The following is a 120,265-nucleotide window of genomic DNA, read 5'->3' as shown; positions in this document are numbered from 1 at the left end:
TGCTGACTATAGTTCACACGAAACGCCAGAGCAGGCAGTAGACTATCATACTTTGAAATGTGTCAGGGAGGCATGGGCATGGCGTAGACGCAGAGCAGAACACTCCTGGCACCGGACACCTGACATTTTTAAATCAAGTTCATTTTACGCACATTTCATGTTTTGGCTTCAGTGTTTCTTTTATAAATGATCCGGGACATGAAGACATAGTTGAGGTATAAATGAGAAAAACTCATTTGCAGCATTTAGATTAATGCAATGAGTTACAACTGGTTGATTTTATAATTTAAGGGAAACAATAAAAAGGGGAGCTGCTGACTTGCACGGACCCTTGAGGCGGGCTGAGCACTCAGGAATGCGACCAGTCATTAGCTGGAAATGCTGAGCACGAGCGGAGCTCAGCGCACCAGACCGGGAGCGCACGGGAACTTGTAGAGAGCAATATTGCGCCTCTGCCTTTTTATTTTTTATTTATCTTGTTTTCTACCACGACCGGGCGCAAATGAACCATCTGTGACACATCTCATCCATCGGAGCGTTTTATTTTCCTTTTACCACGCGAGCATGACGGATGCTGTCCGTGTGATTGATTTGACTTGAGGCTTACAGGAGAGACAGCGCAATGGAGACGTTTACCATACACGACATGCTGGTGAATTCAACTGACCTGAACAAGATTTTGTGTAATTTTGGAATCAAGAATATCTCGGAGTGCGAGAGCGAGCAGGAGGAGCCTTCAGCCGAACCTCAAGGTACAGTGAATTTATCCATTTTCATATAACTATTAGATCATATGGAACATCCTGTCAAACATTAGAAACTTGTACGTGATATTCATTTTATTCCAAATGCAACTAATTATCTCCAGTTTGTGACAAAACAGTGATTTCTTCGGGCATTTGTCTTGTTTTTCTTTGCGTCAGTGCGCATTACGCACATGGATCCGGTCCTCCACAAAGCGAATCTGCTATATGTTAGCAGTGACACATATGTTGTCACTTAACATTAGTTCTGTCAATGGCAAGTGGACAGAACTGCCATAACGCACGCTCTGACCAGAGGATAGATAGAGGATTAAACGGCACAAAGCATGCGCATTTCTATGGATACAATCCAAGAAGAAACATTTTATGTAGGCTCGTCATGGTGATAGTGAGCACCCATATATAAGAATATTTTAGGCAAATTAGAGTGCTTTAGAGTGTAAATGAATGTAAGAATATAAAGTGTGTGGGTGTAAGAATATAAAGTGTGTGAGTGTAAGAATATAAAGTGTGAGAGTGTAAGAATATAAAGTGTGAGAGTGTAAGAATATAAAGTGTGTGAGTGTAAGAATATAAAGTGTGTGAGTGAGCAAGAGGGTGAGTCAGAATTAGAACAGTGACATTAGTTTATGTCGTCTCCCCCCCAGACATCAACCAGACCGTGCGGATCGTCCTCTACAGCCTCATCTTCCTCCTCAGCGTCCTGGGCAACAGCCTTATCATCGCCGTCCTGGTGAGGAACAGGCGCATGAGGACCGTCACCAACCTCTTCCTGCTGTCTCTGGCCATCAGTGACCTGATGGTGTCCCTGGTCTGCATCCCCTTCACCCTCATCCCCAACCTCATGAGGGATTTTGTCTTCGGCACAGGCATGTGCAAGCTGGTCACGTACTTCATGGGTGAGCACATGTAAATTGTGATATACATCTTAAGCTATTTGTGGTTTTAAATCTTCCACGGCAGTTAAATTTTACAATTTTCTGAACTTTTATGAGAATGCTTCTACATGATTTTTGACCATATCACCCTCATTTTGTTGCAATCTCTATTGCGATACGTCAATTTATCATCATCCCACAAAGTAGACTTTCTGTTACTCTTATTACAAATGACAGCTGTTGCAAATTTGACCAAAATCGCTTCAAACTTTGCATCCGTGTTTCATTTTAAAGTGTCAAAGTTTTCCTCATTCAAACCCATTTCTGCCATCTGCTTATGCTTCTGTCACGGCCGATGCAAAACTTTAACTTTTAACTCTGGATACATTGTGCATTAATGTTACGAGGGAGAGAATAACTAAAGTCATTGTAGGTCCACATCCTGTCCTGCACAAGGTTCATTTCTCTGCATTCTCCTGGTGGTTTAATAGACTAAAACAGCTGTAATAAATGGAAACATGCTGGGAGAAAGGGTAGATTTCTCTGAAGCTGTGTTTGCAGCTCCAGTCCAATATGTGCAACATAGACTACCTCCAGTAGATTCACCCTCGTGAATGATGACAGGGTCGATAATGAGAATCTTGGGCAGAGAAGATTAACCAAAATGGGGGAAAAAATAATTGGAAATGAAGAATTCAATCTCTACAAATCTCTTTTTTCCCTCTGTTGTTATCTTTACACATGCCAAACACACATGCAGAACCAGGACCTATGACACACTCATTGTTGGAGAGACATCAGAGCGTCTCCAAGTGGACCCTCCAGTCCCCATAACAAGTGATCATCACTGAGCTTCGCTGTGTAGAATCATGTATGTGCAGGATTTGACGCTAAACGCTGGTTCCACATTCATCTGCTGAAGGCAGGAGAAGGTTTCTATGCGCTCCCTTTGAATCTGAGCTTAAGATGTGTTTGATATGCAGCTTACAGCAAGTGTGAAGCAAGATACAGCTGAACGCAAGAAAGTGCTCAGGGAAATGAGTACAGGAGGCGTGTAAGACATTAATATAACTCTTAAACCTTTATTAGTTATCCCATATTTTAAAGGTCACATATTCTGCTCAATTTCAGGTTCATACTTGTATTGTTTGTTGCTACTAGAACATGTTTAAATGCTTTAATGTTAAAAAACACACTCATTTTCACATCCTGTCTGTCTGAATATTCCTGTATTCCCCCTCTGTCTGAAACGCTGCGTTTTAGCGCCTGTCTCTTTAAGACCCCCTCCTGAAAAAGACCAGTCTGCTCTGATTGGTCAGTGTTTCCGGGTCTTCTGCATCTGGGCTCTCAGCGTCTCTGCACAGTCATTGCAGTCGGGGGAATGATTGTAACATCACTGTAGCAGCACTTTCTACCTATGTGTGTGACATCACAACCGTACAGAGGTCCTGACGGCTCGTTTCAAGACACAGTTTCTGAATACGGGCTGTTTTTCTCTGTGTATTAAGTGTTTTGATACTTTCACAGAATTTAAATGACATCTCAACCTGCTTTATAATAAAAAAATACATGTAAATGTCACTGTGGTGGTAAAATAATGACTATAAAAGCCTACCCTTTTACAAAGACGTGTTAACAGCATAGCACGGACTAATGGACTCCTTTTAAGGTGTTTTGTTCATTTAAATAATTCAACATAATGGCGTTAAATATAACCAAACTTAGGGCATGCTTTTAGTTTAGCTTGTGGTTAGACTTTGAAAATTACGTTCTCCATCACCATCCCGCTGAGTCTGTGTTTGTTTGTGGCAGTGGACAGACCTCCCACTTTTACATTTAGACGTGAAAAGACTGATCACTTTTTGATGCCGTTTCCCTAAGCAAATGAATCAAATGATTTCTCCAAGGATGAACTGCAGAGGGCACAGATAGTCAGTCAGATCAGGGATGTGAATCCACTCTTCCTGGGCTTTAATTTGCTTGTGATTTTGATAAATTCCAGAAGTTTCTTGTCCTACAGAAAGCCTCAATCTGCTGGGATCATTGTAATAAGGTGCAGTCGGTACAGATGGCACACCTTTACTAATACATCATGCTCATCCAATTAAAGGGCCGCTAGGAAATCTGATTTTCATTTTTTTTTTCTACTTACTTCCCGTTGCTTCATTAAGTGAGATCAGAGCGCCGTCCTCCAGGGTCATTACCTCATTTGTCTGTGTGTTTATCTGTTTACGTGTTGCTCCTCTCGGATTGAACACAGCGATAATTTGAATGTATTTATAGTTGTTCTTGTTATTGTTACTGAGTGTGTGTGTGTGTATATGTGTGTGTGTGTGTGAATGCTGATCTGGTAACAGACGGTGCAGGATGTTGTGCTCCGAGGCCGCTCAGCAGTTACATTTAATGTGACAAAAAGTCAATGTGCCACAGTTTCAGTAAAGCAGGTGACATCTTGTGAGGGTGCTGATCGATCGGTGGCAGGAGTCACAAAAACAAGATGGAGTGAGATGTTACCTAATTAAAGGAAAAGTCACATTTGGGGAAATAGGCTTAATTTCCTTTTTTGCCGAGAGTTTGATGAGAAGTTTGATACCACTCTTGTTTTTCCGTCACGTATGAGGCTATAGCCTATTTTTCTAAATGTAGACGTAGCCAGGCTAGCTCTTTCCCCCTGTTTCTAGCCTTTATGCTAAGCTAAGCTAACCGTCTAACCTTCGTATTTACCGTACAGTCATGAGAGTAACATCAAATAAAAGCAAAAAAATGTAATCTACTTCTTATCTGTGCAGGTGTCTCAGTGAGTGTTTCCACTTTCAACTTGGTGGCCATCTCCCTGGAGCGCTACAGTGCCATTTGCAACCCGCTGACCTCGCGGGCGTGGCAAACTAAATCCCACGCCGCCAAGGTCATCACCGCCACGTGGGTGGTGTCCTTCATCCTGATGCTGCCGTACCCCATTTCTAGCACCCTCAAGCCCTTCACCCGCCTCAACAACAGCACCGGGCACATGTGCCGCCTGTTGTGGCCCAACGACGTCATCCAGCAGTCGTGGTGAGCTGAAAATAAGTGCATTAAGACGTGTCGTACCTTTACTTGTCCCTGCGGGCTTCTACATACTCAGATGCACTCAGATTGTGTCGCGGTTCAAGTAGCCCATTGCTAATTTCAGATGGCCCTCTCATTGATTTCCACAGTCCGGCGCTGCTGCTGGTGAGAGACGACCACTTTGGGACTTTCTAGCTTGACACAGATTGGACCCTTCAAAATAAAAGCACACTATTTTATTTATAGAGCATATTTAAAAAACAGGACATTTTGACCAAGGTGCTTTTCGGGACCGGATTGAAGATATTTATATAAACATTAAACAATGTGGAAAATATACAAGGCTTATTACACATCCAATACAATATAAACATTCATTGTCATGATGAGGATTTGTCTAGTTTCAAAGTTTCCAATGTTTGCAAAGCAATTTGGCTCTGGCGTTAATTCATATTACAGACACTAATTGTTCATTCGCATCCATTTACTCCCCCTGAAATTGTCCCTTGCAGGTATGTGTCCCTGTTGTTGCTGCTCTTCCTAATCCCCGGCGTCGTCATGATGACGGCGTATGGACTCATTTGCCTGGAGCTCTACCGCGGCATCACTTTTGAGATGTCCAGCAGGAAAGCCTCTAACAGAGGTATGAAAATAAAACATAACAAGTGATTAAAAGCAACATTTTCTTTTTAAGGATAAGGCTGAAACTGTACGACTTTTCTGTGGTATTCAGCTCCAATCCCAGTTGTTTCTATTCAAGACGTAAATCTTTAAAATTGTATCATAAGTTTATAGTTGTCGTGAAAGGCTGAAAAAATCCCTAAACAGCTGCGCACTGTAGATTTGAGCAAATGTTATTCAAGTTGGAGTAAAACCTGCATGTCTTTGTAGCTATTTTTAGCTGTGGATGGAGACACATTTGGTGCTCAAGTGGGTGGGCACAGGTTGTTGAATTGGCTTTTTCTTGATTTGACGTTAATTAAAAAAATATCTCCCGATGTATTCTTTAACTTAACGTATAATAAGCTGATTTCACCCTGATCCTTTGGAAATGCAGCACTGGCTTTTAGGAAAGTCTTCCAGTCTTAAGTGGCAGGCATGAACCCAACTTTCCAAGTACATAATGGCTTTGCTCCTGATAAAACTGCACTCTTCTACTCCAATCTTATCTTTTTATCTCCTCTCCCCTGGCAGAAAGACAATCCAGCACTGGGAGCATCAAGCCCGGTGAGAGTGATGGCTGTTACTTGGCTGCGTCTAAAAGGAAGAGCATCACAATGAGTAGCAGTAAGCCCACGTTGGGACGAGTGTGCAGCAACAGCTCTAAAGCCAACCTGATGGCCAAGAAGCGCGTGATCCGCATGCTCCTGGTCATCGTCTTCCTCTTTTTCCTGTGCTGGACTCCCGTCTTTGTGGTCAACGCTTGGCAGGCCTTCGACCGGCGCTTGGCCTACCGCCTGACCGGAGCGCCCATCTCCTTCATCCACCTGCTGTCCTACATCTCGGCTTGCGTCAACCCCATCATTTACTGCTTCATGAACAAGCGCTTCCGCCAGGGCATGCTGGCCACGTTCACCTGCTGCAGCTGCTTAAGGAGCAGCAAAGGCGGCGGCGGTGGCGGCTTGGCGAGGTCAGCTACAGGAGGGACAGCTAAAGGGGAAGTGGGCAGATTGAGAGCGGGGCCAAATGCCGCAGCGCAGAATGGTCATACCCTGAAAAGTGGAGCCAGCACACGCTTCACCTACACCGGCATCCGTGCATCAGCCTGGAGTGAGCTCCCTTAAACTGGACTGACTGACTGTGTGAGTGTGTATGTGTGTGTGTGTGGTCTGAGTGCAAACAATGCAGTGTGTTGTTTTATCATAAAGCCCTCACAGCCCTTATTGGACTAGTTTATGAGCAGCTACGTTGCTTTAGCTTGGAGTGTGACATGGCGTGGGGACAATAGTTAGTGCCAGAGTACATTCATCGCTCTCACGGCAGATCAGCAGAGCCAGATTTCTCCCTAAAGCTCGGAGTGTCCAGGGCGGCTGACTAATGCCTGATCATATAAAGCCTTGAAGGGCCTCAAGGCTGACATTGCAAGGGAGTGCTTTTACGAAGCAGGACGACAATAAATGTAATTTACCGCTCTCTAAATGCTCTCTTTAAACACACAGGGAGCAAATAGTCTTTCCAAACAGTTCATTGTTTTAAATTATGTGCACCAGGTGAGAAACATCCAGTGCCAGAGGGATTAGACTGAACGATACAGATCAGTTTGTGCAAATCGCAAATAACATATTTTCTTACTTACCTTTAACGAAAACAGGTCGCACAAACGTTTGCTTCACCTACGTTTGAAAAAGAAAACAATGTTAATGGCAATTTGCAAAAAGTACTAAAATGTATACATACATGACGTATATGTCAAACAGAATCGCAGCTGAAGGGCACTTTAGTATGTGGCTGTTCTGGACTGAATCGTCCAGTCGTCATGGCAACGGTCCAACGTCGTGACTGAACTTAACTTTCAAGGCAATGTGGACAAGAGGTTTGAACATTTCCATGACAGCCGGTCAACTCCATTATGCTGATGAAGATTGTTTGATTTGATCAAAAGCTCTTAAACCATAGAATTATATAAAAGTAAAGGACATTCCTATTTAAATCAATGCAGCAGGACGGGCGGAGCGGCGGCCATTGTTATGTATACCTAACTTCAGGATAAACCCATTTGAGGCAAGTCACGGACTAGGGCTGCAGTCAAGACCAATTTAATTGAGTCTAAATCAAGTCCAACCCCAGGTCCAGTCAGGACCAAGTCGAGAGCAAATCGAGTCCTGTCCAAGGCCACAGTAGGCGATAGTGTCTTTCCAATGCTAATATAGTGATTTAAAGGAGTTAGAATGGATCTATAAACAACATTGTACTAGCTTCAAACATTAAACTAATCAATGCAAAGAATTTAGGCAACTAAAGTGAGGTTTTGCCGTACCAAGGTGGCCAAATGAGCAGTGAAGTGGTAACGTTAAGAAGCATAAAGAGCTAGCAATTAAATGAGTCAAATTTAACAACTGCATGCTTCATCTACAAACTCTTGGCACAGCCTGATGAGTGACAACTTTGTTTAGTTCATTTTCTGGCCACCAGCACCAGCCCGCTGTGTGGCTCATTTTCTATAACCTATGAAGCATGAAAGCATGGCGGAATTAGCAAGCTAGCTAACTATTCAGACGTCCTCTAGCTTGCTAGCTTGCTAAATTGGGTATAGAAAATGAGCCGAACAGCGGGCTGGTGGCCAGTGGGTCTAGATGTCCCACTACCTCACTTCCCGCCGCGCCAGAGCTGCGTCCACTCTCCTACCGGCATGCTGTGACACTTTGCATCCCCACCGACCATAACGAGCAACAATAGTCGCCCTCTTCTTTTGTACTATTAAATGACCAAGGAAAACGGTTCAATATCCATTCTTTCGCATCTATTTCTACATCTGAAACAACTACTAAATAGACGTTAATGTGAGATGGTTTCATCAACTGCTGTTTCCAAGGTCACGATTATGAACTCTATTTTGGAGGTTTAGCTCTTTATCTACAAATGATGTATCATTTACAGGATATTACCCGTCACCATATTTAAAAGCACTTTTGTTTTAGTTTGTTAATGTAATTTCCCCCACTGTCCTGGCAGCCATAGATTAACACCAAGCTCATGTCTGTGTCTTGGAGTATGGGGCTAGCTGGGAGGCAGTTAGCTTAGCGATTAGCAAGACTGGTAACAAGTGGAAACGGTTAGCCAGTACAACCATCAACATCATTTGAGTACCCGTTTGTTTAATCCTTATTCAAATAGAAGTAGCAAAAATAGCATAAAGGGACAAAAAAACAGTAAGCTGGTTCTGTTTGTGTGTGTACAAATACTCTGTATGCTAAGCTAAGCTAATAGCCTCCCGGCTCCCTTTCATATTTACTGTGATGGATTGCACAATTCACGCATCTGACTTTCTGTATGGAAAGAACTGCAAACAAATGGCTGCCTGGAGGACGGGAAAATACATGATGAAGTTGTAAACACAAAACAGTCGACGGTATTGTGAACGATATATATATATATTTTAAACGATTTGTAGGAAATTGGCTAAAAGAAAGAAAATGATTGTTGTGGTCTTTAAGAAAAAAAATACTATTTGTAAAGAGGCTTTTATTTGTCACCTTCAGCAGTGGCTGCCTGTCACGCTGCAATGTAATCAACAGCTTCAAAACAGTCCTCCAGCGCACAAACAGTTCTGCTCTCGTCCTTGACCCACTGTGTTTATGTGTGTGTGTGTGTGTGTGTGTGTGTGTGCCTACGGGGGTTGTACTTTGTGTACTGCGGGAACTGAAGAGGCCTTATCGTTTGGTGGGACTTGGAACACCTGTATCCCCTCTTCTTCAAAGAGCGAATTCCCGGCATCTCCCACCCGATTCATACTGTTAAATATAGCAGCGTTCATGTAGCAACATGTCCCCGTCATGTTTTTCTTGTTTCCATATGTTGCGATGTTAATATTGTTGTATAAATTCTCACGTTTCGGTTTGATGCATTAAGGATTTCGTGTGATCGCATGCTGACGTGCCTATTTTGACGGGAGTCCTGTGTAAAACTGCACATAATTGAATGTAATCAGTGATTTTACAGGTTTATAGAGCATCTTAAAGTGGTTTTTCGAGGACAGCACCATGTTCTCCCGGTTACGTGCGGACACAAAAGACATCTCCGGCTAAGCAACGTCTGGGTGACCATATAAAGGCCTGGAGCGCCCAGTGTGCAAATGCGTTTGCAAAGGCTTGTGGTAGAGTAACTCGGAGCTTTTAACGGCTTTAATAAAAGTGGATCCAAAAGGACAGAGGGTATTAGGCTCCAGACAAGTGGCGGAAAGAAAAAGGGGAATCTGCTGGGACTTCATCCCAAGGATAAGAGCTCCATTTGGGCTTGGTAGACGCCCAAAGCCCTGGGAGATATGAAACTGTCACTGGAGGAGGGGAAGATACACAAGACTGGGTTATTCATTTGTACGTTTTCAGCTAAAACGTGACTTATTTGGAGTGTAACAAAAAAACATACATGCAATTAAAAAAAAGGAACACCAAGTGAGATTTTATATCACTTTTTTATTTCTCATTTTTATGCCAATATTGCAAGTTTTTTTCTCGGTTTTTTTTCTTCTTTTAATGACATACAGATTTGAGCATGAACTGGAGCTGCAATATGTACAAAAAACAAAACTATCGTATGTTATAAAAAAAAGAAAACCGTCCCCTTTGTTTTGACGTTATTGCTAAATGTTACAAACGGCACAGGTTTCTACCATCAGCAACCCTTTGAGCACTGAGTATACTACCACAATGACACCTCTGCTTACCATTTACTAGAATAATACACAGATACAGTGAGAGTGAAAGAGCGGAGGAGAGATGGGGGGGATGACAAACGAAAAAGTGATCCGACCGTAGCAAAGCTAAGCATAACAGGCTGCGTGTTAAAAACGCGGACGAGGAGGAGGAGGGGGGGGGGGACTCCAAATGTACATACATAAACATGAGCGGTAGAGAGTGAGAATGAAATGTGAGAGAGGAAAAAGAGAAAGGTTAGCGCTCTGTAGAGCAAACAGCCAAATAGTCTTAAGGAGAAGTAAGGCTGAGTGCGACAGAGAAGGGCTCCACACTCCTTTTTTGTTTTTTTTAGATTCGTTTAAAGCTGCCTCTCACTCTGCCCTGTTTTGTTTAGCAGTGCATGAAAACTACATTATAAAAGACATTTGGCATATTAGAGGATACATACATTGTTCAGAGCTCATTATAAAAAAAACAAAAAACAAACAAACACAAGAACAGCTGCTTTTGGAAGAGTAGAACAAATATGACCGGAACAAAGAGCAAAGAAACCGGGTTAAGCTATTCTGTAAAAGCGTCGCCAAGTGAGTCGTTTCTCTCTTTGTCGCCGGGTTAAAACGGCGTTTTTCTTAAAATGAAGGCGCGTAACATTTTCTTTTGACCCCTTTTTGATAGCTCATCGCCCTTTTACGAGTGAGGCGTGTTATCGAGTTATTCCGTATCCTCCCTTTCTCTGAAGAGAAAAACAAACAAATAAAACAGCTCAGATTGTCAAGGCGACACACTGTTCGAAGCATGCATCACCCCCTTTTATTAGTTAGCGCTGATGTGACAGAGACGCTCGCGTGAGGACGACGTCGAGAAGCCGAGGGGCGGTTAGCAGTAAGAAGGCGACCCAGCATGTAAACAAAAACCCAAAGATATTCACGCTCGAAAGGGGGAGGAAGGGGGGGTGGTGGTTGTGGTGCTAATGCTGAGGCTATGTAAAAAAAACTCGCTGAATTTAGAGCTAGTAGAAAAAACACTCACGTTCAAAAAAATCTACAGTTAAGATTCTGTGACCTCCATCCTGCAGAGTAAAGGGTTCAGGTTGACCTCGCGGCTCGTCGCGAGAGTTCGGTGTGGAGGAGCGCGTTTTTTTTTTTTTGGACGCTACACTGCCGCTGCAGCACCGACTCCTCGGCCATTTCCAGGAGAGACAGGAAGTGGCCTCGTAAGAAAAACAAAATACACTCCCAGGCCAACCTAGGCAGCACGGGCGATAATGCACTTTTCTTTTTCTTTTTCTTTTTTTCTTTTGACATAAGACAAGGGGAGACTTTGTACCAATAATTTAAAAAATATCAATATTACAATATAAAACATTTAACATTAATGACTGACAGGTGGGGCGAAGGCGGGGAAACGGGGAGTATAACTTAATCTTTTTTACATTGAAGGGGGGTGCAAGCGAATCCTTTTTTGTTCCTATTTCAAGGGTTTTGTTTGTACGAAAGAAAAATCGGAAATACTTCATTAAGCAGACATTCAAGTTACAGTATCGTTGTTCTCTTTCCCCAGACGTGTACAGTTGTACTGTAATACTAAGATCACAAGTATTGCCCATGAATGTTTATCCACAATTATCAGACATTTTGGATCCTGGCGGAAGACAGAAACACCCCGTGAACTCTTTCTTTTTCTTTTTTTTGGAGAGCAGTTGGAAACACACTTTGAAATGGAGCGAGTCTGACTCAATATTCCATTACAGCAACTACATATGACAGTCTCACACACACACACGCACACATACACGCACGCATCACGCACATACATATTTGCTGGCTGGTGAACTAGTGCTCAGGCGGACACAAAACGATGAAATGACCTGTACAATATTGCTGTTCTGTTTGGAAATGCACATGTTCAATAACACACATTTAGAAGGCCTTTATACTCCTACAGGAGACGCGGTCGCCGTGAACACAGATGAGCGCGACTACTCGGACAGCGAGTGCGTACACGCGCTTTGTTTCCGCAAAGATAATAAACCACAGGAGATATAGATTTTTTTTTTTTCATTTCTTAAAAGAAGGCGCAAAAAGAGCTGACGGCGCTCGTGAGACATTGGTACCAAAAAAGTGTAAAGGTGCCGGGCACCGCATGATTATAAAAACAAACAGGGCTTATTGTACTCCCGAAAGAACAGGAAGGACCGAGAGATCCTTCGGAAAGGCTGCTTTTGCATGACGCGGTGGTTCTGGAGACGCAGCAGAAGAGCCCAAAAACAGCAGAGCTCCTGTGATAGGAAGCAAGGCGTTAGCTTGTTTTTGTGCACAGGTTCTTCCCGGGTGAGTAAACAGCCGATAAGAAGCGGATTTCCTTTTTTGTGTTTTTGTTTTTTTTGGAATTGAAGTTATCAGTAAGGCCACATCAAATTGAAAAGTGTCTTTCTTTTCTTTTCTTTTCTTTTTTAAGATAAATGCCACCAGAACTACAGCGCACACTGGAAGACACCTTGCTGGGTGCAGTTTTTGAGAGGTTTCACTACGTTATGATACGTTAACAGCGACCAATAGAGCAACAACACAGGATATTAGATATGTGAGCGGCTTGACTGTGTACACAGTAAGAACATACAGTACTAAGGCTATCCTTTTAAGTCAATGACTACGCTTGTTAAATTAGTTTGAAAAAAAATGACAAAACCCACTTGTTTTTCACGTGTTCTGCAAATGTTGCTATGGCTCCATGTGAGATGTACTGATGTGTATACTTTTCCGAAAGGAGACATAGCGCACACAGAGTATTGCAGGCAAGGCAGAGGCGTTGCTTAAAGCTTTTCTTTTTAAAGAACTTCATAAAAACCAATGATAAAACATAGGCCCTCTGAGGTTTTTCCCCAATTTTTATAAAAAAACAAAAGAAAAAGAAAGAAAAGAAAGAAAACAACCTTCGCTTATGTAAAGAAACAACCCAGACTTCAGATTTCTTTTCCCCCCAACAGAAGAAGCAAAGAGTATCAAAAAAAAAAAGAAAGAAAGTTCAATCCAAAGACTGGAAAAGCAGGCGTTTTGTAGTAAGATCGCAATAACATACAGGTTGGGGATTTTGGACCTCAAAGGGGGGGAAACAAAGCCCGAGCTCAGAGGAAGAATAGAAACTATTTGGTAACAAAAGTGTACTATATGTTTAATACAAAAAAGGTATGGAGAAAAATGTACCTTTACTAAAGCTTATACAAGATCCTTGGTCCATAAAAACTATGTTATCGTCACGTTTGATGTGTGTCCCTCTGCATCCTTGCGCTCCCTCCAACAACAATACATCCAGCCCCCTTTCTAGGAAACCACAAATCGATGCAAAGTAACGCAAAAAAGGAATAACTACAAAACAAGTGGTGGGGCGGGGTTGGGAGGAGGGAGGGGTGGAGGAGAGCAGGAGAGCAGGGTGGGCGCAAAAAATATACTTTTCCTTTCAAGAGATTTTGTTTTTCTTTTGTACACGGTGGATGTATTGTTGTTGGGGTTTCCGTTCTCACAGCTGTAGAAAGGTGCTGGTGCTCCGAGCCTGCAGGAATTTTTCACTCACTCCAAACACCAGAAGTGGACAGGCAGGTCCCTAAGTAACCACAGACGAGGGGGGCGTGTCAAGGAGCACTTTTACTTTTTCCGCTTATTCCCGTTGGCTGACAACGTTGTGGTGTCACTCCTCCTTCAGATTTCCCCCTGCGTTTGCTCCTTTTTCTCCCGCCAATTTTTCCGTTTCAGCTTCTTTGTATCCAAAAATTAATACGCAGCACTTTAGAGTGAGTCAGTCTTTGTTTATTATTTCCCGTAGTCTTTATATACCTTGTGGTACATTTGCTCTCAAGGCATATAGTATAGAGTGGCCCCCTGTGTGCGTTAGGAGACCACAGCCGCGGCGGTGGAGGATGAAGACGTGACTCCCGCGTTGGAGGTGCTGTTGGGGCCGTAGACGCCGGGGCCGGCCTCCTGGCTGTTGTTGCTGAGCAGGCTGGAGTTTCCGGCCCGCAGGATGGCCCCGGCGGCGCTGCAGTGTGGCCGCGGCCCGGGCTCCGGCGTGTAGGTGAAGGTCAGTGTGGTGGAATAGATGATGCCGTCGTTCCTAACCAGCGTGACGGGCACCTGGACGGGCTGCCGCACCCATCGCCAGCCCTCGCGGAAGGCAGAGATGTCGGGCACCACGCACAGCATGCTCTCCGCACACCTGCAGGGGGTTTTTGTGGAAGAGGACGACACAAAGAAGGACGTTAAGAGTTATCAGATTCTGTCGGTTCAGCATTCTGACAAGGGACACGCTGTTAATGTGTGTTTTAAATCGATCATGTACATAAATTAGGGAGGAAAATGTCAACATCAGCTAGGAAAAACAGCAGCAGTGCAGTCGGGGAGGTCCCACTGTTTCGCTGACAGCGGCCATTCTGGACTTTCATGTCCCTGACTGAATGCCTGGTGGGTGGTACGGATAAACACGACATTTAATCTGTCTATAAAACTCAAGATGACAGAGGGAAAACTAAGGGCATGCCATTTTACAAGGGTGTAACATTGCAGTACCTTGGCTCTTAAAGGACTCAGAGACACAAAATAACCACTGCACAGTTCAGAGAGGCTCCGCAGCATTAAGTCTGACAAAGAGCATTGTGAAAGCTTTTACCTAAATGACCAGATTTACTTATTCATATCGTCTTTGTGTTCATTAAACCTATAGTCCAATATTTGCTCCGACTGCGTGATCCTTATAAATCCTCAGATCAGCTGTAATGAACAATTTGTATTCAAATAAGGAAAAAAGAGAAATTCTAGTGAGACAATTTCAGAAATGGGTATCATTTAGCCTGGTGAATACAGGGTGCAGAAAAAAAACAAGACGCATGGGGGAAAAGTAAGTTCACGAAGACTGAGGTGACCGTAGATATAATATTTAACTTTCCTGCATTAAAATATCTAAAAAAAAAAATAACCTCAGTTATATATTTTGTTGTGTTATGTACTAACAGTTTCCCAGATGTTTACAACAGTGTTCAGATCAGAGAAATCTGCCATTTTATTCAAGGTAACGGCCCGTGTCATTTGGTCTCCGTCGTCTGTCAATGGCATCATATCATACCTTTTTTCACATGCGTCAAGACTTGTCGTCTGCCAGCAGCTGTCATAATTTAATTTGTATCCAGTTTTAAGCCACATTTTTTATAAAACACTTATTAGATCTTCCATCCATCATCTGCAACCGAGTCGGGGTTGTGCGGGGCTGGAGCCCATCCCAGCTGGCGTTGGGCGCAAGACGGGGCACACCCTGGACAGACGACCATTCACACTCACATTCACACCTACAGGCACTTTAGCGGCACCAATTAACCTAACACCTGCATGTCTTTGGACTGTGGGAGGAAGCCAGAGAAGACCCATGCAGACACGGGGAGAACATACAAACTCCACACAGAAGGGCCCCAGCCCTCTTGCTGTAAACTATATACTTAACCAGATGAAGAATTTTAGTCATTGGACGCTTGGATCTTGAGTAGAGCTGCAACGCTTCGTTTTTGAGTTCTTTTTAAAGAAAAAATGTCCAAATCCTCTGTTTTTAGCTTCTCAAATGTGAATATTTTCTGTTTTCTTCACTCCACTATGACAGAATATGAATATTTACTAAATATCTTTGTGGAGTGGACAAAAACAAGACATCACCTTGGCCTTTGGGAAACATTTTTTAATTATTTTCTGAAACAAACAACAAATGGTTTGTTTGAGAAAGTGATTGACAGATTAATTGATAATAAAATAGAATTGTTAGTTGCAGTCCTAACCTTAAATTATCAGAGAAACAAGTGGAGCTAAACAGCGTTGGAGAAACACTGATTTTAAACATGAACATGCTGCTTTTTCTGTGTTTTTACCGGTTTAAATTAAAAACCTCCTGAACGATGAACGCTGAAGGAATCCTAACAGAGAAGCTGACTGCACTGACGGCATCGCTTCGTCTTTATCTATTGTTCTAGCGGCAGAGAATTACATTTTTAAGAAAAAAATGAAATGGAAGCTAAAACACACCTGTACATGGTCTCGGCCTCGACGTCTCCGAACCAGACCCGCAGATTTGGAGTGAAGTTCTGTCCCGTCAGCTCCAGCATGGCGACGTCGCCTCCGCCGTTTAGCTGCAGATGGAGAAGCTCATTTAACGTCCTCGCTGATACAAAAAGACCTAAACCTGCTTTGCTGGGGTATCCAAAATAAAGTCTCTTCAGCGGCTTACTGTACCTGTAAGCTCTCTACCACAGGCACGGGGGTGACAGGTGAGTGGACGGGGCCCATGCCCTCGTAGAAAGTGTATTCGGCCTTGTCCGTGCTGATGATTGTCCAGGAGGCGCCGTCGTTGATCATCTCCTTGTTTGGTTCCTTTGGGCATGGAGTGGCCTGACAGAAGGGGAATAAGGGGAAACATGACCTTGATGCACATCAGGGGCAGAGATAACCACCAATAATTACACCAATCAAATGTCCTTATTTACAGGCTTACTGACTTCCCCGCGCTGTATAATACAGGCAGAATAGATGCAGGATTGAGCTCAAATTCACTTTCAATTCAGTCCACTCAAAAGCGATCGCTCCCTGTTTCAGAATGCTAAAGCAATCATCCTCAATCATCGGTGAGACGCTCACTTGAAACTGGATGATCCTTTCTTGGGAAAGGCACAGGTACATGCGTTCTGTGTCCTTCAGGTAGAAGGCACACTTGTGGAGCTGGGAGACGGGGTCGTCGGCGTCCATCAGCGCCGTCTGCTTGTCCACTTTACGGATGATCTGACAGGGAGGGAAGAAAGAGAGGGATTAGACGGCTGGAAGACGGATGGCAGATTGGAGGAGACAGGGAGGGGAAGGATGGAAACACAGGGCGGGGGGGCGGGAAAAAGAAAACGAGGAATGAAAGAAAGAAGGAAAGAAATGCAGACAGAGAGGCAGTCAAGAAAGATGGATGGACAGAGGGAAGGCAAAAAGAAAGCTCAGTAGCTGTTTATTCAAATCATTAATAACATCGGGAACAGGAAGTCAAGTTAACCAAATATTATCTGCCGCTGAGGGAAAACAAAAAGGGACTTTAAAAAGCCCAGTAATTGTGATTGTCGAGGTGGAAGAAGAGAGATTGATGAAGGACGAGTAAGTGATACTGACAACATATTTGTCCGGAGTGTAATTAGTGTCCTGAGCTGTCACTGTGGAATAAAAATCATTCACCTGCTTCGTGCGGTGTTGAGAGGAAGAGAGACCGTACGGTCGGTGTCTCCTTCATCGTTTTTCTCTATCTCATAAATGCATAATCTATAAGCATGTTCGATATGAAGTAGTAAAAAAACAAACATTTAATGAGTCTTATTATCAAGTTAAAACTAAAATGACAGGTAAAAGAATTCAAATATTTAATGTTAAAATAAAAGTTTGATTCTGGGAAAGATGCTTATTCGCTTTCTTGCTGACAGTTAAGTTTAAAAAGACTGATACTATTCTCATTGTTAGCTTAGCTTAGCATAAAGACTGGAAACAGGTGGAAAGGCTACTTCGGCTCTACAAAGGCAACAAAATCCACTGACCAGCAGCTCTTAAAGTTCATTCATTAACACTCATCTTGTTTGTGAACTCTTTATAAAACTATTCCTTCAATGTAAATGAAGATTTTTTTTTCTTCTCATATTTAAAAGTACTCCTTAAAATGATTTGCAGTGATGTTTGAAGTTCTTTCTCTTTATTTGTATTCTCTTTACTGATGCTGCAATGAATCAAACTTCCCCGCTGGGATCATTAAAGTTTTCTGTTTCTGTTCTGATCCTTCAATCTCAAATGACGTGTGTGTGTGTGTGTGTGTGTGTGTGTGTGTGTGTGTGTGTGTGTGTGTGTGTGTGTGTGTGTGTGTGTGTGTGTGTGTTTTTTACCAGTCTGGGCAGGGCCATGCCAGTGACAGAGCAAACCAGCTTGACTGTCTGGCCGTAGTGGATGTAACCGTCTCTCACAGTGAACTCTTCTCCTTCTGACTCCTCGTCATCCACTGAAATCGCACAATACGGGGAAGAAGCAGAAGAAGTCAGTGACATTTTCTTTATACTCAAGCCCACATCCAATCAATCAATCTCTTTCTTTGCCCGTGTGTGAGCGGCCTAATTACTATAATATATCGTGGGAGACAGACAGACGCATGAAGGATAAGTGACAAGCTGCCAGACAACATTCCTCACTTAACCCGGGGCTGAACCTCTGTGTGATTTAAAGCTTTTGACACTTACACAGGTGGATGTAAAAGGCGCCCCACTGCTGGGAACTGGCGTGAAAGTTGCCGCCCTCTACGTGTAGATAGCGCGTGCTGACCGTCTGGGACCGAAGCCGGTTGAACAGTGCCACCTTGGTCCCTGACGCGATGCACACTGGGGACAAACATGTACGAGAAAAACACACAGGCGGGGGCGGGTTACATAACGACACACACATGACACGTTGCTTCACATGTCAGCTGTGTTACAGGTGTGATAATCTCAGGAGAGGAGGTGATGTGTGCTCTGCAGGTGTGCTGCGTTGGACATAACTGGGTTACTGGACACAGGGGTGAAGCTGCACCGCCCTCTAGTGGTTGCAAGAAATATGAATACAGATGATACGTTACATGCTTAGAGCACCAAGACAAACATTTCAGTAAAGGTGCAATAAATAAAAAGCAAGGTACATTTAAAAGGAAATAAAATACACAAGAATCAATATAGCTTGAAGGGGAGACACTGCAGGTGAACGTCTATTTAAGAGTAAAATGTTAAATAAATTAGGTTATGAATAATAAATGAACAAACCCCTCTGTGAAAACCTTCAGAATATAGATGGGATTGAAACTTTAAAGAGTTTGATGTAACTGCTGCTGAATTTTTGGCTCAGAGTGAGAGAAAAAAACTTGATAAAATGGGCTTTAAAGATAAATGTAGTAACATTTCATACATTTTGAAGACTCTCCACGTGAACAGGTTAAGAAATTTATCTAATAAATATCACCATGAATCTTCCCCAGTTGATTACTTGCATTATTAAACAATTGTTTTTTTTGTATTACAAGTTTTGCTGACGAACAGAGACAGATCAATGAACCTAACACGAGCATGTCTTTGGACTGTGGGAGGAAACTGGAGAACCCGGAGAAAACCCCTGTGATAGACTGGCGTCCTGTCCAGGGTGGACCCGGCCTCGCGCCCGATGTCAGCTGGGATCGGCTCCAGCCCCCCGCGACCCCGACAGGGACAAGCGGTTGATGATAAATGAATAAAGTTTTGCTGAAATGTTATGTTTAATGTTATGCAAATGAAACATTATCTAATGCTAACTTTGGTGAAGTTATTCATAATCTACTGACAAAGTGTAGTAAAATAAACACCTGAATGTGTGTTTTGGCTGTTATAGAAGCAAAACAGTCCAAAACGTTTTTGACGGCAGTGTCTCAGAATTTTATAGTTAAAGGAATAAGACAACAAATATAAATGGACATATAGACTGAAATGGGCAGGTGCAACTGTTTAAATCCATTGTTTACCCTTTGTAAAAACAGTTTGCTTTTAACCCTTTTATTGTTTAAATGTTCAACTGCTCATTTTATCCTTTTTTTAATGCTTTCCGGTTTCTTCTTCCTGTGTTTGTGTTGGGATGTGTATCAAAATTGTGTTGCGATTGTGGCACCAACATCTCCCACCGACATTCTTACCATAACTAAAGCTTGACTTAAACAGTCTTATGGTTGAACCCAACCTTCCAGTTTAGCGAGCCCGAGTTGATCCTGAACTTTAATGCAGCAAAGTAAGAAGAAAATGTGCGGTTAAGAAATAAATGGTGTCCGTAAATGACACGTTATCGCACTTTCCTGTGTATTGATTTTTACATCAAACCTCCTGCTGTCAGGTGTGAAATCTATCTCAGTACCACACATTTGACTGCAGAGCATAACCAAAAAGTGAACGTGTACAGGCCGAATTTTTATGTTGCATCACAGCGGAGCTATTGGCAAACATGACTCATCAGTATCACTAACACAGAAAGGTTTGTGTGAAAACTTACAGTCAGCGTTTTTGAGGGACTGCTTCTTTTTGGAGGGCTTGGAGATGACTTTGATCCTCTTGCTGAGGAAGACGCCGATGTCCGCGCTGTTGCCGTAGAACATCTTGACGGACAACATGAAGTGCTTTCTCTTGTCGGAGTCTGATATGTACAAGGTTTTGGCTGTGCAATAATTCTGGGGGGAGAGGAGAGAAATCAGAACGCATTTGGGGTTTTTTTTCTGCAGCAAAACACGGATTCTGTGCAACGTTTCCTGGACGTTATGCACACAAAGTTACATGACAGCTGACATTTCTATTTTTCATTTTCATTGTTACGCATTTGTCACCGCTGTCAATAGAACAGCTTTGTCCTCTTCAAGGGAATAACTTTTTTGTATGTGGTGAAGGTGAATACCAGAAACACCGTGTGGGGGTGTGTGCGTTTTACCTTTCCCTCTAAGTTGAGCTGTTGCATTTCTTGGTCGCTGTTGCCGATGCCGATGAAGGCACAAGGCTGCGACTCCTGCTCGGAGCAGCCGTCTCGTTCCATCTGCTCCTTCTTTTTCTTCCAACCACTGCCCATCAGGTAAACGCAGGGAGGAGGGCAGAAGAACCTGGAAACATGTATAAATATTCACTGTAGCAAGTATAATGACAATAAAGAGAATTCTGATTTGAATGAAATTTGAAGAGGATAATGTTTGTGGCGATGTTGGCTCCTGTAACGGATATTTCAGTCTGTTACTGTAAATATAAGTCTGTTTTCAATCTATTTGTCCACATGAAAAAGAAAAAACTAAATCTGCATGACTGGCAAATGGAAAGTTTGGTAAACAAACAAACGAAAAGTACATTTCACGGATACAACCACTGAACGAAACAGCTATTTGGTCTGAATGTCAACAACCAAAAACAAGTGTAACGCCGCTTTAAATAGTGCAAACTGGACAATGTGCACATCTGAAAATACACCAGAAGAGGGCAGACCTGTGCCAAGCTTCAACAAGAAACTCTTATCAACACACTGTTATGTACAATAGCACTAAGCACTCTTTCCTCAGGCTGTTGAGCCTAATTTAGCAGATGTTAACATGAGCAGTCCAGCATGAAACGGATCTGTTGAAATAAATACAAACCAGGTAACTTTTTCCATTTCAGGATTTCATACTTTTCTCTGCTCCGCTCCCTTAGAAATACTCTTCAGGAATCCCATCGAGAGAGAGAAAGGGGACCACTTTAGCCTCATCAAACGTGAAATCAAGTCATCACTGAAACAGCGGAGCTTCGAAAGAAGTCCATGTGCGTCAGTGTGGAACTGGAAAGCGACCTATTTCGCAACGCGGCTGTCTGTCTCTGTGGGTGTTTGTCTACTTTCACCTTCTATAAAAAGCGCAGACAGAAAGAGGGAGATGGCACATTTGCATTCTCTCTGCACCCACTTTGCTTGGCCTCCCTTGTTACGATACAAACAGAAGTAATCAGGAGGTGTGAGAGACGCACAAGCGATGAACACCCGGGGGTTTTGCAGGCCAAAGGACGATGAAACGCTGATATTTACATGGAGGCGAAAAGCTGTCTTTGTATGTGTGAGGTGAATAAAGTGGTTGCACACAAATTCAAGCCCTGCATCGGCACGCCCGTGAGCGACTCGCAATCCAGCAACCCTGCTACTGAACCTGTACAAGCCTGCATGCGACAAGAGTGTTTGAGTGGTTCCTCTCCATGCCATTCGCTTCGCTGCTGTCACTTTAACTGGACAAGACAACTGAAATTTATCTGAGCAATTCATCTCAGTCTCCACCTCTCTCCGCATTTCTGCGATCCAACTCTCAGAGGTGGCCTGCGAACGGCTGATTTGCTGAGAGATAGGCCTGATGAGATCGAAAAGCGGGGCCGCGGCTCGGGCCAAGAAAGCGGGCGGAGGATGGAGAGCTGGAGAGAGTTGCATAATGAGCGAGAGGGGGAGGGGGGAGAGCAAGGTGGGGGGAAAAAAGCTATAAAAAGTTTTGAGAGCAAGGAGGTAAAAAGGTGAGAGCGGAGTGAGGGGAAGGGTTTGAGGAGGAAAAAGACGAGTTGCAGAGTTCAAGAGAGGAAAGAAAGCAAAGAAAAAAAGTCATCCCCCTGCACTTTACAACGAGGCAAGACAGCAACAGGTTAAGTGTCCCTGTGAACCTCTTCCTTGAACCCGTTCGCCTTAATTCTCGCCCTCTCCCTGAAGGCTTCACCTGAATGTGGCCTCCCACAAAAGGTTGCCACTCGTTTCCCCCTCTGATCTGTTTGGATACGCGGGGTCAGAAGGGTCGACCCTTGAGTGACACATGTTACCTCTCAATAAACTCTCGCAATGAACGGGTTCAAGTTTGTGAATCGACGTGATGCTAAGAACACCCTCTAGCTGTTGGCTGTCAGTTCAGTGTGTATAAAGGCTTCTCAAACATCACCCATAATGAGAGGATGACACACTGTCACAAGTGACTTTTTACTCATAATTAGATGGTTAAGAAGACCTTTTTTTTTACTTTAAAGAGGACAAATAATCATTTTCAGGTTGATATTTGTATTGTGGGTTTCTACTAGAACATGTGTTCATGTTTTAATGTTCAAAACACATTATTTTTCTCACACTGTCTGTCTGAATATACCTGTATTCACCCTGACGGCTCATTTTAAAAAGGCACAGCTCTGAATACGGGCTGTGTGCATTTCTCTGAGTGTTTTGATACTTTCACGGTATTTATATCCCACCTTGACCTGCTTTATAATCAGAAAATTATCACCTTTAAGAAAGAATAGTTTGACATTTTGGAGGATAGATGAGAAGACTTTCATATCTGTCTGCAGCTGCTTAGCTTTCGTTTCACTTTTTGCACAGACTTTAATAAACAAGATGTAACGTGTCAATTATGGAATTTTGGAGGTGTTGGTACAGAAGGTGGATTTTGTTGCCTTTTGTTGCTACGTTGCTAAGAAACACACATGAAAGTTGTGTCGATCATCTTTCAGCAAGAAAGCAAAAACAGCACATTTCCCAAAATGATGAACTATTCCTCTGAGACTGAAAAGAAATCAGTCTTATGGATGTGAACTGTTATTAATCCCACACTGGAGACAGCCAGAAAGATTACACGCACACATAGTGATGAAACGGGGTGCATTCCCCATCCCTGAATCTGTTAAACCTTCAGAAAGCTTCAACGTCCAACGATTATCAAGACCTGAGGAAACTTTGATGAAGTTATCACTCCGCTGTTTATATCTTACTCACCTTTTCTCATTGCCGTAGGATTTCTGTGCAACTTTTGCGTGCAGGATCATGACAGTTTGGTCACCTCGCTCCTTCAGGTAATTCCTCATCGCTTCTCTGTCAGAGAAAAAGAGAGATAAAAAGAAGGAAAGATGTTGTAACAAGCCATTTTGTGATGAGGTGAAGTGGAAACTTAAAGCTGCACCAGAGGGGTGCCTCAAGGGTGGATGTGGGGGTCACTGTGTATCGTCAAGCAGATTTTAAAAGGGGAGAAAAAAAAAAACTGAAGTGTGAAGTATGGAATGAGAACATACAGAAACACACCAGCACACATACAGTACACTCTCGTTGACCTCTGGAAAGCTTTAGAGCCTGCACTGTCTAGCTAGCCAAAAAGCTATGTTCTCCCCCAGCTGGGTCCCTTTGAGCCGGGGGGGGTAGGGCTGAAACGTTAATGACCGGCTCAGAGGGACAGTGAGGAGCACGGGGAGGGAGTGAAGAGAGAAGAGGAAAAAGAAAACACCAGAGCTAAAAAAAACAAAAAACAACAGAGCTGAGCTCACCAGCAAAGATTCCTCATCTCGTGTCAAAATGTTGCAAGGTCCGCGCTCCAATTACTCCTGTCGACTCCAAACCCTCCCACGCCCCCCTTTAACACAAACAAGCCTTAAAATGATTTTAATATTTTTGGGAGACCAGTAGAGCTTATGCCGGGCTGAAAAGCAAAAAGAAGGTCAAAGATCAGGCTCGGGTGCACAATTATGACGCGTCACGCGCATGGACATCAACGCGCCCCTGACCCGATCTGCGCACATGCACAGATGTCAGCGACACCTGACACGCCGGGTCGCTTCAGAGAGCTACCCCCTCAGACACACACACACACACACACACACACACACACACACAGCTTTCCACTCTGCCACGCAATGCACAGAATACTGGGCCGTACGCTGGGGTTAGACAGGGCCTTTGTTATGAAAAGTAAGGGGCCCCTCACAGTGTGTGTGTGTGTGTGTGTGTGTGTGTGTGTGTGTGTGTGTGTGTGTGTGTGTGTGTGTGTGTGTGTGTGTGTGTGTGTGTGTGTGTGTGTAGGATACAGAAGAGAGGGATTTTGGTTTATCCATTTTATAATGGACCTGGAAACATTTTATTTCTCGCCTCACTGTGTGATGAGACGATTATTTTGGGGGGTTAAAAGCTGCAATTTTAGACGCGCAGCAACACAAATTTATGCTCCGTTGTTTATGCAGCGATTTCTGAAACTACTGATTGCCAGCGACTGAAAACGATGGAGGTACAATCCTCGAATTCCAAACATTTGAGGCCATTTAACCGATGTGATTCAGTCTGATACCATTTACACGCCACATGGAGGAAATTAGTTTCTTTTTTCCCAAATCAAGCCAGGAAAAAAAAAAAAAAAAAAAAAAAGGTGCACAGAACTCGAGCTGTGGTTTGATTCGAACATATCTGACTCATTTGCAAGGATCCACTTCGATAACAGCTTTTTATTTTTAAGTTTACATTAAATGACGTCCTTTGGGGCTGAAGTGAACGATTGGTCAGCAGTGTCATAAGCAAGATTACGGACACAACAACCCCAGGGAGACTCTGGAGCTCACAGCTATGATTGATTATGTGGAGCACACACTGCTGATGTCAGGCCTGCAGGGCACATGTCACCGGACACCTTTGATGATGCCCGTGAGCTGCCAGATTTGCAGGAAGGGTGACATCACAGATAAAACAACACGCACGCACACACATGCACACGCAGTGGATGCACAGTATGCAGCTGTACCATGAGGTTCTAAGGCTTTTTTTCCCAGGTAAGAACGCTCAATTTTACCTTGTTCCTGATTCCCAGATATGAGGATTTGATGATTTTCTTTGACTTTTGTGGCAGAAAATAAAATATCTTTGGGTGTTAAGAGAATGTTAGTCAAACAAAAGGGGAATAGAGCCGCATGTTTCAGTTTTTATGGATCAAACAATAAATCAACTAATCCAAAAAACTAAGCGATGGATTAATCAAGAAACCAAAATCAGATTTATAGAAAAATAATAGGGCTGGACTATATGGCCATATGGTCATTGCATATCTCAATAACGAGATACATCACAATATAGTACGATTTCTGATAATTCAATAAATATAAACTCTATATGAAATAACAGCATGGTAAAGCCTATTCCTGGGACCCCATTTAGAAGGGATTTTTCAGGACGATACAGATTTTAGAGGGGGAAAAAATTCAGGTTAGTTTCTGTGTGGATTTTGCAGCATATGACTCTGCAAAGGTGCTCACAAGGCTGCTTCCTAAAACTATTGGCTTAATAAAAAATATTTAGCATTATTATAGCCTGAGATACCCAGTATCAAATCAAGTGTCATATGAATTTAAAACTTCATTATTATTCCTATTAACTTGAAGACCTGTGTAACACTGTCAACCATTTCTAGAAATCAACACTGAGAAAATAACAAACAAATTAAAAAGTCACCAAAAAACATGTTTAATATAAGTAAATTGCTGACAATTTACATAAATTAAATAGCCATTTCTAAATCATCTTAAGGATCTTCTGCATTACATGTCCTCTAAAAGTGCATATCGGAAAACATGTACGCCAATACGGACAGATAATATCTCTGCGGTAGGCAAATATAAGCAAATTATATTAACCGACCGACACATTAGTAAGGCTCTACTATTTCTGCAGAGTCCTGTGTGAATGAAATACTTTAAAAAGGTTTAATTTAACTCAGAACTTTAGCGCAAAATTACATAACGTGCACGGATGTGACTGTAAAGCGGTGTCCAAATGATGTAGATATTGACGCAGTTTTTTGACATTGCGATAAAAAAAAAATATATATATATATATACACACAATAGACATATTGCTGAGCCCTGCAAGCAATCTATCCCATTTACATCCAAATGTGCTAGTAGCTAAATTGCCCTGCTGGTATACGTTGAAGAGTTGCATCAGCCACATACCTCTGGCTCTCTAACCAATGTCATCTTATATTGGGTCAAGACGGTAAGTAAATATTTAAATACATTGCCGTATGGTTATCTTATGACCCCAGAATCTCACACTGGTGCTGGGTAGGTTTCGTGCGACAGCCCTGACTTGTGGTTAACACTGTTTCACTGCTCCCCAAGCCGTTCCAGACCACTGTGGCTAAAGCTGAGGGGGAGAGACCGTTCCCCTGTCAAGACAGAAATGCTTCACCATTAGATCAAACTTTCACTCAGGGTGGTTCTGCATGTATTGTATTCTGCATGTATGCCCTCTTTAAGCGTCGCTATTCACTTCACAGCTACCCCTAAATATCCTCGGAATAGATAACAGAGATGCCCTCACATGTGGCAACGCTCAAATGAAACGGAATATCCTGGGATCGTATGAAAAGCGTAAACACAGTGGGTCCATCTTCACAAACTGCATTGTGTTGCCAAGCATTGTTGAAACCCACAGAATTTTAGATGCAATTCTAGTGGGAAAGTCATGGTTTACAAAGATACCAAATATGTCAAAATGTGTATAAAATGATGCTCCAGAATATTTCCGTCTGATGTAACGTTGCAGCCGTGAACATCAAGGCATCTTGGCTTTGAATAAATAACTAGACACAAGAATATATATGTATGAAAATGTTGTACAGATGGAAAAGTATTTATTGTGTGTGTTTAAGAGGAAGAAACTTGGTGTAAACTGAACACTTCAAGAGATTAAAAGCATATGCAAAAGAGGGGAAAATAATGACAATGACACACCCCGTGTAAACTGCAGAGGAGTACAATGTAGGCAAATAAACTGCAGTCAAAATGACTTTTCATAGTGAAATATTTTTAAAAACACAGACGTAGCCAATTCATCATAGAGACATAAAGTTCCCATTCACTAATAAGCATCTGTAGTCTTGTATACTTGTGCCAGGCACATGACGTACCGCATATTTTATGCACCATTAATAGCTGTGCTCGAGTAGTAACTAGCTAGTAAAAAGTAATTAGGACAGTGATACAATCGAGAAATGGAAAAAGGAAATGGTTCCAGCAATGAGGGTCATTGTTAAAAAGTTGTTCCAAATCATTTCATGAACAAGGTTATAATGAGACAAAGTGACAGCAGGAGAGCAACACAGCGATTAGGTCTCTTTCTAAAAGAGTCGAAGAAGGGAAGGAGAAGTGAGAGAGAGAGAGAGAGTCGGTGACCAGCGTGCAGTTTAACTTCCTATGCAAGAGTAGCGTGCTGATGCAAAATGACAAACATTCAGGACATGCATACAAAGAATATCAACATGAAAACACAGAAAAAAAAGACAGCGTGAACCGTAAATACTCAAATTCAAATACAACTGGAGGGGGGGTTAAAGAATAGAGTGCAGACTGAGTAATCCATAATCTATTTTCATCAGATTTCACCAGAGACAGGAAGTCAGGGTAATGGGCATTTCAATCTTAACTGAAACAGACACACACACACACAAAGCCACATGTAATATAAAAAAGTAGCACACGGCCAGGGACAAGCAATGACAAAGCAGCCATGCATCTGAGCAAAAAGAAAAAAAAACGACTTTTTATCTGCAGAGCTGGTGGTTTAGCAGCCGCTGCAATCCAAGCAGATTTGCGTTGCAGATGGTGGCTGTTTACCTGTTACAGTAAACTAACGAGACACATGCACAGTTATTTGGGCCACAGAAAACACGCAGGTGGTAGAAGTGAAGAGGATCTCAATACGGGAGTGTAAACCAACACAGAGGGCACACAAAAAGTGGTGGTGGATAAGAAGAACATTTAATTTTTGTTCAAATGTGCTAAAGGCCATTTCAGAAATGTGCGTACAGGAGAAGAAGAAGAATACAGAGGTGTGGAGCGAGAGATAAACACACAGGCAAAAGAAAAGTGAGACAAAAATGTGCCAGACGGATTTACAAGAAGAGGCAGATCTTTAACAGCAGGCACTACGGGGGTCGGGCTAGTGTGTGTGTGTGTGTGTGTGTGTGTTTGAGGAGGGGCTAGGTTAAGCCAGGCTACAGATGCAGCAGAGCAGACAGGCATCTGTCCAGTACATCTGCCACAGCGTCTACAGCAGAGTGCTAATGTCACCAGACCCCCTGTGAACACACACACACACACACACACACACACACACACACACACACACACACACACACACACACACACACACACACACACACACACACACACACACACACACACACACACACACACACACACACACACACACACACACACACACACACACACACACACACACACACACACACACACACACACACACAGCTCAATTAAGGTGATCAGGTCTCAATAAGCGTGCGCCCTCATGAATCACAAAACGTAGATTACACACATCCGTAGCATCGGGCTTGGGTTAAGAACTTATCAATCAGCCAGCTCACCCTTTTTTTGTATCTCCATTTATGGATTTTCAAAAGAGCAGTGACCTAATGACAAGTGTCAGTTCAATGTTTGATGTCTGACCTTCAGACGGCCCTCGTGAGCCTCGAAAATACTGAGAGGAAGTTGCCTAAAAACGACAGGATCTTGCAACAACTTGGACTAGATCTCACATCTGATATTTTAGTATCTCAAAACAGCAGGAAACCCATGACACAGTGATGAAAGTGAGTGTTGTCTAACAGCCTACAGCAGCGACGGCCAATCATTACGTATGTAGAGTGCAACCGAACGTCCGATGAAGCAGGATTTCGTGACAGTGAGACAGTAAATCCACATGCCCATCATTGTTTTCGTCTGAAATTGGGGCCTTTTTGGACAAAGAAGTGGATAACTAAAAGCTGCTTCTATTGAGCGTTTCCATCTGAGGCGATGGATTCTGCAGAGCCGGCCCTTCCCTTGTTGTTTGGGAGAATAAGCCCTTGAAGGGGCGGCTCCCCCAAACAGAAGAGGCAGCTTATCCAGCCTGTATGTTCATGCGTCGTGTCTGTTTGCGTGTAGATTTGTGCGTCTGTCTGAACCTAAGATGTGTGTGTGTGTGTGTGTGTGTGTGTGTGTGTGTGTGTGTGTGTGTGTGTGTGTGTGTGTGTGTGTGTGTGTGTGTGTGTGTGTGTGTGTGTGTGAGCACGGCGGTGTGAGCGCTCGTTTCCAGTGTATGTGTGTCATGTATTGTATTTCCAGTCGAGTAGCCTTCCTGACAGGGCGGCCCTGCAGGACCCGGCGCTTTAGCTGCCCTAAAAAAGCCCCGGCAGGATGGGGGCACTATTTTAGCTGTCTGTGCCGCTGCCTGACAGAAAATCTGTTGTTGCTGCAAGAACGGCGGGGCAAGTGGTTTATGAGTGAACGTGCAGACATGAGGAAACTGAGCCAAAAAACAAAGCAACACCACGATACACAGGGGTACAAAGACACAAACACACACACACACACACACCAAAGGAGTCGTGCTTTCAGCTGCTGGGGAAAAGAGTGTTTTGTGTCCGTCATATTTCAGGCCAATCGAAACCATCACACAAATGGATGGGCCAGTGCAAGCCAGCGGACTGGCAGCACATGAATGAAGAGGGGGACACATCAAAAGGTGCTGGCCCCCACCCCTTTCTTTTTTCTTCTGCAAAACCGTGCTCAGCCGTTCCAGGCAGTGCAACCCCTCATTTTCCCCGCTGAGTGCCACGCGCAGCAGAGGTGCACATACGCACGCAAACATGTTGCCAGTCACAAAGAGAAACACTAACAAGCACAGTGCACACACGCACACACATACAAATGTCCAGAAGCAACCACAACATCCATCAATGTTATGTGTTCGCCCAAAATGTTGCTCCAAACGACTTGGAACAAACATAAGAGGAAGAGAATAATCAAAAACGTGCTCGTCACAGCTTGGTTGGATGCAGCGCACAGAACAGCGCACACAAAGTTTTACACTGCAAATCCTCGGAAAGGGTGAATAATTGTGTTTCTAGCTTGTTTTTTCGACAAACAACTGGGAGACAGGGAGTTCATGTCAACACATATTAAAAAGTCTGTCTCCGAGAGTGAAAAATCACCCGTGCTCCAACTCATAAATAATCAACAGCAGAACAGAAATGATGTAATACAACAGATAACAGCTGTCCGATAAGTGGAAGTATGAAAGATCAGGCCAGAACAAACAGTTAAAGTCAGCATGTAATGTTGCTGCTTTGGCAAATTTACATGCTATTATTGTTGTTGTTGTTGTCGTTATCGTGAAAACAACAAGCAGCCAATCGGCACTATATTCATCCTGTGGTAATGGCCGTGTGCATGTTTGTTTGGTGGCATGAATCCAATCACAAATCCCCCGGACTGGTTGTGTAAACATGGAAATGTGGAAAAGGTGGAGAACCTTTCATAAACATCGGATTATAACTTTTTTAAGACGCCTTGCAGACAGCCAGAAAAATCCTGAACCCTGTTGAATGCTGTTGATAAAATGACCAGTACATAAAGCAAACTTAATGTGCCGATATTCATGAATAAATATTGTGAAAAGGAGCAGGAAGAAGAAGAACTCAAACAATTAAATATACACTTCTAAAAACTATCCCAACGCTATTATATAAACCAAATATCCACCCAGTGTCAATCCTATACCTCATATTCATCCTATAAACTCTTCCTCATCCCTTTACCTCTTAAAAGTAAAGATTTTGTACATCTTCTCCAATTGATTTATATGTTGATTTTGCGGAAGTTTAAAACCAGAAAGTCACCCCACAAACTGAAACACACAGTCGTCATAGTGGTCCAAACAAATTACACTGTCCTCTTAAATTATGGTATTTTTACACAGAAGTATAGTCTTTCTTGCTTTACACATTATTTGTGCATTCTCAACTAGACAACACAACTCAATGTAACATTACATAAATGAATCTCTCTCACTTAAAGGGATAGTTTAGATTTTTGGAAGCAGCTACATGTATTTTAGCCACATGGATATGGGCCTGTGCAGCCACATGTATTTTAGGACTATGGATAAGTACCTAAACCTATTTTAGTCACCTTTTTTTAATGGTGTGCAAAACCCCCATCCTACTGCAGATAATTAGCTCATAGAAGCTCCCTTCAAAAAAAATCTGAACCATCCCTTTAACACGTGGTATTAATATGAACATTATGGTCTAAAAAGCATACATGGGTTTGTAGTTTTTACCTCCCTAACCTTCAACCGCTGAAAGATTTACTTTAGAGGTGGGAGACGTGTTGTTGAATTACTGCATGCACTCAAATGTGTACAGTCTACACACTGGTAGAAACGCAATACCACTATGACAACAAAAGGTGTTAGGGGAGGAATATGTTGTGTGTGTGTGTGTGTGTGTGTGTGTGTAAAAGTGTGTGCGCACTCACCTCGTTAGGCGCAGTGGCTGAGGGCGCTCGCCGAACTTCCTGCAAAAGACACAGAGTGAGAAGAAAACTTGAGCGAGCTGGTTATCACAAACACCACAAACACAGAGCGAACACTGCATTCCACGACGGTGCACGTACACACGCGTGCGCGCGCTTGTCACAGAGGCCTTGACAGTGGGTGGAAGCCCTGTGCTCAAATAAAGGCAAGTGACAGGCAGGTTAAAGCAGGTGTACACAGACACTGAACTTTATTCAAACTAATGTCTGTCAATGGCATGTTCAAACAGGTTGTGCAAACACAAAAAGCTCATCTTGTGTCAAGTGCAACAGCTGAATAACCCACTAAAGGTTGTCAAAAGCATCGGGACTGTTCAATACCACCTAGATTCAATCATATTTTCAACCAAAGGACACAGGTTGTAAATAAAAAGAAATGAGGAAAACATCCTGTTTTGTGCGCCAGGACTTTTCCTCTTTTTGCCGTGGTATTTAAAGAGTTGGTATTTTATCAAAGTTTGAAAATCTTATAACCAACAATTCCTAGATGACAAACACCGACATGTGACCAGACGACGACGGAGTGGGCTGCTTGAGATTACAGTGACTGCACACATACTTATTTCAGTTATCTATGCTTTTACAACCTGCAGGTTTTAATGTCCAATAAGTAATAGATGTGGGAGTGATACAGACCTCATTGTTTGATCATATGGTACTTAATCCATTAACTGGAGAGCACTTATTAAAAAAATGTAACAAACTGATAACAACAGCAACAGCTTTCAGGCTTTATGTGTGCTGAACTGAGCTGTGAAAAAAAAAAAAAGAAAGAAAGCATCTGACTTGATAATTCACCGACGCCGCTTCCAGTTCGATGGTGCATAATAGCCCGGAGGCAGATTTCACTTGCTCTGAGGCAACATGCGATGTTTTGAAAAGGGGATACCGCGGGGAAATAACACTTCTGTATTCTTCGTGTGAGTTATGTCATAGAAATGGGTAGTGGAAGGACAAATCGAATTCCGCTTTAACAAGGAGACGGATACATTTACATTTTCATGAAAATTCACTGTGATGCGTGTCAAAACACACGGAAAGCAAATGAATGAAAATGGGTAGTAAAAGCAGAAGGGAACATGTAGACTAGGAGGCTGAAAACTTGATGCAAAAATGAGACTACCAAAAATAAGGTACACGTCTTTCAGCGTTACTGACAGCACGCTGTTTCTCAAATTTGAGAGGCAAAAACATGTAGAATGATGAAGGAGGGTCAACTGCTTATGAAGAATTGGTACAACTGTCCGGAGCTCTCACAATTTGTAACAGGTAAAGTTTTCTGCCTGCTATATACCGGATTTTCCGAACTATAAGGCGCACCACATTATAAGGCGCACCTTCAATGAATGGCTTATTTTGAAATATATAAGGCGCAACGCATTATAAAGCGCATAGAATAGGCGCTACAGTCAAGGCTGGGGCTACGTTATGCATCCATTAGATGGAGCTGCGCTAAAGGGAATGTCAACAAAACAGTCAGATGGTTGTTGCTTCCTCCACTTCCGCACCATTGATTGGTTCATGTTAAACTCTCTGGCTGCTGCTCTATGCCCGTGTTCTACTGCGTGACTAATCGCCTTGAGTTTAAACTCTGCGTCGTAAGCGTGTCTCTTAATAGGAGCCATTTTGGGCTCTTTACACAAACACACAAATGGAAATGAAACGGTCATATATCTCAACATACACCGCACGTTACTTCTTCTACGGGGGAAAATAGAGTCGGCGGCTGCTTACCGTAATTGCGAGACCTGTTGTGGCTCAATATTGGTCCATATATAAGGCGCACCGGATTATAAGGCGCACTGTCGGCTTTTGAGAAATTTGAAGGTTTTTAGGTGCGCCTCATAGTGCGGAAAATACAGTACTTTGAATCTGGTCTCCTAAGTCTCTCCTGTTGTGTGTCAAATGAATTGAACCTCCGCTAAATATTTAAATCAACCCGTTTGACAGTCAAACTGTTAGTCGTGCTGCGCCATACGGTTCTGCAATGTGGCCCTAGACGCTCTTTACATCTATAGAAAAGCAAGGGAGGACCTGTCATGCAAGTCCAGTGACACGAATAAAGTCATTTCATTTTCGAGTCTTCTCCCCTCAACTCTGGATGTTGTGCCCTTTCTGGCTTCACATCTTCAGTTCCACTACTGTGACAGCATCATATATCTTCACTTACTAGAAAGATCGTGTCCTAAAAGTAGACTTTAAGTTAAACAAGCCTAATGATTCAGTAACTGAGTCATCCCAAAAAAGCCGTAGTCGTTGATTGCATATAGCAGGAAAACCACACTTCCACTCAAACGCACGGAAAAAGCTTGCAACATATCACAGCTGACCATGAGTATTTTCTGGTCAACTTCTTTTTTTGTTGTTGTTGTAAAACCTGTTGAAAGAAATACGGTCTGGCCTGCACACAAGGTACCCGTATTTCCTCAAATAGTGACGAGGACCTTTATTTATCTCAACTACAAAAGGTAACAGGCCTTTATGTGAAGCGGGTTTGTAAAAGAACGAAGCATGCCTTTATTTCTGATTCCCTCTGTTTGATAAGTATAATTAGTCAGATTTTAGCGGGTTGCTTCCTTTGATCTGCTCCTGTTTGCCCATTTAAAACTACTGCATCACGCTGGCAATACAAACTCAACACTTCCTGTGTCTGTTTCAAATAAAAAAAACACTTCAGAATGAATTTATTGAATTAAAGCGATAGAAATACACAGTATGCCGAGTTGGCATGCACATAATATGACAGCCACCTGGAGTTTGTTCACTCTTGCTTTTTCAACACCGCCTTTATTTGAGGAAATACGGTACTTTTAAAAAGGACAGGAAAGCAGGGCCACAAGCACTAGTATCATTTCTTTGTTTTTTTTATGACATTACATGTCATCATTTAGGTGTACAAATTGAAACAGGTTTTTTCTCCAGCGCCAAAGCTTTGGCAGCGCGTCAGTTACTGACACGCAAGCCAGGTTACAGCCTGCAGCCAGCATCCATGTAGCGAGCACGAATGAGAAGCCAAGAGCTTTAAGACCGTCACATGTTGTTTGCTTCTGGAACTACTACAGTAGCCAAATCAACCATCAGGGGTGGCAAAACAAAACGCAACTTCAGCCAACTATGATCAGGTGAAGAGTTCATGTTTACCTTCAGAACATGTACACAAACTTCTCTTTTACAAGACATGTAGCCAGTGCTGGTGGTGACACTTTGATTTCCTTGTTCTTACTATTTATACACATGGACGACTTTAACATTCCTATAATTATGCTGTTTTTAAAATTCTAAAAAAAGCTGCATACTTCTGCACACATTACCTTGCTATTTTACTGTTTGGTCAGGCATCCTGAGGTCAATTAGCTCCACTGTAAGGTGATTTATTTTCCAATTCAGGGGACTAAAAATAAAAAAATAAAATTTTTATAGCACTTTTCTCAGTACTCAACGACGCTTTACACATAAAAAAAATAGAAAATCAATGAGGAAGCACATTAAACAACACTAGAACAAAAGAAAATCACGTTAATAGAAACACAGAGGGTGGAAGATGGTGGATTTTAAGACTGAATGTTTTTTCTATTGTTGCTACGAAGTACACTGAAGTTAGAAAATAGTGCTGCGTGATCTATTTATTGAATCATGACACAAACAATCTGAATAAAACCAAAATAGTGCTGCGGACGACAATACTTTTTTTGATCGATCGATGGAAGTGAAAAACGACCGTCGTATTTTCCATTTTTGACATCGATATGACATCTTCAAATGGCTTGTCCAAAATCCAAAAGATTCAGTTGACCATCAAGTTCCCTTAGGGGTGTAAATCACAAGTTTTACTACGATACGGTATTATATTGATTCTTTGGACAGTGATACAATATTTGCTGTGAGCGATATGAGGCGATGTCATCTGCCTGTTTAACACCATCAGCCACATTTATAACTCACAAAAAAGCAACTAAAATATGATTTGACACTTATTAATGGCCTTATCCACATATTTTAATGACTACGAAAGTGGGTCCAGATGCATGTATTGTTACTGTACACCCCTACTATCAGGTATGACAAAGAAAAGCATCAGATCTTCCTTTTCTGGTGAGCTGGAGTTCATCTCATCTTCAACCGCTTATCCCAGGTTTCGTTAAAAAATGAGTATTCCATGATCAAAATAGTTGCGGATTAATTTCTGTCGATCTTTAAAGCGAGTTATCGTTGCAGCTCTAAATCCAAACGTGCCAGTTGGCATCATTTAAATGTGCATCACCATAGCTTGTTAGAAACTGGCTGGGGTGAAAGTCTTCCCCAAAGCGCTCAATCGGCCTCTTGCTGCAGCAATAACAAACTACAGGAGCGCACATGGCTGCAGATATGTGACCCATTCTCACTCATAGACGACACATTCTTGAGCGCCACTGTAATATTCCTGCAGTGCACACAGCTTTGCAGTAAAGTGAGAAAAAAAATGCAAGTGTCCTTGTTTTCTTATAGATTACTTACTGATTATATGCAAATGTTACAGCAATGCACCACTGAGTCAATCTTTTGTTTAAAAAAAAAAGAAAAAAGGAAGGAAGATATTGAGTCTCACACCTTGTTACATATCCAATCATGCTGTCTGTTACCCGTTTCCACCACATCTGTTAAAGCACTACAGTAACATGTGGCTTATGGCACATGGCTGGCACCAACAGGAGGTGCATGGTTGCAGCACGTGGAGGTGACTGTATAGAAGGGTGTGTGTGTGTACATGTGTCTACAGGACTGACACAAAGTGTGAGTGAGTGAGTCAGAGTTTCTCCTTGTGTAGGATGTGGTAGCGTTGCATGCTGCTGATAAGTATGTCAATACATCTTACACACCATCAATAAACACACATAACGTGTCGCTCGGTTGGTTCGGGGTTTTGGCACGTAAGCACAGTGCGAGTTTGAGAAAAGAAGCACGCCAACACGAATGGCGGGGATGAAAATAGCAGTGGATAAAAAGGGGGATGAAGGGCAGGAGAAAGCGAGAGAAACTGAAAGCATGATTGGTGCAAGAGCCAGAAGGAGGGAGTGGAGGTGGAATAATTATAAAGGAGGGCAATCAATAAGGTTCCCACACTGAAACACCGATGCCTCAACTGGCTAATGGATTCCAGACGGCTCTCTTTTTTTTCCCCTCTCCTCCCTCCTCTCTCCTCCCTCCTCCCTCCTCCGCTGCAAACAGGGAGCGATGGGCGAAAAGGATACTGCAGGGGGAAAGTGTGGGGTGAGATTAAAGGCGAGGCAAGAAGAAGCGGATGGCGTGTGGTGGGGAGAGGAAGAATGGGATCTCCGCAGACGTGGAGGATTCAGGTGGATGCACAGGGAGAGAGGGGAGGTGAAGCCAAGTCTGCACACTAACATCAAACAGTTGTGGCTGCATTTACTCCCTCTTTTGAAACAGCAATCATAAAACAACAAATGGATCGGCGTTAAGATTCACAACAGCTGCATTTTCAGATGCTTTTCATGTGCATTTATAATATGTCCACATCCCAACTCTTTAACAGCTCTGGTACTTTTTGATTGTGGACAGTAAGAGTGGTTTTACTGTGAAGGAGTGAAAAAAGGCGGTCAGAAGAAGCGGTGGGTTTGAGAGTTCTGTGAAAAACTACCGTTTCACCTCCGCGAGCTCACTGCAACACTCGAGAAACAAACAGCAACAAAAAAACAGGACCAAACACAGGAAACCACAAAAAGGTAGAGTTGCAAAGTCAAGAGAAAGGCACGTTGACTGTTGCATCTGCAGGGTTTCGGGTACAGGCGTGACTCTAAAGTGGCATATATGGTGGCAAAGGTCAAAAAAGTTCACGCATAGAGTTTTGACAGAAGCTCAGACCATCATTCAGTATCAAAATGACTCGACGCGAGGGCTTAAACAGAAGTAAAACTCTCGACCACGAGTCCAGCATTCACTTTTTAAAAAAAGTGTTTTTCTATCTCTGTATTTCCAACACTTTACTTAATCTTATTACTTTTTTTGTTCTAATTTTCTTAATTGTAATCCCATTTTGTGAAGCAATAAAGGCTCCATCTCTTCAAAAGTGCAACACAGGTAGTTGTTAAATACAGTCAACAGACTTTCCCCACATCTAACACACACACGCACACACACACACACACACACACACACACACACACACACACACACACACACACACACACACACACACACACACACACACACACACACACACACACACACACACACACACACACACACACACACACACACACACACACACACACACACACACACACACACACACACACACACACACACACACACACACACACACACACACACACACACACACACACACACACACACACACACACACACACACACACACACACACACACACACACACACACACTCAGACAGACAATCTAAAAATCAGTCCAGAGGTTAATGGAGGAAAAGGAAGCTCTGTAAGAAGAGGGGTTTCGTCTGATTTGCTCTCCATCTGTTATCTTTACTCTCCCTTCCTTCCTCTGCTGCTCACTATCACTGATTCCACTGGATACAATGTGGATGAGACAAACAGCAAGGGAGAAAGACGTAAGGGTATAGAGCGAATTGATGTTTATTTCATATTTATTTCAATGTAGTTTTGTACTAAAGAAGAAGAAGAAAAACAGCCAGAGCGCTGTGTATTTGAGGACTTGGCTGTCCTGAATTTTGAGAGTGTCAAGTAAATTGAAAGTAAACATCTAAAATAAACTTCTTCATTCACCAGTGCACTTTACAAATGTATTTCAGAAGTAATATGTTGTGAAACTGATGACCAGGCTGCATTTCTAACACTACAACAAAAAATAAATACATGAAAGCAATCACTTCAAAAGATCATTATGTCTCTATAACGTAACTGCAAACATACTTTTCCAGTCAAATTGGAACATTCAGATGCATCAAAATGAACATTTGTCAACAAGGATCTGTCTTTTATTCCACATTACAAAAGCCCAAACCTACAGTCCTGTACATAATGGATTACGCTACTAGTAAACATGTCTCTGCCAACGTAACTGTCTCCAAATAATATATATTATTAGGTTTATTTCACCCGACCACAGCAATCAGACAAAAACAGACAGCAACATACAAACACAGCTAGAAAAGAACAACACCTGGCCTGAAATGGAGATGGACGAAGCATAGCCTTTAAATTCCTCGTTATAAGAGTGGCATTACAAGATCAACACTTGTTGTGCACTGAACTAACTCTCTGCTCGTTTCCTCTGCCTTTCAAGACTTGTAAACCATCAAACTCATTACCCGTACGTCTCTTATCCCTTCTGTTTACGAACCCTGTAATGAGGTCTTTTTGCTTTGGCGATATCCTATTAGGAACCTGATAGGCCCATTAAGCTGCTAAGCCAACTCACTGGAAGCTTACCCTGGCATGGTTACTAATGCGTAAGTGTGCCAAGGCCAGTGAACTGGTGTGAGACGGGACGGACAGTTGTTCCATTTACAGTAGAAGTGAAGCAGGCGGAAGAGGATGTCCGGACTATAGGCTTTCACTGGGAGAGCGAGGTCACTGTTGGCTTCCCGGGGCGCGCTGATGGCGGCTGTTGTGTTGGGCCTGTGTCTATCAATCTGAGGTAATGTCACCTGGGTCTTTAAAGTTAAATTGTTCTATGAGGACATGACGTTTGCTACAGTAATTATCAAAGGAAAAACATTTGCCTTACGAGGGTGTCCAGGTGAGCAAAAGGTAAGGAAAGCGGCATAATGCTAACACCAGCCAGTCAGAACAATTCAACATCATTGGGAACAGTTAAGTAAATAATTTAACGCTACTCACTCCACTTATCATTTTATCAACCCCTTTGATAAACAATGAATCCTTTTTGTCATTTTTCAGGCAAAAATGCCAGGCATTTGCATCTCAAATGCGACATTTTTATGCTTTTGTTTGTCACTTTTCTGACATTTTATAAACAAAACCATCAATTCAGTAGCTGAGAAAATAATCCACAGATTAATCAATAATGAAAGTTGTCGCGAGTGGAACACTGGTTACTCTTAGTGTAAACAACTCGTAGTTACTATATTCAATTACTTTCCGGACGTGGATAGAGTAAGAGCACTGAGGCGGCTTCTTCTGTGTAACTGTGTCCACTTTAATGACACTCTCTCAGCATAGGACAACTCAAGGCTCATAACCAAATGTGCTTCATCACGTCGTCGTCATCATATCCCTCCGCCAACTTTAACATTTACTGAATGGTCAGGGCAACATGTTAGATAGTTCCCTTGTTAACTCAAGGAACAGAATACACTGACGCTACCATTAATTCAGTTATATATGGTTATTTCAATAACCATAAAAAGGGCCATCTGTAAAATAAATATTCACAAAAATAAATGTTATTTTTCATTATTTTCAGCCCTACAAATTTGTAGCATCTTCCAAAGAGAAAATAGGAATTCAACAAACAAAAATGCTGGAAAAAAGTCAGGTCAACAGGCAGGTATTCAGGTATTCTCCTAACCCTAAACCCTATACAAAGGCAAGTATTACGCGTATCAAAATGAAAAGCAAAGTAAGTATTATTTTTTTTCATTGAATTTTGAGGGCTGAGGCTGGCAGAAGCACCGTGGTGTGCTTCGTCTGCTGGCTTGACTGGCTTGTGACTGACAGAATGAGGGTCCTAACAGAACCACAGAGAGAGCGTCAGCTATTGGCTGAAAGTTTTACACGCAGAAAATCAGAGAAGTAGAACATGGGAGTGACACTCGCTCACTCCCGTCACTTGTTTGTTTGCACACATTAATCCGAGACGGTGAAGGGAACATCCTTCATCGTGTAAAAAGTTTACAGCCCGATATTTCCATTCTGATGCAACTTTGCAAAACCGAGATTGTCAGCTTCTCTTTCGCGGTGATGGATTACGTTCACTAACCAAATTGTTCTCCATGCTGTTTGGAAGGAAACTGTAGCCTGAGAGCCATGGGAAAATTGATAACAGCTCCTCCATCCTGCCAATAACAATATTCTGAGGGGAAAATAAAATGTGTGTAATGTTTTTGGAAGTATGATGGCATTAAAGATAAATGCTTATTGAGGACATTTACTTCATAAATACAGGTATCGTCTGTCAAGCCACAGACTATTATATAAAGATGGATAGCTTGATGGCTCCCCAAAACTGAAGCCAAAACATCTGGATGGCCTCCTGGTAGCTGGCTGCAGTATAAGGTCACATAGATGGGATATGGGTCAAAAACTAACACTAAAAAGTCAAAGTACACCTCAAATAAATCTTCAAAAATGGTTTCTGTCATTTGAGGTAGATTTCATCCTGCTGATGTTTGTTCACGCGTCCATTTTACTGATAATGTTGGTTTTAACTAGTTAATTGATGCTATAAAAACAGGGTAAACATCATGATTGACAACTGTGACTTGGATACCACCCAATCAATACGGCGCAGACTCTGGTTGCAAAATTGCAACATGGCACTGCCCGTATCGGGGATATTTTGGCTTCGCTTTTGGCTTCGCTTTTGGCTTCGCGTAGTGGAAGGAAGTGGAGTGGTTTCGTCCATCTTTACATACAGTCTGAGGTTCAAACTTTATACCGGTCCAAAAATATGATGGCATTATTATCATCAATTCCCGACAATTTGAACATACAGAATAAACACACATGTCGGTCCACAAATATGCAGAGACTGACACTTTAATTTCTCAAGAGCAGCCAGAGGGTGACAGACCATATTTTTGTGGGTAGCTTATTAAAAACCCAACACCTCTAACCAACAGCAGATACGCCTCGAAGACACAGAGTGAAACTCCACACCAAACCTCCCCCCAGGCCTCTTTCTCAGAACACCGCAAACACTTATAGTGAGCATCTCTGAGAAGAAGAAAAAAAAGTCAAATCTGAACCAGAGCCGACAGTAAGACGCAGCTATCTAGTCACATAGAAATCAGAAGGGAGTGCTTGCAGAGAAAAGGGGGGAAAGAGGCTTTCACTTTATCAGGATTAATAAACATTCCCCCTTTAAAAAGATTCTGCACAAGGAGAAACTCTGACTCACATTTAGACCCTTGGTACACACGTTAGCAGTAGCCAGCAAGTTGACAACCAAATGTTTTACTCGCGCATGTAAAAATGTGCATGCAGCTTTAGAACTTTTCAAAAACAATTACCTTTTCTATCGTGTACCGGACTTTGGTGACCTGCATAAACTCTGTTTAGACTGAAATGTCACAACCAGTACTAGCAATTTCAAAAACACAAAGACCAAAATAAATACTTAGACTAGCAGACAGCAGCTTGTTTCATTCAGATTAATGTTTGAAATGACGACAAAATTGTATTTCAGTTTGTTTGATTGCAGCGCATACACATGTGCCTCGGCTAGAACTGGATACTCTGAAACTGATACCGTGACATTGATACCGGTTATTGTAAACGATAAGTTTACAACACTAAATGTATAAAATTGTAAATAAAAAAACTAGAGAGGATCAGTCCCCGCCATGACATCCAAATTGGGCCAGGTGGCGGGGAAGTGGCCCCTTCCCGAATTTCTACCCCCCTACCTCATGCGCCCTTGCTCTGATCACATCAATCTCCACATTCATTTTGATCTCAACTAAGCACCTGTAAAGTTTCGTGACTCCATCGTGCACGGTTACGACGCTATCCTGGCGACAATATCTGTCCAGAAAACAGATGCCTGGCGAAATCCTCAAAACTGCCTCTATGGTAGTTACCGATAAAGTAGGCGCCTCAACGACCACATTTCGCCATGAGGACACAAACACAGACTCCTAGAGGTGAAAACAATCCAGCGTCGGGCTACTAATTACAACATTATGGTACAAAATCCACAACTTTTCTTTGTATATGTGTATGTGATTATATGTGCTATTGTATTTAATGTTTTTTTGCTTTGTTACATGTAGACAGCTGATCATCTGCATTATTAGATCTTGGTACAAGCATGCTGGATGCTTATTGACTCACTGATGCTGAGATTTACTCTGCTGAGATGACGAGGCATTTTGCGAAACTCGATACTTGGAGGCAATTTGTTTGTTGCCTACAAGTATTGAAGTTTGGGACCCAGCCCTAGTTTTGGCACAACTCCTCTAATTTGCTTAAAATCGACATCCGTCATGCAACTGCTGAGAAATTACTGAACTGAAATATCAGGGATGTCCCGATACAATATGTGTATTGACCTAAAAGACACAGCTGCCCTGTACACACTTAAACTTCGACCTGAAATGAGAAGGCAGAACTAAATTCAGAGGAATTGGGCTTTATACCTAAATAATCATTAAATACATCAGTGTCTGACACATAAAAATAACAGCTGTATCCGACCAAAATCGGCTCGTCTTATTTTCTACAAGCTACTTTATCTGCATACTGAGAGTTCTGGTTCAAGACTATTAAGTTAATAAGCTTAAAATAATGAAAGTTTAACTCCTGAAAGTGAAATGGGCCTAATGTTTAGCGGCACTGAATGTAGCTCTAAGCCGTAGCCTTTAAATTACTTCTCAGACCCCTCTCCAAGCTACAAATACACACAAGTACATCTGCAATGCACAGACATGTTGGTTAAAAAAAAAGATTAACCTCTGCGTGGAGGGAAAACTCTCATCGTTCTCTGACAGCTTTTATGACTTATGAGGTATTGGTGACAGAGAGGGCTGGCAGTTGCTATGAATAGAGCGGCGACCACCCACCCTCCCATGCACACAACACACAAACACACGTTAACACACGTCAACACATGCACGCGCAGCGGGGGGTTGATTGAGAGTGTAAACCCAGCCTGCCGTTCATACGGGGTTGTGTTTGACAGCTGTGACTGACAGTCCAAACAGTGCTGCGGGGGGGACGGGACACCCACATCCACACCCAAAGGCTCAGAAGAGACCGAAAATACACACCCTGACATGTCCTCGTGCAATGTGTGCCAGACTTCTGAAAACACACATGCAAAAAAAAAAGGACAGAAACACATATGGTTCTTGCTCTGTTGCTCAGGCATGTATCTGATGCATCTCTTATAAATCATACCGGAGCAACGGTAAGTTTTCTGTGACTCAAAAACTAGTCCATGCCCGCGTGTATAATAGGGATGCAACACTGTGGCAAGATTAACTTTTAGTACAAATATCTTGTTTGAGAGTGATAACTGTGGCGGCGACGAGCTTTGAGAATCACTGAGAATATCTTTGTTACATCACAACATTCAAATCTGTCCCGCAAAACAGCTTCCTCAAGGTTTCAACACAGTACCAGAATAAAAAATAATCAATCACATTTTGTGTTGTCAAGTTCCCCATGGTGTCCCAAACTTGTTATTATTTTTTTAAGGAGGTTCCTTTCACCTATAGCTGTATATCTGACACAGCTATAGAGCCACTGTGCGTTAGTGGTGCAACATCCTGACAGAGGAGCATAAATCCCTCAACTGCCCTCCGCATGGACCCAAAACAAAAACCCTCCTCTTCATGGGAACTGGGAGACATTAAACAGGAGCTGAGGCACTGTAACAACACCGACAACGCAAGCATAGAAACTACTGGCAATGCTGCCAATTTTAGAGGCACAGATGCTCCACCGTCAGCTGGTGCACATCTGGATATATTGTTGCCCGTTGTGAGAAACGACTGTTCTTAAAAAGGTGAGGTTGACAGTCAACCAGACAGGTGATATTTAAATATGTTTGCTGATCTTATCCAAACTAATTTGCGGTGACTGGACTGTTCTGTGTTGCCCGAGAATGTGTGGCTACTAATGAACACACATGGGTGTTAGTGGTACCTTCAACAGATTTGATCAGATTACAAAATATGTGAGCGATTAAAAGGAAACACTGGTGTTTTGTCTGCATTTCAGATAGACAAACACACAGAGAGCAAGACACACACAAACACAGACCTTGTGCTTCCCAGGGGACTCAAACACAACCCACAGACGCCAGACGCCATCATTCATGCTCAAGGTCAGCGGGTTAGGGTGTGACCTCTGAGGTCAACTGGCAGGCGGCGTGTGCATGTGGATGTGGCCTGAAACAGATTACACTGCCATTTGTAGGATCTACTACTATTCAGTGCACTGTCACAACATGTTGCTGTTACTTGTTGTTCATAGTGTTTTTTTTATTCTTGTCTGATTTTTTAAGCTGAACCTGAATTGCCTGCTGGGCACAATAAAGATTTATTGAATTAAACACAGAGATTAGTCTGTCTTTAAACACAGCTGATGTTGGTCTTTAACCACTTTATGCGACTCAGGAAATAATAATTTTGGACTCAAACTAAAGCAAATGTGGTTACAAAGAGTGACCCACTGACACATTTATTTGCTTTTAATTAATTTACTTGTCCAATGGGTACGTTGTGCTTAGCAGATGCACACTCCATCTGCCTACTCTGTCGTTAGGGAGCACAACCTTTGATTCACTTAGATATTACAATTAAAAATATACATTAGTGTTAGAACACACTTTCAGTTAAATATAAGTGGGATGTTGCTTACAAGAAAGTTAGATAAATACCATCAGTGTTCCTCCACCTGATCCAAAGTCATTTTCAAGCATTTAAAAGTCTATTTTTGAGCTTTTCCAGCACATTATAGCATTTTTATATATATATGTACAGTAGATACAATACACAAGGTTGCTTTTTATCACATTAAATGGGTTGTTATTGTGCTATAGTTGTGCAAAGTTTCATGTTTTAAAATGTGCCACCCGTTTGTAAGTTGAATCTCAATTTCAGGAACTTTTCAAACCCTGAAAGCTATGTCCAGCACCATGTCATAACCCTGTTTTATAACAATAAAATAACTTCATCTGATATAAAAATGTGTTAGGGGCAGTGTAGGCTGCATCTGCACCTAATTAAACCGTACACATCTGTCACACTCACATACCAGGGTGTATGGCTCTGACACAGGCCCTGTGTGAACATGAGACCATATATCTGACTGTGTATATGGATTTGTGTTAAACACACACACACAGACACACAGACACACACACACACAGACACACACACACAGCTCCAGGACAGTGCACACAAACAGCAGTGTGAGGGGAAGAGGAGGCATGGGAAGAGGGATTAGGCCTATAAAAAGGTGTCTGGTTTCTGTGCCTGCGGGCTGATAGCAGATATCACAACTCCTCCGAGTGGCTGTACACCTCATTATCAACACCATGCTCCCTCACAGCTTCCACTGGCCTTCATAGCCATGGGCCATCTCAGTGATACCAAATATATCACCTCTGCTCCAACTATGGCTAAAAACTAGGTGGAAGGAAAACTTTATTTCAGTGGCTAATTCATGCAGACTCATTTAAACGTGTGTCGCGCAATTTGTCCACAACTGTAAACCCTGTGCACCCATTAACCAAAGTGTGTTCAAAATATTTTTCAGAGCGATATCTGTAAAAGTGTTGGGAACGATCGATTAGTTGTTAACTACTAAATTCATCACGAACCAATTTGCTAATTAAACGTTTTGAGTTTAAGGGGGAAGAAATGTCCAAATGCTCTTATTTCAGCCCCTCAAGGTGAAACCTTTCTAAAATTGATTTACTCCTCTGTGAATTTAAATTTGATTTACTTTAATCTTCGAGACTTTACCACAATCGAGGAGAAATTTGATGGTGATCCAACATTTTTCACCATTTTCTGGAGCAACCAACTAGTCGAGAAAAACCCAGACTTAGACAATGTAAATAATCATTAGTTGCCCTAACACTTTCATAGTACTTAAAGCGCTTCAATCTGCTTTATAATGGATAATAATTTAATAGGTATAAAATAATTATAATAATAGTAATAATAAATTCAAATTGAATAGAAAAAAAGGACATGTAAATCTCACTTTTACAAAGTAGGACCTTTAAAAATAGAGATCCACAATGAGGCATGACTCTGCCACTGCATGTATTATCATAGAGTGTGGTGTATACCTAGTCTGTAAAGTGTCCTGAGATAACTTTTGTTATGATTTCGCACTATAAATAAAATCAAATTATTTTTTTTTTTTAGAGACAAAGACCTATGGCAGTCTAGCAAGTGGTGCATTCATCCAGTCAGGTGCCGTAGGCGTTCACGTTGACGTGTGAGGAGGCAGAAACTGACGACCACCTATTGCACAGCCGACATAAACTGACAACCTGCCAACAGGCTTATTGATATTCACCAGACACAATAACTAAAGCAAACTTACGGGCTGGAGAAGCCAGGCGAACCTGTTATTGAGCTTATAAAAGACTTTGTGAGGAGGAGTAACCAACTCGTGCCCCAGAGCCTTACTTGGGTGAAGCCCTGCCAAAAAATCAGCACTATTTGAAAGACAAGAACAGGCTGAGAGTCACAGACACTGTGCTCCTTGTTGCAGCTACCTGTGTATGACGTGCTCTCAAACCTTTCAAGACTGGACAGAGAAAAATGGGTGGAAATAACATGTCTCACCAGGCAAGTGAATGTGTTTGTGTGGAGGGGACTAAGTGAGAGAAATTTGGAAATTTGAGCCCGCTGGCTGCCGATGAAAAAATACCTGCATACTGATGTCACAGCCCCAGCACGCACCGTTACGCAGACATAACGCACGCCGAGCATAAACATCAGCCTTTTCCTTTAACACACACACACACACACACACACACACACACGCGCACTCACTTCCTCGGGCGCACCGTGCCATGCTGTGTGTGGCCTGCAGCGAGGGTATTACTCCCACATCTTTCAGGCACATATTTAATCATTTAGAAAAAAAACTGTTGCAGTGCCGCCGGCCAAGTTTGGGCACTAAACTTCTATCCTAAGTCAACCCTGTTTTTCGCAGGGGCGGGGTTAAACAAGAGGGACATGAGTGGACAGAAAGTCTCCTGGACAAGCGACCGAGATAACGGGGAAAACGTGGCCCCGAGTTGGAGGCTTGCCTGGCATGTGCCACCGTGCATGCCAACAATCACAGCAGTCAGTGAGGATCGGTGAGGGCAGAGAGAGTCACTCCAAATACTCTCACAATCTTGCCCGTTAGCAAGCTTTTTTACAGAGCGTCCACACCAACCCTCAAGGACGGGAGAGGGCAAGGATGGAAAGAAGCAGAGGACGAACAGTCAGAGACTAATGTGCAGGTTGAATTTATACATTTAGCAGATTTGCAGAGAGAATATTATTTATGTAGTATGAAAAAAAAAACGTACTACTTGGATATGACAGTAATGACAGCGTTCTTAATGCATGAGTAGGCCATATACTGTCCACATGAAAGAGAATTAAAGGCTCACTGCAAGAGGCTACATGACTAATCATTATTAATCATGTTTGCCTTGAATTTTAGGGCAAATCCATTCGCTTTCTTGTGGACTGTACGTACATGCTTTCTGAGTTTTCCCAGCTCAACGTTTGGCAGACAGAGTACCTCATTGACCTTCTGCACTGTGTCTGAAAACATGCATTTAACCTGATTTATGTCAAAACTGTAATTTAAATCCGTATTAAAGTCGTACATGTGAAGTCACGCTTATGATGTCTTTCATTTTCAGGTGGGCGCGGCAAACCCGCTGACCGAAAATGAGTCAAACGTCGCTCTTAGTGGGTATTAAGAAATGAATTAATCCACTCTGGTTTCCAACCTAACAATTGCGAGAGAAGGGCAAGATGAAACAAAAGGATGAAGGAGGATGTGATCAGAATCGCAAAAAGCCAGAGAATATTCTTTTATGAGAAATAAAAGTTTAATGTTGCATGAGCAGAAACGGGGAGAACTTAGTTGACTGTGCTAGCGGACTGCTGATGAGCTGTCCGACCCTTAAGGCTGACTGACTGCAGATGGCAGAGGTCTGGTAGCTGCCCTGAGACGCCCCGCTGGAGGCAGAATCAAGGGCAGGGCTTTGTGTGTGAGTGGAGAGTTGGGTGGGTCGCATCAGTCTGCACTTGCAAGTTAACACACATACACACACACATACACACACACATACACACACGGGGCACCAGCTCCATCTGTCTTTGACATGGGAGAGCTTAATGACAGAGGCAGAAAAGCCAAAGAAAAGGCCTCCTCGTTCTGTCTCTCTCGCTCTCCCTAGCTCCCTTCATTTTCCTTCCCCGCATCTCTCTCCCTTTTGACCGCACTCTCCTACATCAATGCTCCACATGGACAGGCTTTTTAAACCTCGTCTTGGCCTGGCACACAATCAATAAGACATCTAGACGTACACTCACTTGCGCGCCCGACTGTACACATTAACGGGTGTAATCTGGCGCGGAGGCTGGAACATCCTGAGCGCGTACATTACTCGTGCACATACAATACATCCTGAACACAAAGTAATGAAATTTCCAGTGCGTGCTTTAGAGGCAACCTGGACACTCTCTCTCTCTTTCTCTCAAACACACACGCACACAAACACACACACGCTCCCTTGATGCTTGTTCTATCTTTAATGAAGTCTCCTTTGTGAATCCCACAGCTCTGACACTGTTTTCTCTGTACTTCCTGCCACCTGGCTCCATTCAGTCCTCGGATAACATGTGTCCTAAATTGAGATAGCGTGACACTTTTGACCAGTCGCAGCGGATCTACAAAAGAGGTCATCGCTGAACTGATTTGCCTCAATTTAAAAAAGTTTAAAAAAGGAGAATACATATCATATCACGATTACATTGATCAGAATGATCCGTTATCAGTGTTATTGCGGTATTGTTTAAATGCACTGATACGCACCATGTTTTGTATTTAAAATAACAAATAAAATAAGAAGTACTTTGTTTGCATTAGCGTTGAAAAAAACAAAATATGACACACATGCACATGAAATGATCTAGACGGCTGTATGTGAGAATGCAAATGTCCGAATCAGTCGGTAACCCCAGAATAAAGACCGTTTAATCTCTGAGTGTGTCTCATTCTCAGGTGTGTTCTCAGAGATTTGACGGACGTTTTGATGACGTTTATGAGATACGTCGGCCAACAGCAGAGGAAGACAAACCCCTGGCAGGGATTTACTCAAAGACGGCAACGAAAGCTATCGGTTGTTCGTGACCAAATTAACGGCTCTGTCAGCCCGTATCCGCGTCATGTTCTGCCTTCTGGTTGTGTGCTGCACGTGAAAGAGAAAACTTAGTCATTGTCCGGGATTAATTTGTGAAAGAAGTTTAGAAAATCTGCAGAGACTTTGAAAGACTGTTGCTAACTTTGGTTGATGCTGGACAGTATTTCCTGTGAGTGTTTCAAGCACGCTAACCAAACACTGCTTTAATGACAATGATGATTTGAAACAGTGATACTGGAATTTTACCACAGTTTATCATTAAACCCGTTACGGTGTCATCCCTAATAGACAATGAAGAAACGCCCGGGTGTGACAGAGCCCAAGCTCTGGGTCGTGGATGTTAAAATGAAACTGGTACAGAAGCTGGAGGGGCAATATTTCCGGCTAGAATTCATGAGTGGGCTTGTTCTCTATTCAGGCAGATGAAACAGTCATGAGGTGTGCAGTAATGCATCACACCTCAGACTCCGGTTATAGAGACGGATGGCAAAGGAACCTCTTCAGATGGTGAGATATCCAATCTATACATGTGGCTTATGTGTGAGTGAAATATTCTTTATTCACTTTGTAACCAACCTAATTTAGCATTTAATAAAAGTTAATGATAAAATACTGATGCCCTGGACTGATTTTTATTTCAAAATATTTAAAAAGCTCCTTTGTACCGGCACAGTTTTTCTGGTAAGACTATGATAAATTCAACATGGTTTATATTGTTCAATCTTGCCAGGGTGCAGTTAAAACATGTCTGTGCACACAAAAAAACGGGATGTGATAGGTTTGTATTGGACTGATGGTGTTTATAATCGGGCCATAATCCAAACACAAAAAGTAGCTGGTGAAAAAGACAAACCTCTTGAACCACCAAGTCCCGACCAATCCGACGGGGTTGCATGTCTGCTCGCTTACATTGTAAAAACATGGAAGAACAAGACAAATCCACGTGGGCTGTTTTAAGTAAATACAGTCACAGCAGATGCACAACAGACATTTTTCAGGCCAAGTGCAAAGACATGCAGAAATGTGACCTCGCAAAGATTAGACATTCATAATAATAAAAAAAACTGCACTAAAGTGACAAGTGTGACTGTAGCCAAAGACCCACACAGAACGGCTGGGGTTTTAGGGTTGAGACGGGTCATGTGCTCGGGGGAAACTGTCAGAAAACAGAAGAGAGGGGACGAGGCGAGGCGAAGGAGACTTGAACCCTGAATGAACCACCCTTTCCCGCTCCCCTTTCCCCCTTCTCACTCTCTGCTGAGCTGATGACTCACTGCTGGAACGAGAGGAAATCTGGGGGGGGAGGATCGTGAGGAGTCGAGATCGACCGCAGCAACACTACTGTAGCTCTGCAGAGCAGTCCTTGACGAGAGAGCAGGTAGTGGTTCTGGTAAAAGGATATGATAACCGCACTGGCTGCTGTGAGGATCCAACTCGAGGTCTTGAGCCTGTGTGCAGACATTTGCTGCTGAAACAAGGTGCTGACCAAAGTCAAAGTGTCATTGACTGCGTCTTTTGAAAGCATGCCTGGATGCAGCTTTTGCATTCTCATTGATTCTACATTATCCGTTGACAAATGGGGAGAGTAACAAGCACAAACGATGCAGCAAATGCCTCCATTATTGTGCTGGTAGATTTGTATTTGTCTTCATCAGTGTTGCACTGACTGCAAAGATAAGATTAAACGATTGCTATTTCTGAAATTGAGGTGAAATTCAGTGACAAATGAAACCTGGAACCGTTGGTTTGCATTGTGTTTTAATTGCAAATGTCAAAACTCAAATGTCTTCTACTTCATTTTGATAATTCATTAAATCATTATCTGGTTTCCGTTTCTCCAGTGTGAGTATTTAGCTGTTTCTTCCACAATTATGATAATTGAATTAACTGAATTTGTGTGGCGGGACAAAATGAGCAGTTAAAGGGAGGTCACCATGGGCCCTGGGACATCATAATGGACACTTTCGTAGACAAAACAATCGATTAAACATGGAAATAATTGGCAGATTCATCAATAAGGACAAAAGGTATAAGGAAATGATCTTCCCCTTTATTCCAGACAGCTCAGGGCACAGAATCAGCTACAACTGGGGCGTGTGGGGGGTTCAGTGTTTCAACAGGGCAGATGCTTGTCATCACAGGTCTCCTTGTTGAAAGGTGGTCCTCTTACTAACTATGCCACCCTGTTGCCTCCTTACTGGATTTCATTCCCATTTATCTTCACCATTGATCACACTGCGCAGAACAGTTCTTGTATTTTTGTCTTGATTAACCAAAACAACCCAGAAGTGTCAGCACTTCTTTTCAGTGAAGCCAATGACAACATGAGCACCCAGGTGCTCCATAGCATGCAGCCGCTTGAATACTGAATACATTTTTTGGGGGGGGGGTTGAGAAAGAAGGAACTCTTTTTCATTATACAACCAGTGGGTTGGCCTTGTGGCTAGGTTACTTTACAGCAACTGCAGATACTACGTTAATGTATTTGGCCATGGGAATTGCAACAAAGTTCTACCAAATTGTTCACCTGCCAAAAGCTGGTGAAATATGCAAGTGGTTAGTAAATTAGCTTCACTCAACAGCCAAAAAACAACTTATATCATGCGTCGGCAACAGCAGCAGAGGAAAACAAACTTCCAACAGTGAAGAAGAAGGGTGATTTACACAGAGACACCAATGAAAATGTGTAACAGGAGAGACATCCAGAATCTGGAACTTCTGTCAGTAAGGATACAAATTTAAAGAATGGCAACCGACTGTTGTTTGTGACCAAATAACAAACCGGCTCTGTCAGCACATCATGTTCTCCCTCCTGCACCCTCTACCTGGCGCCTCCCCTCGTCTAAATCAAGTATTTCCAGTAAATGAGGACACATTTGACACAGGGAACCACTGGCCGTGCGCTGCATGTGCGAAAAAGAAACTTCGGACCTTACAGTCCTGACATCATCCAGGGTTCGTATGTAAAAACAGCTAATAACGCAAAAGAGAGAAAAGCAGCTCATTTCCGGAATAGGAGAAGCTGCAACCAGAGAATTATCGGCGTTTTCTTTGAACAATGACTGAAATGAGTAATAGATTGACAAATTGATTAAACAGCTATTCATTTAATCTCTACAACAATATGCCTGCATCTATCCAGCGATGCATGCCTTAACTGTAAACTGAGACTGTCCAAAATTAAGCTCAGTCTCTCTGGACATGTATCGGCTCAGGCGAACTAACCACGTCTTGCCCTGCCCTTGCCTCAAAACCACCTAAAGGACCGAGTGCGCTGCAACAAGAGAAAAAAATAGAATTCCTGGCAGAAACAGAGAGACAGACATGACCTTTAGCCCACATGCTGTGAGATGATCATCAGCAAACTAAACCAAATGTAGAGACCGCGGCACGCTCGTGTGTGTGTGCTTGTGTACTTGTGTGAGTGTGTCTGTGTGTGTCTGTGTGTGTCTGTGTGTGTCTGTGTGTGTCTGTGTGTGTCTGTGTGTGTGACTGTCAGCTCTGGACTGCTGTCTGGTTTCAGTGTTGTTGTCATGATGAGGAAGGGGGTTGTTGTTCCTGCTACTAGTTCCTCTTAAAAACATGCTATCTTTTCCAATATAGTCAACTCTTTCATTAACAAGATGTGAGACAAGATATGGTTTCCTGAATCCTAACCACACACACACACACACACGCAAACACACTAGTTTGTCTTGAAACTAGTACGCTTTAAAATATAATAAAGTGGAATATGTGAGATTAATGATGATGTCAGGTTGAGGTTAGAATATTTGAGGTTTGGTTCTAATAAATCCGGTAGAATGATAAATAGAGATTGTTCAGGATAAAGCAGTTGATATAAAGCAAACAAGTTAGTTTCCCTCCATGAGCTCATATAAAACCTCACGTACATTCTTTAGCAGTGTTTCCGACACGATGGCAACGGTGAAGAACATCAAACTGCAGCCACAAGTGCAAGATGATCAACCACAACATGAACAACCCTCTCTTCGAGGGGGGAAAAAAAAGCATTGTTTCCTCGACCACAATCAATAGACTGTTCTACATAATGACACACACGTCTATTACTTCATTGTGATCCTAAGCAAAGGCCAAAACCTCCTGACGTCAACAGCCACAGGAATGCCACCAGGCGGATTCTTCACTAAAACTCTCCGGCAGCCTTAGTTAAACAAGCACACAATGCAAAGAAACATTTGGAGATAACAGTGTGCCTTTTCCAGGAATCCCAACGCCTCTCTGTCTCTTTGTTCTTTTCCTTCGATATTTTCCCCGACACTTGATAACCCCTTTTGGTGCCCTTCTTTCTCTCTCGCGGAGGGGAACGTAGACTCCTCGTGTCCTCAGGGGCTGCCGTCACTTGCCTGCAGTGGTGTCCCTGGGGTATGGCTTGTGGAAATCATGGTTCAAAGTGTGATACATTTTGGTTTAAAAATAAGACGGATACATGATGAATGCATCTGTAAATGCAAGGGTTTGGGGCAAAATGGTACAACAAAAATAAGCCAAATTACACAGAATCTGTCTGATGTAAAATTAGTTTGACATGGTCCCAACCAAAAATCTAAGTCTTATTCCTAAATATACACTTTGTGTACTTAGAAGACCTCGACAATAGGGGTGTGAGAAAATATTGATACACTAATGCAACTAATGATTATTTACATTGTTGTTTAACCTGTTGATTATAGTTTGGTCTATAATATGTTAGAAAATGGTGAAGATGTCGATAAGTGTTTCCCAAGGCCCAAGACGGCGTCATCAAATGTTTTGCTTTGTCCACAACTCAAAGATGTTCAGTTTACTGTCAGAGGAGGAAAGAAACCAGGAGACCAGGTTCTGTAAAAGGTAGTGTATCACATAAAAATGGATGAGAATCGGTTCCAAATTGGGAGCGGAATCATATTCCTCCAAGCTTATCAGTTCCTTTTATCGATGCCGGCATGTTCTTTTGACAGTTGCGAAGTGCAAAACAATGACGTCAAACTCATGTGACTACTCTGATCCAACAGCCTCATAATAACATTGGTGCCACTCAGGCAGGCTTAGCAGAATTACTTTTTTTTGAAAGACCTGAAAACCTAAAGAAAAAATAAAGTTCTATCTACAATCTACATTGTGATCATACTCAAAACACTTCAAAACACAAGAGAATCGATTCTTAAACAATTGTACTAATACACAGAATCCATACCTGCATTTGTTTCAAAAAGATCTTATCAATTTCCATCCCTACATGTTAAACAAGACAACCCTAAGGAATCCATAGGTACCGACCATAGCATGCTAGCTTGTCCGGAAGGTTGCAAAATAATGCCCGAAAGTTAGGCTTAATTTTGGCGAGGAAAAAACAACATGGCCATTTTCACAGAAGTCCCTTGACCTCTGACCTCAAGATATCTTAATGAAAATCGGTTCTATGTGTACCCACCCATTTTGGCAGTATCGCATTGTAACGAATCTTCAGCCATTTGACTCTTCCACTCCAATGTATGCATATGGTGTGTTCTTTATACTATGATAGTTTATCTCCCTACTTATGGTTCCACATATATTGAATCGTAGTGCCTGTAACATGATAGGTGTCGCAAGATTCTTGCCAATACACAGCCATAAAAGTAAGGAAAGATCTGTAAACAATGACAATAATTCAAAGTAGGGCTAAAACAATGACTCAAGTAACTCGAGTTACAAAAATGCATCTAGGCAAAATCTCTGCCTCGATGTTTCGTTTAATTCCTATCTCGGGCGTTACGCTGCCTGTTCAGCACAGGGATCATTATTCCACACGGACTGTTTTGCGGATATACACCACTACATCCGGAAAAGGCGGATGTTCATTTCACACCTAACAAAGAAGCCAAAACGGTGCAATGTGTCCACTGTTAACTAGAGCTGTTGTGCCACAACAGCACAACATCAATGATTCAGCGCCTGAGCAGAAAGCAGCCCGTTATTAGCGCCACTTCACCGAGTGCCGCTGTTCCGGTTTAAGGAGGGCAGTTGCCGTAGTTACGGAGAAAGAAAATGCGTAACGTTAGCTGTCCTCTTGAATGCCACTATGTTTAGTTTTTCATGAATGTTAAACATAATGTTAGTTCCAGATCAGCCTGTATAGTTATGTTTGAGGAAATGTGTCAGTGGCGTTTTGTTCGTTGCTTGTTGTTACGGTAAACAGGAAGAGAGCAAGTCGCTCTTTCTGATAATACCTATCTCTCACTCGTTTTCTAAATTTATCTATTTGTCTTTAAACCTGTTTGAGTAAACACATGTGTCAGGTAGAATTTTCATGCACCACTTGAATTGTTTAAACAGTAAACTCATTTATGGTAAATTGCTAGTGTATTGCTTTTTACACAAACACACACACACACATCTTGTCTCTCTCTCGCTCTCTTCTCCTCACGCACATGTACACACACTGTTTGCCTACCCCAGACATAATTTATTCTTTTGCAAAATAACGGAAATTATAAGACATTTTTACGCAATTTTTTTAAATCCGATTAATCGATGGAATAATCGGTAGACACTCCATTACAAAAAGATTGGATAGCTGCAGCCCTAATTCAAAGGCTTGCGAGGATGATTCAACAGCAAAGCAATCTTTTCATCGGTCACAATGAGCCATTTACCTAAACTGAAAGACTGCTCTGTGGCTATCAGCACACTTTATGCCACCAACAGTTCCAAGGCTACAACAACATTTCTTTCAGGAGGGTTTACTACAGGCTGGGTTACTTCTTATCTAATGCAGTAATAGTGGCAGTTGCTTTAAGCCGTGGGAGGTGGCTTCGTTAGGGGCTTTCCCAACACGGGAGATCCTGTGTATATTTGTAACCTTCCTCTGAGTGGAAGAACAAGAGCAGAGTGGTTGTCGCAGAACAGACAGAACGTTCTGACAACAGCGAAGCGCTTCAACAATGCTTCTGAGCCCTCACTACCACATCTGAGAATAACAAGTTAGTGATCTGGGCCAGTGGAATAAGAAAATAAAGCATTTCTCCCCAAGCCGGGCTCTGGTGAATTCTCCTGAAAGCTTAAAGCAGCATATTCTAGTCATGTACAGTATATAGAAAGGGCCTGGCATAAGTCCTCCACTAACACACAACCTCAAAATTCAGATCCCACTCTATCGTCCCTGAGGGGAAAAGAAATTAACATAGAGAAAAAACAATCGGCGAGAGGGACAAACACACACGTGTCAACAGAGTTCATATTTTTTCCTCTCAATTTCAGCTGCCCCAACATAGGAAGTAGGCAAGTTTGCTCACTGAGGCCGAATGAAAGCAAACAGGAGTCAGACAGGGGGAAGCAGTTCATGTTTTCTGAATGAAACATCCTGAATGTGGAGGGACAGCGGGAGCAAAAACTGCTGACACAGTAGAAACCCAACATTCCCTTGGCGAAGCTGTAATCGCTACAAACAGCAAAGGAACAGGGGCCGGGAAAGGCCAACACTGGGGCTGAGGAAATTCTCTTGGAAGCGGAGAGTGAATGAGAGAAAGACAACGAGCCGCTCCAAAACAAGAGTCAGTGGATAGGTACGCACTTCCAATGCCTGTCGCATTTGCCTCGTGTTAGCTTTCTGTCTCTCTCGTCCGCTCCACCGTCTTAGCTAGGCAACAGAGCTGATGCCAACAACAACACCAAGAGGACTTGGGCCTCTATCAAACATGACGGCAGGGCTGTTTTCAAAACCACACTGGCTTGAGATTTTCATCAGAATGTTCCGTCCCATCCTTGCCGAAGTAAACAGCAGCATGATTTTTCGAAGAGCCACAGAAAAAAAAGTATGAGTTCAGACTGACACATTCCAAGTCTTGCACAAGTAAATAAATGCCCCCTTGTCGTAGCTTTTATGTGACAAATCCCAACCCCTGTATTAGGGCCATGGGCTTTGAGAAATTAGGCAACGCAAGCCCTTTAAGAAGTCACTTATACTAATAAAAGGAACCAACTGTTATAAAAAAAAAAAACACAGGGAAGTTAAAGTACAGACACATACTATGATGTATAGGGTTGTTGTCAACCAACGAAAATCTTGGTCGACTGGTTGGTGGTGCACTTGGAAGCGCCGTGTATTCACACATGACGAGAGGCTGAGGGTCTAATCAGCAATGAGCGCTGCACGTTTGAAGTTTACGGTCGCTGAAAGGGTCTCGTTCAACTGAAAAAACACTGCACTCGTCAGTGTCCCTGTTTTATCTAAACATTCGATCAGACCGGAGACGGGGCTTCAGCCTCCCTTCAGGGCAGGTACTCTTATTTTTGCAGACATTTTTATACCCGCGGATTTCCAGTATCACAGCATGGCAACGGAATTCTTGTGAAATTACGCGTGAATCGTGCGATCAAGGCACCTCAGCTGAAAGACACTCTGGCAATTTCTGTTGGTTGTTTTAGGAAGCTTGTATAAAATGCTTTATTGGACGCGCAGCCTTATGACAATAGCACCAGCGATTGGCTGACCAATGAGAACTTGGTCGGACAAGAGCACAACGACCAATGACCGACCAACCGACCAGAAGATGTCAGCCCTAATGATGTAGGGACCTAGAATGGGAACTGCAAAGCTGGCGGCAATCCAAGCCACATTACGTAAAAATGTGCATTTCTATCCCTTTGGGTGTCCCCTGCGGTTGTTCTCCTGAGACAACCAAGGCGTGTGGTGCTTTAAGAGGCCCATCGTCACTCGACCAAACAAGTTGAATCTGAACCCTGAATGAAACTGTAGGCTTCGGGGGATATTTCAATCATGTGAAGTAATGGATATGCATGAACTTCCAAAACAATAGGCTACTGTATGCATGAGAATAAATCCCCCCAAAGATGTCTGGCGGTGGCACATTTGCTTTGGTGCTTTGCCTGTGACTTCTGTACAACTTCCCCCCTGGCTTGTACCCCCCCACCACCACCACCACCCACACACACACACACACACACAAACACCACACACTTTGAAGATTTTCACCGCTCTGGGTGGATATAGGGCAGCTTTGGAGGCTGCAGGATACAGAGGTGACACACAGATCAGGTAGCTTGTGTCATCTCTGTCGTTAACCTATCCATCAGGGCTGCAGCTAAGGTAGTGGAGTGTGTGTGTATGTGCGGGGTAGACATGGGGCTGCTGCTTTGAGGGTTGGGGGGGTTAGAGGGTAACTCGACATGTCTTTCAACTCTAGCCCGAGCCCTTGCCACCATAAAGGTCAGCGCTTCGACATCTGCTGCTCTCTCTGAACCTCTCCTTTCACAAAAGGGAAGCAGGGAAGAGGAGAGGACACCGGGGAATCGATGCACGTGCACACACACAAATCAACTTTTTCTCGTTACACTCACTCTCCCTTCCACATGCACTCACTTGATCACAGTCAACGCAGCCGCAGAGCTCAAGCCGCACGCTCATTTGCTCATGCTAACAAATAAGAGAACACAAGGTTTGTCTCTAAAAGAAGGACTGAAGTATCATTACTCCAGCACAGAGATGCTTGGCTTTTGGCCTGAAAGACTCAATCGTTCTTTTTTTTTTTTTGGCAGGGGGGTGGAGGGGGGTGAGCAAAATGGAATCCCGTCCCTCGGGGGCACAGCAAAGGCAGAGCAGTGTTGAAATAAGTGATTCATGCTTTTATCATACCAGGTGAACAGTGCTGCTCTTTCAGCTCTCAAAACCAGTTTCTCTGGCAGAGGAGGAAAAATGACTAAGGAGCTAGCGCTGCAGCGATTAGATGGCGTAGCTGACATTAATATTTTAAGCAGACATTTTATTTTGCTTCAGTTCATTATGACAAATGTTTTTCTTCAGTGTCACTACCTTTTCGGTTCCGGTCGTTGGTCGGCAGAGTGGCTCCAGTCAAGGCTACAGTTTTAAAAAATGGCGGCTGCAGCAGAGTACGACTCTGGGGGATTTCTACCATTGTTTTAAGGAGATTTTTCAGATTTGAGTTGTTTTTTTGGCATTGAAGTTCTAATCGCCTACAATAGATGGCGGTCAGGAGTGCCGCCACAGAGGATGGGTGATGTGGACAATTGCTGCAGAAAAGCCTGTGTTGGTCACCTTAGTAGGAGGTCTGTGTTGGTTTGGGTGTCCGCTATATTGGGAATATTTTCACGGTTTTACCTTGCCGTCAGACAACTCTGTTTACATTTATGTCAAGGAACTGAAGCCCTTCTGTGGTCCCGTCAAAGCCACCACACTCAATTGACGGGGGCAGTGGTAACACGTCGCGGAGCATGGGAGTTGATGATGTACCGTTGGCCTCGATCGGTTACTTTGAATGTGTAATTGTTTGACTTTGGTTCACCGAAGGATAAAAAACAGGCTCTCTTTTTTTATTTATTTATATCGTGTTGGAGGTGCCAGTTTAAACATAGTTTGCACATTCATACACAACTTTGTTTAAAATAACATTTAATTTGTCTGGGTAAGACCGTGCGATACAAAGATAGGAACATTTGTATTGCTGCAAATCATATGGGGATTCACTTTCACGTGTGCATGACACACAGGAGTGGTTGTCATCGAAAGCTGAAAGGCTTAACCAGTTGACAGAAAATTAAATTGGCAGCTACTCTGACAATCGTTTAATTGTTTGAGACATGTTTCAAGCAAAAATGTCAGTACCACATTTTTAAGTTTTAATATTTCCATCACTGTCAAAGGAATATTTGTAGATCTCAGCCTGTCGGCTAGAGAGAGCAGGCGGTTTGAATGTGTCAGAATGAACAGTCAAAATGATTCATCAATCACCTGAGAAATTCTTGGATTAATCGATAATCCAAAAAAATGTTTATTGCAGCACAAACTTCATTCATTTCACTTAGCTTGTTGACTGTATAATTTTCCAGGCAGAAACAACACAAAAGTGCAACACGTCAACTTAAGGGACAGTGAAGCCTCCAACTTTTAATTCAAAGACGGCAACATACTAGCACAGCCTCTCTGTAGTGCTATCACAAGAGCCATAATACCATTAACAAGCCTGTGGCTGTGGAGCCCCTCCCTGTGTAAAGCCAGAACCATTCAAACAGTACATGGGACATAGGGCAGTGGTAAGGCTCTGTGATGCATCCAACCGTTTCTTTGAACATGGCTTGCCATCAGCTACAGAGACCCCTTATGGCACTTTAATTTTCTACTAAACCTCACACACCCAAGCACACACACCCACCCCACCATCCTCTCACACACTGACCCCCACTCACAGAAAAACACACAGACAAACACACATGAATCTGGAGATATCATCTGGACAGGTGGCCAGTCACCCAGACCTGACCCGCCTGCCCTCTAGCTTGCACCCTCCCTCTGCTTACTCCCCCTACAACCCTCCCACCCCCCCCCCAACTGAAATCAGTTCAGGTCTGCTGGAAATCCCCAAATGAACATGCACAGCAACCCCCCCTCCCCTTTCCTACATACACACACCTCCAACAAGCCCAGCAAATGTCTGTCACCCACTGAGCTGTCTGTGGGGATTATAGCCTCAAGAGTGCAAAAAAATATGTTGGTGTCTACTGTTAGCTAATGTGCAGCCAAATAATTTTAATCAGGGTTTATACCACGGACTAACGTGAGCAGTAAAGGCAATCTGCTCACTTAAACACAGCGCCAGGTCCAGGCTACAGCCCGTTTATGTTGAATATCACTGAAGATGCAAAGACTATCAAAATAAGACAGCACTGGGTTATATCATTGACCTTCTCTAACTATCAATTTAATGATCGTTCCTAAAATGAGCCAAAAAAACCTTGGCTGACTTATCGCCGATAAGATATGAGCCTAAATTAAAATTTGGAAATTTTAATAATCTCAAAGACTAAAAAAAAAAAAAAGACTCAGATAAAAAGTATGTTTAAGCAGATAGTTATCTAATTTTCAGAGCTAATCAGGGGAACTAATTTGAAGCTGTTTTGGGCAGAAAACGTCACTTTCATCATCAACAGACTGTAAATGAGAATCTAAATCAAATCCCACACTAAAGGGAAGGTTTTAGTTGCCACTGTGTGCACAAGATTGCTTAATAAATACTGTATACAGCTATTATTAATATAGATAGTGCTCATGGAGGAGTTGTTGAGTCTCTCTAAATCATTAATAAGTCATAGAGTGTGGTCTAGACCTACTCTATATGTAACGCATCTTGAGATCACCTTTGTTATGATTTGGCACTATAAATAAGTTGAATTGTATTCAATGAGAAACTAAATCAAATCCCTGGGTAATTTTGCAGTGATGATAGGGTTAAAGCACACATGGCCGTGGGTGTTTATTAGTGAATTTTGTCCCGAGTTGCACTGCAGTGCTCGGTTAAGAGTTTTTCATTGGCAACCTGCTTATAGAGATAGCTGTACTAACTATTTCCCCAGTATTGTCGTCCACTTTACACAGGGAGCTGAAGTCGTAAAAGTACACGCTATATTCACTGTGGGAAGATTTATAGCAAGCAACGCCGTGTACAGCGAAAACTCTCTCAGAAATACAGTCAGCGTATTAAAAAAACACTGCCATAGGGGGATAAAAACACACTGTCAAAGGGGGATGACTCGCTCACAAAGCCGCAACAACGTGTTTTCAGTCAGTATCGCTAGCTAACGTCCATTATCGGACAAGCTAGCTGTGTTGAGTCTTAAATCCAGTTCATAAACGGCTAAATGATGAGCACATACAGGACCGGGGATTATACGAGTACCTTTAGCGTAAACCAGTCAAGGAAAAGGGGGAAAGAGACTATATATAAGGGGTAAATTGCTTTCTAAAACATGCCTCGCTGCTTGTGTTTAGCTCGCTGGCTAGCCTGCAGCAACAGTCAGCTCGCGTAAGTAACGTTAACTGGTCAAAGAAAAGAAAAAAAAAACACACTCGCACGCAAACACATTGAGACAAAGAAAGCACTTATAGCGGCTAAACCAGAGGTCAAAACCATGCGGTGTTCACAGGCTGTATGATAAAGGATTAAAATTAAGCTGTTTCATGGTAATAACTTGTGTTCTCTTCCAACTCCGCTCCCCAACCACCAGCCCCAGAATCTCAGACTCACCCTGTCACAACAGGCGCCATCTTCCACAAACTCTCACCAAAACTCCAATACTCGCGATATCCGTTTTCTCTTCCCCACACCAGCACCAACAATCCGCCGAGACAACTGAAGCAGACTGGAGGTGTAGGGACGAGGGAGACGGAGAGAAAGGGGGTGGGTGAGGAAGACTGAGAGAAAAAGGGGGAGGTAGCAGCAACACACACAGAGAGAGAGAGAGAGAGAGAGAGCGAGAGAGAGAGAGAGAGAGGGGGCAGACGCCACAACAACAGGCGTGGGAAACTTCCAAGATCGCGCGAGAGTTGGAAAACTCTCACAATAGGCGAGCACAAGAGGGAGCGTCTCCTATCGCGAGATGTCCGCGAGGTGAAGAAGTTGTTTATCTTGTGGCGCTGAAATACTATTCCCACGTGTTTTACCGGGTAATAAATTACAGCACCGATCGGTTTGAGGAAAAAAAAATAAAACAACTGGTGGTGAGGAAACCCTCGGTTTTTCCCAGGCTCACACAGATTTGTTTGCAGTATGCATCCGTCTCTGCAGTATTTAGCATTAACAGCTGCATGTTATTACAGCTGAAAACCAAAAAAAAATCCTTTTTATTCTTCAATACGTCACAGTAGTTTGTATGGACAACGAGGTGAATGCAAAAACACGCTGACTTTAAATAAGCGTAGGAATTAAAGGGTTTCTGCACACCAATTTACTGTTCCCCTGGGTAATATTGCAGTTCCTGTTTAGACTGTGGAAACAATGGTGTGAACACAAGTGAATGAGCCATACAGGGCAGATTAGTGCATTGCCATCACATTGGTTAGCCCCATGACCACCTTCACAGCCCAAACCTCAGCCAAAGTACAAGGGAGGCTATTATTTAGAATGATCATGCTTGGAAATGTGCATGGCATTATTAGCTTTTTCTTTTTCGCCTCAGTTTCTCCCACAGTCAGAGTCCATTTGTTTCCAAAGTTTGTGTGTTATATCATCCCCAACCACCACAAAAAAAGGTCAGGTCATTCTTGTTTATCTGGGAGGGGTCAGAAAGCCGTAAACCTTCATGTAGGTCTGTGTTTTGTTGTCTCTACAGCCTTCATTTAAATCTGTTTGGCATCTTTGTTCACCTACAAGTGACTTGTTGTGGGTGTTTTTTCCAACTTCAAAGAAAAAGCGAAGGCTTGAGACCACACTGATGGCGAGTCGAAGCTCTTGCTTGTTAGATGTTGTGTGTGAGATCTACCTCAGGCTGTTTTTTGTAGAACTGTGGAAAAATTTGACTGTTGGCTGAATAAATAAAAAGTAAAACTAACAAATACAGCAAGGCTCTTTGGCAGAGTTGCCACCATGTTTAAATGCATTGTATATTTTAAGCTTAGTTGTGGGTTTTTTGGGGAAGACATGGGTCTGGTTAAGGACTTATTGCTGAGTTATATGATACTTCAGTTTTTGTAAGGATAAAAAAAATAACGTGTTGATTAGAGAGCTTGGGGAATTGTTGGGTCTATGTAAATCATAAATAAGTCATAGAGTGTGGTCTATACCCACTCTGTAACGTGTCCTGAGAGTACTTTTGTTATGTTTTGGAAAATTGAATTGAATTCAAGTAAAGGTGCTGGTCGTCTTTTGACGGAGCCATGCTAGCTGTTTCCGTCTGTTTTCAGTCTTTGTGCTAAGCTACGCTAACTGGCTGTTGTCAAAGTATCAAACTGCTCTTTTAAGTTTATATGAAACAAGAAAAAGTCAAGCAATTAAAAGCTTAAACGTCCCATATCATGCTAATTTTCAGGATCATACTTGTACTTTGGAATATTCCTGTATTCCCCCTCTGTCTGAAACGCTCCGTTTTAGCGCCTGTCTCTTTAAGACCCCCTCCTGAAAAAGACCAGTCTGCTCTGATTGGTCAGTGTTTCCGGGGTCTTCCACATCTTCGCTCCCTGCGTCTCTGCAGCATCACTGCACCCGGGGAATAACTGTAACCTCCCTGTAGCGTCACCTTTCTGTCTATATACAGTATATTTGTGACATCACAACTGTACGGAAGTCCTGATGGCACGTTTAAAGACACAGTTTCTGAATACAGGCTGTTTTTCTCTGTGGATTGATTTAATACTTTCACAGTATTAATATTTATATAGCACCTTGACTTGCTTTATAATAAAAAAAACAAATACATGGAAATCTCACTTTTTACAATGTGGGACCTTTAAAAATATTGTATCCACACACCAAACACTTTCTCTGTATAAAGCATCAGATGCGATCTTCTCCTGTGTACACTGTACACATTTCATATTTTTCAGATGCATAATTCATTTTTATGGAGCTCCACTGTTCTGCCAGAAAAAAAAAGAAAGAAGGATGAGGGAAAGAAGTAGAGAAAAGAGTTGCAGGCATGAGGTTTAGCATGAGAGTGTGCCTGGCCCGCGGCCCGCACTATGAAGACACAGAGACGAGGACCTCATCCTGCCCTCAACCATTTTTCCTTTCCCTCTCTTTTTTATAGTCGGCGGAGAACCTCCAGTTACACTCGGAGTTGAATGGGGAAGCATAAAGTTTCCTCAAATGTTTTACAGCTGAACACAGTAAAAAAAAAAAAAAAGAGGCTACACAAGTGCAAGTACTTTTAAGAGAAAATGGGAGCGAAATAGAAAAGGAAAAAAGGCCCTAATTTTTTAAGGATATGTTAACTTTTAAATTTAGGGGTATTCAGGATTTGAACCTTGGCCTTTTTGGCTGTTGTAAAACATATAGCACGCTTTAAAAACCACTCATACATATGATTTAAGGTTTCCTCAAGGCCCTCCCTGCCATTTACACAACTCTTGCATTTGGATATATAACATTTTGCTCAGTGCTTTTTGGAAAAAAATGTTCATTAGCAGGACAAAAGAGCATCATGTGATATTTTCCAATCAGTGAGCTTGAGTGAGCTTCTCCAGCTGTCTCAATCTCCCCCCTTGTCTCCTTCTCTCATTAGGAGTAAAACACCATTTATTTTAATTGAGATGTAGCCAATTCCAGCAATCATGACTAAGCCATAAGCCCCAGGTCTATAAATCCACTCACTTGACTGCTTAAGCTCGTGAAACAGAAGGAAAGGGAGATTGAGATGGAAGGATTCCTGTTCTCATGTGGAAACTGCGCTCACCAGTAGATCATCGGCGTGTCTTATCTCTTGGACTGTATAAATCAGCGCTACACTGTCAATTTGTCGAATGCATCGTTTGTCATCCAACACCGGTATTTGTTCGTAGAAAGGTGAAAAGGTCAGCGGATGAGGCAACTTTGCGATTTCGCAGATTGACAGCAAAGCCTCATTATTCCTTTCTTTATAAACGCTAAGCTGACTGAAATTAACACGTTTTGTTCTGTGGTCCAGGCAATTTTCACATCCCCCGCTTATCCCGCTATAAGCGCTACTAGCGTTTATTATAAGAATAAAGAAGGGAGAAGTGATTTTTATCTGCTCATTGGAGGAGTGAAAACAGAACGGGGGAGAAAGCGACCCGCTTAAGGAAGTGCAGTTGGAGTTTCCTGATTAGCAGCGCTTTGACTCGAAGTCATTTGATGCAGCCGGAGGTTGGTGAAACTTCCTGTAATGAGCAGACGCGCGGTCAAAGCGAGAATCCGGTGACAGGCGGAGAAAGGTGGGTCGAGAGACACTGGGTCAAATGTCAGACTGGTGAGCAGACAGACACGCTGATAACGTGGATGTGACGGCTCGGCCGGGTGCCAGACCGAGACAGGAAATCAGAATTTGGCACCTAAGACGACTCCCACATACATTTAACGCAATAAACAAAGTTTTCGAGGCCAAGCAGATGATATCATATTCCCTAGGAGAACATCCCAAAGATTAATGAATCAAGTCTGGCTCGTGTGAGTCTGAGTTCACAGCGGAGGGAAGGGCGTCCCTGTCTGTCCATCCGTCCGTTTTGTCCATCTGTCTTGTTCCGCAGCCACGCGGGAAAAGCCAGGGGTGGACGAGGGCAGACATCTTGACAAATGGAGAGGACGATCGGTCAGAGATGGGCACGCCTTTTACTCCCCTCTCGTCCTTTCTACAAAGCCTCCCACATTTTCTTTTTCTTTTTTTTGATCACATGACTGTCATTACAATTAGGCCCCGCAGAGCCAGGAAAAAAATGACAGGGTGATAAGTTTGCAGACTGCCAAGGGAGCCAAAGAGCCTGTTTTGCAAGCCTGTTCTTTTGAAAGAGAGGCGAATCGGAGGCATGAGGAAAGAGACATTTCCCCTTTCCTGGACCTGTGCGGTTCACGGTGAGTTCAAGCCGCTACGCGTACATCGGGCTGAGAACTGCGCAGGCACGCTATCTGGCAGCTCTGACGTAGCCTGTATAGGACATCGAAAACATAAGCAATATGATATGATTGACTTACAGTGGCTTTGTAGAGTCTACAGTTAGAAACACACAGTTTATGACTTCAATGAAAGCCTGTATAATAAGTCCAGCTTCATAGTGATAACTGGTAACGCCCCCCAGTTTATAATCAGGAGGAATCGAACCACGGCTTGTGTATTTCACAGCTTTTTATACTGTTGTAACAGAACTAGATTAGAGGCTTTCACACATGACACAAGCACAAGGACTCAGAAGCAAGTGCAAGGGTTATCGACAGAAACAACAAGCACAGATAGATATAAAAATCTGAAAAAAACAAAAACAGCAAATCTTCCTCTGTTACCCAAAGGAGAGATGTCAGCACTGTGCAACTACAGCTCTTTTAAAATCATCCTGCTGAGGATTGAACGCGGCATATTTTTCACAAGAGGGGAGTCTTTTCATATAAAGTTATATGAGTTCAGGTCAGGGCTGGGCCGACTTGGCTTGGTCGCTTGTCACCATCTTTTTAAATCAGCATGTGCCTCAGGGTATTGTATCATAATGAAAAAAGCAGGGTTGATCATGAACTATGAAAATATGTTGAAGGCATTATGTTACGGAGAGTATAAAAGCAGCTCGCTGCCCTTATTTACTGTATGCTTGTGAACTGTATGAGTGGAGTGAAATCCCATATTCGCGGGTATCCAACCATATATTTGACTTATATGAAACACGTACATCGTACATTTCACTGGAAGATAATACAGAGTTCTACGGAAGATTTCTTTTTTTAGCATTATCCATCAAAAGTGAGACGAGAAGATTGACCTCATGTCTGTCCGTTCAATTACTAGCTGGACATTTTGAGAATTCCCTTTCTTTCTTCATTTGCTTTCTTGTCAAGAGTTAGATGAAAAAAAAATTGATACCACGCTCGTTTCAGGCCCTGTTTAGACGAAGACGATCTGGAGAGGAAATGCAAAAGTGGCGTTGAGTTCTCGTTTTTTAGCGTTTTCAGTTTAACAGCGCCTCAGTCTGGTAAATATGAAATTATCTAGACGTTACCCAGCAGATCTGTATGTATATCATATGCTCTAATCCATGTCATGGCCTCCATCCTGCATGCTCCACCCAGGTGCCACCCCTTTGCCTAAACCAAAGTATTTCCAGTAAATGAGAACGTGTCTGACACAGACGATCTACTCTTCTATGCTACACGTGCGAAAAGGCACAGCAGACAATGTCCGCACCTGATTCGTTGGACATTTTCTGGAGTTCATGAGAAAACGGCTCCAGTGACACACAGAGGAGACTAGCTAGCTGTTTCCAATCTTTATGCTAAGCTAGGCTAACCATGTCCTGTCCCCAGCTCTGATGCACAGGTCCCGAATTGATATTCGTTTTCTTTCCTTACTCAAATAAGCAAGCTAGTCCCCCTACGTGTAATTCCGGCGTAAAGTCATCCCATGGTCTTTTTCTGCCCTTACATACATCAAAGAAGCCATCGAGACAGTTATTTTTTTTGTGTAACAACTATTAACGGAGAAATCCAGGAGAGTCGCTAACAGCCAGACGTGGCTAACACTGATTAGCTCGGGGCAGTACAGTGAAGGCATTAAAACGTCTTTTTTTTACCACTAATACTGCTCAAAATAACACTAATCCTCTGCAGCAGCATGAGAAGAGTCCCTACACAGAAAACAAAGCACAAACAACGTAGTTAGTGAACCCAGAGTTTATTAAAAGAGTGTTTTGAAAGATTTACCAACTGGCCCCTGTACCAGCTCCTCTCATAGTAAAGTCCATTCAAGTCGATTACCAAAGTCAATCCAAAAGGAAGGAGCCCATTGGTGCTTTGTTTTCTGTGTAAGGACTCTTCTCATGCTACTGCAGAGGTTTGCTGCTATTTTGAGCAGTATTAGTGGTTAAAAAAGACATTTTAACGCCTTCACGTTTAGATTTATACACGAAAAAAACTGTCTCGATGGCTTATTTGATGTATGTAAGTGCCGAAAAAGACCATGGAGAGATTTTAGGCCAGAATTACACTTTAAAGCAGTGTCCTAAAAAAACAATTTATCTTTTAGGAACCTACAAGAACAGCCAAACAGGCTCCTTAAAGGTTCAACTCTCAGTCCAGATGGGAGAAAGTAAGTAAGGGAAGCAAATGTGCAATGCTCTCCATTCCCTCAATAGCTACCACTGGGAGTCCCTTAAGCAGTGTTTTGTGCATAAATCTAATTTTCTGTGTTGTAACACTCAGCTAACACTCCCAGGATGAATCAGCATGAGTTGGACAGCTCAAATGATCCAAATTCATCATTCTATACTTCATGCCAGTGAGTTGTTGTGAGGCTTTTTTAGTTTTAAAATGATCTCAAAGGCTTTTATAACATCAGACGACCGATACAATAGAGGCCAGTTAATCATAAAACACACAAAGGGGAACTGTGACTTGATTTGTCTTTATATTTCTCACTCCATTTGTGCTTTCTCTGGTGACTCAGCTGCGATGCATGCAGTCGCTTTCACTTCTGGAGTGCTTCATCGGGACCCGTGTTACTGTGAGTGACATCCACCACGTTCCACTTCGGAAAATATGAGTCGATGCATGCAGCCCCAAACAAAATCTCCCCTTGACCCCTTTTGTGTGTGCGCGTGAATCCAAATACTGACTTATGGAAGCTATAAGGAGTCAAAAAAACTGCAGGAATCCTCTAACCTCAACATAAGTTATTTTGTTTGTTGTCAGGATGTGGTTGAAACATCATCTCCTGAGCCTAAAGATTCGGTATCGCGGTCGGCTAGGCCGGGAGCCAGTGTTTTCAGAGAGGTTTTGTCCCAGAATTTTTTTTTATTTTTTTTTTAAAAGAGCAAAAACCCATCCAAAATTCAAACCCTTAAGAGACTAATCAGGAACAGGGTCAAAATGTCATAACAATGGAACCTTCCAACAAAAGTAAAGCTCTCCACTTTGTGAGAAATCCTCCTGGGATATTCACATCCAGTAAACTAAGAGCATAACTCGTTTAGCTTGGCCTGCCGCCCTTGTCAGTTAAGACTTCTAAAGCCGGAGCTCGGTGAAGGCTCGTAGCAGAAGCGGCCTGATAATGTTACAATACAGAATGTTAATGTTTTTTTAACAAGAGCGGGTGACAGGCTGCGTTATATCATGACAAAGAGATTGATGGACAGTTATTAGTGGCTACAAAGTACTTTGGATTACTTTGGCTCTAATTAATTGCTTCAGCAAAATGCAAAATAATAATAACTCTTGTTTCCTGTACGTTTTCCCTACAACACATTCACTTGTAAAACATGATATATTGTGTATTTATATGACTTTTTCCCAAATTCTGGGCTGCTATTGTATTTGTTTAGGAGATAGTGTTTAGATAGACAGTTTCACTTTGTTAGCCGCAACATATTTGGCTGGTGGGGGTTTTGGAGGGAACAAGCCTCAGCCAAGTAAACCTCTAAAACCTTGACCTTTGCCTCTTTTGACGCCCACACACTCGCTCTCTCTCCCTCTCCTCATGCAAACACACACACACACACACACACACACACACACACACACACACACACACTCACACACGCACGCACGCACGCACGCACACACAAATATGTCATCCACAAAAATAGGAAAAATCTCTCTATGACACACACAAAGGGGAAGAGGTAATACGGTGCAAGACACGCATGCACGCCCACACACACACTCCACGCCAAGTGACTGCACCGCTGAGGCCGTGACCCTCAGTGCCCTCCTCCCCGCCTCCTCCTCCTCCCCCATCTCCCAGGCTGTCTGTCTGGAGGCCGATAGAGTCAAAGGAGGCGGGGGTCGGCGGGGGGCGTAGGGGCGGCAGGAAGAGGATTGGTGATTAGGATGGGGGGGGGTCGAACATACCCCTGACCCTCTTATCCACTCTTGGCAGCCACCCTGCAGCTCCAGGAGAAAAAGAAGGAGAGAGGGAGGCCCTGCAAATATTTGCGATGGATCCACACCCACAGACTAGATAGTGGACATACACACACCATTTTGGATAGACTGCTATGACACTCATGTTCCCTTCAGGATGAATTGTAATAACTTTGGTGATCCGCTGGCGTTACATGTAGTGTCATCATCTGGTTAAAACTTAAATTTTGTCAACCTCTTTGACCTTGCTGTGCTTTGTGTTTAGTGCTTGTTGGTGAAAGTTATCATGCTAACATGCAAAACGGGAGCGTAGCTATGTTCCCCGGGTCTTCTGTTCCCTGCTTGTCACAGAGAGGGTCCTATGTTCCCTGCTCTGTTTCTTTTTTCACAATCAGTATCGAATTCCGCAGCAAATAGGCCTATGTAGACCCTGACACTACCCCCTAACCCTGACCCTTACCGTAACCCCTAACCCTAACAAAATGCTGAATTAAATCCGCGAGGGCATAGGCTTATGCGACAAAGTAGCGTCGGACCCTTTTGGGGAAAAAGAAACATTACACCTGCTAAACATTGCGTTAGCATTCTGATATTAACATTTAGCTCAATTCCAAGTTCTATTAGTGGACATGTTGCTACAGCGTTTGTACATGCACAATACCATGTGACCACCAAAATACCTGGGGAACGGACCCAGGGTGTACGTAGGCGGTGTGTATCTTAATTATTTTAAAATAGATTGTACTTTCACATATTTCTGTGTAGTTTTTATCTGTTAGAGGGCCGCGAAGCCACACACAGAGAGAGAAAAATAGTCGAGCCACGTGAAAATAGAGTTGAGCTTCTGTCGTCCATGTAGCAGCTTCAGTTGGATATAATGGGAATCCTATGACAGCTGTCTCACCCTGTACGCAGCCCACGGATTTTGGCCATTATACGCTTTCAACTGGTGTTGCTAACATTAGCTAACCCGGCTAGAGCAAACCCCTCCCTGAAATGATGGTTTAAAAAAGCCAGTGGTAGAATTTTTAGTCGGCCTTTCCCTTGTTGTGTATATACTGTATGTAGTTTTATGTTTTTGCATTTTGTATATTTCCTGTGTTAAAACCACATAAAATGTGACCATCATTTCATACATCATACTCATGTGACAACTAACATCACCATTACACTTGAGCAAACTCCAGCCACACTGGAGAAGACCACAAGATTGAGATTAGATTAAAAGCTTCAGCAAATTCTATGATGAGAACTTTTGTCAACAATAAAAATGTTGCAAAAAGTTGGATTACGGAGATGAAGTTGATCAAGTTAAATACAGATAAAGGTTAAAATGACTGGGTTTAGACGTCAAAAGTGGTGCTCATTTTATTAAACATTATTACACATTACAAATTACAAATCCCATATTTGGCTGTGTGCAGGCCACTTAAGCACGCTCCTGCACTTTTACACCATTTCCTCTTAGTTGTTTTTCATCGGTTTTGAGGAAACCTTTTGCAAGCATGTGCACCAGAAAAACAAGATTCTCAAAAAATGCATCACATGACAATCCTAAAACTCCTCATCCACCCTGAGCCAGCAACTCTGTACATGAGCGAGTGAGCGAGGCCGGATATGAGAACAAGTGAGCGGGTGAACAGTAGTAGTAGTGTGAACAGACGGGTGAGGAAATGGGGTGGCAGGCATTCAGCGGGGGAGCTTTAGAAACGCAGGTGCCTTAATTGTCCTCCAATAAAGCCTCGGCGAGTGGGCAAACCTGTGAATGAGTGTCTTGTAAAAAGAAGGATGAATGAGGCGCACGTGAATAAATGAACGAGTGAATGAGTGACAGAATGAGCAAACGAGTGCCTGGAAGAGTAAGCACTCTGTGGGGAGGCTGGAGGAGATTGTGGTTGTAGTGGAGGGGGGGGGGGGGGGGGGTCAGAGGAGGGGAGGGGGAGAAGGAAGAGAGAAGTGATGTGATGTATGTATAGGAGGTATAAAAAAAAAAGGTCGGGAAGAAGAGGAGGAGGGGGGAAGATAGAAGTAGAGAGAAATGGTGAAGGAGCAGTTGAAGAAAGGTGGGTAAGAGAGAGAGAAATGGGGGGAGGGGGGAGGGAGGGGTGCAAAAATCAGGATAGAAGGGGGGGGGGGGGCTTTTAGCAGGCCGGTCTCAGACAATGTGACATGGCACACGCTATTAATTCTGGCTCAGCGGAGAGACCCTGCCTCGCCATCTGCTCAGGGTCAGGGGCGTTCGCTGGGGTCGGCGTCATATCCACCCACCCCTCCGACCCACCCACCACACACACACACACACACACACACACACACACACACACACACACACACACACACACGCACACATAGACACAGTTCCTTCCCCCCTCCCCTCCATCCTCGCCTGGCAGACACCCGGCCAGGCCCGCGTACATTTCCATAAAACAATTGCAGGCCAACCTGCTCCCGTGTCGGGTGGGTGGGGTTAAGAGGGGAGTAGAACGCCGGCTAGCCTCTCCTTAACAATGGCCTGTCAGATGAAAAGGCCCTTGGTGAACTTGATATACATTACAAAAGAGCCACACCACGGTAGGCCATGGGCCCAGCTTCGGCGACCTGCGGTTGGATTTGAGCTTGGCGTTCATTCGTTTGTTTGCAGTTTACAACCCCCGCCTCAACCCCATCCCCGGTTCCCACCTCCTTCCTCTTAACCCCATCAAAATTACATACACACACATGCGCGTGGCAAGCTGGTGTTAGGAGGAGGAGGTGGTGTTCACTTCAAACTGCTTTTTTTAAAAGCTAAAAAAAAGCAGTTTGGAATAACCGGTTGATTATTCAGAAGGTTAATTTAAGTCGCTAGACGGAAAACTGATAAACAATTTTAAGAAAATCATCTAAAATGTGACAATTTGCTGCTTTTCTCTGTTTTGTATCATTGTAAATGTAATAGCTTTGTTCTTTGGACTGTTGGTCGGAGAAAAATGTATTTAAAGATGTCGCCTCGGCTCTATTAATCAATTACATTAAAAAAAAATGCTAAAACGATCAGAGTAAGTATTCAGAATTTTTACTGACAATATCACAAAGTAAAGAAAACTCAAGAAGAATAAGTTCTGCATTCAAAATTGAACTTGAAAAATGTACATTAATTGGTTTAAATGTCATTATCATTGCTATTAATGGCTTATTATTACCGATGTATAACATTTAAGTTGGACGAGGAGCTATTACTACCCATTTTATACTATTGGGTAACTTAATTTATAAAAATGCAACCTATTTTTTTATTGATTATATGTTTAGTATCGCCCTTTGACTGCTGGTTGAGTAGAAGAACAAAGAAGCATTAAGAGAAAATACTCCAGTAAATCAAAAGTCCCAACAAATTGAACTTAAGTAGAATACTGAAGGAAATACCCCTTTCCACAAAAGTCCTTTTATTTGTACTAAGAAACATTAATGCATCATAATTTAAAATCGTGCCACAATAAATACAAGAAATAAAAGATAAATTGTTTTAGCGCCGTAGGATGGTGCAGAACGTTTCCTCCTTGCTAACAGTGGCGCTCCTGTTCTCCGCTGTTGCGTGCAAGATCTGGCAAAGCTACAAGATTTGAGATCCCTAATTCTGTTGGTACTTAACGTTCGGGATTAGCACTAAAACAAGAGAAGATCACACGGCTGGAAGATATCACCATGTCAACACATTACTTCCTGTCTTCTATTTCCTTCCATCATTTTGTCGAACCTACCCCTCCATCCGTCCGATTATCACTCACAAATCTTAAACAAAAAAAACCTTGATATCTTTGACCTCCTCAGCGCGTTTGTGTGTGTATTCATCAACCATTGATGTAGATGGGTGAGGAGTTGAAGTCCCTCCTATGTCCCCCCCCCCCCAGAGATAAATCCCTTAATCTGCTCTCGGACACGTCTGGAGGGCAAAACAAACAAATAGGATCCCCCCCTCTTCCTCCTCCCTTCTACTATAGAGTCCACACACACACACACACACACACACACTCACCCCTTTGGGCCCCCTCCTGAGCCCCATCACCGAACATGACATCACAGGAAGGAGAGGGCGACACAGCCCCTCTCAAGGTTAATGAAGTGAGGTTGTGACCACAAGGGCTGGTGATTTGAATCATGATGGCGGACGTCTCAGATGCTCAAAGGGCATACAAAGACAGAATACAGCCCCCGTCCTCCCAACGAGTTGAGATAATCACCCCTTTTTTCACATGCAACAGCGTCGTGACTTCACGCAGATTGACGCCCTTCTGGAAGCAAAAGAGGCATCGGCGCGGAGTGTGAGTGAGCCAGTCCGCACCGTTCCTCAACTGTTTGTAGTCGACACGACTCAAAAACTTCTCAAATTATACATTATTGTAGCACAACTTTCAGTAGAGAGAAGGGCCGAGATGGACTGCAGTGCCACGGCACAAGAGAGGGAGAGTTAGGAGAGAAGGGAAGAGACGGTGGACTATTACAGGCCATGTGTATGCATCAAAAAGGCTGTGTGAATAGGGCTAATAAATATAACATAATATAATTAAATCCAATATATTGACCTCTTTGTTGATCTAAGCAACTCGTTTCCTACACACACTTTGCTCCTTTTGTCTTGATGGGTCACTGTGGTTTCTTGATTTAGGAACTACTTTATTTATAGAGATAGAAGTCCTTCAAATAAAACTATAAAATACTGTTCACCAATCAGTTTTATCATGTGACAATGCTTTCATTACGTTTATGTTTAGGCACAAAAACTTACTCTGTAAGGTGTAAGGAAGCATCGTGGTCTTGGCTCAAATGACTAATGCGCTGCTAGCATTAGAGACTTTCCTCGTTTTGGTGAAAGTAATAAACACAGGGTTAAGGTTAGGGAACAAACGCAAACAGGAATAAAACAGAGATTTCCTCATTCAAAGTTCAATGTTTTGTTGACTCATTGATCCACCCTGACTTCCTCTCTATATGGACCTTTTTGCTATATAATAACACCCCCTGATTTCCTCTTTTGCTCCCGTCACATTTGCTACGGCTTGGATTACTGTCTAATATTTGTCGATGGAGATTTCTTTAAGATCTGTAAGGCGTTCCTCAGGGGTTTATTCTGGGGCCACTGTTATCTGTATACGTTACGAAACATAATTTTTGTGCAGATGATACAATTTTGTATACAGTAGCTTCCTCTTGGTTGTTGGCAATGTTCAATCTACATATCCAGTTTTCAAGTGCTACAATGAGATCAAACTGATATCATGTCTGACATTAAATGCAAAACAACAACAAACAAACTAAGGAAAACAGCGACAACCCAAAACAAAATCATGCTCCTCACAAAATGCAAATGTGTGTCTGTTGTTATATGGTCTTGGGTGGCTTGCAAAATTGGCAATTTTCTAACCAAGAGGAGTGTCTGCAAATTCAAAACAGAGCTTTGGGAAAAGGCTGTTTAAATGTCCCACAGTGTTATGTTGGAAATGAAAACATTTAAAAGAAAGAGAAGCTTAATAAGACTTTTTTTCTTGTGCACAAGCGTTCTTATGTCCTTGTTAATGTGTGTCAGGTGGTATAAATGTCACTTACTGGCTTACTGTGCGTGTGAGTGTGTGTGGGGGGGTCTTGCAGAGGTCAAAGTTGAAAGGTCAGGAGATCAAGTGAGGCAATGTCATGAACACCAGCTGGTACATCAGCAGATGACCTAGAGTGGGGGGGGGGGGGGGGGGGTGTAGGCAGACAGAACGTTTAGCATAAGGGTTAAGAAAAAAAAAACCTTGTGGAAACAAAACCACTCCAACAGAAGTTAAATGTTGGTAGACAGACAAAGATGGAGCCAAAACACGGCTGAAGCCAACAGAAAAAAATGTGCATCTATTTATACTTGTGTATATGTGTCTCCGTTGTCTGTACTCGATCCGGCCTCACCCTCTCCTTCCCCTTCTTCTGACTGTGAACCAACCTTATTACCTTTAAATAAAAAACATCTTCCCCCTTTCTCTTTTTCTTTCCGTTCATTTTTAGCCTCTTCCTGCCTTCGTTGCGGGTTACCTCTGACTCCTGACTGGGTGGGAGCTGAGATGGGCCAAAACAGTGATGTCACTGCTGTTATTTTCAATAGGGGTGAGCTCATTGGCTGAAACCACAGAGGAGCTGGCATCCAAGTGTCAGGGAACAAGCGGCCGGGGTTGCTATTGGCGCAGCGCTGGCCTTCGTTTGCATTGCATCTGGGGAAAGAATCTGGGTTAAATTGTGGTAGCTCTTGACATTTCTATCTATCTATCTATCTGTCTGTCTTTCTATCTATTACTCTAAGGGGTTATAAATGAGTAGGGAGTCATTAAGAGAGAGAGTTTATAAAAGACGGGGACACAAGGAAAAAGGAGACGAAAAAAAAAAGACAGGAAGCGACACCAAGACCGCAACAGACAGCCAGAATTAAAAAAACACAGCTTTTTCACGTTTTAGAGTCTGGCTCGAAGGCCTCAAGGAGCAGATACGAGAGCGCGGAGGCCAGCAGCCACACGCTAGTTGACCATGACATGGAAAGAGTGACACAGCTGTGCAAGTTGTGCCAGAAGACTGATAAAACACCAACTGCTCCTCCCATGATTCCAGTCAAGACTGTAGAAGTTCATGTTAACTTCTACAAAACAAATCCGCTCTTGCACACCTAAAAGTTTCAATGCAAGGGGCTGTTTTTATAGTTTGGGGTCGTACATTTATAATTTTTCATTTCACTTAATTTTCTAGTTGAAACAAACTTCGACCCTCAGATTTTAAACCAAAAAAAATGGAAATCTGTTGGTGAAGATCTGTGATCGAAAGCTCCAGAGCAGCTACTAAATGGACCTTTTGGTGAGATTCTTATCTCTGTCGTTTCTTAGCAGACAAGTATTATTTATTTTAATGCGGAATTGTCTTTTATTGTGAAGGAGAACTGTTTTTGTCTATACAATTTAATCGAATGCAGACAATCAATCAATTTGTAGAATGGAAATAAGTGGAAGTTGGGCCCATGTGTGTGACACACACACACACACACACACACACACACACACACACACACACACACACACACACACACACACATTGTAACAAAATGATACTGAAGGAGGCAAACAGTCACACAAACACACCTGAGTCCTGGGTGCATGCATATACCTTTCGGAGAGGCCAATTGGATATTCATGGAACTTATCTGTGTGTGTGTATAAGTGTGTGTGTGTGTGTGTGTGTGTGTGCGTGTATTAATGTGACATCTCTGCCAGTCAAGTTCAGTGAATGTGTTTGCATGCTTGTATCTGTGTTTGTGTGTGTGTGTGTGTGTGTGTGTGTGTGTGTGTGTGTGCATGTATGTGAGGGTCAGTCTGGGCAACAGTCCAGACTGCTAAGAAGAAAAGGAGTGGGTTTCACCACTGGAGGTGGTTCTGGGCACTGTGCCAATCAGCCTAGCACAGACACAGACACACATACACACACTCTCTCTCTCTCACACACACACACACACACACACACACACACACACACACACACACACACACACACACACACACACACACACACACACACACACACACACACACACACACACACACACACACACACACACACACACACACACACACACACACACACACACACACACACACACACACACACTCACAGACACATACAGACATACACACACCCAGAGGCAGTGGCCCTCTACTGTTGATGCCTGCAGGCCGGCCTGACCCCCCCCCCCCCCACACACACACACACACACACACACACACACACACACAAACACACAGACACACACACTGAGGACACAGAAAGAGCTGGAAAGGGAAGTGAAGAGAAAGACGAGAGGAGAGGGAGCAGAGAGAGGACAGGCTGATAAGGTGGAGGCTGAGAGGGACACGGAAACAGAGGCTGATAATGATAGATGGAGGAAAACGGAAAAGAGAAAGACAGAGAGAATGAGGTGTAAAGGGAAGAAGTAATGGCAGCAAACAAATGGAAAGAAGGGAAGAAAGATGATCGGGGGGGGGGGGGGGTGTTATAAGGAGGTGTGTTTGTTGTGGGAGGTGCAGAGAGGGGTCCAGAGGGGGGAGAGAAGATAGAGAAAAGAGTGGAAAAGCAGTGGAAAGTGTTTTTGAAAAAGGAATAGGGGGAAGGGGGGGTGACAGAGACAGACAAGGGCTTTAGGGATAGTGGAAAAGGGATAAGATAAAGGAGCGCAGGCAGAGTGTGAGTGCTTGAGAGGCAGAGGGAGATAGCTACTGTGATATACATTAGCGGTTTGAGGACATACAAAGCATCCTTTAATTGGACTGATAGAGAGATGAGAGGACATGTGTGCAGGAGAGAGAACAAGATGAGGCGGGGAATAAGAGAAGTGTGAGAAAAGAGTGAAAACTTGAATCAAATAGAGGTCACAATCCTGTTGAATGGCTTATAAAACTCATACACTGGGCATTATAAGACCTGCGTCAATGCACGATCTGAGGTGCACATGTGCAGCTACTGTAGCTACGGCTACACCGCTTGGACAAACCACATAGGACCCGGTATTCCAAGTATAATATTTACGATAAAACATTTTTTGAGGAGTGAACATAAAATATTGATCAGCAGAATGGGAGGAGGCCTCGGGGAAGACCCAGGACCAGGTGGAGAGATTATATCTCCACTCCGGCCTGGAAATGCCTCGGGATCCCCCAGTTAGAGCTGGTGAATATGGCCCGGAAAAAGGAAGTTTGGGGTCCCCTGCTAAAGCTGCTGCCCCCACGACCTGACCAGGATAAGAGGTTGAAGATGAGTGAGTGAGTGAGAATGGACAGATCTAAATTTCATCCTCAGCTGAAACGGCGGGTAATGACTGTGCATCCTGAATAACAAACAGTCTGACCAAAAACATTAAATTCTATGCCTGAACATTAAACAAGACAAATACATGACAGAAACATAAGGCGAGGTAGATTCAAAATCATTACTAAATTCTTATCCCGGGGTCGGGGCCGCGGGGGGGCTGGAGCCGATCCCAGCTGACATCGGGCGTGAGGCGGGGTACACCCTGGACAGGACGCCAGTCTATCGCAGGGCACATAGAGACGAACAGAGACAGACAACCATTCACACCTAAGGGCAATTCTTAGAGTCATCAATGAACCTGACACCTGCACGTCTTTGGATTGTGGGAGGAAACCGGAGAACCCGGAGAAAACCCACGCAGACACGGGGAGAACATATTACTTTTATTGACTGTGTATCTATAAATTCACACCAACCATCAAATTAATCAAAATTTGTTTTGTGATTTTGTTTTTCATTTTTAATGGGAATAAATATATGCCGATTGAAATGAGCCTAGAGCTAGTATGCAGATACAAAGTGTATGTGAGAAATGCAGACTTTGTCAGGATTCCGGTCCTGTCAGTCTCTTCCCTCTTCCTTTTGTGTGAGTTTGTCTCCCTCTGTCTGTTTCTCCCTGCATGTGTCTTTCCCTTTGGGTTTGTCTGTTGGAGCTGGTAGGCGTGGTTCCGCCCAGCCGTGGCTCATCTCCTCGTCAACACCTGGATAAATAGACCGTTATTGCCATTTCGTGGTTCTTGTCTCTCTCTTGGTTGGCTAGCTACTCCTGAAGATCGTATTTTCTATCCGTGTTGCGTTTTGTGTTGTTACTCGTTTCTTTGTTTCTTTTGCTATAGTTCCCCGAGTTCCTGTTTGCCTCCACCCACTCGTGTTTCGTCTCCTGGTCCCCGCATTTGGTTTTCCCCTCGTCCCCACCTGGACCCTGTACCAGTTTTCCCGTTTTCTGTTTTTTGTTTGTTTCTCGTTTTTGTTTATTAAATATCTTACTCGGTGTCCTCTTCTGCATTTGGGTCCTGCTCCTCGCAGTTATTCTCCGCACCGTTTATGACAGACTTAATGACAAGAAGTGACAGACTCTCTTAATTTTAAACCAATTTTAAATGAAATTTGATTTGAACTTCTATGTACACGTTTATTTAGGCACGTGTAGGCACCTGTCTCTTTAAGACCCCCTCCTGAAAAAGACCAGTCTGCTCTGATTGGTCAGTGTTTCTGGGTCTTCAGCATCTACGGTCTGAACATCTGTGCACCGTCATTGCAGCCGGAATGACTGTAACATCACTGCAGCGACACTTTCTACCTATTGATAGTATAGTTGTGACATCACAACCGTACAGAAGTCCTGACGGCTCGTTCAAAGACACAGAATACGGGCCGTGTGCATTTCTCTGTGGATTGAGTGTTTTCATACGTTCACAGAATTTATATAGCACCTTAACCTGTTTTATAATTTAAAAAAAGACATAATCTCACATTTTACAATATGGAACCTTTAATATAAAAATATCTATAATAGCAGCTTTAAAGCCGAACTCCAAATGATCCTCTGTGAATATTACAGCTCGGGCCTTATTTCCTCAAGAAAAATAAATCAATCTTTATCTTTATTTATCTCAAGTAATTCAATTGTCATAATATCTGAGCGTGTGTCTTGATAATTTGTTTTCACTTGAAGATGAAAATATAGATATGTTTTAAACAAGCACCAAAAAGAGATTCTTGCCATGAGAAGGTTTCAACTCCCAACAAGGTCATCACTGTTTCCTCAAGAGCACCGAGTGTCAAGGGTGGCTTTTGTTCCGTTGTTGCTCTGACTGCTGTTGCTTTCACTCCTCTTTCCTCCAGAACAGGCAGGCGGAGAGAGGGGGGAGAGAGAGACAGAGAGAGAGAGAGTGGGAGAGAGAGAGAGAGAGAGAGAGAGAGAGAGAGAGAGAGAGAGAGAGAGAGAGAGAGAGAGAGAGAGAGAGACACACACACAGAGAGAAAGAGTGAGACAGAGGAAGAGAAAGAAAGAACGTCTGTGTTGGTGCCAGAGTGAGGTATAGGGTTTCCTGAGACTTGTTTTCCTGACTTAGCCGTTCTGTAAGCCCTCCATCCACTTCCCCTCACACACACACACACACACACACACACACACACACACACACACACACACACACACACACACACACACACACACACACACACACACACACACACACACACACACACACACACACACACACACACACACACACACACACACACACACACACACACACACACACACACACACACACACACACACACACACACACACACACACACACACACACACACACACACACACACACACACACACACACACAATCCTAGCCTCTCAAATAGCACTACATATCGCAGGAGATAGAGGCTTTTGGAAAACTGAGCCCAGTTCCCTTGGGCTATTCCCAAACCCGCGCTCCGGTTACACCACCACGTTCCAGAGCGCAATTCCTCAGTGTTGGGCTGAGTTTACTTAGGCAGATGCCTCTCTCCTCAAAAACACTGCACAATCACCCCCAGAGCACTTAATCTCTGTTATTGGAACTCTGCTTCTATCAGTCCCCTTCCATCTAAATATTATTGAAGGCAGACATAATAAAATGTTGCAATAAATATGTGAAAGAACATCGGGAGTGCACGGCAAGTCCGTCTCCTCATGAATGTGTTAATACGTGAAGCGTGCATATGTAGCTACTGCCTCGGTGGATCTGCTTCACAAAGGTATGAATAAAAAGTCAAGTTCTCCGGTTTCAGTCGTAGATCGATGAGACTGACATTGAAAAAACTACACGGTCGATAAAAAAGTGGATAAACTTCAGAGTACAACTTCAAGAGTTGGCCATCGAGTGAAACGGTCTGCGGCTTGTTTATGGTTGATCTGAGAGTCCAAAGATGCATCACCTTCATGCAGAAGCAACTCCTGACTGCAGGCATAGTAAATGTGGACACACTGACGTACTGCAGGGGAAATATGAGACAAAGGGACGTTAAACATTGTAAATAATCAACATGTCCTCATACTCAAGAGACATACTAGGCTGAGTGCCAAAGACAATGGCCAACCATAACAGTAAACCTAACCTAGCGTGAAACGGCCGTTTTATAAACATGTGACTGCAGTGGCAGTTTAAATCCCCGCTCTGTTAAATGTAAAGGTCGCCGTTTTAAACACGTAGTTTACAAAAATGCATGGTTAGGCTTAGGAAAAGATTTGCTTAAAATGAGTCACGTCCGTTACGAAATAGCAGAACTTCTTCCCTAGACGGACTTTGGGGCCTTTATACCGTCACCTTACTTCCTCATTTGTTCTAAGTTTGCTCCAGCGATAAACACTACCTAATTATTACCGATATGGATTTTTTTTAGGGCCGATACCAATTTTTTTTCCCATCAGCCTTAGCCAATGACCGATACCGACTGCTGATTTTCTTGAGCTGATACGGTTTTGGTACAGCATAAACGTTAACACAAATGAATCAGTTACGTATAAAACACATCTCTCATCATTAAAGCTCTTCTTGAGGGGGGGTTTGCTATTATACCACTGCGATGGCAAGGGAACTCCGCCCCACTCCAAGCAGGGAGAGGGAGAGGGAGAGAAACACACACACACACACACACACACACACACACACACACACACACACACACACACACACACACACACACACACACACACACACACACACACACACACACACACACACACACACACACACACACACACACACACACACACACACACACACACACACACACACACACACACACACACACACACACGCACACAAACACACGTCCTAACCTCCAGGTGGCCGCTAAATAGAACTCCTACAACTCTGCACGGTAAAACACCGGCATCACTTAATCCTATGAGAAGTGTTCGTAACGGCTACCGTATGAATACATACAGTATGGCCACAGTGGCAAGCAGTTTTATAGACGAGGCATTCCCGTTTACCATTTCTTTACTCTAAATTCCTCTCCTGAGAAGGTTTGACGAGGGGTTTTGTCTTAAACCTTTCTAATTTTCTGACTGTTTGTGTTTCTTGCCCTGTCTGATTTAAGCAATGTCACCACATTCTCAGATGTTAGCAGTTAGCTCGGTGAGTACAAGGCCTGCTTCTCTCTGATCTCCGCTGCTGTATGAGCTGCGGTCACCTCTGCTGGAACCTGTGGTGGAGGTCGTGAACGAGGTGAGTCGGAACTTTTCACACTCCAACTTTTGTTAGATACACTCGGTTTAGTGGTCGATGCCACCCGTGAAATAGTCTTGTTGAGAGCTTTTTGTCAGTTAAAAAGAAAGTGTTTCATTTCGAAATTCGCCACTAGCTAGATCCAGTTTTGTTTATCTTCATTTGTTTGGACTGACTTCTGTGTCCCCCCCTCCTCCTCTGCGTTTTATGGTGAACCTTTGTTATGAGTGAAACTGTAAAAAGAAAGCACTGTGGCTGAGTGGAATGGGTGGGTCGTCCTCCAATTGAGAGATTGTCGGTCCCCACCTCCCCCGGTCCACATGTCCAAGTGTCCTTGGGCAAGACACTGAACCCCGAATTGCATGGGTGTGTAAATGTGGTGTGAATGGTTAGATCAGATTAGATGGTATGTAGATGTCCACTGCCATCAGTGTGAATGTCTGTGTGAATGGGTGAATGTGGCACACTGTGAAAGCGCCTTGAGTAGTCAGAAGACTAGAAAGGCGCTATATAAGTACAAGTCCATTTACCATTTAAGTTTCACTTCTACCCTGACTCTGTCACTGTATGATTGCCCTGTGTTGGTGTAACAGTTATTATAATGGATAAGACCCAACGTATCCTTTAAGATACAAAGTAAAACCAAATGCAACCTCAGCACGATGCTTGAACAGAAATACGCTGGATAATAACTTTCAGTCCTTGCTGTCTGTGGTGTATCTGATATGTTCCACACTACATCCTGTAGGTAGCGGGAGGGAGACAGACATCACTGTGCAGGAGGAATCCAGAAGCCACAAGTACAAGTTGGTTTTCCTTCTCTCTTGTCTCTCACCCCTCCTCCTCCTCCTCCTCCTCCTCACCCCTCCTCACCCCCAGGGCAAACCACTCTTTCTGATACCTCAGCCTCCGTCCAAATGATTCATTCAACCATCCACCCACTAAAGAAACACTGAAACAAAGGGCGAACGCAACATAAAACAGCCTATACTTTTTTCCGACCACATGCCTTTGCATACAGACTAGAACCCCCCCCCCCCCCCCCCCCCCCTTCACCACCACACACACTGAGAGTTTCGTACAACCGCGCGCACAGTGCGGAACAAAACAAAAGACACATATTTACTCATCCAGATACACACACATACCAAATAACACACTGTAGTTCCCCATATTCCGCATCATTCCATCTCCATCTGTCTTTTCCCTGCACCAAAGCCCAAGAGCAACACCATTGCTGCCACCACAGGTCCCGGCCCACATCCAGCGGCGACCTGAGATGACATCATTCCTCTAGCCCCCCGTCCCCCCCAACCCCCCACCCTCGCTCCCTGTCTTTCTCCTTCTGCACCCATCCCGCTCGAACAAAGGGCTGCGTTCCAACACAAATCCTCCAACCCCGTCCTTAATGACAGGGTAGAGCTAAGTGATGCCATGGGGCAGGAGAGCTGGAGGTACTTTGGTCTGGGATGCTGCCCGGTCAGGATTCCTCCCTGAAACATGTGGTTTGTTCTCTCTCTCTCTCCCTCTCTCTCCCTCTCTGAATGGAGCAGCACCGGAGGGATGGATGGATGAGGAGAGCAGGGAGCAGGGAAAAGGGAGACCACAAAGTAAGCTCATAGCTCAAAGAGGGAGATCATTTGTAGCTCAGGTGGGATAGGATTCTACTTTCATGTCGGGGGTGGCTTTCTTGTGCGGATGGCATTAAATAGCAGGAGTATACCCTTCGGACTGAATACGAGGATGAGGTTTATGCATGCAATTCAATCGTTTTTGCAAATTTCCTACTGACATCAGTGCATATGGACGCTATTTAATCCTGTGGTTAGGTTTAGGGTTATGCACACGACATGACCAAGGTTTATTTTTGAACCTCCATTGCACGTACAGCCGAGACGAACAAATGTAGGAAATAATGAAGTTCTGGAGCAGTTGTGGAAAGAAAATCCTTTCCAGGGCTTTAAAGTTATTCAGACGGATACAATAATACAATTTCCACAATCTTAAAGGGATAGTACGGATTGTATTTAAGTGGGGTTGCATGAAGTATTCAAAGTCAGCGTATTACCTGTTTTGAGAAGAAGGCATTGCGTTTTTTTGTTTCCTTTAAGATCATTTTCTTTGGCAGTTTTTCAAGCCTTTGTTATATAGGACAGACAGGAAATGGGGTGAGAGAGAAAGGGGGAGACACGCAGCAAAGGGCCGCAGGTTGGAGTCTGCCTGGAGGACCTTCAGCCTCTTTACACGGGTAGACTGCTCTAACCACTGTGTCACCAGCCGCCCCAGGCATGGAGTTTTAAAGGGGTTAACCTGTCACATAATAACAAACAAACAAAACCAGCAACTCCGTTGTTCTGTGATGTAAATGACTGTTTTTGTCAATGGAGTCTGGTGGCCTCGACGAGAGCAAAAATAACAGCTTCAGTCAAACAAGGCTGTCTGAGGGGGGAAATAAAGCTGTGAAAATATTCTAATTATAGTGTACACTTCAAATGATATAGATTTTTTTCCTAATAGACAAGTTTCTGTCAATCACAAGTCACTTGAGACTACTTCAAGTCAAATCTCAAATCAAAGACATTTGAGAGACCAAGTCCAATTCAGGTCTGAAATTTTGCATTTCTGAGTCTCAAAGTCTTAAGTCCTTAAGTCCAAGTCCTCAACAAGACTTGAATCATTTGAGACAAGTCAGAGTAAGTATTATATATTTATTATAGCAAGTCTCAGGTCAAGTCATTTTAAACAAATTCTCATTCAGTCAGGTCATTCAAGACAGAACCAAGTCAAGTCATGGGAAGGCTAAGTCAAGTCCCAAGTCTTGCAATACTAAAACTAAGTTCAAATTAAGTCACAGGACATGAGACCAAGCCCCAAGTCATTTGAGACAGGACCAAGTCAAGTCATGGGAAGTCTAAGGTCAAGCCCCAAGTACTTAAGGCTAAGTCAAGTCCCATTCTTGCAATACTAAAACTAAGTTCAAACTAAGTCACAGGACATGAGACCAAGCCCCAAGTCATTTGAGACAAGTTCAAGCTATTATGATAACAAGTCAGACTCAAGTCCCAATATATCAAGACAGGACCAAGTCTACTCTAGTCAAGTCAGACTCAAGTCACAATATTTCAAGACAGGACCAAGTCTAGTCTAGTCAAGTCAGACTCAAGTCTCAATATTTCAAGACAGGACCAAGTCTACTCTAGTCAAGTCAGACTCAAGTCTCAATATTTCAAGACAGGACCAAGTCTAGTCTAGTCAAGTCAGACTCAAGTCTCAATATTTCAAGACAGGACCAAGTCTACTCTAGTCAAGTCAGACTCAAGTCCCAATATTTCAAGACAGGACCAAGTCTACTCTAGTCAAGTCAGACTCAAGTCCCAATATTTCAAGACAGGACCAAGTCTACTCTAGTCAAGTCAAGTCAGGGCTCAAATCGTGCCCCCATTCTTGTAACAGTCAAACTACAGTAGGCTCAAGCTAAGTCACAGGATATTTGAGGCCGAGCTCCAAGTCAAGTCTAGTAATAGCAAGTCCCAAGCTGTCTCAATTCCTTAAGGCCAAGTCAGTATCAAGTCTTCATTGGCAGTTGCAAGTGTTGAATTTAAACTTTTTCTCATATTTTTCCTGCTCAAAACGTGACACTTGTTTTTGCTTTCAAGTCTCAGGTGAGGCCAGGTCTCACAGCAGTCAGGTCCAAGCCCAGCCCTCGTTTTTGTAACTTAAATGTGTCTCAAGTCTCCGGCTCTGAAAGCAAAAATGCGAATCACATCAGCACGTTTTGTTCTTTAAAAAACTTTGCATGTTGCTCATCAGCAAAAAATCTAAAAAGGAAGTTGTTCCAAAATACAAGAGACTGAGTGATTCCTCATGGATTTTCCTCTGAAGTGCTTCTTCCTTTTTTTTTTGACAACGTGAGGAAGGTAGATGCATTGAACAGATAAAGTAGACTCCCTGGCTCGGCAAAAAAAATACAGATTTCACTTACTAATCATTCTGGACGATTTTGGTTGTGTCAAATCTGCTCTTGTGCTCAGAGTGATCCTGGTGTTTGATTTTAGCCACATGTGAGGCCGCCTGCCTGGTGCTGTAAACCTGTCATTGTTCTGGGTCAGCTCCCCAAGGATGTCCTTAAGGCCCGCCACACACACTAACACACACACACACGCACACATACACACACACACACACACTGCAGCAGGATTCCTCCTCCTCCTCCTCAGTGGGGAACGGGCCAACAGCGGACAGCCTGTGTTCCGTCAAGGCGTCCAAAATTCCATGACTTTCCCCTGAATTCCCGTCCGGAGCCAAGTCATATATTCTGTTGTCATCCACGGGGCCCTTAATGAAACCCACGAGGAACGCAGAGAGGCACACCGTCTTCGCTCGAACCCACACGTCCATGTGCGCTAAAACCGACACACACGCCGACCAAATATGACTCGTCACGCACCACCGTGCACGCCAAACATCCATTAAAGCCATTTCATCCTATACAGCTGCTGTTGTGACATAGGATATAGGTTTGACTTATTGAATTAATTTGTTCTGTGTGTAAACCACTAATAACAGGATACAGTTCACCCAGCTGCATGAAAATAGCAGAGTATTGCAAGTATTTTCGACAGTGAATCATTTTAGCCCACTGGTACATTGAGTGCAACCAAGCTCAGCGTGTCATATTGGATCATAATATTACACATATTTATCAATCTTTACTGCGTTTCCTGCTCTTAAACAGCTCTGCGAAACTGCATACCTTCTGTATTGTTCACTATAATATCCCTTTTAAATGCCGTCTTGGGGTTAAACTGTTTATTTTGATACAGCCTCTCAGACTGAGGGGGAGTAAAGCGCCATGCCAGGAAATATGAATGAAAACGGGCCCCGCCGAGTATAAAAAAGGAAAAAAAAAGCTGTTTAAAAGAGCTTTCCATTGGGTTTTTAATGCAAGCGATGACTTTGATATAGGCCGCAGACTTATTTTCACGAATGAACGTGTCAAGTATTAAGGTGGCTTGTAAATCATTCTGTGATCCCTTCTTTTCTTAGCCTTTCCGAGAGGTTTGGAGGAGCAGCATGATTGCTTACAGCTCTGGCCCTCTTTGTCAGTAATCTTGCCTAAATCAACAGCCGCCCTGCTATTTTAGTGCATAAGAAAATTTTAAGATTATAATGGGACTGTAAAACGGAAACCTGCTATATAACGTGATTGACGGCCGAGGCTTGCACGAGCTCAGACGGCGGTGCTGTAACGGCGTGTTCAGAGGGGGTGACAACAATATTTCAATCAGTGTGTGTGTGTGTGTGTGTGTTTTAGGAGTTTAGGAGTTGAATGGAATTGTGGTTTTCAACAGTTTGGTTCCATAGAATCAATGGAACATGAGACAACGCGTTAAAAGAGGAAAAGATGGTCTGCACGATGAGGTCGGTCCATAACAAAGATTTTCCTCCCAATTGAATTAAAGATTGGGGAAATAATTACTTTTTTCCAACCTTAAACTCCGGCTAATTGCTTAAACATTTCCTCTACAGATCCATATGTGAACATGAGCCAAGTGACAGGCTTTTGGCACGCTTCAGGCCACATTTGAGAATTTCTTCCCTCATTCAGAGGTGTTGTTGCTTAATCACTGCCTGAAGAGCTGTGAAGAAAGAAGGCTGACTTGAGTTTAGCCATAAACACAGTAGAGACCACATGGTGTTTCTGATGTGTTTTGCATGATTCTGTAGGGTCTGTTTTGTAACTATTTACTTCATATCTTTTATCTACTGGCCACAACAAAAGGCGCTTGTGTAAGTGATGAAAAATGGGCTGAGAATTGTACTTTTGCTGCTGTTTGGACACGTACACAGACATCTGCGGATACAACAAACTTTCAAACTCTTTATACTATCCCCTTGGAGGATGAGTCCCCAGAAAGCCAATTTTTCGCAACTACCAGGTACCGTTATACGATGTTGGCCCCAAAGGACTTTCTCCCATAAATTTACATGGAGAAAGAGATCCTTTTTTTCTCCCACCGTCACAAACGCTGCCTTGTTTCACTAGAATTCAATCCGTTTAGTTGGATAACATTTGTAAAGTCTAGAAGAACTGCAGGATTAAGTCATTTATCCCGATTGAAGTGGACTTTCATAGCAATGCACAAGTCTCCGCCTCAAATGCTGTATCCAGTTCTCTTTATGAATCCATGGGACCGAAGCATACACATTTAGGTCATGTAGACCCTAGCATACTTGCGGGCATGGACAGTATAATCTTGTTTTTTTACAAAAGCAACAGATAGACGTCTTAAAATCAATGATGTTCTGGCATCAAAAGCCAAAAAACAAGTGTAGACAATAACATAGAATGATAAATCAGTAAAACATACTGTTGTTACGTGACAAAGTGAAGCAGAGTACCAACATTAATCTCTTCCATTTGTTCTGTGCCAAGTGATCTCATCAAAATGCTGTCTACAGCCATGCTAGTGCCTCTGTGGTGCTTAATTGGCACAGGGGTGCTTTGAGCTAAATGCTAACACTAGCATGCTAACATGCTCACAATGACAATGCTAACGTAATGATATTTAGCAGGTGTAATGTTACTAAGTAGCTTGTTAGCATGGCAATATTTACACAATGTAAAGTTAGGTGCAGTGGCAGTGGCTGATGGGAAAGTCATTATGTGTGCAGGTATTTGATAATAAGTCAATATTGGACGAATTTAACATGACGATGGTGCTAAATGACAAATTCAGGCATCCCTGCGGTTATATATTTCCTGGTAATCGATCCAATACTTGAGCTACTTTACTAAAAACCACAAATGTGATGTAAAACCTGTGTGATGTAAACATTTCACATTTCCACAAAGAGAAATTGAAGTGTGAAGTTCCTAGTTCTAAGTCCTAGTGCTCCAGGGAGCATCTCACCTTTCAGGCTTTTAGCATGGCTAAACACGTGTTAGCATGCTAACCTTAAACAGCAAGGAATGCTCAGCACCAGTCACGTGGCACTAAAATCAATAATATAATTGTTAAATAACTATTATAAATAGTGCGAAAATTACCATGTTATGAATGTTACCTCTTAATTACTTGACAAACAGACTTTATGGGGAAAAGATTAGCATTTCACACATGCATTGTCAGGACAAATAGCTATACAGACTGTAAGTTCCCGTAAGGATCTAAATTACACCAGCAAACAAAAAGGAGTTGACAAACCATCATTGCATCATCTGCACAACTATACACACAGCTTCGACCGAGAACTGACACAACGCAGCAATGAACTGCAATGCCTTCACGACTAGGCAACAGAGATGCAACCTAAAACAAACCATAATTATCTATTTGCGGTCCTGCTTTAGGCAAATATGAACATAATACAATAGCACACACACGATGCTTGGAGTTCCAGTAAGTTCCACAACCACAGTTTAGTCTCCGGGGGATACTGGGTTCCTCTTCTTCGCTTTCTTTCCTGAATGACACACTCACGCACGGACTAAATGTAACTCTAGCTCGCTCCAGACCACACCGTCACCGGGGCAGTTTGCCTCGCTTGCCTGCTGTGAGTCTGGCCGGAGCCTTTTTTCCTAGACATTGCTTAAGACTTATACTATCTGTTTCCACAGCCGTGCGCCTGCTGACCCAAGAATGTGGACAACACTCCGGTACATAGTTTTACAAGGCTAAGCAGCGCATTTGAGATGTGAAATGTAGATTCTTGCTTGTTTTGTAGGGGGAAAACCAACCATGTGTATGTGCTTAATTTGCTTTTCATTTTGGTTTTTTTTTTGGCAACATTTTCGGTAAAATAAGGTGCAGGCAATTGAGTGCATCCGCTATAAACTGCTTTAGGTTTTGAGCAATCTCTATGAACAGATATCTGCACATGAATGCAGGATCTGTCTAGCCTGTCTAACCAGTAGCATGAAAAGAGTCCCTACACATAAAATAAAGCACCAAATATGTAGTTATTGAACTCAGAGTTTATTAAAAGAGTGTTTTAAAGACTTACCAACTGGCCCTGGTACCAGCTCCTCTCATAGTAAAGTCCATTGAAGTGGATTATCAAATGCAATCGAAAAGGAAGGAGCCCATTGATGATTTATTCCAGCAAAACATGGGATGCTTTTGCACCAGAATTACACTTTAAAGGAGAACTCCACAGATTTGACACATGAATGTCTGCTTACAGGTCTTGGGGAGCAAAACTGCATATGTGAAAAAAGATGTATGAAGCCTTTGTCTGTGCAAAATCTGATGAACTACCTCAAGTAATGTCACTTGAGTCAGTGCTACACTACTACGTAAAATGACTGGAATGTTGTTTTTGATGTTGCAAATCCTGCCGTTTTAAATGAGCAGTGTGTAGGATTTAGTGGCGTCTAGTGGTGAGGTGACAGACTGCAACCAGCTGAATACCCCTCACCTCACCCAACCCCTTTACGAGCGTGAAGTAGAAGCTACGGTGGCCTTCGAGTAACGTAAAAGTGCAAAAGAGTCTCTCGGGAGCAACATCACAGGCACTGTGGTAGAGGATCTGCTCCATATGTCGCTACGAAACAAAAACACCACACCACTTAGTTTCAGGCGATTATACACTAATGAAAACATAATTACAGATATTTTATTTCTGCATATAGATCTCCCTAAATCCAACGCACTGGTCCTTTGAGCTGAACCATATTGTGTAATAAAATGCCCTTCCTTTGTTTGACAGATGCACATATGTATTCTTTTGGGGATATATTGTATGATTATAAGCATATGGATATTTGTCTCGTATAATGTGGCCATATTCATTAGTCAGAGTCCTTTTTTAGTTATGATTTACCTCTCATGGACTATATTCTATGTTGACTTACTTTGATCTGAGTAATCTATGATATACACTATATGTCAATCAAGAGTTTTTTGCCCATCATCTTTAAGAAGGCAATGTGTACCAAAACGTTGATCACTAAAATGTAGAAATAAGACGACTGCACTGGAGTTATGAATGTGGGGATATTCTATATTTGATGTTTACATGCGGGCATCTACTGATTAATTGTACATTTGCAAATACACGTGAAAAAGAGCAAGAAATGCCCCTTATCTGTAAAACTTGAAAGAGAAATGCCACGTTTCTCTGTCTTCAGTTAGTGCGTCATAAAGAGGATTTTTAGAGATTTTTTGTTCACTTGTTATTTTCTGTTTCTATTTCCCCCACTTGACTTGAGCGAGAGGTTTGCTCTGCTCGTATTTTACATCCTGCCCCTTCCCCGAACGCTCTGCCGTTTCTCCAACCCCGTGGCCTGTCTGTCAACCCTCGTTCCCATGGCAATTAGCTAGAAACCTTGGCCAATTATCTGCCGCTCTTGAACACAAACCTAACAAACTGCTCGAAGCGTCGATGTGCCACCACTCTCTGGAAACCGCCTCAATAGCTGGGGGAGATTTGTGTGATGGGTTAATAGCAGGATGGTAAAAGCTCTGCGGAGGCGACATTGTTGAGTTCATGTTGGTTTATAGTCAGCATTGACCCTATTGAATGTTTTATAGTGATGGGTGTCTATCTACATATTCGGCTGAATGGGACAAGCGCCACAAAAAGAGGACTTGACAGCATAGAACCATAAAGGCCTGGTGCAGACTTGAGGCCCGCTTCTGAAAAGAGAGAGACGTAAGAAGCAAGTCCGAAAAGAAATGTCACGGCGTCACAGTGATTCAAACGCTGATTCATGGCCGAGCAGGGACTAAAAAAGCTGAAGGCCATGCTGCACAACCTGTTACATACTTTGCCAGGCGAAGTAACAGAGATTGAGTGTCTCTCTATTCTGTGTGTAGGTGACGCGTCCCCTCAAGAATGTGGTTCTCTTCCTCTCGTCGTTCGCTTCAATTTCCCCTCTGGTTGCTTACTTCACTCACGCAGCCGAGAAGCTGTCGCTTGAGGAATCTGGAAAACACCAGCAGGGAATGAGAGGAATTTCTGCTTTTCGTTTTTTCCCTTAACCACCCCCTCACCCCTTGCTCTCTTTACTTTGGACGCCTCTGCACAGCCGGGCTCTTGAGCTTTCTCTTGTTTCTGAATGCAGCCCAACAATAACAACCTCTCATAAACAATGGGGCTTGTTGATTGGGGGGTTGAGAAGGAGAGTGGCCGCGGCTGGCCCGTGCACTCGGTTTTCGCTGGCAGCGGGCCTCACGAACGGTCCTAAATGTCCGAAAATACAGGCTACGCCGGGGATCGTGGAAGATTTAAGGGCAACTTTAAAAATGCACCATCTCTGAAGCACCATAAACACATGCTTTAGTTCTTTCTTAATCTATCTTCCCTCCAAAAAGGACTTTGATGGACCAAAACTTTGAAATGGGATGCTGGTCAATGTCAGGAAACCACAAAAGTACAGGGGAAAAAAATTGTAGTTTTGGAATTCTCTGCTTTTACAGCACCCGTGGACTCGTAAAGGGAGTCTGGATCACATAGAGGAGGATTTTGAACAAGAGGACCACGGAGCTCTGCCCTGTCTTTTCAGCCTATGGGCAAAACACAGCTCAAGTCACATTCCAGTTAAACAGCGGAGCAACAGTTAAACCCCATGTCTGCGACGGAGAAATGATAATAGAGAGTGATGTGTCCTGGAATAACTCCCGTCTCTTCTATTTCCATTTCGGAAAGACGATATTGGACATTGTCCCTCATCTGCTGAAGCGATTTTGTGACTCTTGTATCGACCAAATCAAAATAAAATGTCAAAAGAGATTCTTGTCAATAGGATGGGTAAACAAACCACTTTATTTTATTTTAATTTCCTACAGGCCGCATACCAGAGAAAGGCTTTTGGAAGTAGAAAAGTTTTTCCAAAATATCTAAGATGCACAAACAAAACATCAGTCGGTCCAGTGCCTTTTGTGGTAATAGACTGACACGGAGCCCCCCCTTGTGGACAAAAGAGAAAAAGCAGCACTTCGTCTTAAATCTTTGGACATTTGGAAGTGAACTGTGGTACTTCTCATGTTCATCACACTTTGTTTTTCTGACCCATTCAAGCAAAAAGTATATTAAGAAGTTATTTAGAGAATAAAAAAATGTGTTATAGTCACTTTAAACTTTATTCACAGGATTTAAGGAATTACTTAACAACCAAAAAACACCCCAAAGAAAACACGTTCTTAAAAACATTCACTCACACGCACACCAGGCACTCATCCAACAGGCGTTCTCTACTCAAAGTCTTCTTCCGCATCGGACCCGTTAGCTGTCAGCTGGTGGTCATTTGTCTGCAGGCTTGAACGGATCAGACCATATCTTCACACCTTTAGATAAAACGACAAAATAAAGTGTGTCAGCGTGTAACTGCGACATTTACACCACTTTTAAGCCACTGAATTAAACATAATAGCGTCGTAACTCCTCCTATTACACTTGTTTCAACAGTATGTGCAATTAAGTCAAATTTCCATTCACCAAATATCTATTCACCAAACTCAAAGTACTAGCTGACCATCATAATTGTCCCCGTATTGTAAACCCCATACATCTGTGCTCCCTGAGTAAAACAAACAGGTCGAGAAGCACGAGAAGTCTTTGAAAATAACATTAATATCCCATTAAAGAAAGTCCAATACTTTCCGACTGAATGCAAAAATAGAATTAAGATGAAAATCAGCACATTGTCTTGCTTATTACGGGTTTATTCATTTATGACGTTTCAGTCGACACAACCGTCGTCGGGTATACAATGCACCTGTGGTGTCGTCTGAAACACGGCACACACATCAACTTTAAGCTCTTACCCACGGGTTGAATATCCGCCTGGTTGACACCTGCCCGGTTCATCTTTTGTACGACTCCTAGCAGAGAAAGAACAGTAAAGTATTGTGAGAAGATCAATGTTGTGAACGAGATTTTCACAGTGCAGCTTTAGGGTCTTTTGTCTGCAACACTCAGGGCTCGACACTAGTTATTGAAAGTTATAAACTAGAAAAATAATGTGTGTTTTCACAATTATGAAACCTTTCCTTGACTACCCCGACTATGACCTCACAGAGGTTTATAGAAATTAGAAAGATAGCTTTAACGGCCGATCACGGATGGATATTTGAGGATATTATTATTATGATGTGATATTTTTATTTTGCCTTTTGTGCCTGGATAAGTAAAAAGTACACTTATGTAGAGTCCTTACAATGAAAGCAGTTTATCCGCAATCTACTGTGTGTCCTCCTGACTATAGCTTTCTATCTGTGTTGGCCAGACAGTCCAATAAGTGGAGTGGCTGTACAAAGATACAGTGAAACCACAACTATTCAGATGAATTAATTTTCCTGGCATCACTTTATCTTCTTCTTAGGTGGTTTGACAACATAGTTTCTGTTTTTGGAAAGGGGAAAAGAAACCTCTGGGTGTCCAGTTAGAACCTCTTATTGTTCGCTTTGCAAGTGTAGGTGGACAACACTTTTCATTTTAGCCATACTTAGCTAATCAGTATATGTACATTTTTAGTTTCCCCCCCTTCCCCATTCTGTGGAGCTTTCCTTGTGTGTTTTAGGAACATACAACCTCAGTTACTCATCCTCACCGTCTGGCAGAAACCACGTAGCTCCATATTTTGACATTTTTCCTTATCGGTCACTCTCTACGTCTGTGTGTGGGTTTTTTTTTTTATAAAGTTTGAACCAATGAAAAGTATTAGCTTGGGACTAAATCTTGTGGCACCATTGGATCCTAAATCTGTCAGCAAAAGCTCAGTAGAATAAATGAGAACAGACTGAAAACGTGTCATAGGACAGGTTAGCTAACCAAACCTGAACCATAATTGTTTATTGACTCTAAAGTTTGTTTACTGTGCCAACAAATGAATAGTTGGCACATCTATGATTGATTATGGTTTAAGAAGAAGAAGAATGGGGAAATTCAATTTTCACTCTATTATTTTTCATTTTACACACACACACAGGCCCGAAATACACACACAGACAGGACCTATATACATGCAACCTATGGAGAGATGTTAGAGCGAGGGGGCTGCCAGTGACCAGCGCCCCAAGCAGTTGGGGGTTCGGTGCCACGCTCCATTCATGGTCCACACAGGGACTCGAACCAGCAACCCAGTCACCTATGGACTGAGCTACTACCGCCCTACTAATTTGCTATTGGATGTTTTTTTTTCAGCAAATCATTTCTAATATCAATAATTTCAGGCCACAAATCATGTTAGTAGTGTTTTTGGAGTTACTGAACTTTGGCTGTGTAGGGCAGTGTTTTATATATATATATATATATATATATATATATATATATATATATATATATGTGTGTGTGTGTGTGTGTGTGTGTATGTGTGTGAAATTGTTTGTAAAAAAACATTGAAAGCTACTACATTATTTAGTAAACATGTATCTTAGCTGTAACTGGACAGCATGAGCACAATAGTAAACTCTTCATACAAAGCACCATATGAGGTGAAATGACATTTAAAGTGTGTAATTGTGTAACGTTAACTGAACTTACTGTACTCGTCTTTGTGTGCCAGCGGGTAGACAAATATGGGATAAAGCGCGGCGGCCACAGCTGTGATAAAACCTCCAAATATCAATGTTATTTTCGTATTTCTCGACATTTTAATGTTGTTAATGTTGCACCGGGTGATAGTCTCACCTCCAAGTGTTACGCGAAGTGTTTACAAGTATTGTTTCCGGTGTAAAGGTCGCGTTAATAAAAAGCGGTTCGTAAGTTTGATGGTTCTCCTGGGCTTCCGTAGGCAGCACAGCAATAACACGGAAGTGGGGTTCTCTTCCTTCACAGGCTGAAAACATGGGGTTTTTAGCTGTTGTTGTGTTTTTTCTGTATTTCTGTTTCTCAACAGGAGAAAACGAGCCGATTCAAACATTTGTTATTCCCCACAGTCACATGGATGTTGGTTGGGTGTACACTATTCAGGTAAGTTTATGTCACCATATTCTTTACAGGGGGTTCAATCTGACAAGCATAGAGTATGTGGTGTCAGATTAACAGCTTTAATAAATAAACAAACAATGATAATCAAACCCCTTCATCCCTGTACCCTGTGAGAATATTTTTTATATTTCTTTTATATTTCCTCATTTATGGAAGCTTTTATTGGACAAAATGATCTGTAAAAGCACTGCAATGTTGTAAATTCCACACACGTTTTTGACTATCCATGTATTTGTTCATTTTCAAATATATATAACTTAATATTAGTTGACATGTTTTTTTTGTGACAGCTTTGATAACATCTATTATTTTATGTGAAATTAAAATACACTTGCAGCTAGATTTCTACATATTTGCATAGTATGGAAGCGCTTATTGGAAATAATTATCATATTAAGTCATATATATATTTGCAAATGAACAAATACACATTTGTGTAGTCAAATAGTCAAATACGTGTGAATTGTACTCTGTGGATATACAACATTGCAGTGCTTTTACAGATCATTTTGTCCAATAAAAGCTTCCATAAACGAGGAACTCCAGCAATGTCCAAATTTGAAATAGTTCCAAAAGAAATATAAGAAAATGATTATACAGGGATAAAGGGGTTTGATTATCATTGTATGTTTGTTTATTTATATTTGTTATTCCTTCTTAATTTCAATTTTTCCCTCCACTCTATTTTATTTATTTATTATTAGTTTTTTGTCATTTATTTTTACTTCTGAATAATTGTATATTTTGGATAGTAAAATATATAAATACTTTTATTGTTTTTGATTAAATAAAATAAATACGCAAGAAATTACAATATTTTTAAAATGACTTTATGATAAATAAATTGTATTTTGTAAGATATGTTAAAAAAATTGGGTGAGTTATACAAATATATAATAATAATAATAATAAATAAAAATTAACGTGACCGATGATGCTGTTAAATAACTAACAATGAATTATGAAGTGTAAAACTCTTCTGACTCCTTTCCAGACATGTAAAAAAAAAAAAAAAAAAATTTAACTATTTGTTATTCATGTATCTCTATGCTTTTTAGTTGTGTAATATTATTATTTTCTGTATGGCTTTTTTTTTTATGTTTGAAAGAAATTAAAACAAATCAAACCACATCATAAAACCTTTTGTCTGTCATATTCCCTGTCCCCAAACCACTGTTACCACTGTTGTTATTGTGGATACATGTATGTATTTTTCCTTTTTACATTACACGAGTGTGTATTTTCCATAGGAGAGCATGCACGCCTATGCAGCCAATGTGTACAGCAGTGTGACTGAGGAGCTGTCGAAGGCTGAAGACCGCAGGTTTATCGCTGTGGAGCAGGAGTTCTTTCGACTGTGGTGGGATACTGTGGCCACGGACTCCCATAAGAAACAAGTGAGGAAACATTATGTCTCCATAAATCACCTACCTTTGAGGGATACTCCTATCGCACATTAAGTGCCTGTTTTTACAGGCTAAGTCTTTCAATAGTTGGAGTGACCCTTTAAATACAAAGTCACTATTTAAAGTTCCCACATTGTACTCATTTACAGGTTCATACTTGTATTTTGGGTTTCAAAAAACACATTATTTTTCCCATGCTGCCTGTCTGAATATACCTGTATTCATTCTGAGGCGCTCCGTTTTAGTTTCGTCTCTTTTTTTGTTTTGTTTTTTAACCCTAACCCTTAAGATGCTATAAAATCCAAGCTATCATTATTATTATTATTATTATTATTATTATTATTATAATGCTCAGTCTATTTCTCTTTGAATTGACCGTTCTGATACTTTCACACTATCTATAATAGCATTTGGACCTGCTATATAATTAATGAAAAATGACATCTCACCTTTTACAATATTGGACCTCTAACATGTTGTGGCTTGGTTGGCTTTTTAGGTACGACAGCTCGTAAAACAGGGTCGACTTGAGTTCATCATCGGGGGCCAAGTGATGCACGACGAGGCTGTAACCGATCTAGACGACGAGATACTACAAATGACAGGTAGCGCGACGCATTTCCCGCCCCTTTGAACGTCAGTTTGAGGGTGAGAGGTATGGAAGTAGACTTTGTTTTACTCACTGTACTTTACGCTGTCTCAGAGGGACACGGTTTCCTCTACGAGACGTTCGGGGTGCGTCCTCAGTTCTCCTGGCACGTGGATCCATTCGGAGCCTCTGCGACCACGCCGGTCCTCTTCGCCCTGGCTGGGTTCAACGCGCACCTCATCTCTCGCATTGATTACGACCTGAAAGACACCATGCAGAAAAACAAGGTACCAGTTGATGCTACAGGTCAAACACTCAATAACTCTAACCATGAAATGGTACTAAATAAGTCACGGCATGTTTTATTTCCTTGGTGCAGAAACTACAGTTTGTGTGGAGAGGTTCTCCCTCTCTAAAAGAGAAGCAGCAGATCTTCACACACACGATGGACCAGTTTAGCTATTGCACCCCATCCCACCTGCCATTCTCCAACAGGTTGTTTAATTTCACCATAATCCCATATCCATATTTATAAAGTTAGAATACACGCACCGGGATTTTTCATGGAACATATTCTTGTGTCTCAGCTCTGGTTTCTATTGGAATGGCGTCGCCTTGTTCCCCGATCCCCCTAAAAACGGTGTTTACCCCAACATGAGTCTGCCCGTCACCAAGGAGACAGTACACGCCTACGCCAAGACTATGGTGGAGAACATCAAGCAGAGGGCCGCGTGGTTTGCGACGAACCATGTGCTCTGGCCATGGGTGAGTAAACAGACTTGTGATCCTTTTGATTCAATGTCGAGGTGAAACACGTAACAAAAGTATCCTGCGCTACACTTGTGTTTCAGGGCTGCGACAAACAGTTCTACAACTCATCTGTCCAGTTCACCAACATGGATCCTCTAATGAAGTACATCAATCAGAACAGCAAAGAGTTTGGCGTGACAGTCCAGTACGCCACTCTGAGTGAATACTTCCAAGCCATCCACCAATCGAATCGTGTGTGGGAGCTCCGTGGGAGTGAAGATTTCCTGCCATATTCCACCGGTGAGAATCTGTATTCTTAAACACAAAGCGTCACCTGCTTCACGCGAAGAACATTTAACAACAAGGCGATTTTCTGATTTATTTCCTAGAACCGCACCAGGCGTGGACAGGGTTTTACGCTTCCAGGAATGTTCTGAAAGGAGTGGCACGACAGGCGAGCTCCCAGCTGCACGCAGCGGAGACTCTTTTCACACGGTACCGAATGAGCTTCCCTGATGGGCCTGTGGCTAAAGACTGGGCCCTGGACAAACTGAAGGCGCTCCGGTGGGCTGTTTCAGAGGTAACTTGTCAAAGATATTTGAGTATGGGGTGGCCGGTGGAACACTGGTTAGAGCAGTCGCCCCATGTAAAGAGGCTGAATGTCCTCGAGGCAGCTGCCGTTGGTTCAACTCTGACCTGCGTTCCTTTGCTGCATGTCTCCCCGCCTCTCTCGCACCCCATTTCCTGTCTGTCCTATAATAAAGGCTTGAAAACTGTCAAAAAATAATCCTAAAGAAAAAAAATACATATATATATATTTGAGTCCTTTAACAGAAAATAAGTCAAATGGAATTTGTAAACTCAGAAATAAGCCAATTTAATATCTGCAGCAAACCACACACAGACACACACAGACACACACACACACACACACACACATATATATATATATATAAAGGATATAAGGCGACATGTTGCGTTTTTTGAAATCTAATTTTAGGAAACCAGTCAAAGTAAAAAAACATGTTGTTACGTTGGAGTGGAAAAATCATATTTCTAAAGATGCATTACAATACTGCTGTGTAGCAGTGATATTGCAATATTCGGCTGTATCGATATATATATATATATATATGGATATATATAAAACTTTGAAATTTGTGCCTGATGAAAACAAATCATAATGTGTGTTTTCAGGTCCAGCACCATGATGGCATCACTGGCACTGAGTCTCCCAAGGTGGAGGACATGTACCTGCAGCATCTCACGCAGGCCATGATGGGAGTGGACGAGCTTCTGGCTGCGCTCTTCCTGCTGCCCCACAACCTGGACATACCCAGCCTCCTCGGCAGCCGATACCACAGAAAAGGTGTTTGCAAGAGGAACTGCAGCCTACGTTAGCATGCTATCATTTGAGCTTTGAGCTAAATGCTAACACTGGCTCGAAGATTAGTCAACTTTAAATAAACGAGCCCTCAATCTTCTCATGCCAGGTGGTCATCACGCTTTGGAGCAACATGTGATTGTTTACAACCCGTTAGCGTGGAACACCACCACCATCATCAACATCACGGTGACCTTCCCCACCGCAGCCGTCTTCGATGACGATGGACAACATGTGCCTGCACAGGTGGTTGTTGTTGTTTCTTCCCGGTGACAAATGATTTAATGTTGTCTTTAAAGAAGAACAATGTATCTTTTGCTGAACTGTGGTTACATGTGGCTGTGACAGGATAACGAGAAGGGGTATTCAGTATACTGTAACGATATCTTCTGTCTGTTACAGATCCAGAGGTCAGCACAGAGCAACATGACATACGACCTTTTCATCATGGTGCAGCTTGGAGGCCTTCAGCACAGGAAATACCTGATTAAGTTCTCCGAGAAGCATTGCTCCGGGAGGTCCAAGTGCGGCTGGACGTACAAAGCTAAAGGGGTTTTGTTTGAGAGACGTTACATCCGGGACACGGTGAAAACAGGGAGAAGGCTCCTTCCTGTTCTGAATGAATGTTACAAGCTGATGTTCGACCAGGACACAAATCTACTGCACAGCATCACTCATCTGTAAGAATTTACAGATTATGTTACACAGCATACAAATATAAGGTCCCATATTCTGCTCATACTTGTATTTTGTGTTTCTGCTAGAGCATGTTTACATTTTTCCTCATCCTGTCTGTCTGAATATGCCTGTATTCACCCTGTGCTGCTTTTCTGGCCCGTAAAAGTGCTTTTACCTTGCGCTAATGTAACTCTGACCTTTGACCTTGGCAGTCAAGAAAAAAGGACAGTGACGATAACTCAGGATTTCTGGGAATACCACGCAAATGGAGATGCAAAAGCCGGGCCCATCTCCGATAACTACATCTTCAGCGCTAATGGCTCTGCCGTGCGGGCCTACAAGGCCGTAGAAATGGAGATCATCCCCGGGAAGATTGTGACTGAGATCAGGCAGTACTTCTACAGGTGGGTTAACCTGTTAACCAGTTTAGTGCAGTAAAATGAACTCTACTTGTGTCATTCAATCTTATTTCATCTTCTAGAGAGGAAAGTGATAAAGATTACGCTTACTCCATCACCACCCGAGTCCCTGAATGCTTTGGGAGCAGACCGCAGTGTCAAAGGCTGGAGCAGACCTACTCGCTGGGCCCCCTCCCCCTCAACACAGAGGTCGTCCTCAGAACCAGCTCCTCCTTGAAGAACAACAGGACCCTGTACACAGATGACAACGGCTATCAGATGATGCGGAGGACCTACAGGAAGTTTACTAATAACACTTTAGCAAGAGTACGTCCCTGGATTTATAAAATAATGTTATTAGAATACTGGAATATGTAGAATAATCTATATATAATATGCATTTTGCAGAACTTCTTCCCCATGGTTCGGGCAGCCTACATTGAAGATGACCTGAGCAGAATGGTGCTCGTCAGTGACAGAGCTCACGGTGTGTCCAGCCAAGCCGACGGAGACCTAGAGGTGAAAAAAACCACAAAAAAACATGCTGTGATGAGTATCCGTATGCTGTTGTAAGCGCCCTGTCTGTACCACGGCGTGTATAAAATATAAACAAAAATAATAATAATTGCAAATACAAATACATGTAAGACATTTTGTGGATGTACTGTAAAGTCCGAAACACAAGTTAACATCCTGTGTGCCCCCCCAGGTCATGCTCCACCGCCGTCTTTGGAACAACTTACCCTGGAACCTCGGCTACAACCTGACGCTCAACGACAGCTCAGTCGTGCGGCCCACCCTGTGGATGATGCTGGGCTCCATCAATGCCACCTCCAGGCTCTACCACAGGGAGGCAATAGAGCTGCAGCACAGACCCGTCATCATGCCCATAGACCAACCTCGTGAGGGCTTGCCTTTTCAGGACTGCATGACATTAAGAAACGATTTGTTTTTTCTAGCACTTACAGTTTCTTCTCCTGTACACTTAGAGAAGCCCTGGAAGGAGAAGGAACGCCGAGGAAGTTCTCCGGTGCGTTCGGTGGTCCTGCCGCCCAACCTCCACCTGCTCAGCCTCAGTATCCCTGGGTGGAACTACAGCTCTGATCACAATGTCCACCTCAGCAACATAAACTCAGGTACAGTCTCAGGGAAACCTATAGACCTATGTTTTTCCTGGGGATAAAATTCTGAAAGGTAATTTTTTGTTTGATATTTATCTAGGTAAAGACTTGCACTCAGAGCCAGACTACGATCGGGTCCTGTTGAGGATCATGCATCTCTTCGAGGAGGGAGAAGACCCTGAGCTTTCAAAGCCAGTCACCATAAACCTGAAGGTGCAACAAATATACTTAATTTCTACATCCTTAAATTGTAACTTTGGCGCAAAATCCCATGGTCTTTGATTGGTTAAACTTTGAATGATTGGCTCGGGGCAGTACGGTGAAGGCATTAAAACGTCTTTTTTAACCACTAATACTGTTCAAAATAACATCAAACCTCTGCAGTAGCATGAGAAGAGTCCCTACACATAAAACAAAGCACCAATGGGCTCCTTCCTTTTGGATTGACTTTGGTAATCCACTTGAATGGACTTTACTATGAGAGGAGCTGGTACAGGGGCCAGTTGGTAAATCTTTAAAACACTCTTTTAATAAACTCTGGGTTCACTAACTACGTTGTTGGTGCTTTGTTTTCTGTGTAAGGACTCTTATCATGCTACTGCAGAGGTTTGGTGTTATTTTGAGTAGAATTAGTGGTTAAAAAAGACCTTTTAATGCCTTTACCATACTGCCTCAAGCTAACCAGTGTTAGCCCCGTCCGGCTGTAAGCGTCTCTCCAGGATTTCTCTGTTAATAGTTTATTCACATGATGGCTTATTTGATGTATGTAAGTGGCAAAAAAGACCATAGAATAACACTTTAATGTCACAGTGTATTGCAAAGGGAAGATATTCATAAATTTAAGATAGAATTTACCTGATCTTTTTCTTTTTCGATGGTCATTTCCTGCGTGAACAGGATGTTCTGAAGGGCATAGGGGAAGTTAATGAGCTGGAGGAGCGTTCTCTCACAGGAACCTGGGATATCACCAGTCTGCAAAGGTGGAAGTGGAAGACTGCAGATAACTCAGAAACAAGTGAGAACTGTTTTGTACACATTCATACGTACATGTCAGTAAAAACTTGTTTCCCCATCCCTTTTACATACTTTGTGTTTCCTTTACCTCAGACAACAAAAGGTGTTGGAGTGGCGGAGACGAAGCTTTCAATGTGACCATCTCACCCAAAGAGATCAGGACCTTCTTCGTTCACTTCGTCTCCAGGAACTTTTAGGCTGTCTTCTGTGAAGATACCTGATCTTTAGACATGATACGACAATGCTTTTAAGGCTCTGATCCTTTGCTACACTGTTAATAAATGCTCTTTTTGCACATTATATTAATATGTTGAGAAGCACTGCTGTGTTGATTACATGTTGACTCATACTGAATAAATGGATTTATTTTTGGCACGTTTGTTTAAATGTTTGTGTCAGATGTCCGATTTAACTCAGAGCAGAATAGACGGTCTCTCATGGTAACATTTTCCACTAAAGAAAATAATCTCTATGGACAAAACTCAGCTGTACAGGAAGTCTCACCTCCACTAATTGCATTGCTTTGCTTAGCTTAGCATAAAAAATCAGAAGCAGGGGAGGGTAACCTGGCTTTGTCCAAAGTTTAAAAAATATTTTTCATTTTCATTACCCTTTATATAACCAGGAATATTCCCATTAAGATTTTAAATCTCTTTTTTCAAGGGAGTCCTGGCCAAAACAGCAGCATAAACACACCTTAAACATGACACACAACATGATAAATTAACTAAATGAAACAGCATTAAAAATAAAAAAGCAGATCAGTGCTCCAGAGAAAGTACATGTGCAAATTGTATTTAAAAAGTCAACAATATTGTGGACTAAACATGACTCAAAAAATAAATAAGTAAATGCATAAATAAATGAAGAAATAAATGCTGAAATAAATGAATAAGTAAACTAAATAAATGGGCCGCCACTACATCAATATATGGACACAGAAAGCAAAAAATGTAAAGCATTTATTCTTTTATTTTTTTATTTATTTGTTATACATTTATTTATTCATTAATTTTTGCATTTATGTATTTTATTTATTTATCTATACATTTATTTTTGCATGTATTTATTTATTTATGTATTTATTTGTTCATTTATTAATGCATTTATTTATTTATTCGTCCATGTATTATTTAATTTCTCAAACATTTATTTTTGCATACATGTATGATTTTATTCGTTCATTCATTAATTTTTTTATTCATACATTTTTGCATTTATGTATTTTATTTATTTATCTATACATTTATTTTTGCATGTATTTATTTATTCATTTATTAATGCATTTATTTAATTATTCATTTATGTATTATTTAATTTAATTGTTCATACATTTATTTTTGCATTTATGTATGATTTTATTCGTTCATTTATACATTTGTTTATGCATGTTTTATTTACTCACTAATTTTTGCATCTATGTATTATTTTGTTTATTTTTGTATACATTTAATTATGCCTGTATTTTTTTATTCCTGTATTTTTTTCATACATTTATTTATGCATTTAGTTATTAAGTCATGTTTAGTCCTCCATAATATAACAAAGTGAAACGCTACCACTGTTGCTGCAGTGATCCAACATGGCCGCTAGGGGCGCCCCTGTCCCCCGACAACAAACCAGCTTCCCGCTGCGACGTGAGCATCGAAAAGGCAACACCCGAGCAGAACAAACCCTGTCTGTGTGTGTGCATCACCGTGGCAGCTATTAACCTAGAAAATGAGTGGTATTAAAAAGCACAATGTAAGCTTTTAGTGCTAGTATATAGCGCGCCATGTTCACCTGTGAAGGAGACGACGTTGTGTGCCATTTGATACAAGATGAGCAGCGGCAGTGTGAGTTGTGTTTCCTCCATGATCAGCTGCAGGATGCTTAGTCAGGAGCGGGATAGAAGGGTTATGTATATGAAGCATGGTGTGTTTTGATGCATGCATTGTGTGTTTTACAGCCAACTGCATTGTCTCTATTGTGCATCGTTTAATATTTGTGTGTGTTTATTGTCGATGGAGATGCTGGATGCTGTGAGGAGGAGGCGTTGCGTGCGTTGCTAGGATACTAGGCTTGGATGTGGTGATGATGAGAGGAATTAAGGTCACAACTGAGTAATATTCACATAAATCTGTATCTGAATGAACAGAAAAGAGAGAGGGAGCAGAGGAGGAAGCTGCAGCACTTTCTGAGTGATCTGGCCTTACTGGGATCGTTACAGGTGAGTGAATGCACATGCAGATGATTAAGCACACAGTTAACAAACTATTTCCGGCAAATAATCTTGTTTGTGTTGCAGGGCTTTAAATACTTCCAGCCATGGCTGAGAGGGAAAGAGGAGCTGCTGCTGACAGTCGTTAATGAGGATCTGGTTAGTTTGTGTAGAAAAACAAAATTCATCTCACTTAGACTGCAGATTTCCTCATGTATTTATCATAATATCTTAATCATCAGTGACTGCATTAATGTCTCTGTTCTCATCTACCTGCCATGTCCCGCAGGGTTGGCGTTCCCCAGGTTTTGCGGTGTCCAGAGCCTCCTCCTGCTCCTTCACCAGCAGCTGTAACAGCAGCAATGTCTCCCCCAGCAGCAGCTCCCCCAGCCTGGACAGCCGGAGCAGCTCTCCCCTGCCCGGGGAGCCTCTGGGCCCACGAGATCCTCCGTCGCACAAGCAACACAAGACGCAGCCACAGACTGTCAGGTGATTGATGCTGACGTCTGAAATAGAAATTTAGTTTCAGGGGAAGCTCATGATGATTGTGTTATATTTGTGATGTCTTCAAATCTAAAATTGGGCAACTGTTTTTTTTATGAAGAAACGTGTTAGGTTTGTATAAAACAAATCCGCGGCCATCTTGCAGAAGGGTTCCGCTTTGAATGAATATGTAACTAAAGTGCTGAAAATCAGTCGGTTAATCTGCAAAAAAATGTCCAAAACTTGGTGATAATAGCTTCCTAATAGTCCCATATTGTATGCCCATGTCTTTTCTGATTATAAAGCAGGTTGAGGTGCTGCATAAATACTAATCCAACGAGAAACACAAATAGCCCATTTTCAGAAACTTCGCTTTTAAACGAGCCGTCAGGACTTCTGTACAGTTGTGATGTCACAACTTCACTATATACAGGTAGAAAGTGCTGCTACATTGATGTTACAGTCATTCACCGGCTGCAATGACGGTGCAGAGACACAGAGAACGCAGATGCAGAAGACCCAGAAACGCTGACCAATCAGAGCAGACTGGGCATTTTCAGGAGGGGGTCTTAAAGAGACAGGCGCTTAAACGGAGCGTTTCAGACAGAGGGTGAAGACGTGAATATTCAGACAGACAGGATGAGAAAAATAATGTGTTTTTGAACTTTAATGTATGTAAACATGTTCTGGTAGAAAGCGAAAATACAAGTACGGACCTAAAACGTATTATAATACGGGACCTTTGACTGTGAGAAGACGTGTTTTGACCTCTGTCTGTCCTCAGGGACCAGAGCAGTGAGGAGCATCTCCTCCCGGCCTCTCCCAGTGAGAGAGAGATAGCAGTTCCTGTGAGTGCTTCATCCTTCAGTCTCACTTTCCTCAACCTCTAACTCGCTTACTCAAGTCTCACGGCTTGGACTTTGTCCCTCAACAGGAGGTGAATTGCACTCTGTTTTTACTGGCCGGCTACGTCAAGTACGGACGCCCCTACGCCTGGATACGCTCCAATCACGAGCGCCTGGTCAACATCGGTGGCACCGATTCCATGGTCAAGGATACGCCCATGAAACTCAAGTCCGTCGCCGACTGGCAGACACGAGGTATGGAAACAATGTGAGGAATCCAAACATGAGAGAGCTATTGTTTCGCTCCACAGATTCAATAATTACAACATTTTCCATGAGCTAAATGAGACGCAGATGTGTTTGCTTTAGTTTAACCTTCTTAGAAACTACTGTTTGGTGGGGATTAGGTTTGTGGAAAAAAGCTCTAGGTGCTTTGGAATAAATATTAAAATAAACCGCCGGACCGTACCAATGTTTAATGCAGTTTAAAAAATGTGTTTTCTGTCGTTATGTGTTTTTTTTTTCCTTCAGGTATTCGCGTTTGGGATGTCATCAGTGAGCTGGTGTGTCTGTGCACCCTTCCCTCTCCCTCCAACCCCTTCGCCTTGGACATGCGTTACATCAAAAGCCTTCCCCTCCCCGACCGCTTCCTCGTCACAGGCGCCCTGCTCAACTTCCTGGAGACGTACGTGGTTTACGGAAACCGGGACGAGATGCACTACGACAAAGGTAGGAACTCTTAGAAAGTCACAGAGAAAGTAGATCATTTGATTTGAATACTTTTACTATTAAAGCCAGCAGGTGGTGCTGTTTAGCTGCATTACAAAAAGGGATCAGACGTTCAGCCTTTCTACTCAATCCACACCTGAATTTTAGAATTTGGTGACGATAGTTTTTCTCCTTTCAGTGGTCGAGGAGGTGAAGCCTCTGAGGCGTCTTCACGTCCAGTCGCTGCTCGAGTTACAGCGGCACAGGGAGAGCTCCGGGTCGGCCCGCAGTCCCACGGTGCAGGACTCTTCTGGAGAGGAGTGACTAGAATTATACACGATCCACATCCAGATATCATCCATGCACACAGAATAATGAAAAATCTCATCAGGAGTGTATTTAAAATCATTAGATGTGTTTTGTCTGAAGATGTATTTATAATTGCGTACAGAACACACTGTTCGAACCCTTTTCCTTCAAGGCCGCACAGCCCAGTTTGTATCCGTGCGACAGTTGGACAGTAGTTATGTGTGTGAGAGGTTTTTGAAAATGTGAGAACACTGGAGAAATAACCCTGGGAAATGAATCACATGACTGAGATTAAACATCCCAGGACCTCTCTGAATGTCTTGCCCTGTCGCCTTGCTCCCCTAATTCACACACACACACACACACACACACACACACACACACACACACACACACACACACACACACACACACACACACACACACACACACACACACACACACACACACACACACACACACACACACACACACACACACACACACACACACACACACACACACACACACACACACACACACACACACACACACACACACACACACACACACACACACACACACACACACACACACACACACACACACACACACACACACACACACACACACACACACACACACACACACACACACACACACACACACACACACACACACACCGGCCTTGGGCCAAATATAACATTTTAAAAGTTGAGCGAAACAGAATCATTCATCAGGGTCAAGGCTGCAGAAGTTAGAACCTGGTTAAATATTTGTCTTATTGAAAGTTACAGCAGAGTGAAAAACAAACACGTACAGCAAAACAAATGTTGTATAAAAAGTTTTAATATTTCATAAAATACATAATTAAATATGTACAATGACAAATAAAAACAGACGTTAAAGCAGGCACTTTAAACCCTTTTCTGAGATCGGGGCTCGGCGCCGTTTGTAACTGGAAAGATACATCACAAGTACAAAATGTTAAAATGAACTGATAAAAACCTCGTGGCACATCAATGAAAAAACACCTTTGCTGGTTTTTTTTCTAAAAAAAAAAGCTTAGTTTTGGTCATAAAACAACAACATGACAGGCGAATGGTCACCTCAGGGTGCACCACTCACCCTCAAGTCTAATTTGTAAACCATGAAACACCGTCATGAGAGCACGTTATGCAATACTGCACACATCAGCGCCTATAGCCGTCACTAACTTTAGGGCACCTTTGATGGCTTTGGTAATGTGAACAAGTTGAGGGTTGAGCATTGAAAAGTCACCCTGTAGCATCTACTGACGAGTCTGCTCAATATGCAAAGTCATGGTTGGACGTTTCTTAAATTTACCCCCCAATGCAGGTGCACGGCCGCGCATTCCGCACAGAGGCTCCACGCGGGAACACAGCGTTCCCAGTGTTCGGACACAAACAAACCTGCAAGTCATGGCTCAGTGTGCTTTTCCCCACATGAACGCAAATAATTCATCGCAGTGGACAGTTGGGATGTGTTTTTGTTTTTGTTTTTTTGCAGGATGCTGCTGTGAGGGGAGGGGAGGGTTTTTGTTGCGCCTGCAGCTTCTACTTTTTGCCATCTTTACTGACCTCTTCATATGTAAGAAGAGGATAAAACTTAACCTACAGATGTTAGATTTAACAGAAAGTGCTCAGATAATGTGAACGGCGTAATGTGCGTTATAGAGAAGAATCTATTTGACTTCACGTTTGAATGACGCGCCTCTGCGTCTCGACTGATCTCTGTAATCTCGGCCAAAACTCTCACAACGTAGATTAAAAAAGGTGGTTTTGTCCAACCTATTCAGATAAAAGGTAGATAAAAATACTAGTGTCACAGAGTTAAAAAAACAAGATGAAATCATCATGACCTGTCACAAATGTCAGTTAAATAAAAAATAAAATAAAAGTCAGCCTTTAACAAAAAAAAGGCTCTTGTCTTGTTTCCAGTTTTTGGGGTTTCCATCTGTGGATCATCTCGCCAACAGCTGCTATCGTTGTCGGTTTAATTGTCTCTTTGCAACAGACCAAAACTCTTTGGTGGCTGAAGTATCAAGTAGAATACTTAAAAAACAAACAAGCCGACCAAAAAGAGCCACGGAAGTGAACCAGTCTGGTCCTCAAATGGCTTGCAGCCAGTCACGAGTCCTCACGTAGCTGTTGACAGGTGAACAAAGGCAGCCGTCAACAGCGTTTTTGTGCCACACCAGACGCCGGTCTAGTCCGCCCAATCAAGTCCGTACACTCACTGATTATGCCAACATCCTCACACATCCAAATATGGACTTTCCCACAACCCACTTTCATCCCCTTTGTCCTTCCCTCTGTCTTGTTCTCCCTCCCTCCCTCCCATCAGTGCTGTCATCCTTGAGGTTGTCGTCAGGTTAAAGCGTACCCCATGTTTCAAGGGTCAAAGCGGTGGGGTTCAGTTCCAGTTGTCTGAGGCAGATCCTCTTCTGGTGATGCCTCTGAGGGGGCTGCGAGACACAGAGCCCCTCTTCTTCCAGCGAACTGAAAAGAAAAGACACAGAGAGTCAGTGATTATTCATTGGCTTTAGCTCGGCAGCTGCAAATGAAAAGTGGTGTTTAAACGTTAATGATGAACATCCAACCAGCCCCGCTAGTTTGTCAACCTGGGCTCTACAGTGTCCTAGGGTATTCATTTACTTCTACCACTTGGTTTTCATTACTTTCACTAAAACGGGTTTCAGAGGTGCCTTTAGACATCTTATGTTTATAGACAACTTGGAGAGCAAAAGGAGCGTATGATGACGGCAATGAATCAGGGAAATGTTTCTTTAATTAACTGTTAAAAAAGGGCTTTTTGGTTCAGAACTATTCCCTCCTACATAGCCAAGACACAGCATCACAACACAACATCTGTTAATGTCATGTTATTTTACTTATTTTTCCGTAAAAAGAACAAAAATCAAAGTTTAATGGGAAAAAAACGAGTTTAGAACTTAGAAACAAGGCTGGCTAAAAAAGATAACTAGCCTAGCTTAGCAGAGTAGCAGTAACTGTCATCCCTGCAGCCTCTGATTGGATGATTTGTGGTCAAGATTTCTTAAAAATCTAAATTTAATCTTACTTCATTTCAAATGGACAAGATATCTGAAAAAAAGTAACTACATTTTTTGGTAAAGTCTCACCTTTTCCCAGACCTTTTCCCAGACTGGCTGGCAGCGTGGAGCTCTTCGTGTTGGCGGGAGAGTTGGGCGACTCGTCTACCCGTTTCCCCTTCCCCTCTCCCGGCTGCAGCGTGGCCGAGCCGTCCTGCTGCAAGTCGCTCAGCGCCCGCTGGAAAGAATGCGCCAGACAAGCCGTCATGTCTCGCGCCCGCTCCGCCCGGCTGCACCAGAACACTCGACACTGCAGCTGCTGCCCCTGATGTTTGCAGATGTACAAGAACACGTTGGGCCGGTTGGCGTCCGCGGCACAGTACGCAATGTCCTGCAGGTACGTCTTAGTGAGCTGCCGACCCGTACTCAGCTCCTTGACCTCGACGTATCTTGGGCGCACCACCAGGGCGTGATCTTTGCTCAGCTTCTTCCCGTTAGCAATACCGTCCAACAAGTGGCTAATGGCGTCCTGGGCCTGCTCTCGATCCAGAGAGAAGATTTTCTCCGTTCCCAGGTAGTGGACCTTAAAGAGAGGGTCGCCGTGCGATAAAGACTCTGTGCGGTCGCGGCGAAAGCGGCGACGTAGCGCAGCAGGAGAGTTCTTAAGAGTCTGCATGAGGTGAAATGTGCTGAGCGACATGGCGCGCTTCAGGCTGGGTTTGGAGGAAATTTTCGCCGAGGTGTATCTGCCGGTGGTCAGCTGGTCCTCTTCAGAACCTCTGCCTTTCTTCCACCTTTCTTCTATAAATGGAGCGTAGGTGCATCCACTGCTTTGTTCTGAAATGAGGCGGATAGAGAAAGTGACGTTAGAAGATGAATAATTGAGTGAAACAGATGCTAACGCTTTGTTCAGACTTAAATAAGGTGAAGGAGGGGGTACATCCTGGAAACGTGTTGTTTTGACATTGAGGGTTCTCTTTAATATAAAGCAACTGTTCATTTGTGACAGTTCGTGTGCCATCTCATGCTTTCAACTCCCTGATATGGAAAAAAAAACATGCCGTCAGCAGAACTTTCACCACAGCATGGAAAAAAAAAACAAAAGGCCACCAGACGGGATCAGTTACGAAGGTGACGCATGTGAGGAATATTCATTCACTTGCAGACACCAGCCATTAAATATTTACAGGTCAGGTTTGTCTCACAGCAGCAAAGCCTTAGGAGACGTGCAAACGCACCGATGAACTGGAAACACACCAAAATAAATTAAAGGTTACTGTAACAGGCAGCAGTGACACACACACGTAATCACAGGTACATGGTGTGTGTGTAACGAACACTCGCATCAGTTGCCGGAGGACTTGAAGAATTCGTTGACCTTGCCCGCTCCAAGTCTTATGCAACGTCCACATCTGGCCTCCCATTGTCTCCCATCCTACAAACCCACAGAACTGCCTGTTCTCTATTGTGTTCAACTTTATTTTTTCCCCTTTCTCCTTTCTCGGCCATTCTTTCAACATCCTAGCTCCTCAGAAGTGAGTTTGCAGCGAGAACCACCGACTGTTCCAAGGTGGTGGCCATTGTTAGTCTAGCCCCTGCGCAGGAAACAGCTTTGCATTCGCCCTCCTAAATATTTCTCCTACAAACAATGGCATGCCTCTGCGAGTGTGTCACATCACAAAAGAGATGCAAGTTGACCCAGACCCTCGGCAGACCCAAGGTATGCACACATACAATCACACGTGTGGGTTACAAACATGTACACAACTTTCACCTGGGAACACAAACGGCAACATAGTTTAAATTAAACCAAGGCTACTTTTACAACATTGTTTTTTTGCTTCCTGGGCATCAACGTATCTTCATGTGAGCTGAATAAACTACCATTCAATCTGATATGCATGTTCATGTGCAAAGAGCTGTCACATCCAAACACAAACTTTGATCCTGTTGTTGTAGGAAGGAGCATTTGGAAGTGGACATTTCTGCTTATATTCAACTTAAACGCAGCCAACAGCATTTAATGACATTGTTGCCCCAAACTTCATTCTAAAAAGGCTGCATGCATACAAATACAGAAGAGTGCGGACAAATGTCAACTTAGAAGTTTTATTAAGGATCCATTGTGGGTCTGCTCCACATCCCTGCCTGTTAAAAGGAAGGCTTTCATTCCCAATGTGTGCACAAGATTGCATATATGTATTTTATTATTATAATTATAGATTTTGCAATATGGAGGAATTGTTGGGTCTATGTGAATCAAATAAGTCAGTGTAGTATAGACTTACTCTATATGTAAAGTGTCCTAAGATACCTTTTGTTATGATTTGGCATCATCATTAAAATTGAATTCTTCATTTCAGGATGCACCATACAGGTAGAACTTAAAAATGTATGTTAAAGAGCAGTTGAAGTGTTTTAAAGACCTTTTTCTTCAGTTCTTGCATGCCGAATTAACCAACAGAGCCCATCGGTCACTTAAACGTCTTTAAAAACATGCTGTGCGACGGATAGTTTTAGAAATAAGCGAAATACCTTTAAATCGGCGTATTTTAGAGTGGGGTTCGGCGAGCACCGAGGCGTCCCGTAGGACATCTGCCATACTAAAGCATACTGAGCTATATTTCACAGAGCGTATTAACAATAGGCACTGAACATGATTTAAAGCATCACATCATGTAGAAACAGTTTTTAAATGTTAATTTAAAAATAAAAAAGTGTCTTACCTGGCCACAGTTTCATGCAAACGATGTCCTCGTGCGCCTCAGGTGAACCGCACAGTTCCTTGACGTACTTAAAAACACACCGCCCGGACAGGTGGAGGTCTGCTTATCCCGCACGCGTTCACGAACCCCGTGTAACTGTCACTTAATATGGAAACATGTATCTGTGAACCGCGGTGTCGGCTTCCCCCGGTGGGCTCAGTGTTCCTCGTGTGCGGACGGACACAGTTTATGTAGCCTGCAGCGGACTGAATCACCCTCTCCGTCCTCTCGGTGCGCGCCGACGTGTGTGAGTCGAGCGAATCAGAGAGCAGCCGCATTTAAAACGAGCGTGGGCGCGACCTCGTCACACTCGTGGACGAGCACTGGTGTGTGTAGGAGAGGGAGGTCTACGGGGGGAGAGAAGGGATGATTTACAATAGAAGAGGGTGAACAGTCCGTGGCTCCAAGGATGGGTAATAATTAACAAACTGTGTCCTGAGAAAGTGTCACTTTATATCACTTTATATCATCACTGCATCACTTTATTCAGTTGTACTATTGAGTTGTGCTGTAACTTAGTTCAGTAAGAATTGCTGAATACTATAGAAATATATAGAATAGAAATATTCAGAATAATCTTCTGAAAATTAACATCATTACGATCGTGAGGGTAACTTTGCCCTTTAAGATCTCATCTCATCTCATCTTCATCCGCTTATCCGGGGTCGGGTCGCAGGGGACCCCCAACTTCCCTTTCCCGGGCCACATTAACCAGCTCTAACTGGGGGATCCCGAGGCGTTCCCAGGCCAGTGTGGAGATATAATCTTTCCACCTGGTCCTGGGTCTTCCCGGAGGCCTCCTCCCAGCTGGACGTGCCTGGAACACCTCCCTATGGAGGCGCCCAGGGTTCATCCTTACTAGATGATCCTGAACCACCTCAACTGGCTCCTTTCAACGCAAAGGAGCAGCGGCTCTACTCCGAGTTCCTCACGGATGCTGAACTTCTCCCCCTCTCTCTAAGGGAGACTCCAGCCCCCCTCCTGAAAGACCAATTTCGGCCACTTGTACCCGCGACCTCGTTCTTTGGGTCCTGACCCAGCTTTCATGACCATAGGTGAGGGTAAGAACCAGGACTGACCGGTAGATCGAGAGCTTTGCCTTCCGGCTCAGCTCTCTTTTCGTCACAACAGTGCGGCAGAGCGACTGCAACACCGCCCCTGCTGCTCCGATTCTCCGGCCAAACTCACGCTCCATCGTCCCCTCACTCGTGAACATGATCCCGAGGTACTTGAACTCCTTCGCTTGGGGAAAGGACTCTCTAAGATGCCAATGTAATTCTTTTTGGCGAGCTCTGTTAGAAGCTGCTAGTAGTTCATTCTCTACTTAAGGAAAAGGAGAATATGGAAATCAATCATTTTTAACACTGTTGTACTTACTTATGGTATACTTATATCGCTGCTCATCACTAATTTCGTTTGTACTTGTTTAATTTTTAATATGCTGCTAAACTGCACGCTGCGTATTGTTGTATATTGTATAAACCTACCTTTAACCACAATGTCTGTTGCACTCTATCACATTTAGTTATTGTCTGATTAATTTTACGTTAGCTATATTTTGATTTGATTTATGTTTTTATGCTTATTGTCACTCTGACCCTTTCCCATCTTTGTATTGAAACTGCACAATCATTTCCCTGGGGATAAATAAAGCTTCTTGAATCTTGAATCTTGAATCAAACAGTTTGTATTTTTTGGGGGGGTGTTTAAGGAAGATTGATGGCACACCTCTACATATTTACACCCCCCTTTATCATCGTGTGTCCAGTGTATTTCCCTTTCAGTAGATTTACCATTGTTAAAATCACCTAAGTGTTTTTCGCGGCATTATTTACAGACAGGCGTCGACAGGCAGCTCCTTGTTGCCCGAGACGCCTTTTTTAAGTTCAATAAATGTTCCTTTTTTAAAATTGAGACTCGTAACATTAGTCATCATCATTGTGTAATTTTAAGGATGTAAATTGAGGGAGCAAAAGTCAAATCGTCTCAAAGAAATCAGCGGTCCGTATCGGTCTTCGGCCAAGGCTGATGGAAAATCGGTAACCCCTAAAATGGTGCCCTTGCTCTTCATCGAGGTAAATACGATGTTTACACTGAGGGAAATATTCAAACCCAGGACTGCATGTTGTATTTAATACAAATGACCTGAAAATATTCAGCCTAGACTTAAAAATAAAGTGATGTGGGTTAGAGCAATGTCTGACTGCACCCTCAAAACTCATTTTCATAAACTTGCCTTCATGTGATGCCGTCTTTTTATGTTTTCATCTCTTTCTGGTGACTCTTCTTTTTTAAAAGCACCTAAATATGGAACTTACTATTATTGTTTTTTCTTTTCTTTTTTGTATACGTGCATGTATTTTGATTTTGTAAATGTCAAAGCACTTTGTATACTGCTGTTTTTAAAGGTGCTACACAAATAAAGCTGTTATTATTATTATTAAATATACAGTTTTACATACTATCAATATGTAAAAAATATAAATGAGTCTGACGTATCATCCTTCATTTAGCAAAACCAACACAGCCTGATGACCTCTAAGAGCTATCATACAGACAAAGTAAGGCAACGCCCCCATCAATACGGTTTTAATCTGAGAATAGAGCTGCGATAAATAGTTTTACATTTTCAATTTATCCGTCAGCTAATCATTTAGCCTATTAAAACATCTGAAAATAGTAGAAAATATAATACAAGTAGATAAATAAATGAAAATATACAGTGATATTAAACGAAGAGAAGTGGATTTGTTATGAGATGATCAAAATCATCAAATTTTTCTGTCAATCAACCTATAAACGAATCGACTAATCATTTGGCCACTAATTGAAAAGCTTTCACTTAATACATTTTGATAAAGCGTTATGTTTTTGCACTAACGTAACTTATGAAAATGTTTAAAATGCACCTTTTTTAATGTCAATACATCAGTCGTCATCGTCTCACAAGCCCATGACTCTACGCTCTACCAACTGAGAGTTTCACATCACTTACAACAAGTATATTAAACACAACACGAGGCTGAGAACATCTGAAACCCACTACCTTTCATTACCTTCACATTGCGTCACAGCCTGCCTCTAATGGGGATCACTGGCCTCACTGGTTCAGATCTGCTTCAAGTGTTTATTCTTGGGGCATTTTGAACAGTGGCAGAAGCGAAAACCTTAATCGGTTCCATGTGTGTGCGCGTCTGTGCGTCTGTGTGTGTGCGCGTCTGTGCGTCTGTGTGTGTGCGCGTCTGTGCGTCTGTGTGTGTGTGCGTGTGTGTGCTGGGCGTGCCTGATGTGTGGAAACAGTAGGGCCCCTGTTTCTTCTGGGTTTGGCCCAACAACAGTTAAGTTCTGGACGTCACACTCGCCTCAGTGCCTCACAGGACACACTGGAACTATTCTTGGGGAACCGGTGACATAACGGACCATCTCAGAGAGGAGCCCACCCTCCATACGTATATATCACAACGGGCAGCGAGAAGCGTCCAAACTGTGGCACAGGCAGAAGAAGTGCAGATGTTACAGGTTTAATGCCTTAAAACATTCAGTGTTTATTAAAGGCAAACAGCAACGCACCATGTATTTATTTGGTTGTTTAACAAATCTGTATAATGCTAAAGACACTAGGAATGGGAATGTTGGTTGACAAATATTGGATGAGCCGATGTGAAAATTTTCATTTTAGTTTTTTCAGTGAAAAGACTCAACAGCTATCCTGCTGTTCAGAACTTACTAATGTTGTTCACAACTACAGTAAGCCTATCAGTGGGTGTGGGCGCTATTACAGACACACCCAATTGTTCAGAAACTAATTGGCAGCCATGAATTCAGTCTTGATTGCTACTTGTTGTGACTGAAACCAAGTCTGAAGGAAAATGGTCGCGTCTAGATGGTGACCCAAGATTTCAATAAAGTCTCGAAAGATAGTTAAAGCTAGGTTTTGAACTTGAACGGTTACGATTGGTAGCCTATAGGTGGTGGGGAAGGAAGGAGTTTTTTGTGACTTTTCCAAATCCAGGGATAGGACTACCGTCTTAAACACGGCCGAGGAAAATGGAGGGTTCAAGGAAGCTGCACTTCATGAAATTTGGGGATTTGGAAGAACAAAATCACAGTGTACCTTAAACAGGACATACGGTACATTATGTATCATGGAAATTAGTTTTTGATTGACACAAAAGATAGGGACTGACTGACCCAGACTAGAGAGCGTCCCAAAGACCAGCAGGTTTACTGGGTTATCTGGTTCACTTGGAACAGAAGGCTGCGACCTCTGTTCTGGTCGTCATGCAGAGCCTTGGGAAGTGTCACAGGGATGTAAAACTGCTGTTGCTGGATGTAGGGCAAACCCAGAGAATTTAGGAAGTAATACGCCTGTATATAAGCTCCCACCCATCTGTGGTAGAAG

The 120,265-nt window shown here is 42.7% G+C and overlaps 5 protein-coding genes across 5 annotated transcripts; 2 read left to right on the top strand and 3 right to left on the bottom strand.

Annotated features, from left to right (window-relative positions):
• Positions 1–622: 622 nt before the first annotated feature.
• On the top strand, positions 623–6,793 carry cckar (cholecystokinin A receptor; the record flags this gene model as incomplete). The annotated part of the gene is made up of 5 exons (XM_083937474.1): positions 623–752; positions 1,412–1,663; positions 4,432–4,693; positions 5,200–5,330; positions 5,882–6,793. The coding sequence occupies 5 exons, from the start codon at positions 623–625 to the stop codon at positions 6,469–6,471; spliced, it is 1,365 nt and encodes a 454-aa protein (XP_083793600.1). The 3' UTR covers positions 6,472–6,793.
• A 3,006-nt stretch (positions 6,794–9,799) lies between these two features.
• rbpjb (recombination signal binding protein for immunoglobulin kappa J region b) lies at positions 9,800–63,028 on the bottom strand. The gene is made up of 11 exons (XM_083937261.1): positions 62,895–63,028; positions 31,721–31,759; positions 23,364–23,459; positions 20,547–20,712; positions 20,118–20,292; positions 18,317–18,454; positions 17,969–18,081; positions 16,704–16,844; positions 16,302–16,457; positions 16,095–16,198; positions 9,800–14,250 (listed from the first exon to the last, which is right to left on the bottom strand). Exons 1-11 carry the CDS (start codon positions 62,912–62,914, stop codon positions 13,926–13,928), a joined length of 1,473 nt encoding a protein of 490 aa, XP_083793387.1. The 5' UTR covers positions 62,915–63,028; the 3' UTR covers positions 9,800–13,925.
• Positions 63,029–95,294: 32,266 nt separating this feature from the next.
• smim20 (small integral membrane protein 20) lies at positions 95,295–97,888 on the bottom strand. The gene is made up of 3 exons (XM_083937427.1): positions 97,715–97,888; positions 95,998–96,054; positions 95,295–95,517 (listed from the first exon to the last, which is right to left on the bottom strand). The coding sequence occupies exons 1-3, from the start codon at positions 97,821–97,823 to the stop codon at positions 95,474–95,476; spliced, it is 210 nt and encodes a 69-aa protein (XP_083793553.1). The 5' UTR covers positions 97,824–97,888; the 3' UTR covers positions 95,295–95,473.
• A 146-nt stretch (positions 97,889–98,034) lies between these two features.
• man2b2 (mannosidase, alpha, class 2B, member 2) lies at positions 98,035–105,820 on the top strand. The gene is made up of 19 exons (XM_083936666.1): positions 98,035–98,143; positions 99,412–99,558; positions 100,067–100,172; positions 100,271–100,443; positions 100,536–100,651; positions 100,744–100,921; positions 101,008–101,206; positions 101,296–101,486; positions 102,104–102,275; positions 102,400–102,536; positions 102,693–102,970; positions 103,181–103,372; positions 103,450–103,693; positions 103,775–103,885; positions 104,076–104,268; positions 104,356–104,502; positions 104,588–104,700; positions 105,385–105,502; positions 105,595–105,820. The coding sequence occupies exons 1-19, from the start codon at positions 98,114–98,116 to the stop codon at positions 105,696–105,698; spliced, it is 2,949 nt and encodes a 982-aa protein (XP_083792792.1). The 5' UTR covers positions 98,035–98,113; the 3' UTR covers positions 105,699–105,820.
• Positions 105,821–112,425: 6,605 nt separating this feature from the next.
• On the bottom strand, positions 112,426–116,008 carry LOC310964062 (uncharacterized protein). Its single transcript, XM_083937051.1, has 3 exons — positions 115,825–116,008; positions 113,201–113,935; positions 112,426–112,547 (listed from the first exon to the last, which is right to left on the bottom strand). Exons 1-3 carry the CDS (start codon positions 115,838–115,840, stop codon positions 112,462–112,464), a joined length of 837 nt encoding a protein of 278 aa, XP_083793177.1. The 5' UTR covers positions 115,841–116,008; the 3' UTR covers positions 112,426–112,461.
• Positions 116,009–120,265: the final 4,257 nt, after the last annotated feature.

Source organism: Echiichthys vipera (genome assembly GCF_963691815.1).
Source record: "Echiichthys vipera genome assembly, chromosome: 22".
In the NCBI taxonomy this organism is placed as follows: domain Eukaryota; kingdom Metazoa; phylum Chordata; class Actinopteri; order Perciformes; family Trachinidae; genus Echiichthys; species Echiichthys vipera.
The sequence above is the reverse complement of the archived record's forward strand: the minus strand, read 5'-3'. Positions and strand labels throughout refer to the sequence as shown.

What these genes read in the sequence shown, in the direction of transcription:
- rbpjb (XM_083937261.1), bottom strand. Translation starts at nt 62,914, where the DNA reads ATGGCGCCTGTTGTGACAGG. An exon ending in AGCTCAACTTAGAGGGAAAG is followed by an intron (nt 20,293 to 20,546) that starts GTAAAACGCACA and finishes CTCTCCCCCCAG; the next exon opens with AATTATTGCACAGCCAAAAC. An exon ending in CGCCTTTTACATCCACCTGT is followed by an intron (nt 18,082 to 18,316) that starts GTAAGTGTCAAA and finishes GTGCGATTTCAG; the next exon opens with TGGATGACGAGGAGTCAGAA.
- smim20 (XM_083937427.1), bottom strand. Translation starts at nt 97,823, where the DNA reads ATGTCGAGAAATACGAAAATAACATTGATATTTGGAGGTTTTATCACA. An exon ending in GGCACACAAAGACGAGTACA is followed by an intron (nt 96,055 to 97,714) that starts GTAAGTTCAGTT and finishes TTTCTCTGCTAG; the next exon opens with GAGTCGTACAAAAGATGAAC. An exon ending in GGCGGATATTCAACCCGTGG is followed by an intron (nt 95,518 to 95,997) that starts GTAAGAGCTTAA and finishes TTTTATCTAAAG; the next exon opens with GTGTGAAGATATGGTCTGAT.
- man2b2 (XM_083936666.1), top strand. Translation starts at nt 98,114, where the DNA reads ATGGATGTTGGTTGGGTGTACACTATTCAG. An exon ending in CGGACTCCCATAAGAAACAA is followed by an intron (nt 99,559 to 100,066) that starts GTGAGGAAACAT and finishes TTGGCTTTTTAG; the next exon opens with GTACGACAGCTCGTAAAACA. An exon ending in ACCATGTGCTCTGGCCATGG is followed by an intron (nt 100,922 to 101,007) that starts GTGAGTAAACAG and finishes CTTGTGTTTCAG; the next exon opens with GGCTGCGACAAACAGTTCTA.
- LOC310964062 (XM_083937051.1), bottom strand. An exon ending in GCCAGCCAGTCTGGGAAAAG is followed by an intron (nt 112,548 to 113,200) that starts GTCTGGGAAAAG and finishes TTTTCTTTTCAG; the next exon opens with TTCGCTGGAAGAAGAGGGGC.